The 144,179-nt window shown below is 38.2% G+C and overlaps 2 protein-coding genes across 4 annotated transcripts in view; both read right to left on the reverse strand.

Moving 5' to 3' along the window:
- Positions 1–6,372: 6,372 nt before the first annotated feature.
- SYT14 (synaptotagmin 14) lies at positions 6,373–62,935 on the reverse strand. Of its 2 annotated transcripts, XM_009812374.1 has the most exons (7): positions 62,779–62,935; positions 56,057–56,275; positions 29,454–29,722; positions 27,017–27,466; positions 10,927–11,116; positions 7,826–7,882; positions 6,373–6,686 (listed from the first exon to the last, which is right to left on the reverse strand). In XM_009812374.1, the coding sequence occupies exons 1-7, from the start codon at positions 62,888–62,890 to the stop codon at positions 6,373–6,375; spliced, it is 1,611 nt and encodes a 536-aa protein (XP_009810676.1). In that variant the 5' UTR covers positions 62,891–62,935. The 2 variants fall into 2 exon arrangements, with proteins under 2 accessions (XP_009810676.1, XP_009810677.1); XM_009812375.1 differs by lacking the exon at positions 7,826–7,882.
- A 66,456-nt stretch (positions 62,936–129,391) lies between these two features.
- Positions 129,392–144,179, reverse strand: part of UTP25 (UTP25 small subunit processome component) — a 15,424-nt gene continuing 636 nt past the window's right edge. The window contains exons 2-12 of one of the 2 annotated variants that reach the window (XM_059830100.1): positions 143,235–143,274; positions 141,775–142,024; positions 140,783–140,998; positions 138,604–138,692; positions 136,780–137,187; positions 135,516–135,735; positions 133,466–133,668; positions 132,045–132,227; positions 131,279–131,391; positions 130,614–130,859; positions 129,392–129,802 (exon numbers count right to left, since the gene is read on the reverse strand). In XM_059830100.1, coding sequence (XP_059686083.1) covers positions 129,556–129,802; positions 130,614–130,859; positions 131,279–131,391; positions 132,045–132,227; positions 133,466–133,668; positions 135,516–135,735; positions 136,780–137,187; positions 138,604–138,692; positions 140,783–140,998; positions 141,775–142,024; positions 143,235–143,274 — 2,215 coding nt within the window. In that variant the 3' untranslated portion in view covers positions 129,392–129,555. Of the gene's footprint in view, positions 129,803–130,613; positions 130,860–131,278; positions 131,392–132,044; positions 132,228–133,465; positions 133,669–135,515; positions 135,736–136,779; positions 137,188–138,603; positions 138,693–140,782; positions 140,999–141,771; positions 142,025–143,234; positions 143,275–144,179 lie in introns of both variants that reach the window. The other variant, XM_059830111.1, reaches the window with a different exon arrangement.

Consider the following 144,179-nt stretch of genomic DNA (forward strand, 5'->3'; position numbering starts at 1 on the left):
GAAAGGGAAAAATTTAATAAAAGGTTTCACTAATTACACTTTGTCATGAAAATCACATTAAAAACAGTTATTGTAGACGAAACAGTACTGAGCACTAATGAACCTTGTGGTTTGCTGGAAAGGACAGCAAACTAGCTGTATAGTACAAAAAGATCATTGCTCTATCTCCTTTTTGTACATATTCCCTAATACATTCAACTGCTTAGAAATTTTCTTAAAATGTCGTAAGAAGCCATTTGCAAAATTTACCATCAAAACTTGTTCAAAGCCCTGCTCCTTGCTTGCGCTATGGCCTAGAGATTACATCTCAAAGCTATGATAATGCTTCTATAGTTAATTCTGTAAATTCATTCAAACTCATGCTTTGGAAATGAACCAGAAGTTATAAAGCAATCCGCTTTAGACCCTCGGCATGCAGTGAATGTCCACGGGTTTTGCGAAACACTGCAAAAAATTAACTTGATACAATGGGCAAGACTCTTGTCCTCAGAAGAGGAAAAAGGACGACATTAATTACATCCCTGAATGTCCATGAGGTATTCCTTCAGTGGTATGGTACTACTTATACTGGTCTCCTGAGTAGATCCTCAGAGACAGGCAGCTTTTGGAGGCTTTATACCAGCTCTAACAGCAGATGCTTCCAAGGAAGTGAATGAATTCTTCTTGCCATTAGGCTGGCCTTGCCCACTTTCTGGGCATAGCTCTTTCTGCTCTTCATTCATACAGGAGCAATACCACTCACTTTCCTGACTCCTGGAACATTCCTCTGCATAAGGTTCTTATTTCTATATCATACCAGCATAAGCCTGCACAGCAAAACCTGATCCAGCACATATCAGACCAATTCATTAATTCAGTCACACCATTTTATATATGAACTAAGGTTGCTAGCATTAATACAATTGTGCCATATTTAGGTAGGCATAATATAAGCAGATACATTGGGTGCATAAGATTTCTGCATAGTCTGCAGAAAGGAAGAAACCCTGCTTGAACTTAAGGAGGGGCAGTGATAAGTTCTTAAGGCGAAACTAATCCATGTCACTGTAGGCCAGCTGGTACTCACCCTAGGCAAATAAACACCATCTACCCTGCTTACATCTGTAAAATATGCTAGGTTAGAAGCCACGGAGTGCTCACACAGACCTGTGCTGCTTTGAATGTATAAACTCCCACAGTTCACGTGACACTGTTTCTCTGAGTAGGGCCCTCCAAGGACCACAAGGCTCCAAGAGTGGAATTCGAGTCACTGTCGCTACTGTTGTACAAAGCCGCCTCTTATTTTAACGCTCTTGCTCTCAGATGACATCTCTTCGTCGGGTGTTGATTCACTGACAAGTAAATGTTCCTGTGACTTTCCCCTCAAAAACTACCATCAGAACTAAGTAGTCTGACATCCAGCTGTGATGCACTACAAAATCTGGCAGTTGAATTAAATAGACCAAAAATACAAAACATTCTTGATGGCTCATTCTAATAATAAACTTTGGTGAATGTCCCAGTTAAAATGGTCAAGATGTTTGGGGATTGTTTTAACATTTTTAATATTAAGTTTTAAAAATATTTCAGAAGCTGAGGAAAAGAAGAAACAAAAATAAGAGATAATGATTAAGTAACGAGTTTGTGACAGTATCCGGATATTTGGTTTTTTACCTCCATTCATAATTGAAATCACATTTGATTGTGTTGCAGGTGCTATGCTGTACCACTGCTCTAACCTACTGATCCTATTGCACGTCACACTTTCAAGGTCAGGTCTACTCTCCTGTTGATGCCCATGGGCCCTCTCATTAACATTAATGGCAGGCAGGCATGCAGATCAGTAGGAGAATTAAATGGATGTTTAGCTGTTACTGAGAATTCAGCTTCAGGAGGAAGTCAGTCTGCCTTACAAGTGACAAGCTATAATTCTAAAGACTGCTTTAAACAGGACAGCTTTCTTTCCTCCAGAAAAGTGCGATGAATAAGTAAAGGGCTCAATACAACTCTCAGTTAAATGAAAGGGCATTCTGCTGTTAGTTTCAAGTTGGAACAGCTCAGGCCAAAAGACTTCCCCTCAAAGCCCATTCTCTGATTTTACTGCAGACTTGTTGGTTAGAACTTGTATGTGTAAGAGCGATCTGTATTCAATTCCTACATTAAAATGTCTCCTTCAAAGAAAAAAAGTTTTCTTCTTCCGCTTCATTAAAACTGATGGTTTGCATTTCAGAAATCTTAGGGAGTTGGACAGGTCACAGAAATTTTGCACCAGTACCTTATTGTAAGAGGTGCAGAGCCCTTGACTTCTAAGGTCCAATGACTGCCACAGACAGCTTCTCAGGGTGCTGGGGAGTTTGCAGCAGCAAGTCATTAAGGAGAAAAGAGAATAAATCAGTAACAAACACAAATTTTAGACAACATAAAAAATTGCTCCAGAGATGTGAAAAATGGGAAGGTACTGATGCTGGCACTGCATCTGCCATCAGGAATGGCTGCAAAAATTTACAGGTGAAAATATCTCCTACAGTAAATGCCATAAAATCTGTTTTCAGCTCAAGTATTCTCTTCATTGATAAACAATGTTCAGCTCCAGTAAGAGCACATACATTCATTCCAAGGGCTCACCATATTTTGAAATCTAACTGTTAATGAGGTTAGAGGATTTTAATTGGATTTAGAAGTTATGTTATATTTCTCCAATAGCAGAACTTACACCTTGCCTAACTTCTGCCTTTGCAGTCAGACCTCACTGTTAAAATGTGGATGTCTTAAGTCCTGAGCATGAGGCAGCACCACGAGGACCAAGCTTTGAATCTTACCAGCACTATCCTCCTTCCCTGTGCCACCTGGCTGAATGGGAACAGAAGCATGGCTCTGCTGACTCCTTGCCTTGCCTCCACATATGTGGGAGACAGCGATGTGTTGCGGACGCTGTACAACCTCTCATCCTTCTGCACAGTGATTTCATGCTTGCCTGTACTGCCCTTCACAATCTTACCCTTACCACAGAAAGGAACTAACCAATGCTTTCGTATTTATAATACTTTAAGAAGACTTATGTGAAATGTTCTAAACATTAAATCAAATAGATCATATGCAGAAAGGATGCGGTATTTTCAAGAATAGAATCTGTAAGAACGTCACTGTTCTATAATTATTTAAGGCTACACTGACAGGAAACAGATTCAATTCAATTGTAATCTCTACATGATATATTGGCACGCAGAAACGTAATTAATTTGATAAACTCTTCCAAGTACTTACTGTACTTTTGAACAAAGTTAAACAGCAAAAAGCTATGAAAAAAAAGCACAGACAACTCTGAGGAAAACACGAATGCCTCTAAATTTGTTTCCGATACTTTGTTCTTTAGAAATCCTGTTCCACACTCAAGACCTAACTGAATGCACAAAACTACATTGTATGTATAAGCCCTTATGCAGGGTTTAAAAACCCCAACATCTAAAGGCAGATTTCAAATACAAAAGTATAGGTTTGCATATAGCAGTATGAAAAAGAAAATTACAAACAAATCATAAGAATGGGATCTAGGAAGAACAAACAACATGACAGCTATTGATACTATAACTAATTCATAAAAATCCCAGGGCAAATCCAATTATCGGTGTGACTGGTTTTGCATGGCAAATCCATGTTCTACTGCCTCAAAATTAAACCTTCATTTCCATTCTTGATACATTCAGTTCCCAGCCTTTGTACAGTATAAATCCAAGTAAGCCCTCTGCGAAGCACAGACTGGACCTGGATACCTTGGGAAAAGTCACATGATTTAGAAAGAGATTCCTCCTCCCAAATGTGCCCAACACAGACTACTACAAATCTCTGCTGTGTCTAAATTAAGATTTCAGTGTCTCAGAAATCTGAATGGTTACATGAAAAACTGAAGCAATGCCACCTACAAACAGAAACCCAAGTCATGACACACTTTAGTTTAGTTTGGTTCTGTAAGAGGTTATTTGCTGCACCTTCCAAACTGACTTCTTCATTTGTTCAATGGTGATATTAAGTATATTCTCCACTGGAATTAATTTGCTCAGTTCTAGCTGTAAAATACTGTACATTATTTTATAAAGCAAAACCTGTACAAAGAGACAACCATCAAGAGACAACTTCCAGCTTTAGGAAAGAGCATCCAAATATCCACAAAGAGAATGAGTAGAAACACTTCCACATCCATTGAAAAATTGCTTTTGAACAGCTTCTAAGTCAGTGTTTCTATTATACAGAAAGCTGAAAGGACTGGGAAAATCTGAGCATCTTCCTTATGCATATAACATTAATGTTGATTTTTTATTAAATTCTATGCTCAACATTACATTTCACAAACTGAGCAACAAAAAGGACTGAAAGAGACAACTTGTATTGTATTACTGCAAGACCATTCCTATTTAAAGAAAGTTTTTCACTATTTGTATTTAGTAAATAAAGCTTATGTAAATGAAGCAGCAGCGCAATACCAGGAAAAAAAAAAAAGGCCTGTAATAATGTTTTAAATCTTTAAAACAATAAAAACTGAAAGCCTGGCTCTGCAAATAAACCCCTCAAAAGGCACCAAATAAATGAAGAAGTGGATTTACAATATCCTTTAAAAAGGACTCAATGAAATTGTTAAGTAGTGCCAGAATTTGGGAACCATATGAAATATCTTTATTGTAGCATACTCACTGTTTCCTATCTCACTGTACTTGACTGTCTGTATACCCTAAAGCCAGGATTGTTCAAAGGTATTATAAAGAAATTCACGAGAAAAACATTTGTCCTAATGAGAACACTCTAGGCTACCACTAATTCTCTCAACAAAATCCAAAACTTCACTCTTCTACCCACCAAGTGCTACAATAGTCAGTGAGGTCCCATATTAGTAAGACGTCACCATCATTTAGATGAAAAAAAATCACTTGCTTTCCAATGAAAAATAAATGAAACTTATAATTACAGGCAAAAAGAATATCTGAATTGGGAAGCTTTTTAAAAATATGTTTACTCAATAATCCACAATTTCAGTAATATGAATTAGATTCAGCAGTCAGTAAATTATTGTGATTCCAGTTAAAGTATTTGGGACAAATAGGAATCTCAGAAGCACTGATATTTCCCTAATTTTGGTGGAAGTCATGAGTGTTTATCTGATGGCAAACTTCCTTGTGATACTGCGGCTTCTCATTTGTGTCATTAGGAAGCTGTTTCCCAACTTGAACACAAGCAAAGCAAACTTCTATTTTGGGTATGAACATTCATTCAATTGCTGGCAAATCACTAGAAAAATAACTTACTGATGTTCTCTTCTCCAAGAAGAAAGGTAAAAACTCCCGGTCTGCGCTCTACTTCGAACAAATAGCATATGGTAATCCCTAAAACAGCTCAGAAGGGATTCAAACAGATACGTATTTCAACCAAAGCCATAGTATTTCGCATTCATTCAGAGTAGTTCAACTGCTGCCACCTCCTTCACAGTCTTTCAACCTGACTTCCAACTGCTGCCATTTTAAATAAATCCATATCAATTTGTTTAACGAAAATACATTTTAGTAAAGTCGTGCTCTATGAGCTTCCTACATTGGAATACATGAATACAGGAAGTGCTTTCAACAGAAAGTTACATAGTTTTACAGTACAACCTGTCTAAGGAGATTTGGAAGGGACCAAACTAATGATCTGGTCTCTTTGGATTAGGCAGAAGTACAGGCAAGAGGGAAAACCCCAATTTATGCCATATATAGAGCTCGTTCCTGTCACAGATTGAAGAAACATTAGTTTGATGTCAAAATTCACCTCATGCCCCAATGCTAGTATTTTTCAAACCAACTGCATATCAAAAAATGAAATCTTACTTGTACTAAGCTCCTGGAAAGAAACTCAGTGTAAAACAACAGTATATTCATATTTACTATATTACTAACTGTTCTCCACCACTGTTTTTTTTTTAATTTTGCTCTACAGATCACTAACTTTTTCTCAAAGTGCAAATTATTGACCTTTAATCTGAATGGAGGCAGGTCAGAAGCTACACTATTAGAGCAATACAAAAAGTACACAAGGAGAAGCTTACGTTAATTTGGAGACCCTTACATAAAATGCTCTTGAATTGAAAACCACAAAACAAACACAGCATCAGGTGCACGGGGAAGGGACCGCTAACGTATCTGTGTGCGCAGCAAGGCTTCTCTGACACCACGGAAGTGTCTGACACTAAGTGAAGGTTATACATCAAATCCTGCCATTTTGCAATTTGTGCATTCTTTACGATGGAATGTTGACCTCAATTTTCATTTTCTACTTCCACAACAAATCTGTTGATTGTGACTGGGGACGATCATCATCTTGAGAGACCAAACTCCCTTAAAACCACGACTGCACTTTAGGATTAGTCCATTAGGATTCTAGTAAAGTATGCCATCTACATACTTGCTGTCCTTTAGATTCTTTCATTTCAGTCCAGTGATTGAGTTCATCTTCTCCTGAGCTGTTGAGACCTAAGGAAATCCATCCTATCATCTCTTTTCGTTTCATGCTGCGCTTATTATATACAGACAGTATGAGCGTCACATCTGAAAGCTGAAACAGTGCCACTTGGAAAACGAAGGTTTCTTTGTATACTGGATTCGGCTGTCCTCGGCGGATTGAAGTTTTGCATTTGGACATCTCTTGCCCCATCGAGTTCAGCAGTGTTAACTTAACATATGTATCTACAAAATAAGTCATATTTTGGAATGTCAGATATCTTAGAACAAAAGTTTTTGAGAATGAGATATTTACAAAACACAACGATACGGTGTATACCAGGCTGACTGAGCACAGCTTAGTTTAGACACATGAAAAGATGACAAGTAAGCAAAATATTACAAACACAATAACAAATTAACTATCTATCTTCAGTACTATGGGTTAAGTTAAAGGTATACCTCATAATCCTCTTCCCGCTGACCCCCCTTGATTTGTTCTAAACAAACTTAAAATGCATTAACACTTAGCAAGCTCCAACTAGCCACAACACTGTAAAGCATACCACTGAATTTTCAGAGAGTAAGAATAAACAAAGTAGAATGAAGGCAACTAATGAACAGAAAAAAAATCAACGTTTATATGCAGTGATGATATCAAAACAGCCAGAATGAAATGCGTAGGAATAATCTCTGCATGGATGTGGTTCTCACTTTGAGCTTTTCAATTTTATTTAAGGACCAAAATGTAGCAAAGTGCATTCAAAGGTGGAAGTTTACACAATACAAAAACCCTCTTAATTCCTAGATTAATGAAGGAATACATTTAATACACCTTTAAAGAGAGGTAAGTTTTTGCATAATTTAATATGGTTGTTTAAAATATAGCTTGTACAGTACTCTTAGGAAATACATTTAAGAAGCTGATGCAAGTAAATGTGGTTAGCACACATTGGGTGTTAGTATTTGGGTATAAACCTTTTATTTTTAAAGCTCTGTTTTCATTTGACTAGAAGCACCAAGCCATGCTCCTGCAGAAGGATGCGCATTTCGTGACGTTAACTGATTTTAAGAAATATAAAACTGTATAAAACAATCTGGTGTTTCATTCTTTATTCCTGTCATATTCATGTTAATGAATAATACTATAAAAAGATTGGAGCTTATGTAAAAAGAAACACTGCATATTTTCACTTTGCAGGTACACTGAAATCCCAACATCCATAATCAGAGATAAATGCAACTTTTGCATTAGAGAGTGACACAAATAATAAACATATACTTTTATAAACCAATATGGTAGGCAGCTGTGGATAGCTTTACTGCTGGCAAGTTTTCTTTTGCATGAAAAAGACAACATCCAATTAGTTTCTACAGGAACTCACCTCGGATTATATAAACCTGTCCACCTATCAAGTGTTTTAGACAACAGAACAGTCCGTCTGACAACAGGGGGTGGAAAGCAGTAAAAGAAATAATGACCAGATGTCAATAGTTGGGTGAGAGAGGATCAAAGGTTAAAGTTTAAGAGGAAACACTATTCACTGGAGTGGAAGAACACAAAACCTTAGCAGCATAGATCAGAAAAAGGACTGAACAAAAGGATTGTTGGGTAGAATTTCATGAAATGAAAATTTTGTGCAGTTTTTGTGTAATCTTTAACAAAAATTACACCGCTTACATAATGGATTATCTTAGCACTAATAGCTACTGGGTTCTAAAGCACACTCAACATAGAAAGAATCACACAAACGATTAGGTTATAGAAGACTGGGTAAAAATCACTGCATCCTTTTTATCAAACCTTATGCTTTTTCATGCAAACTCCAGCATATTAAGAAAAAAACTGCACACAGTAATTATACTTCATATATTAAAAGCAATAAAATGAAAAATCACTGAACTGAAAACTAAGCTGGTTTTGCCCTTAGCTTTTATAGTTACAGATATTTGATTGCAATAGTTTAGTTCCTGAGTAGTGATGGACTTGGGCATGAGAATGACTCTGATCTAATCTCTAAAAATAGCTGAGGGATGCTTACATCTCAAATTCAATAATGGGTCTCTATTTAAAACGTAAAGATCTCACTTGTTGAAATCCATGTATTTATGGATTTAATGTGTGTGTGCATGCATACACACACATGTATTTAATGTGCAAAAGCTCATACCCTGTTTTAACAAAATTTTAAAGGATACTAAGAAGCATCTTTTTCTCAGACAAAATATTAACCATCACACAGAGAAACCAAGACACATTCTAACATCAACTGTTATTGCCTGCAGGATTTGGCCTATTTGCTTGTATTCAGTTGCTAAATGAGTTACTACATAACATATAAACATGCAGCAGAGGAGTATGTACTACTAAGAAGCAGAAATGTAGGACTCAATCCATATTTGCTGCAGAAGCATTTCACAAAAATTGCATAGGTTCACGACTCCTACACCACAGAAAGGATTGCATGTAGGAAAGAATAATTGCTTCCCTTCCTATCATAGTTTCTCATCCCTATGGGCTTTAGTTTTCATTTTGTGGAAATGATGGCACAGAGAGAGGCTGGTATGTGTCCATGATGTACTTGACAGGGAGTTAGGAAATGGCAGTGGTATGTACGCACCTGGGTCCAGGAGTGTACAAGAAGGTGCTACCACTGCCGGGAGTGGGGAAGAGGAGAGGATGGGGTGGGGGGGGACGGGGACAGCACAAAACAGCCCACAGGAGAAATTTGGATTCCACGATGTTCTGTGCACAGTCTTACAAGACCCAGAAAGTGCATTAGTTTCCAGCTTTCTAGAAACAATGTAAGTCCAAACCCGCTTTTGCCTAAACAGAACTGGACTATTACTATGAAGAATATCAAAACCTCCCTGCATCCTTCAAAGGGGATGACAAAAGGGTAACACACAAGATCCTCCCTCCAAAAAGGTTAGACAGAACACGGTATCACAGGGCTATGTGCAACGTTCTATGCTGCTTTCTTGCAATCTGAAACAGATTTTTGACCCCAGTGACACACACAACTGTTAGCTAGACAGCATGGGCCCACAGAGCACATTTTGGGAATTAACATACCGGGAAAAAACAAATCCGTCTTCAAAACAGGTACTGAACACCCATCTAACTTGCATATTCTAAATATTAAGAAAAAATTGGCTTTCTCTAGAGATTCCAGAAAGATAAGCATAAGCCACCTACTGTTTTTGCTTTAAGGGAGCACACGGTCCCTTCTCTCCAGGTCTTCTCTCCTGTTCATTCCTTCCCCCACCCCAGTGTCCTTGGGCCTTCTCAGCTTTCCCCATCTATTTCTGGGTTTTATCTCCAAATAGGTGACCCTGGGGCAGCTACTTAATTACACAAAAGTATTAGAGATTCTTCTTTTGCCTTCCTTCTCTGGCCATGTTCACAAAGTCTGGCTCCATCAGTGTGAAAAGTATAGAGAAACCAAAGCAGAGTTAGGCTGAGCCAAATGTAATTAATGAATGGACTATAACATGGGTCAAGAAAGAAAGAGGAGAGCATCAGTCTGAAGTTGTTTGGCTTACTTCCTAAACTCTGAAGACAAAGTGAGATGTGCAAACCACTTATAAAATGTTAGCAGCCTGCTACATAAACCAGTATTGCCAGATAATCTGTTAGTGCCACACAAATCTGGGGATTAAGAAACAGAAAGAGGGGCTAAAACCTGAGCCTCCAGACCAAAATCAAATGGAACAGGTAAGTATGTCTGGCTACAACTTACGTAAATCAGACTCATCATCTAAAAAACAATAAAAAAGCAATTTTTAAAGAAGTTCATTACTGAACTTTCTCAAGCTATACCAAAGAATTAGAGACAGTAAAAACATTCTGTGTGTGTGACATTCCATCTGGCTCCGATTTAGAAGTATATAAAGTTCACAGATATTTCAGACAAATGTATTTTTTAACAAATGCTTGAACACACAGTTCAAGTCCCTTCCGATGATGAACATGCCTTCTGCACAGTAAATATGCCAAAGGTCTCAGTTTGTTTCTCTGTTGTCTCCACTGACATTCCCAAGTTACATATATTACTACCACATATACAAAGGCACATAAGCAATTAAAGGCTGCAGTATCAAGCCCTCTAGGAACAGCAGTAAATGTTCAGAGTGTTTATATTAATATTAGCTGGCATGTACTTTCTCTTTAAACAGTAACTTTTTATTCTTGGCCTGTGATGTGAGGCATTAGTAATTTAGCAATTAATCATTATGATAAAGGTAATTTATTAGTCAGTCATCATGAAAAATTAAAACAGTCTTGTCAACTTACAATTAATATTTTGAATTTTAGATTTTTGCTATTTCCCAACTGACTAGAAATATAAAACATGAAACAGATTAGTTGATGATTGCTCTGTTTCATTTTGATTGGGTAAGACTAAATGATAGGATTGAAGTCCTTGCTACCGAGAGCCCCGCCAGTACAGAAGCATTAGGATGAAAAAAGATTTTCACTCACTGGGTGGTCTGTTCGCTGCCAAGTTTTTGAAGTGGCTGCCTTTTATCACTTCTGCTGATAATCTTCCAGTTGTAGCGTTATAAAGGAGGCCAATGAGGATTTCTGGAGCTGAGCCATGTACCAGAGACTGACAAGAGGAGGTACTTTCACTGCAGGACACTTCTGACATGCTCATTTGAGAGTCACAACCCTATAAAACAGATAAAAAGTTCTACGTATTTTATGCAACGATGTTACTGGGAAGTCAATTTTTAGAATAATGCATAGAAAATTAGGAAAGCAATGCACTGACAGTAACAGAAGTTCCATCCCATCACCCAGTAAGAAATGTACATCCTTAATATATACTCAGTTAGCACATGTTAGTAGTAACAAAGACTAAAGCAGTCTGGAATTAAAATAATTCTTAATTTTGTGTTTCTGTTGCTTCATAATTCAGGAGAAATAATAGCAGAAGATGAAGAGCAGCCTTTATGGTCCCTATTTACTTCAAGTGCTAAGATAAGACCCGTAACATAACTTGTCAGCATCCTGTAGAACATTAAACCTTGGATCTTTTACTTTCCATAAATGGAAAACACTAGTAGAACTTGAAGATAATAAAATGCAGGAAATTCATATTCATCCTTGGTAAAGGTTATTCTCTAGACTGAGAATTTATGAGTAGCAAAATAACAGAACACATGCAACTAGAAAAATGCACTTTGTCTAGAATAAATTAGCTTACAAGGAATTTAATTGATCCAGGGATCCAGAATTGCAATAGACCTTTGTCTTGGGTGGGAAAGGAAGAATGCCATCCTAAGGCTCAGCAAGTAATGCTTTAATTTCCACCCTGCAAGCTTCCAAAAAATTCAGATCTCTCATGCATTCTCACCATGTCACATCTTTGACGTGAGCTTCTAATATTCATTTTTATTACTAGCCTTAAAAAAAGAAAAAAAATTAGACTAATACTAATCAAACCATAGTTGTTCCTACTTTCATTTCTTGATTTCATGCACTGGCACATAGAGTTGTACCACTGAAAATTAAAAACTGGACAGAACCCAGCCAATGGCAGGGCAATTTGCTTGGTAGCTGGGAAGAGACTTTTGAATTATCAGTACATCCCTTTATGATTCTCTCAGGAAAAACATAAATTGGATCCACAGATTTTTCAAATATGGCTTGACTCATTTGGGAATCTGGCAGAACTCTTTCAAGGAGTCATGATGATTTTGTGAATCTGATTCTTCCAGATTCCAAATGTCTCTATCATTTCCAGCAACAGCTGATATGGGCGCAAGATCAGTCCTAAAACCTCAACAGCACAAATCCACATCAAAATAAAAGTTAACTTTAAAAGCAAGTAACTTAACCTGAGATGTAAATGCCAAATGCAGTACAGAATTTCAAATTATAGAAGACATGATACCTACAAGAAGAAATTATGAACCTACAGTAATATCCTTCATACGAACATTTTAACTAGTTCTTCTCAATAGAACATTTCTAAGAAGTCTGGCAGAAGTTTCAAGTAGCAATCCAGTTCCTCATTAATAAACATGGACTGTTGTTAGCAAATGTATTCTTACTACTAAAGAAGGACCTCAACAAAATTCTCTGACTTTCATCCCCCAAGCTGCAAAGTCTGGATTTTAAATCTGTGGTTATTTCTCCAAAGGTTCTTTATTCAATTCCAAGAATAAATTTCAAATGGGTTGCAAATTGTAAACTGCTGAAAATGAATTACAAGTATACATTCATTCTCTGGTTCTTGGCACTCACAAAACAGGAAACTTTTGATTCCTAACTTCAGCATTAGAATACAAAATGGAAAGTTTAAAAGAAAGTTGACTCAATTCAGCAGTCACAGTACACACTGCACACTTTAAAGCCTCAGCCTGTCACAACTGCAGCTATTACTTGAGTTTTCTGGTCTTTTAAAATTTTAACACATTATCCCTATGGTGCTTATTCATCTTACTATTTTGTTGGGCCTGGAATTTAACCACAATCAACCTGACACTTTTACAAGCTTAGGTCTCAAATTTGATTGTGATCGTGCTGCAAGTCCACAAAAAAGGCGTAACACAAAGCGAGCAGCTAGGTAACACTCCCTCACAAACCATCAAAGGGCTTTGACATCTGTACTGAGAGAAGGTGACGATAGCACTTTTTCTTAATTGTGACTTATTTGTACAGTTTACTGACGTTCTAATAGGGACTCAGTCTAAATCAGCTTATGACAGAATTAAACTGATTACAGTGGGTATCAGAATAAGTTTCAGAATGCTAGAAATAGTAAATAGTAAATGAGTGATGACTGAGAGGGAATGAGTCCTTAAGTACCTTGAAAGGGAAGACATGTAGCTTCTGTGTGATATAATAGGGAAGGGGGAAAACAACTGAAAAATGAAACAAGTGTGATATTACAAAGTTATGTAAGGATGGGCTAGAAATATCATTCCTTTACAGCAGAATCCTGAGTGGATGTGAGAAGGACAAGACTGCATTTGTCAAGGCCAGAGAAAATGATTTCACCAGCTGAATGGTGGGATGAGAAGACCTAGGTGATGCTTGAGACCTGTAAATGGATGCAAATGCAACTAAGTGGCTGTACCTTAGAACTGTTGCACAGAAAGAATTGGTAGATGTAGCCTTGATGAAAATGTGGAGAGAGGGTCTAACGTAAATGTTTTGCTACAATATTTTCTAAAACAGAATATTTTGCCTTTAGTTTTGAGACAGGTGGCAGGTTTGAATTAAACAAAAGCATGTTGTTTAATCATTAGTGTATAATAAACTTATGAATGTCCTTCCTACAAAATGTTGTGGTGACAGAAGTTTAAAGACATTAAAATAAAGCAACCAAATTCACTGAAGAAACAATCTAAACAATATTTTGTTTTCCATTTCACATGAAAAAAAAAAGACTCCAACCCATTTTGTTTCATGCTGACCCAAACATATTTTTAAAAATATTCTGCTTTGCAGTTATGAACTGGAAAATCCTAATACAAAAGAAAGTGAGACTTTAAGATGAAAAATGAAGCAGTGAGGTGTGAAGCAGATTAGAAGACAGACTGATGTTACTGGGTAAAAACAGGGTTAAACAACATAAACCAAAGTATAATTTCTGGGTCTATGGTAAGGGAGAAAACAAAAGAATTTGAGGGCAAGTAGGTAGAAGACATGAGAAAAAGGGGAAGGTGAAGTTGTATTTTGTCAGTTTTCTTTTGAAAGAAAACAGAAAGATCCTACGAGGAAGAGAAGAAGAAACAGGAGTCGGGGAAGGTAAAAAGACAGCTGCAATCAACAGGGATCAGATCAACAACTGAAGAAAGACTTTTCATTGCAGGACAAAGTTAAAATCAGGAACACTGAGTATTATTAGACGTCTTCTCAAAAGTATTTTCTCCAGCCCAAAGTTTATTGTTCACATTGTGGCAATCCATTCATTGTTTTAAGCAAGGTATTCTGTGATAATCACGTCTGTTGGTAAGTAACCTGACTTTGTGTTAAATCCGTAAGCTGCACTAGAATTGAAAAGAACAGATTTTCAAGTCTTTGTTTAGAGGGTTTTTTCTGTTTACGTAGTCAAAATTCAAGAATAGTGCTAAGAAAAGCATAAGGAAAAAGCAAGACAAGAAGTTACATTTTTACCTGCTCAAAATATAAGCTTCATGATCATGTGCCAAATCTAAAATATTAACACTGAAATTACTAATTGGTACAACATGAATATACTTAGCTACAACGAAGCTTTCATCTCATGACAGTATTATAATGGTACCAGATGCTTTTCATCTCCAAACAGATCTGCATTCAATCTATCTGTAAATCTATCTGTAGGCCACTTGGATACTGTAGCTTTGCTGTGGGAAATGTACTATTTAGACCAAAAGTTACTATTTGTTTGAAATAATATGTCTACATAAGTTTATTTTTAGAACTCTTCCCTCTCTTCCTCTGTAAACACTGTGTGTATTGTAATAAGCAGGGAAAAAAAGGACTAAGGTTCCATAATAGCAAAAGCCTTTCAAGGTCAGTGAAGCACCAGAATAGCCTAGTAAGGACTGTTGTAAAACCTTAAATGCAGATTTTTAAGAACTAAGATGAACTGTCAAGGTATTGATGATCTGGCCACAATGCAAGGAGCTGTCTCTTGAGGTCGCCTCCAGGATATTAATCCTAAATCTCTAACCTATTTTTGTCAATTTAGCCATTCCAAAAAACCATTATTAACAGTAAATACAAGCAAAAAAAAATTAGGTAAAGTCTATTCCAAATATTTGCTTCAAAGGCCTGTCCTACTACAGTAAACTACAAATTTCCAGCTTTTCAATTTTATAACACAGAGCTTTGCATAAAGGACCTAAACCTTCCCCGTACACACCACAGGACAGTACAAAAGTCAGTACAAAGTCAGGCGGATTTTATTTGATCAACACTTACAAGAATCGCTGCTTTTCACTGGATTATGAAAGTAATATGGATTACATTCTACAAAAACTTAATTACTAATTCTCCAAACTATTGTCCTTAATGACTTCTTTGCATGTATTATCTAGGGAAGAAATACCACTTTTTAACAAATATATAATAAAACCATTCCAATTAAGCGGTATTTGTGTTTCAAACGTTCCTATTGTACAAAAGTTGGCAATCAAAAAAAGAACACTCTTTTGTCCCTAGTGCCAATGGAAGTGAACACATACAATGCATGATGTCAGACCTGAACCCCTAAGAAGAATTTTCAATACTCTTTTTCTCTGCCCTCTGACAACACAGAGAATCCTGTATTTGCAACAATGATAATATATGCAAAATGTATTTGTCTTCCTTCACCATAATTCCATGGAAACAGGATATTTGTTACTTACATATTCATCTCCTACTGTTATTTTTCTATACCCTGAAGTTCCGCTTATAAATTCAGCTCTTAAGCCAACTGGAGTTAATCACAGAGAATCATGTGGCCATGCTCTAAGGGCAGTTAAAAGTTCATTTTTCTCATTGCACAGGTGAAAACCATGCCTCTGTAGGCTTATGAAGCAAGACCATCTGATTCTCTTTGCTTTTCAAAATATACACAGGAAAGATGAAACCTTGCTGACAATCCTTCAGCAACAAAAATCTGATTCACAGCATGTTACTTGTCAAAATGTCTCTCTCAAATTTTAAATGTTAATGTTATACCACTAATCTCTTAAAGAACTTTTTGCACATTACTTTCTTCTACTTCTGTATCAATACAACTGAGAGGTTAGGGAAAGAAATTTGAATCCGAGTACGCAAAAGAGGGAACTGAATCCAGGTCTCCAACACTTCAGATAAAAGTATTAATCTCTCTTAATCACCAGCCCAGCGCTGAACCCTGAAGCTACTGTTCCACTTTGAGGCAAAAGCTTGTTGAGGTGATGAGAGCACCCGGGCACCAAACAGGATCCAGACCAGCTCTTAGCCTGGAGCCCATCCCCTACTTCTGCTCTGAGAGGAGGAGAAAACTGAACCTAGAGGCTCTACATCCCTCATTAGTGGCTTAAACACTAGATAGTTTATAAAAACATGTTTCAAAGCTACAATACTTCTGAAAAAGTATCAAGATCATTCCTGGGAAAGAGAACTTAAACCACCTGAAGAACTCAGCCCTGGAAACAGAGGGGTGTAAAATAACTAGGAATGTCAAAGAACGGAGTTTTATAATTTTGAATTCTGGCATCTAAATCCCACTTATGTGCTATACTGGACACTTAGATGCTTTTGTGGAGATGTTTGCCGTTCCTCATTACTTCTGCTTCTGTTTCCCCTAACTCATGGAAGAACTGTGAGGACTGACATACTTGAAAACAGGACATCCTCCAAAATACGATACTCCTAACAAAACAGTTCCTTAAACTAAACAATTGATACTCTTTCTGTATACTAATACCTGCAGGAAGTATCAACTTTTTGTTTCTAAAGGTAGAACTCAAGTGTTCCATGATGCTCAAAAAATATTAAATGTTTGAAATAATAAGATTATTAAGATTAATAAAAATAAAATTTAGCAAAGATGTTGCAAAATAAGAATTAAATGAAGAAGCAAGTTCCAAATTAAAAAAAAAGGTCCTTTTTCTTTTTTTTTTAAAAAAGATTTCTTTCTGTACTGTATACCGTTGTTGTTTTGAGGCTTTGGCGATTTTAAAAAATACCTGATTTCAAATGGTTGTCAATCTGGATGTTCTAGTGGTTTTTTGTTTGTTTGTTTTGGTGGGTTTTTGTTGTTGGCTTTTTTTTTTCCTTAAAGAAAACCAATACTTTTGAAATCATACAAAGCTACCTGTCTTCACAACATGTTAAGGAGGAAATTCCAATTCCAACTGTAGCTGGCTGTCCTGTATAGTAAAATTAAGAGAACATACAGATATCAGTATTTAGCTTTGAACTAATAACCTGTACTTGCAGACATTGAAACATATAGTTTTAGGCATCTCACTAAGATTCAAGTTTAGGAAAGCATCGTAATTTATGACAGGTAATTATTTGGTTTTTTTGCTTAATAGCTTGAAGCACGTTCCAGTTAAGTATAATGTGCATTTTTTTCATGTACTTAACACTTTACAGTATTAATATCTAAGTCAACTTAAATCACATACATGACAGTAAATATGCTAATGATATTTCCATTATGCAACTTGATTTTAGGAAATAAAACATATTTATTTTGGGTAGAATGGCATGCTTTAAAAATTACCAGGATTTCCTATTCACAAATTCCAATTAAAAAATCTTTAGCAAATAAATACATTCAACATTAACACTATTCTTCACATCAAATATGGAATTGTTTTGATTATTAAACTACTATTAATGTAGTTGAAAATCAGAGTATCCAAAGTGATAAAATTCACATTTCTCATCAAATGCTTCTGCTCTACCTTGTTTTTTACTCTCAAGAGAAAAAAAACCTTCTGGATGCAGAATTTTACAAAACACATCATTTTCTCACAGATGAAACATTGGAAAATGGAGATCAAATGAAAAATAATAATTCTTTCATTCACTACAGTCAAGGGACTAAAACCTTATAAATTCTATGCACAGCTTTAATTTACCATAGATACTATAATGTACAGAGCTATAAAACCTCCTTACAGATATATGATGATACTGCATAAATTTCAATTTTAGAGTAATTTAAAAAATAATTTAATAAAAATTAAAACCTTTGTGGGTTTTCCAGTAAGAAAAATACAGCATTATGAAAATAACTTTTGTTTTCAACCGTTAGGATACTATAATTTAGTCATAAAATGAAAATGGCAAAATAAAATGTATATATTCTGAATAATGGGAAAACAACATTCCATTTTTCTGAAAGATTTTGAACAAGTTCACAGCAAGATTTCTTTGTTGCTTTTCATATTTCATGAGAATTTGCTATTAGTACTTTGTGTCTAAAAGCTTTTAAAATTATCAGCTCTGCAGAACAAAACATTAATTCTCTACAGAAAGGGAAACATTTTAAGTTTTCTATAACTTTTATTTGTCTGTATTTAAATTACACCTTTGGCTTCCTTGCCACATTATGAAAGGTCATCTAGCTGTTCCATAGACTTAACGGGCCTGAAATTTGCACAGCAAACCCGAACAGCAGCGCAGGCAATTGGAAATGAATGTACAATGGAATTTACAGCATTTACAAAAGCAATCTGTTTTGACACTGCAATAGTCTACCAGCTTTTTATACAACCATAGGTGAGGGGAGGAAAAGAGGCAAGAGGCCTTTTATTATTGAATCCCATTTTCTGAGATGAGACATGTAGCATAAAGAAACATTCAAGTACTAAAAGCTGCTAGATGTTTGTGCTAGCAATTTAGTTAGGAACATCTGACACAAAATGCATACATTTTACCTGCACTCCTGATGAAGCTATGCTAACAGCTCCTACAGAGACTCACTCACGTCTCCCCCCTCTTTACTCCCTGTCAAACTTGTAAGACCATGGAGATTTTACTGTGGGACAGACAAATAATTTAATTTTTCTCTTTTCTCTCTTGATTACACTCTTTCAAACTGGGAAAAGACAAAAAGATTCAGCGATCAAACAGTACACATAATTTATGAGTAGTCAGTCCGTGGACTAGTATTTGATTGCATAAACATTCATGTAATTATTTTTCACAATGAACAAATCCATAACATTAAAGGTATGTTTATAACGCAGTTGTCAGTTAAACTATTTGCGATTAACAGTTTACACAGCTCTAATTTAATTTGCTAGTGGTACCCCTTTTGATTTGTTCAGGTCATGTTTAATCTCATGATCTGAGGATCACCAGGTGTTTGCAGTGGGAAGGGATCTGCTTCAGTTCTTAGAGCTATCAAACACACCACAAAGAAGGGCAAGAGGTGGAGATAAGCTGGAATCTCCTGGGGCCCGCTGACAGCTGATTAAGCCCAACAGAAACACAGGAGCTGTGAAAGATGCAGCTCAAGGTCAGACAATGTGAGGGCCAAGCCTGACAAGAGGCTAACACACTAAGACTAAAAGGATCCCTTGCTAAAGGCACCCTATGAACAGCAATGTTTATCTGATACCAAACACAGGCTGCTTGAGTATATAAAAGAAGTGATTACCTGGAGATCCTCAAGTCTGAAATGAAGAACACTAATGAAAAACTTACGTTATACTGCAAAGCCCAAGAGAAGAATGACCCAAAAACTAAAATTAAAAGTTCCACAAACACGTAAAGTTATAAATTTGCAGACTAGGTAACAATCTTTTTGTGCAACATCTCTGATTAGGATTTCCCCCAATGGAAATGGGGGGAATAGAAATGCATATGCTTTTGCTGAAGGGCGCCCAAACCTGCAGAGAGAACTGTTTCTGTGTTTTTCTTGTTTCCTTGAAAGACAATAACAAAAATGAGAAGATGTTTGTGTGTACACATACATGCAAACAAGAAAGAATTCAAATTATAAGAAAATAAAATAGTTGGGAAACTCAGTATCTCTAAGGGAAACAGAAATTCACTTGGATTCTTAAGTTAAAGAATATATCTCCACTGAAAATGTTGCTTGAGGAAGATTTAAGCAGCAGCTTGTAGTCTTCAGAAGTGGAAATTTCATGCTAGTGACAACCTCGATTATCTTTACTTGTAATTCCTACAAAGCCACTTCTGGGAAATTTACAGTATGTTTTTACAGTATGATTATTTTCCTTACTGCTCTTTGAAATTGCAATCCAGGTTGGGAGATTATACTTATGCTACAGAGAATGATAGTCCGAGAATCTCACAGATACCAAATGAAATTCTCATTTTTCTAGCTTTATGTATCGATGAGCTTTTTGTTTTCCATTTTATTTTTTTAAAGATGATCAAAACTAGACACACAATTCTAGACAATATGTTTGTCACTGATGGACTGGCTTTCTGTGGAAATAAGAGTATGGCTCAAGAGGATTACTTTGATTTAATCTAGAACAGTCATTCGCAGCCTGTCATTTGACTGGGGGCACTTTAGAGACTGAAAAGCATCATCACACACTCGAAATAGTAATACCATGTCTGAAACATAGTTTCCATTATTTGCTGACCCAAATATCAAAGATTGTGGCGATCAAACTGATTAAATAACTTTTTTCAACTGATTAAAGGCAAAAGATACCACTTTTTAATTGTTATTTTACTCAGTGCACAGATATTAAGATAGAGGGAGACACAAACAATCTTTATTCTGGCTATGTGACCAACTGAGGATTTTGACAAATAGATGAAATTATTCACATTGCTGACTTCAAAGAATTCTCCCAGTATCCTACATTCAGGGTCATGGTACTAGATCTAGTTACTGAAGTAGGAACTTGCCTCCCATCTGGATATCAGCAAGGTAGTTGAAAGTTAATGTTAAATTCAAATTCTGGTTTTGCTGGCTTTTTTTTTTAAACCTCTAAAAACCTGAAGACCAGGTGGACTTTGTTAACTCTGCCATGGCAGTGGCATTACATTCAGAATGCTTTGACTATCCACATTGGTCAGCATATCCCAGAAATGGTATCTAAGTACCACTTTGATAGCATTTTTACTAGCTCTATTAACCATAACTGTCAGCGATACTGGAATCAAATTATTCTTCTTGTATCTTACCAAAAAATCCAGCAATAAAGGCTAGGAATGCAAATTAATTGAGAAATGTGGTGGTTGTAAAAGACTCAACTAAGGGCTCTCAGAAACTCGTAAGAAGTCAGAAGCTTGTTTCCAGAGAATTCAGATTTTTCATTTGGAAAAGCTTTATACTCTTCAAATTACTGATAGAACAGGAATCACAACCCTAGCTAGCCTCGACATGGCAGAATGACACACCTGGATTGTTGCTTTGTGGAAAGCTTCCTGAACTGATCTTGGACTTGATTTTCAATGGACAAATAGCAGCAATATGTCCCACGCCTACAAAGGTATAAGGCAGAGCATTCTGATGACAAAGATCCTTCTCTTGATCACCGTGGAGATAGCGAATAACCCATGAAAGGGCTGAAGTACTGAATTTAGTTATAGAGTTTAAAGCAACTTGCAAGGACTATTGCCTATTACTCTGGATTCTTTCAAGTAACTGGAGATGAATTTCTATACAGGTTGAGGCAACATTCTAGCATTTCCAGATAGCTGGCTTGAGAGGCTTGTTCAGTCTGTGACAGAAATAATTGTATCACCCTCCATGACAGTAATCAATTATCAAAACCAAGCAGCGTATGTTGAGATTGGTCAACCATTTTGCTCCTGAGATGACAGAATGGCTGCAGTCACCTGAGACAAGTTGTGATTGTTAAAAAAAAAAATTCTTGAAAGCTATCTGAAAGTGTTCTACAAAGTATCAAGGTTATTCTATATGGGACTGAAACAGTCTCACATTCTCAATGCCTAGTCCAGTGCTTCTTTGATGAACAGACTAATTATATGCCAAAATCTGCCACAAATGATTAGACATATTTACATAAGAAAAAAACAGGAGTAAACAGCATTGATTTGGAAAGCCAATTAATTTTTAACTGTGATGACTGAACTTATCTAGTGGGAGGTCCTTATCATCTGGTCAGCTTCTATTTGAGTTCTTGAAACTTGCATCTTTGGTATCTTTGGGTTCTCCCCACCCCCCATATCCCGATGAAGGCCTGAGCAGAGAAAGCCATGGGTTAGCACTTATCTTCTCAGCTGCCAGGAGCAGTGCTCGGGGAACACCGCACAAAGGCACACAAGTTGAGGCAGCCATGACACTGAGAAGACAACGGCTGCTGCTTGCCAATACTGCTGTGAAATCCTGCAAAACGAGCCAAACACAGGGAGTCCACTTCATTTGCAAAGTACTGTCAAGTTTTCCTGTAGCCTCAGGAACATGATCCCCATTTTCCAATCACCTAATAATGTTCTTCAAAGAAATCGCAAGAGTCATCTTTCTTATTGTGTCAAAGGACTAATTCTGATCTTCCATGTTTTACACCACTAACTCAAATGAATTCAGCAAGCTATTCTCGAGATAAAAATGTGCTCAGTGTTTAAAGATAATTGCCCCTTACTTTGATGGACATAATTTTTACAAGCTAACTGAAAGCATTTATGCACCATCACATAGAAATTGATCCTTTTAGGCAGAATTCTAGTTAAATAAAATACTATGAGCAAATTCTTTTGAGTCTTCCCCCCCCCCCCCCCCGACAAGTCTTAGTCATTTTTTCGTTAGCGGTTTTAAAGTATTGTACTGGTAGCTACTATTTATTAAAGATGTATTTATACATATGAATTTTAGTATTTAGACTTCCAAATATGATCCTGAATAGACCATGCCGTAAGAACACAGTACTAAAGTCACCAATAGGCCTAAACTATTAGGATTTGCACAAAACCTGGAAGTTCAACTCTAAAATGGCCAAGAATTCACAAGAAAGAAATGCCACTCTGAAAGCTTTTTTTCTGAGTTTATAAACCGATGAACATCCATTAGAAAGAATACTGAAGATATGTCACGCAAAGGGCAACATGGAACAAATGCCTTAAGCACAATGCATAAACCAATGTATAGCAGATGATTAACCATCGTCCTCAAAGTGGAGAGAGCACGCACATGCGTGTGCAAGAGCGAGCATTTTTATATACTGCGTGCATAAATGCCTTCACTCAAAAAAAGATAATTAAAATAATTCTCGGACACTCTGGATATTTACAGTAAAGATAGAAAAAATAATCCTTTAAGCACATATGAATGTCTACATCATCCATTCCTTATTATAGGGATCACATCTGGGAGTTCAGTGTGTTAGAAATGGAGAATGTTATAGAAAGAAAGAAAAATAAATTTAGTTCTCCACAGGAAACATCTTGTTATTGACAATACATAATGAACAATTACTAGATTTGCTTAGCAGGAAGAGGTGTGTTTTGGTCATTGAAATGTTCAAAAAATCAATCAAAAAAATCTAAACCATGATTGTTTGTTGTTATTCTACACCAAAAAGCAACCTATGGGGTGGTGAAGAGGATTACACTTGGTTTTTTGATCTTTTCCAAACAGATTTCACTCAATAAACTGCTTGTATGTTTTTATAATCACATCATACTGGAGGCTGTTGTTCACTGTCAGGAAAATTTCTTTGCTTGAGAAGAATGAAGAGCAACTAAAAACAGGTCCACGGGGATTTCTTGAAGAAAAATAAACAACATCACAATGGATTCTAAACTCCAAGGCGGGTGAACAAAAATTTCTCTACCACTGTAGACTAAAAGCAAAGTTTCTCTGAAAGGATCAATAAAGGTCTTCCTAAGGAAACTATACTCAGACAAAATCACGATGTATAGCCCTGCTACTAACTTTTGATGCAATAACCACTTTCTATCAAATCTGAAAGGTACAGCCTCAGATCGCAGTGACCACCACACTCTGGCTAGCCCATATTGGTTCTGTTGCTTCTTTCTCACTCAAACATGTATTGAACTTGGAAGGAAGGGTGTGATAAACAAGGGGGCTGAGGATACTGCGTGAGGAGGAATTCCCTGTTACGTGGGAGAACTGCAGCAACGCAGGACTGTTAAAGACAAACAGCAACAGGACTGTGGATAATAGCTGCTAATGCAAGATGTTATACGCAATGTAGGAAGGTGAGGAGCAGGGTGAAATCTTGGGTGAGGAAGATCGTTTGTAAATATACTTGTAAATTTGAAGCCATGTGTAGCTTTGAAACCTATTTAAGGAACATACTAGCATCATGTACTCACCATGACACGTACTTATCCACATTTTAGGGATAACCAGAGAGTTGCAGGCCCACTCATGTGAGCATGCCACTATGTTTCAAAGGCACTGAACTTGCTGGTCTACCTTTGACTAGATTCCCTTGTGAATAGCTTTAAGGTATGCCTGAAAAAATACTAAACTTTACAGGATACGAACTGTTCTTATACAATCAGAAGGTGGATAATTAGCTAATAAAATACATAAATATAGTATCAGGCACAGACAGAAGCAAATAAAATACGTTTCTGCAGAAGAGATTAGCACAGATGTTTCAATGGATTAGGATTTTTCAGTAACAGAAGGTATATTTAATATATAAAATCCATATAATGAGAAGCAGTGGAAAAAAATAGGGCAACTGTCGTGTACAAGAAACATCTTCTAAAAAAGCTGTCAAATATAAACACTTCACAGCAACAAAACACTCTGCAACTGAATAAGGCATATTTAATTCAAAATTTACAATGTACCTCATCATGGATTTTATCATTTCAAAACCCCCTGAACAGCTGGATCTCTCCAAATTGAAACAACTCTTACTTTCTCCTGTTAAATAACTCCTGCCTGGCATTTATGATTAGTTGGACATAAAGATTGTTGTTGGTTTATTCTAGCAAAAGGGCAGTTGAGAGGAATAAGACCAGTGCTTATAGACCCAGAGGCAAACACCTGAGAAGGGTAAGTACTAATTAAGCTCAAGGGTCATGCTGGCGTAAGAACAAATGGTTATAAATTGGTCATGAAGAAATTCAGGTTGGAAATGAAACAACCTGATGTTTTCAGATGAAAATTCACAAATCTGTGATCAGGATGACCTGTCTGTCTGCAATAACAAGGGCTTGAACTCAAGCAACCTAGGATGCTGCCCCCTTCCAGTCATACAACCTAAAACCACAATAAATTCTAACACTCTTGCAAAGTAACTATATTAAATCTTGTAAGAGATCTACTCACTGAAAAATATTATTATAGGCTATAAATAATAATAGAAAAATACCTATAAACTCAGATATGAATGAATTTCCAAAGGTTTAAAAACTGATTTGTGTAGTTCCAAAAAAACATGGATCCTCTTTCAAGCTATCAAGACTATGAAGGTTCCTTTCCAGCAACAGGTAGGGCTAAGATAAATCCGCCTAAACCCCGTTACAGCAACAAACTTTGGAAGATACTTTCACTTTCTACCAATATTACTTATTCTTGTTCCTTCCTCCCCAAAATAAAGAGGAGAGTAAAATGCAGATACAGCATCCCTTATCATCACAGAAAATAAATAACAACCTTCTTATCTTTGATGCCTTCTGGAATTTGTTTTTACTCTCCCTGCCACAAAAGCTCAAGAAAATAGTACAGAAAAATAACCAATGCACATATGGGATATACCAATCAATCAAAAGCCTGGCCCATTCATTGGCCTCTTTCACTGACTTTGGTAAATTTTATACCAGAACCTATTGAAAACACACAAAAATTTAGCAAGTACCTTTAAAATATTCAATGTTTTGTTTCACAGGGTGCTTTTTTCCTAGCTGTGAATCTAGCAAACTCTGCATTGGGAAAGTTCATACTACGTAAGTGAACCGCTTCATCCTTGTAATAGACTGATTTGTACTTGTTAAGGAATCATAAAAAAGCTGTTCTATTGTCAGTTGATCCTCCATCAGATCCAAATTTTAGTCTCAGCTTTTACTAATTCTAATTAATAAATTTTTAGTCATTAAATACAATGGCATTTTATTTTGAGCACCTTTTGTAATACTTATGTTCAACAGAAATCCTATTTCAATTGATCCAAACTTTTTTTGAAAATACAGAACAAATTAACTGCATTGTTTCACCTGCAAAAACATCTTCCTTTCCCTTCTCCACCTCTTTGTCTTTTATTGATAGTTTTAAAAGCCCCACAAAACACATACAATGTCCAAATAAGCATGTCCTTGCTAAATCACCTTCTCTTTCCCTCAAAAATCCATTCTTTAGCACCTATGCAGCTCTTAAGCAATGAACATTCAAGCACTCCTAGTCTAGGAAGCCCTGACCACAACATCACAAACATTCAATTTCTGGATAAAAGCATACCTAAATACTTACAAAAAAGGAAAAGGAGATGCTAATCGCTGCTCATATAGTGATCTCCTGTGGTTTTTTATAGTGATACCTAAGTTTACCCTTAATTACTGTTGCTTTACTTTATTAAAAACGTTAAAGCTAAATTATTTTGGGGGACAAAAAATTTTGTTCATCAGATACGCGGGGTTTTTTTCCAGGAAACAAAAATTCTTTTCAGTTTGAACTATTTTTCACACTATTTTTCACTTCAGACTGAACCAGAAATCAATTATTTACAAGGTTCTAATCTGAAGTTATTAAAAATGGCTTTGTGGTCTCAAAATTCCTCTTTCCTATCTATCTTTCTTGAAAGGAAAATACCTACTGCAACCAAGATTTAATTGCAACAGATGGAGGGCACTTGCTAGTATGGCTCCCCCCTCCACCACCCCATTTCTTTTTAGAATTTATATCATGTTGGTAGCAGAGTAAAGATTATACTATTAAATACATATATATGTATTTGCATGTATACATATATTCACCACTATATCCCTATTTATAGACTGGAAATTTCTAAGTAATTAAAAGGAAAAATATGGGCAGCTTTTGCAGGTGGAAAGTACTTAGAGAAGCTCTAAGGAAATTATCATTGTGCTAATATGGTGCTATGACTGTTGAAAAAATTGAGTGGATGTGATGACTCTATAAATATACACACTATTCTTACAAAATTCAGGACACTGTATATCACTGCATTCTTATTCTGCCTCATTTAATACTCACAGACAGACTGTAAGAAGGTTCCAGTATCACTGGCACTGACATCTTCCCTTGAAGATTCAATTTTGTTAAGTAAAAAATCTTTTCTCCCACAATCCTCTCTTTTTTCATGCGACGTACGCTGTACAGTCTAAAGCGAACTGCATAATTCCCAATCATCTCAGACTCAACGTGATTAAATTTGAATGTCTCTGTGAAGACAGGGCACGGTCCCCGCTGGATGCTGGTTTTTGCTCTCTGCTTCTTTATAGGGAGAAGAACTAGGTGTACTTGCCACGAGCTTCCACCTGTCCTGCTGTATGTGGGAATGTCTGTGACAGCTGTCACTGTCACCAAAAGCTTCTGTTCCTGTGAGTCATAGTCAAAAGTCACATCCAGTGTGCCATATTTAGCTACTGGCTCAGGATCAAAAGGTTTAGGAAGCTGTGAAGATGATCCTCGAGCTGACATATCCTGAAGAAGAAGAAGAAAAAAAGCTTCTTATTTATTTATTTATTGTATTCTATTATTAAATCTAGTGTAGAAATACATGGCTTTCTCTAAGCAATATGAAGGGACTATAATCTTTTTGTTCATTTCATAAACAAGGTAATTAAACACCGAACGCCTCAGGAGATGGCTGACTAGCAACCAAGAAGAAATCAAAAGACTTTACCTGGCCAAGACTGCCAAAAGCCAGGAGCCAATCAGACAGAGCTCAGATTAAATTAGGTTGTATTTATGATCTCTTCTTCTTCTGTGCCCCACATGTTAAAATCCATACACATTTGTTATGAGATAGAACTACCTTATTTCAGTGCAAGTATACACACATTTTTAAGTTAAGAAATTATAATGCTTTAAGAGCTGGCTAGTGATTCCGAGCACAGTGAGACACCAGCAAAGAATAAAGGAATTACTACACCTATTGCAAATGCAACTCTTGTTGCAGTCCACAAGGGTTCTATAAATGTGCCAAAAATTACTATGGCTTTATTAACGTAATTTTACTGGAACTGTGTAAGATGTGTCTGTTTTGAATACACTTTCTGAACTACCTGTACATGGCATCAGTCCTTAAACTGTATTTTAAACTTAACTTTAAAATTATTGTCACTTCAAATTTTGAACAAAATATTGATCCTCTATATTTAATTTTATAGTGATACTACCACTATCAAATATTAATATCACTAGTTTGATAGTGATATTATTAAAATATTTACAACTACAGGTCACCCTACTGTTTCTACAATAAGTTATTCTAAGTAGGTAAAAAAAAAATTTATTTCCTCTGTATTTTTGTATTATCAAAGATACACTTGTTCATCTAAATGAACAGATGCCACAGTAAAGCCTTTTGGATTAAAAGATGTTATGTTCTTACTTTAAACTGGTTGCTACATAGCTATGGGAATTCATTCCTCTGAAAGCTTCATTCTTCACGTTGTTGAGTGGCTATACAAAAGGTTGGCAGTATTCTCACTTCGTACTGGGTATGCTTACATTAATGACTGGTGTGACACAAAGCAGGAAGAACTAGCATTAGATTTGCTGCAATCTGTTAGGGTTCCAGGACCATACGTACACACTATGTCTTTACCAGCAATGAAGTTCAGATAGATTGTGGTCCTAGCTGATCATCAGGTACATGTAGACAGCTAGCTACATGAGCCTTGCATTCACATAGCAGGTGGGCCTTCCAGATGTTGCACCAACACCCCAGGTATGCAACATCAACATACCAAGAGGTCTACTAAGACAGAAACAGCTGGTGGCACATCAGGAGTGCTCCCTAATATGCACTTCAAAACTTCAGGTAGAGACAAAAGACAAATTTGTACCAAAAAGAGCCTCTTCTGCACGTTACATCACTAATGTAGACTTATCCATAGATGTCAGTGCAGTAACTGGTTGTTAAAGACATTTCCAGGAAATACAGGTCAGAAAATATTATTTCTTCATAGTAAAAATAAACAGATAACACTACAGTTTATAGCAGAAAAAAAGGAAAATTAAATGGAACAAATCTCTATACTACCATCAACAATTTAAAAAAATTCTTTGTAACTTCTTTTTTCCATAAAAAACATTTTACATTATGGGTTTTCAGTCTGAAAAGTGTTAACTGTTTTTTTTTTAATTTGAGTTGTTTGAAAAATTATGTGGAAGAAAAAGAATTTTGACTACAGTCCTTATAGTGTGATGAATTTTTCTGACTTGTTTAAAAAAAAATCCACTCTTACTGGAAGCTTGTTTGAAAGTTAAGATGCCATAAAGATAACTATAAAGAACAATTTGAAATCCTATTTTAACATTTTCTGAAAAACTCTTTTTTTAATGAATGAGCTGCAATATTAGAGTTCATGTATCTGTACATAGATCTTTAGGAAAAAAAAAAAAAATCTCTCATAAGGTTGCACTGCATGACCCTTCAGGACACTCAACTGTTTTCATTTACCTCTGGACTAAGGACAGCTGTGCTATCACTTGGTACATCCTCTTCATATCCTTTGTTATGAAAGCTTTCTATTTCGTGTCCCGTGCTTCCCTCACTTGGGCACTTATATGAACATCTTGGACTGTTGCTACACTGGGAAAATTCACATTTACTGTCTCCGACTTCAGAAGGCGTACATGAAAGATGAGGAGAACCGCTATCATCCTGGTATGGAGGTGGCTGCAGTTCATCTAGCGGAGGTGTTCTTCTCATCCTCTGAATGCAGTTAGCTGAGAATAAGTGAAAATTCTTTACTTACTTTCTAATTAATTACTGTTGAACAGTTCTGTGGAAAATGGTAAGTCCAAGTATCTGGACAGAGTATTTAAAATCTACAAATGTCTTTTCTTACTTTACATTTTAAATTAGATAACAAATACTACTGAAAAATATTCGTACAAAAATGGAAACAAATGATCTCTCAGATGAGAGAGATGCAGGGAAAAAGCAAAGTATTAAATATATAGTCACAATGGACTGTGTAAACCATATATAAATAAATATAGCACAAATATGACATGACAAGAATTTTAGGCTTGAATTTCAGGGATGCTTACCTTGCAAAAACCTTTGGATATCTTAAGTCAGATTCTGTACAGGTGGAATGTAGACCAATTAAAGAAACAAAATGCACTCCCTAAAGCCACGGTATCAAACTTCTGATTACCTCCCATGCTGTTGCTCACTCAGGGAGATATTAAATTAAACTCTGAAGACAAATAAGTCACTAATAAAGGCAGACACAAGCCTTTTCACACCGGTGAACTCTGAGCACCAGTGAATTTAACAAGGGAAGCAGCATCTCAGATTCTTTATTACTTGTTAAGGACAACTATAGGCTATGTACCTAGCGTCTAGAAGTTAGACACTAGGTTCAGTCACTAAAGACAGTGGAAAAAAGACCATGAGCATCTTATGCTTGGGATGAATACTTGATGCTGACCATCTCTGCTTCTCACTTACACTAGCTAAATACACAGAAATGTGATTATACACCTCCTCAGAAAATAAACCCAGGATGCATGGCTATGGATACAGAAAGCTAATCCAAAATAATTGCATTTCAATTTTTGACCTTGTATTTTACTACACAGCATTACACAGTTGACTGGAGTTCTGAAAAGACAGCAAGGTGTGCAGTAGCTGAAATGAAAGGAATACCAAGGATAGGTAAGACCTGTATCACATTTTGTTTAGACCTTCTGTAGGGGTTTTAATGAAGATTTTGATGCCCCTTACACATAGAATTAACTTATACACAAAAATTTCAAAGCAAGAATGTTTTCTGGTGTCAGACATGCCACTTTCACTCACAGAAAAAAAATCTACCAAACAAGGAAGTTAACGGAAGTATTAACATCAGAACAATATAAGCTTTGATTTCAGATCCATCTAAGAAAGTGATCTTTCCCACATGACAAAGTTGGGACATTTTAGTTTCATCATAAAATTTTTGTATACAGGTTTGCCCTGCCTGTGTCCTACATTCTCACCAAAACATCAACCTTTTAACTGCTTCAGAGGTAATAACCATATCCCATGAACAGACTATGTGTAAGAGTTACCCTTTATGGAACAAGGCTGAAAACACAGTAATGTGGCTCTCTTGGGAAACAGTCTTCGCGAAAGGCTCCCTTTTGTTCTCCTTTCCATTGGAAGTCTGGGCTGTATCTGACTGTGGCGTGCAGGAACATTTCACAGCTTCTGAGACTTGATGTAAGCCCAAACCACCGTGGTGTCAGTGCACACCATCCATGGGAAGTAAACCCAGACACGTTGGCTAGAAGGGAGCCAATGTGCATTGCGGATCCCCAAAGCTGAGTAACTGAAGGACAGGGACAGGACAGCTCATTGTGGAGCTTATCTAAATATAGGCCTCAAAGATAACTGGGGAATGCAGGGCTTTTCTCTATTTCACTGGCCTCCTAATGGAACTCCTCTTAGCTTTAGCTAAGGCAAACGAGTAATTAAACCAACGCCAAGCACTCCTACCAGATGATACCACTGTCAGGAATCCTCTCTTCTCTGAGAAACCCATCACAGCCAGCCTACCATTCAGAGTGATTCCAAGTTACTCTTGCAGCACTCAGTGCAAAAGGTCTTCTGCTGTTTGTTGGCCCAGTGCCACTAAGTCTTGAAACTCCAGTCCCACAGGGCTGGAAAGGAAAACAGAGCAGGCAGGGAATCCTATACTCAGAAAGTAATCACACACACAAAACCTTGCACAGGAAACAAAGTGGGACCGTCAGAATCTTGAAATCGCCATGCAGGAATAGTGAGAAAGCTTTATTTGCAAAACATGGAGAGATCTGGGAAAGTACCTTTTTTTTTTTTTCTTAATTAGATAACTTGTGCCCATGAAACCAGACGTAATTTTAGAATCTAAACCGATATTTTAATCATAATGACAATAAATATCCTTTCTATACCATGAAAACAGGACTTCCTTTTCATAATTTATGTAATTATTCTAGCAAATTTAGAGCAACAACATTTCTGCTCATTGTTGTTAAAAGGCAACAAACAGCATTAAATGAGACAATAACCACTATGTGGCTATGACTTAATTTCTTTCTTTTCACTTGTAGTCTAGTCTGCGAAGACTTTTTAACTCCCAGCTTTTCCACAAGCTAAAGAAATGAAAGCATGTCCGGGTAACCATCAACACCATTATTGTCTTGCATGAGTAAATAAATGACTGTGTGACTCACTTTTTTCACTTTGATGAACTCCATTATATGTCCCTATGGGAAAACTGCACAGGCTGTGTGACAGAAAAGGTACTTTTAATGTAGGCGGGGAAGAAGTGAAGAAAAGACAATTCTTATTAACTAGCTGTGATTCAAAAAAATCTCAGAAAAAGCTGAAACACTGGGCTGGTTTTAACTATTTATTTCGGAAAGTTTAGTTTACCAAACAGAAATTGTATGTAAATTCTTAAAACAAATATCGAGGTTTAAAAATTTAAGGACACCACTGTCTAAACAGGCATAAACTAGTTTTGAACAAAGGTTTCTCTACATAAAAAGATATCAAAATTTTCAAATTAATTTTTAAAGTGAAAATGTCTCATTTTAAATTAATTTCCCCCTCCCCACATTAAATGGTGCAATAAAGTTATCATTTCATGTTATGGCTCTCTGAAAGTACTGCAAATTTGAATTACATGAAGGCATTCTCATGACTGACAATATCAAAGACAAATGATATCACAGACAGAAGTGAATACAGCAACACCAAATATCTAATACTGGGTATTTTCCCTAAAAATTACATAGAAGTAACAACTAACTACAACGATCAATCCATCAACAACATTTTGCATATGTATCAAAGTTTAAAATAAAAACCCACTGCTAATGCACGCTGGCCTATCACTGATTGTATTGGAGAAAAACATTTGGAGCTGAAAGGAAAGCATGTTCTGAAGTGTTGCATATTTACATATAGAACCACTGTCTGTAACATACCTTATACCTTTCATTTAAGGTGTAAACTTCCACACAGTTACACTTGTGCATACTTGTGTACTGTGGCAAAGCCAAAGAATACCTTCCAAAGACCACTGAACATGGCTAATAACATCTGCTAAAGAGTTACGCTTAACAAGCAAATGGTTACAGTGAAAAATCTAAAATTAATTGTTGCATCGTTTCCATGCAAGCTTCCCAAGAAACTTTCTGCTCTCAAACCAGATAGAAAATAAATTTTGCCAGTTCCCTCAATGAAATTAATCATATTAAATTACCATACCATTCTCGCCTAGACAGGGTGAAAAACAAGCCAACATATATCCCAAACCTGGGAGAAAGGAATAATCACAGAAAAACCAAATCAGGTTTAGCCTGAGGTTCCTACCAGCCAGAAAATGCCACAACAGAGAAAAGACAAAAAGAAAGTTAACAGGATGAGGATCCCACATCTAGTTTTCCAGCCAAAATATGTGAAATAACTTTGCATTCTCATAATGTGAGTGAAACTAAGAGGTTTAGTAACAAATATTTACTAAACTCTAATTGAGAATACAGTGTATTGCTGTAAATAAGCAGATTTCAATAATCAATCTTTTAAGGGTTAACTGCTTTAATTAAAAATTTCATCCTTCTTTAGGGGGCTGGGAAAACACTCATATAGTGGTAACAGTAAAGTCCTTGCTCAACAGCTGAAGAAACCACAACTATAAGCAAAATACCTGACAAACACAAGCAGATTAGCATTTTGCTGGTACACTCAAAAATTACAGTATGCAAGCTGTCATTAGCACATTTAAGTCAGAAGGAAATAAACCCCTCCTTTTTAGTACTGCTTGTTAAACAATGAAGGTTAATCTGTCTTCATAAGTCCCCATACAGGGGACTGATTGAAAGCCAAGGGGCGATGATACATATTCTTGCCATCAGCCTCAAAGGACTGTCAGTAAAACCTGACACAAGCAACCATGGTCAAAATGAGTATTCCTGGAACGTACAATGGTTAACTATAAGAAAAAGCACAAACTTTTTCAGTCATATTTCCGAGTGGAATCACAGTTTAAGGATACACGAACTTACTGTAAGAAATGCTTTTTCTTTAGGTTTTCAGTTACTATTTGAACTTTCTGCTCCCAATGCTCCTCATTTCACCTCTCTGTCCTGGTGCCTAGTGGACCACGCTAGGCTGTACAACATTTCACCATGAAGCTGGTGATGTTTCTTTCCATGTTTACAATGTTTAGAGTTTGCTGTCTTAATTAATTTTCCCAAAGGTTGTCAGCAGCAGCACAAACCTAGCTTTCTTAGCCCACACTTCCTGAGTAATTCCAAGAAAATCCATCTCTCAACATATGGGAAAAGAAACTATCCTTGTGGTTTTAATTCCCCTGTCTCATAAGCAGTAATTAACTACACTTTTGCAACTTGGAGCTTCTCATATATATTACTTCTTTAAATATTCATACTATTGTGGGAGGCAGTATTACCGCAAAACTTCTTTGGGAATCTGGTTTCCAGTCCCTTTAAAACTAATAATCACTATATAAATTAATAATTTTTGCAAGTCGTAATTTGTAATTATCAGAATATCTTCATACTCAAACAGTACCTTTTCTTCCTCTAATATATCTCTACATACACTATGCTTCATAATTATTTATTTTTTTAATCTAACGTAAATTTCAAGTTTTCAAGCCTTCAAGGGGTTCTATGTAAATGTTAAGACAATTTAAATAAAACATAAAATGAAATACATGTTTAAAAATTAAAGAAACCTTTCTTATTCTGAATGATTAAATACCCTTAGAGATTTCTGATATGCAGCACAGACAGTCCAAATGGAATTTTCATGTTTGAACTTTTCTACCATCCAAAAAATATTACGTTGACTGAATTACCCCACATTACAAGGAGTATAAAATATAAACATCAAATATTGAATGAAACCTCAGGGCTCTCCCTTTAAAATGAAAAGCTTACATGCATCTTTGTGAGGAAAAAATACATTATTTCACAATAAAACAAATTATCTTGGCATTATTCTATTTCTTTTCCAAAAGACTTATGGCATGAGTCTTGCTTAATGAAAAAAGGGGAATATGGAGTGGTATGGGGTCATTATGGACAACAAAAAAAAATCTCTTGTCAGACTTCTTTTTGTATTTGCTACATTTTAGACTTCTATTCACAGTTGAACTATCTTCTACATTAAGCAATTCACCAGTAAACAAGAAAAGTAATCATATCTGTTTGGGGTTTTTTTTTTTTTTTTAAGTAAAAAATAGTTCTCTTTTGTTTCCTAATATTTAGAAAATTCCATACACTATCAGCTTAATCCCAGACCTGTACAAATCAAAACAGCATTGCTGCCATTTATATCTGATGTCACATGAAGTTCTTAGCACTGCATTTTCCTCACCTTCTAAGGTTAATTCTACTGGTCATCCATGTAATAAAAAGGTTCTCCTCTGTTTTTTTAATAAAACTAATCCAAAATGATTTAATAATCTTTATGTCCAGCCCTTAAAATTTCAATTTGCTTCCTCAGGAAAGGTCTAAGACCAATTGAAGTTACTGATACTGGCATAGTGATTTTTTTTTTAATTTGTCTGTTTACATCATGAACCTTCAGAACTACAGCTTGGTTTTGTTTGCTGACAAAAGAAATTTGCTCATTTCTGCACTTATGAGAGCACTTCTGATTTGTAAGAATTTATCATTCTGTTTTACAGAGCAATACAGAAAAGAGCTGCACTGGTAAAAAATTCCAAGCTTTCTCTTTCCAAAATTAGCCCAAATTAGAACATTTAAACTACAAATACATTATTAAAGCATTATAGTGAACTAACTGTCAAAGACATTCCTTTGTTTCTTTCCCAAATATTTTGGTCGTCTTTCAATGAAAATTATACATTAGCATCTCTTGAATTCATTTTCTTTCAATTTAAGTATCATTCTCTGATTCTTTATACAGTATTTCTAATAATTTGAATAGGAAGAAGTTCTGCTACCTGGTTCTGTATTTATACTTTCCAGCTGTCCAAAATACATCTAAATACTGCTTAAACCAATTGGTTCACTATTTTAATCTCATGTTGATGCAAATATCAATAAATCAAGCTTTCCAGAACTTTTTTTTTTTTTTTAAATTATGTTTGGAAGGAGACTTCAAAAACTCTTCTGAAACTACATCCAGCTTTAAAGCTTTTTGGAAGCAGTGTTCTTTAAGAAGTGAAACTGTAAAATTGTTTGCCTTCCTTTCCATAATTGTATTTCCTTAAGGAAATACATTTGTACTAAGTATGTTAATTCAGCTCCTTAGGTAGAAAAACTTATTTTCAGTTCCATTTAGATGCTGGTTTCACTTCTACTGTTTTTATAAGCATCAAACTTTCCTTCAACACTACTTTTCAGATCGCGATGTTGGCTAACTTCATAAATTAACAGGTATTCCTTTGCACCTCAGTTCACTGTTCATTTTTTCCAAGTTACCAAAATTGTTAGAAAAAACCACTTACAAAAAGATAGTAAGTTAAATAAATTAATAGACGCTCCCCCCCCCCCCCCCCCCCCTTTTTAAAATACACTAGAAGTCCTGCTTGCTGAAGGTGATTGACAACTGGCTTTGAAATCTTGGTGTCTTGGTGACAACGAAATGCCTTTTATCATCCCTGTGAAAATTCACCCAAATTCAGCTACCTCACCAGCATTTACAGATGCTTAACAGAAATTGACAGCTTAACAGCTAAAAGCTTTGAAAACTTCACTCACTGTAAACCATCTCAGGCCCCTGAGAATCCCCATTTCTGACCAGTGTGTGCATACTAGCATCCCCTCATACCTCTGAACCATAGCAATTGGATGTGGGCTTTGAAAATATTTTCCTGTCATTGCTATACTTCATTTGAGTAAAATTTTCACTTTAAATTATAGTTCAAATTTTAGTCCAGTTTAATACCACTACAGCTGCTGTATTAAGCACAGGAGTCGAGCAGCAGGATAAAGTGCTGAAAAGGTGAAAAAGATCCCACAGAGGTCTAAAATCAGTTCCCAGTTAAGTATTGTAACACACAGCTAACATTCCTGTAATATTCCTGCTCTCATTCTATTTGGTCTCAAATGAGGAAAGAAAGCGTTACTAGAAAGCAAGATTAATGTGTTATGTGTATCATTTTCTTGAACATTATAATATTTTTGCAGCTCATTTCAGGCACATTCATTTTTTATTTGACAAAAAATAAAAAAAGAACATGAAGTTTTCTAAGAGATACAGAAACCCCCTCTAAAAGATCCCAATAATTATTCATTTTATGACATAAACAACATCCATTCAGCAGTATATACTGCACTTAAATGTGTTCCTTAATTATCAAAAAACCATCATTCTTTTTTCCATACTTTTATTTTAAATAAGATACAACTACTTCCTTTAGTGAGAACTCGTTCTGCAACTTAAAATGCAATAACTTCATGGTTTCTTAAAAACTGCTTCACCTTGGTAGCTGCATTTTGTAATTTTTTTCAAAAAATGATGTAAAGTTCCCTAGTATTTTAGCTCTGTATTTATTACTACCCTAACTGCTGAAAATGAACCAGGAAAGATATTTTCAATCAAGAACTGCTTCCAGAATAGGAACACAAAGCTTGCTTTGATTCCTTTGCCTAACTTTCATAGCAATTTTGAGTGCAAAGGATACTCTGTTAGAGTGAATCACTAACACAAAGCAGCACTACAATGATTCTGCATGAACCATTTCAGTAGGGCATGGGTTAAATTTTCTGCCCATCTACATAACATATCTATATGATCCCAATTTGGGTATCTCGTAACTGTTAATATATGTAAGTGAAATATGTATTAAGGTGAATAATAGTACTACTATAATAGTAGAAGTTAATGTGTTTGGCATTTTACAGATGGAGAACTAAAGTACAGGTTTAAATAAGAGGTAATAAAGATTGCTGTGAATCTAGCTCAGAAGTGTTCATAATCACAGAAAGCTTCCAATGAAGTATGGAACTGAAACCAAGTCTTTTAAGACTAGTACCCTAGCTGTTCCTTCTGGTTTCTTTTTTTTATTTTTATTTTTTTTTTTTACTTCAAGCCTTATAAATTATTATTAATCTAAAATTTGCCTGAATTGTGTACCACCACCAAAATGGAAACCTCCAAGCCACTAGCTTCTCAACAGATACACCCCCACAGAATTTCCCATTATCATCAGCTCTGTAGTCAAAGAGAAGGAAAACAAAAAAATGCAGTATTAGGGTGGGTAAAAAAGTAAAGAGAAGAAGAAAAAAATAAAAAAAAAAAAGGAAAAGGAGAAAGAAGGTGCAATGATTCAGGAAAAAGTGATAGGTTGTTGGTAAATGAACAAAGGAAAGAAATAAAGGGAGAGAAACTTAGTAGATCTGTATAGAAAATGAGAAAAAGAGCAAAAAGGAATAAAGCACAGACAAGATGCAAACAGGAATGAAAAATTACAAACAGCTAAAACAACAAAGCAAAAATGACAGAGGAAGAAAGGTGAAGGAATGGGGAAAATAAAACAACACATGACATGCAAAAAAGTGGTTCAGATCTGAGAAAAAAGCAATGTCAACAGAGCAAAGAGATAAAAGAGAAATCAGTGATGTCTGATGGGTGGGAATATCCATATTTGTAGGTGAAAATCTGCACAACCTGGAGAAAACAGCTAGTTACATTCCAGGAGAGGAAAGATGTTTCCCAGAATAAGCATTTCTTTTTATATTTTAGATTTATTATTATTTTTCCTTTTGAGTGGGGAGATAGTGGTAATTATTTATTCAGATCCTGAGATTCCAAAGGACCTTGATTTCTCTTATCTATTCAGGCACTTTTCCCCCTTCTTTCCTTGACACACTGGCTCAGTGACTTGCTTTAGTAAAATGGACTATTTCCTGCAGTATATTAGAGTGTTCCTGTAAAAAGGATTCTAGAAAGTTCAGCTTTTTTGGCCTTTGAAATGGCTCTCATAACTTTACCAAATAAAAAACATCTAGAAGCCAGAAACAACAAGGACAATCTCAGTTTGCAGGAGTACCTAATAGGTCAATAATAGAAGAAAATTGTATATATATGCTCAAGAACTCCTCTAAAACCTTTTAGATATTAGTGCCTGTAGAAAGTATGCCTAGGAATAATGGCACTAGTACCATTTTTGGGGCCAACTGTCCAGAAAAAGAAAAGCAAAATAGACACTGTGAAATCACAGGAAATGGATATGCTTGAAAACCAAGGCATCTTCCCTTCACACTCCTCGTAACAGGTCTACGAATTCACAGAAAAGGCAAGGATTATGCAGCAGGGAGATGTCAGTCTGTTTCCCTCACTCCAGCAAGGCCTCAAACAAGTTTCTCCAGGCATAAAGAAACACTCAAAACTAAATTTCTTGCACTACTTTACAATGCTTCCAAGACCTCCCACTATCACAGACAAGCTGCTTTACTAGGCTTATATGTAATATATGATGTAGTTGTTGCTATGTTTCCATAGTTGTCATATAATTCACAAAACAGGTAATTCTCTGCATATTGACAGGGCTAGACGAATATGAGTGGCTGGTGAAGATATTTTCATTCATCCACAGCACCAGTCATAAGACCTATGCAAGAGCTTACGAGAATGAGAGAACAGTGGCCAAGCTGCTCATTGCATACAGATGGCTCAAAAGGTCTACAGAATAATGCTTCAGCCCTCAACAAAGAGCAGGAGAGGAAATGGTCTTCCATGTCATCCACCTAAAGAAACAATAGCACTGAACAATCAAGGATCAGAGTGCAGCATATCATTCTTAACCCATTTAACTTCTCAAAACACTAACTGGAAAATCATCTTGTCATGAACATGGTGTTATACCTACAATATTAAACTTACTAGCCATTGTGACAGAGTAAAAACATGCATATCCATCAAAATTTGTTTCTCATGGACCTTTCTTATACTAGCAAAAATTTATATACCTAATTTGAAATTACTGTTTGATGCTGCTTGTTGAATGAGAGACTTAAAGGTGGTGCACAGCAGTTAATTAGTAATCAAAGTCTGACAGCTACAGCTGCAAAATGTTTGTATGATAATTTCAAAATTGAAAATTATTTATTTCACTCTACATGAAATTAGTGTACGCTCATTAGAAAGTCAGTGATTATCCTGAAAAGTACTACTGGAACATTTCAGTAGCTTTGCTACATCAGAAAGTATGTAACATACGTCTCCAGATCTATTACCATCCCACTCTTTCTCATAATTCAGTGTCAAAAAAGGTTTTAGATCTTAACATTACAATTGAAAACATACTCAGCAGAACTATGTTTAACATGGTTCATAACTAGAATGCTAATTTTTTCAGATCTCAGCATTAAGAGTTTAAATTACTTTATTAATAAACTACTTTATTAAGCTATTTATAAACCTGATCTATAACTGATATACGTGCACGTTGCAATAAAGGAAATTCTGATTAAATATAAGGAAAAAACTTCAAAATCAGAGTGGCTATAGACTGGAAGAGGTTACCCAGACAGGCTGTGTAATCAACAGCCTTGAAGGTTTTAAAAGCTCTGCTGGCTAGGGCCCTGAGCAACCTGGTCTAACTTTGAAGTTAGCTCTTTTTCAAGCAGGAGATCAGACTAGATGACCTCCACAAGTCCTTTTCAACCTGTTATTCACTAATTCTACAACATATATTGAAAAACTCAATTCAATACTATAATACTAAAGGATGGGGATCATCTCGAAGACAGGTATTTCAAGTATCTAATAAAGCTCCTTCTATAATACAGCAGTTTAACAATTCACAGGCAAGTATAGCTCTTCTGCATATGCTAGTTACATTGTTGCATCCTGCATTAAATACCTATACCTACCAGCATAGCATTTTCATTGTTAAAAATAAACAAAAAAACCCAACTAACCCCCACCACCACCACAAAAACCCCAATCCCAAACCCAACCCCAAAGAAACAAATAATACAAGGAGCAAAAGAGATTCAGAATATTTTGTTAACTGGTGACATTCTACTGCAGTATACCTTGCGGCTGACTAGTTTTAGACAATATAGTATCACTGAAATTTTTACTTTCATAAAATGAACATGCCATGATACACACTTCTAAGTTAAAAATAGTGTACACACACACAGACATATATGTAAACACACATATATATACACACACACAGCATGGCCACATATCAGTAACAGGAACAATTTAAGGTTTCTGAAATATTAAATGTAATTACGATTACGCTGAGGAAGTAATATCCATTAGAAAATGCTGATGTTAGACAGCAAATATTGACCTTTATAATTTACCAAGTCAAAATACCCTAATTTGCTTGTTATTCAAACTTTAAGTATGATAGCTTAGATGGCAGAAAAAAAAACCACAACAGCACTTGCTATCACTTTGCATTAACATTTTGACCAGTCAACAATTCAGCAGTGATAAAATGTGCAGTTTGATTCAAAGTAAGACAAGGCTATTTAAATAACTCAAAATAAGAAATGGGTATTGAAACATTAGAATTTTGATAAGCGATCACAGCTGCACTAGAATTAGTTTCTATAGCAACAGAGGAAATAATGTGGAGAATTGCAGTGCAATACAAGATGGATTCCTTACAAACACTGCTGTTCAAATAGAAAACTTTAACATTATTCACTGTATTAAAATATTTCTATTAAAATGGTTATTCAAATATCCTATACCTTGTACTTCATACATTGTTCTATTTTCGTTCCCCAGGATTCAATTCTAGTCCATCCATTCAAGTTTCATATTACATTTTCACGCTTTCCCCCGTTGCTTACCTTCCTATTTTAAAATTAATTAAAGTGACTTATTCTGAAAAATACTGTATCCTTGATCTCAAGCTGATCTGCATTTTCAATCATTTTTTTATTATCCCTACATAGAAGCACTCATTACATTTATTTTTGAAGCAGTGCACTTGTAAAACGTAAGAGAATGCTTTGCACATGCTATTCATAAGAAGCTGCATCACAGCCATGAGAATTAACATCACTATGGAACTTCTGAAACTTGTAGTCATATGAGACTTGCACTAGCTTTTATCAGTGTGCACTCTCATGTCCTAAGCATGATTAAGAAACCATAGCAAATCTATTAGTATTCATGGACCGAATACCCATAAGATGGCAAGATAAAAGCCTTTCAGTTGAGCACATCTTTAGATTTCAAATGTTGCTCATTTCTAACACTAAGAATGATTGTTTCATTGCATCGTCTCTGATTCTAGCTATTTTTAGCAACTAATTAAAAGCATACGCCTGAACCTTTTACGTATTTTGCCCTTATAATGAGACCTATTACTCTGGCTTATTCTATCCTTTTGAGTTCCAAAGTATCTTTCGAGTTACCATGGATACAAGTGATATGCCTTCTCCCACAACCGCTTTGTGTGCCTTATCAAACACCAGAAAACTGACACAGTAGGAATCTGAGCCATCTATAGAGTATGAATATCTAACCCCTTGGAAGTGTTCCTTTCTCCCCGCCCCCCCCCCCCCCCAAAAAAAAAAAAAATTGAGGTATGCCATACACTAACATTTGTAAAGAAATAAACAAGCAGGTTCTTTTCTATCTGAAATCTAGTACTTTTGCTCAAGGAAAACAAAATGTAAAAAGGTGCAGAAATAAAACAATTTAATCTGATCAACCCTAAAACAGTGTTAAAATGAAAACAGGAATACACAGAATCATTCTGAGTTTGCTGTTTATTTTGAACTGAGAGAGTTTAAGTGTAGATCAGTATATCCACTGGAGATGTAAAATGCAGCAAATTTCACCAAGCATTTCAGAAAGGAGTTGCAGAAATATTGTATGCAACTCCAAGATTAGACATAAACTAGAGTAAATAAAACTCCCTTAAACAGAAATTGTTAGGCCTCTTTATATCAATTTATTATGGGCATTTTCAAATGCAAATTGCATTCCAACAAGCTGGGAATAATTTGTACTAATCAGTGAAGAAGAGGATAGTTAGTAAACTGATTTTCCCATTATGTTGCTGTATTCTGACCTCTTCTTAAAAACAAAAGACTCTCTCCCACTCAGACAGCAAAATTTACACAGGATTCAAAAACCAAGCACTGATACTAACAAAATCTGTATTAATGTACCGGAAGTAAAGGGGAATAACCAGAAGGAAAAATAAATTACTGTAATATGAACCTGGTTCATTCAAAACTGTCTCCCAACTTTCACTCCATTAAAACTATGGAAAGACATCAGCTACGTAAATGAGTGCCACAAAGGCAACTAAGACCTAGAGAGACAGAGAAAAATCTTGCCCCCTTTCCTTGGTTATCTAAACTTCTCTAAGTATCACAGCAAAACACTCAACAAACAACTTACCTGACTTGTTCATATCGACAAGCTCAGCCTTGCTTTAAAATACAGAGATTTTGAAGCATAATATCTGAGCCAGAGACACTGAAGCATAAAAACCAGACTCTTTCGCTTGTTTATATTAACACCATGAAATAACGGTATAATTCTGGTAAGTTTTCCACAAGCACATATGAACTAAAGACATACTAAATGTTTTCATTTTTCTACTAGTGTCACTGTAGGTTAAACTTACATTTGCATGTATTTCATAAGATGCATTACTTTTAACTCTTAAATTTAACTTTGAACTGTCTCAGGTTATGATACTCTCTTTTGGGGCCAAAAACCATCCATCCACATAATGCTTTTACTGTAAACATTCAACTATAATTAAACCTCACTTCCCCCCCCACCCCGAAAATTTAGAAGTAATTGAAAGCTAGAGAACAATGAAAAGGAATGCAAAATTGACTGCTACATTGTGGTATTTATGGTAATTCATCTGTATTGTCAAAATATTACCAGTTATGTAGTTTAATGTTGGAACCACTCACAAAAATATTAGCATCTGGAACAGTGGAGATATTTGCACAATGGCTGTGTACTCCCGCCATCACATTCACCTTTACACATGCCATATATATAGCTCCTCTTTATAATACTCTCCTGGATTATCTGCACTGTGCACAAAAGCACACAAGAAATCCCCCATTCCTCTCTGAGTAGAAATGAAGTGCAAACTAGTATTTTTTAAGAAATAACTACCATTGTTAACATCCTTCATAAAAAGGGTTCTTAAGTTCTTCCTTCACAGAATCTCAAAGTTGTCTGGAAATGGCCACTGTTGCTGCCTATACCTCTAAGGCCAACCGATTGCCTTTAACACTAATGACAACTAATCTTTTTATTTCCAAAGATTTTCTTCTTTTAAAGCCCCTTCCTGTTATCAGGAAGCAAATGGCACCAGGAAAAGCAGATGATTCAAAGCAGTGGTTCTCATTGCCAGGGACAGGAATTTAGCTCTGAAAACAGTCAAAGATAACAGCCATTATCAAACAGGATGATGAGTTTCTCTAATGGAGAGCATTAGACACTAGTCTCTTAACAGATAAAATATTCCTCAAATACAAGGGAAAATGACCATCAACTCAAAATATCTTTTCAAATTTTACCAGACCTACTCAAGAGTTACCTATTGGCCAAATTTTGTGTGGACATACAATTCATGATCCAAGATTCGTCAGGAAAAGAAAAAAAGATATCAGAGCAGTACAATCAACTTAATCTTCAAGAAGAGCTTTTAAGTGATACATTTACTTGCAAATTTTCATGTGATTATTTCTATACTAAGAAATAAGCAAATAAACACTGTAAAGTTCGGGGAAATACATCATTATTATCTTTTGTTATTCTCATAATCTAAAAATAGTTCCATTCTTGCATTATGTGCAGAATTTAACATAGCCAAACATGAAGCACCCCAAGCAAAATAATTTTGAGATGGAAGTTACAAATTAATGCAAAATTAAGACTACTTTTCCAGTTTTTATCCATCAGGTCTTGAAAATAAGTGTAATAGGTTTTTTTGATTTTCACTCAACTCAAATCGCCACAAATGCTACAGATGCAACAGAAACACTTCGAAGTATAATAAATCTTAATAAAAAGTAACATAGATGGCATTGTACTTTTTATTTCAGAGTTGTCTTTTTTCTATTAAAATCCGCAGGAACTTGGACAAAATTCTAAAAATATACTACCTGTTTTAAATCTTATTAACACAGCATTTTTAGTGCTGAGGATTTAAAAACAAAGTTTCAGAAGTCATTACACGTACTACCAAACTACAGATTGCTAAAATACAGGGATAACCAAACAGATCAGATATAACAAATACAGGAACTATGAGATATTGGAAGCCAGAGAAAGTTTGACCAAATTAAGTAACATTCTAAACAAGATTCCTTGTAGATATGAAGAAATTAGTCTAATCACTAGTGTTAATCTTGACCAATTTAAACAGACACTGCCCCTCCTTTTTGCAAAAAGATGCAGAGTTGACCCTGACCTTTTGGTTATGAGTGTGTTTCCTGGTACAGATGTCAACTCTTTGCAATAAACAACAGCAATCATGTCACCTGTTCAAGTCCTATAGATAAGCTGTATTTGTTCGGGCTAAACATTTTCAAAGAAAAGAAAATCACACCTGAACTCAGCCTCTTGAAGAGATGAACCTTTTGTAGTTTCATTCTCCAAGATTTGGATTTTTCAGATACACATGCTCTTATCAGCTCTATTTTTAACCTGCCGCTCATATAGGATACTTAAAATTCTGAACATGTTTACATTATCCATCCAGCAGGCTAATGGAACTGCTTACCAGACAGTCATGCATAATTCAAATCAATATCCTCAGGCTTGCAACTCTAAGTCAAAGCTGCCTTTAAATAAGATGGGTGTGACTTTAACATGAATAAAATGTATCTAATTTTTAACCTTTATCTAACAAATTGATACATTTGCAAAGGAGTGTCATAAATCTTCTTTAAAAATTAAAACAAATAGAAAAATCACGGTCACTGAAAAGCTTTAAAAAAAACACTTTTAAGGACAAAATTTAGAATGGTTCAACAAGACTGAGTGCACAGGTTTCAAATACAGTGCTGGGTAATTTTTATTTTTTTTTTACGCAAAATGTACAAATACATACATAAAAACACATGCTGGCAGATTATTAAGTGGTGTGGAAGGTGAATGTAGCAGAATTTCCTATTTACAAATTTAAAGATCAAGCTTTAATTTAATTGGGCACAGGTGACTCCACACAGAAAATCTTATACCCAGTTAAGCATGTCTGCTAGCTTCTCTCTAAGAACAGAATCAGAATTTCCATAATAAAATAATTTTCCCTTTGCGCTTTCCTATGTGCTTTCATACGACCATGATTCCATCACAGCAGATAACCTTCAGCCACACTGAAATGACCAGAAGCATGGCAATTACACTAGCTAAGGATGTATTTCCAGCTTACTTGTAAATACAGTGAAGGAAAAGTAATTGCAAACAAACACCATCACCCCCCCAAAAAGCCCAACACAAAACAAACAAAAAAAGGACTTCAAGTTGCATAATATAACATATCATGCTTTCCCTTTCCCCTGAAGAAAATATTCCAATAATTCCTAAAAGTTAGGATCACTTTGTAACACAAAAGTGTTGTAAGTAGCACATAAGAGATTATTTTAACAAGGAAAAAAAAAAAAAATTAAGGCAAATCTTTGCTTCCAGAGAAGCTACAGACACAATTTCATGTTGTTTACTCGGATACAATACAGTCCCAATAAATAATATAAACAATTAAAGTAGCTACGAAAATAGTAATCCTAACAATAAAATACATGTTATTAGATAAAATGGTAACATTGCTTATCTTGTACAAGGACAAAATATTCATTAAATAACTCCAAGAGAATACTTACGATATAGTTATAGCGTGTCTATGAAACTGATACCTATGCATATGGAAAATAATCTACACTGACTAGGTAACAAAACAAAAGGAGTTTCGTTACTAAAATAACCCATTGTTCTTCTTTTACCAAAGAGACAGTTAAAACGTAATATGATCAGATTATAAAAAACAGTCCTAACAAGAGTTAAAAATCTTTCAATTTCAACCTTTAAAGGTAAGAAGAATGATCCTTTTATCCACAGGCGCGATGGAGGGAGAACTGATAAACTGTTCTTTTGTAATATTCTTATGTAAAGTTGTAATAACGTTTTTGGTTCTCATACTTATATAACAAGTACTGCTCATTCTGCTGACCAAGTAGCATGACTATTCTCAGGAAGTAGAGTACTGGGTGTATGCAGGGTAAAATTCCTTTTTCCAATGCACCAAAAAAATGTCTACACAGAGGTTTCCAGTCTGCTGTTCAATCCTGTTTCTGAGTCACTCATTCCATGACAGAGCCATGGGATCTCTGCAATTAGGGTTAAGATTAATGAAAACTGTACCTTCTTTTGTCTATTCTGTGGGAGTCTTTCAGAACAAGACATGTCGCATGGTATACATGCATAAAGATCAAAGAAACTGGTCCCCTATATCACTAGAGATTGCCATAATCACAAGAAAAAAAAATGCCCATAGCCAACAGCTTTTAGATCATATTAGTAAAAGAAATACCCAGTTTTCCATGTGAACTCTCAGAATCAGCAAAAGCACTAGGTTCATCAAGGAAGTGATCTTTTTTGCTGATGTAGTACTACCTCTTGTGTTTGTATCACAAATCAGTTCTACATTTTATTAATGTGGAACATCTATATCAAATACAATGCCACAAGGAACTATTTCAGCCACAGATATGTATGTGAACTTTTCCCAGTTAATGACACATAAATCCCAGATTCAAATAGATGAGAGACTTAACCAAATAGCAAGTTTACAATAAAATGGAAACTTTCCTGTAATTCTTAATGTATGATTTACTTCACTTCAGAGACATCACATTGCTAAGGGTGACTCTTCAAAGCCCTCACATCAATGCAAAGGGTACTTCTTCAAAGACTTCAAAATGCTGGCAGGAGGAACCTAATTTGTGAGATTGCTTTGCTCACTTGTGCACATCAGGAAAAAGCACCCTTTCCCATTGGAAGGCAGTTTTTCCTCCTTGTTGGAGTTGGTCTAGCTGGAAAAGGAATTTTCCTGTTGAAAATCTTACCGTTGTCACTAACTTTGTTACTAGTTTTCTTCTCTCAGAAGTAGATGACATGCATGCTTTAACATCTTTTTCCAGCATCTCTGCTGCTAATCATGGGGTAGATCCATGATTTCAGAATTATTCAAATTCATTCTATCAAGCACTTTCATGTGCTTCCTTTGGTTGACAAGATACTTATTGTGCACAACTCTGGTATCATCTACTAGGCTTTTCAACCCGAAAGTTCTCAAGGTAACTCCATTCTCTTCCAAACTGTGTTTAAACTCAGACACAGATCTCCTTTGCATTTAAATCCCATGTTTACATTTTGCCACCTCCATAATATTCCTCAAGAAAATTACAAGAATATTGAATTACACACGTACATTCCACCCCTATCTGTGAATTCTGTCCGTTCCAGGTCTCCAGACTCTGTAAACACTATTCTTGTCTGCCATTCATGCAGGTAAAGAGCCATAACTGCAACATGATCATAGCCTAATACGTGAATTACTTCCATGAAAAGTACCTTGCTATCAGGAACTTTTCAAAAGACAAAGGGTAACACTTTCTTGGGAAGTAAAAAAGACTGAATTCTGTAAAACTGAATAAAAGACAAAAGTTAATCTTTAAATCAATTTAGTCTCTGCAATTCTCAGTTGACTATAGTTTTGGGAAACATGCATCATAATTTCAAATACTTAACAGAACTGACTGTCTTCCACTATTATAGAAGAATAATAGAGGACTGTCATAATGCTCTAGGAAGCTACTTTGAAACTCTTTAAAAAAACCAAAACAAACCACAGTATCAGAGAATTTAAGTAGAAAGCAATGCAAATCAAGTTAAGTCTGGACAGTATTCTGCAAATCCTTGAATTACGAAAGTATCTTTTGTACTACACAAAACTATCCCATAAACATTCCCTTAATACAGCTATGGATTGAACTGCCACACTCTCCAGAGGCTTCAAAACTACAAGAAATTATCTTTCTTCAATTTTTAAGGGCTTGGAGCCAATGAAGACTCACTCAATTTACCAAGAAATAGGAGGCAGACACACATAATCAGGGATCAGAACTTTGTATCACTAGTATTGCATCATCAGTTTCTCCTGTACTACGTGAAGATTTTAAGTTACTCTTAAAATAGGAAGTGTCAAGAGTAGATGCCCACATACATAATAGCATAACAAGCATGAGGAAGCTGGATCAACTAAAGAAATGTTGTAATTAAAAAATGCCCTTTTTATCTCCCAAAAATTTCTAAAAAGTGCATCAAGAATTATATCAATTGATAATACACAAGTACTAACAGCTGAGGTACACGAGTATGAATATCTGGACTATCTCATAGCTGTAACACGACTCAGTCTTCAAAACGCACTCTGAAACATTTGGGTAATACTGCTCTGAAGATTACTTAAGACTTGTCTTAAGTGTCTTGACTGAAGGCTCTTTCAAAGTATCTTGATGAATGTACTATTTGAAGCCCTAGGTCTATCCAAAGCTGAGGGACAAAAAGAGTTTTTTCTTCCAATAGTTACTATACCAGAGAAATCTCACAGGTAATCTGATAAAGACACAGCAGAGAAAAATGGGTGGCCACCTTCTTCCTAAATACTCTTTCCATTTTATTTCTAATTCATTTATTTAAAGCACATTAGAGGAAAAATAAGAGAAGTAACTATTTAAGTTATGATCTAGTAGTCAACTGAGCTTTCAGCCTTCCAGTCTGAATACTAGTTCATAGTTCTTATTCCACGTAAACCATCTTCTTTGCCTGTAATTCTTAGCATCTGAAATGTACAGATAGATAGACCAATTTTTAGAGAACCTTGTGGCCTTATTTTGCTGAACACAATACAACCATACTGAGGCCCTCACTCCATGATTTTGAAACAGTAAATCTTCATTCACACTTGGATTGAAAATAGATCTGCTTATATGCAAGGAATAATGATAGAAACCAAACTGGAAAACATGATTATCAAGGGATTCACTGAGGGATCCATTCTTCCTCTCTCAGCCTGTCCACTGGCTTTCACCTTAGCTTAACAAGTCTGAAGAAGTAGGATCCTGGTTTACAGAAGTTATTTACTGCGGAAAACTCCCCCAGGTTGCTTTAACAAACTGGGGAGATTCACCTGTATACCAGTTTTGAGGTGCTTATGAAAGAGCTTTTAGTGTTTATGTTGGGAAGATACTGAAAGAAAAATCTCTATATATACTTCAAATAGTTCAGTGAACAGACTTTTCCCAAGACATGAACAAGAGAGAAAGAAAAGGCAAAAAGCTGCATCAAGAATAAGATCCAAGAGATTCCAGAAGAACAGTCACCCTTACATGCGAAGATTGACACAGAGGAGCATGGCAAACATATGTCCAACAGATACATCAACATAAAGTGCCGAAAGCCTAGAGAAGAATAAAAGTGGAGAACATAAACTACAAAAATAACATCATACTCTACCTTCACAATATGGAAAAGATGGATAAAATCCAGTAGCATATGCCTGCTAGAGCAGCAGATTCTCATTTAAGAGAACTTATGTTTTCTCACTGCAGTCTTTTAGTGCTTCCATATGTTTCCAAAAAACCTTGTGAAATGTAAGGCACTTGGGCCAATCTCGGAAATAGAGCCTCTGAACAAACCTGTCTTCAGCTGCAGGGCTTTATCAATTGAGAACTTAGAAAAAGCCTTTAAAATAGGTTGGAGATGGAACTTGTGGTTGTACTGAGCTGGTAATCCATAGCTAAATAAAGTGTGCTAAGTAAGCAAGCTTACTACTTTTTCGATCATGATGTCTCTTACTCTGCCTCAGAATTGGGATCAATCCCCCTTGCTTGCTTGCTAATCTGGAGTTTTGCACAGCTGTTAAAAGAGGTGATTTGGGAAAGACATGCTTTAAGAACATCACAAATTAACTATAAAAAAAAAAAAGACTGTTTTCTTCCCCTCGTCTACCTTTCTCATCTCAAGGGATTCAGAGAATCTTGATTTCAAAAGCAAAGAAGAACCTACAGCTTTTGACATCTGCCTGCAAAAGCCTTAATTTCAGTACATTTACCCTAACACTTCTAAGTTTAAACTTTCCATTTTTAGGAATATAAGGGACTGTTTCCTTAAAGAAAATATATTGTACTTGCCTATGAAGCTTATAGAGATAACAAAGACACAACAACTTGCTTGTATAATGCTTGAGTTTCTAAAATTCAGGAAAATTTTTTGAAACTGAAGTTATTAAGAAAGCATGGTCCATTTAAGATCACGACCAATACAGATACTAAAATATATTTCCAATTACCAAAGTTCAAAGAATAATGCCAATTTTAAATTGAAAGTTTGAAAACAAATACACTTCCTTGTTTAGATCACTGTTTCAATTCATAATCTCCTTGTTAGCAGAAATATCTTATGATGTTATTTTTGCTTTTTTGTGGTTCTTCTTCTTCCTATTTTTGTTCTTTATTTTCTGAAACAGATGTGTAATATCACAGCCTATATTAATCCCCTATTCCCAAATATTATAAATAATTGGAGCACATAAAGGAAATTACTACATATTCAACAGGATAATAAGAGCATTTGAAATGGTAGGGAATAATACAAAAAGTAGGATGCACATTATAAAAAATGAAAGGGAAATCATATCAGGATATGTATCAGGGAAAAGGAGAAAAGGTCACTTAAATAAGTACCCGTACTTTATTGGGTAACATGAGAAAGAATACAAAGAATATTACTGGCAAAAATAAGACTTCAAACTTTGAGCCAAACCTAGAACTCTGGGCCTAAGCACAGAGACTGGGTTACGTCCACACATACATATCAAGAAATACTGTAGTTATACAGGTTTCTCTCTTTTCTGTGATTAACAGTTTTGAGTCATTTGTGTGTTGGAAATTCCAGGTGAAAAGTATATTCTGTACCATTTTACTTTTGATGATGACATTTGTTATCATATTGATGTTCTAATGAACGAGATTTTCCTTTAGAGATATCCTGGAATTAAGCCTGTCCATGAGGAGCTCACTGCAAAAGTTATATATTTACAATAGCTTGGAGTCTGTAGAAATACTTGCATCTAAGAACAATTTTTTTTTTTTTTCATTTAAAATAGATATTAAAACTCATCAAAATCTAAGTGCATCAGATGCGCTATACAAATAAATAAAGTGGATCACACACTGGTCATAAGCAGGTATTTGTGAATGAAAATTTGAAAACCTAAATTTCATAGAATGAACTAAAGTGCTCCTAGAACATTCCATCATCAAAATACCCCAACAAAACCCACAAAATTATCTTGCTTTCTTTATTTAACTATTAAAAACATTACACAAAATGCCATGTCAGTTCCATACATATATGCTGAAAAGAAAGATTAATATGGCCATCTAGAGGAGAAAAGAATGATGTGAAACATGCCACACACATTTTCAGGCTTCAGAATGAAACATTTTTAGAGGCATACAGCCAGAAAATAGATGTAATAAACTAATTATGTAATTGATAATAAGTGAACCTTAAAATAGTATGATCAGACATTTTGATGGTCTTAGTAATGCAAACATATTAATATTATACATGTTTTTAGCAATGCAAGCAAAGCTTACAGGGTGTATTAATAAAGATAAGATTATATTTTTGTCTCACTGTAAAATTTTGTGTGTGCATTGTTCAGTGCAGACGTGTTAAACAAACAAATTTTAAAAGTGAAGATTAAAGTGCAGAGTAAACAGTTATTAGTAAAACTGTTTATTGACTACTTTGAAAACACACAGCACACTGTTGCAAGATACAACATGTGACAGAGATTAACTGCTGAAGACAAAATAACACAGAATTTTCCAAAAATGAAATACCATTTTCATTGCTCTTAGTAATTTACCTCTGACGGAATTTTTAATGATATCGTCAGAGGTTGATTTATTAGCAATAAGCAGGGGGAAAATAGAGATGAGACTGTGTCTTAGATTCTAACCAAATTAATTATCTCCTCTCATCACTTCACTGTAACACTATCAAATCCTGCTCAACGTATGGACTGATCAGTGCCTTAAGCTGGAAGTACAGCTGAAAATTTTATGTCTTACTAATAACTAATTTCTAATACTTAATTTCTACTTAGAAGTAGAAATAAAGTACATATGAGGAAACAGAAGCACACAAAGTACATAGGAACGCACTGCCTACTCCCCCTCCACTACAAAGAATCATAAAAAACAACTGTTTAATGAAAAATTTCAGGATTCCTATGGCATCAAGTCTTCTATAGATTTATTTTGCAAGTTTAAGGAACAGTAAAGCTTTGAATTTTGAAAAATTGCACTGAAACATCTAGAATGCTGATGCTGTCCACTTGGAATGTGAGATTTTTTAACCTCATCTGCTCAGTGAACTGTTTCTCTGAACACATATGAACTGTTTGGTAGCGATAGCCAGTCTCTCATTTATTTTTGACTGCAGGCTTTCTTCATGAGGTTTCCACCTTCTCTTTTCATCAAAGTTCTAGGTTGGGCAGCTTTCCCTCTGTAATGATCATAACATAACAAGGCATACTCTGTCTCTTCCTCTATTTGAACACATTTTTATCATTGTGCAAAGATTTTTTATGTTTGAAATAATTTAGGAAGAACATAAAAAGTACTAACACCAATTGTTCTACTGTGCCACCTTCGGGTCCCTGAAAAGTGAAAAATACTGGATTGTTAATCTGTTGCCGTGTCCAATACCACAAAATTCTTTTAATACTATTGAACATAATTTTGTTGAGATTAAAGCATTTGCAGAAAACTGTAGAATGATTGCAGGCTATCAAATAAGTAACACTGCTGATTCTCCACTCCTTGTAAAATGTGGGAAGAGACTGCTCTCACAAGCAGCAGCAAAAGCAAAATACTGACAGTCTTAAAGCTTTTTTGCAAGTAGAAGTATGTGGTTAAAAATTTACAATTTTCTAAGTTAGAATGTTTTGATAGTTTTTGCTTTAATTTTTTTTTCCCAAACCCTGAATGTTCTTTCATTATAATAAATTCAATTTGCATACTAATTTTAGAGTGAATATGTGTGTGCATATATATAAATGGGTTTTACATCCAGCCAGCTTCCTGAATGGAAAGAGCATTGAGAAGGGATAGCAGCTGGTGACAGATATCTTTAGCAATACAATAAAAAAATGAAAAAGGAGGAGTGGGAAACAATTGTAACTCTCCTGATGCAATACTTGGACTTGCCAACAGGGTTCTTTTGTCTTAGATTCTAACCATGATACAGATTTCCAGACTGGAGTTCTCATTCCCCAGAAGAGGATAAAAGTCAGTGACTATGAATTTTTATGATCTGAGAGGATGATAAAGAAGACAATTATTAAAAAACCAACCAAACAAAAATGGATACAGGCTAGTACAACGCCTTTGGAGCTTAAGTCTTACAGAGCCAAAGTACTGAGAACTTTTCACTGAGAAGATAACTAGGTAGGATTAAAAAAAAAAAATCTGACTGTGATATAGAAAGAGGAATGTCACATGTTCCTTCCAACATGAATTATTCTATGATTATTTCAACAAGTGGCCTCAATAGTTTGAAAAGAAACAAATACATCATTATTGCTATCTGCAAGTAGTAGTCTTGTATAATTTGTGTCTGGTATTATTTGCTAATAAATATGATTGAGTTTTCCATCTCCTGTTAATATACATCACCATGCTTTCCAACAGTGACATAAGCCATACAGGAAATTAGCATCTAAACTTCCATATTCCCCCCACCAACGCTGTTGATAGATCTCAGTAGATATAAAAAAACCAAACACGATACTTTCACTATCCCTCTTCCTTGTTGTTGTTCTCCATCACAGTGTCCAAGGATCGGTTCTTACTGCCTGACCTCACCTCTGCATGTCCCTCCCTATTTGCTGAAACTCAGACTCCCAGCCTTATTACAGTTTAACAACAAAGGAAAGAACTGAAAATTCTGATGATCAGAAAACAATCCTCTTACTCTGCAACTTACTTTAATTATGGTTTTCATGTCCTTTGTGTCCTAACTTGGAATCACAAATGAGCATGCACTAATTTCAAATTTCAGTGGCAAACAGACTTTTATATAATTTAATTACATCACACAGTAGAAGATTTAACTTTTTTCAAGCACTTCTGGACTGTATAGAACACTTAAATACAGACTTTTAATTACCTGTATCCACTTTTAATTAGAAAATACCAATCTCTAAAAAATCCTTGCATTTTAACATATTAAAGGGAAACCAACAAGTATCTTACTGTAATACACCGTCTATATTAGTCTGACTTTGAAGTAACTTCAATCAAAGCTTACTTTTCGTGCTAGAAAATGGCTATAGATACAGTTCTCACATGCAGCTATTTTCAAGCACAAAAAGCATATTGACAAAATACTGACAGCAGAATTCTCAGCCTCGATCGCAGGCTGTCGCCCTTACTTAAAATGAAGAAATATATATCACAGACATATATATCACACCCATTGTTTACATCCAACTTTTAACTCCATGTAGAATTTATATTAATCTAATCTTTGTAATAATTTCTTTCTGTGATTTCAAGAGACGAACATTCCAGTAATGCACACTGCAATGACCGTATGCACCGTAACCAATAACCAATTCCATTTACTTTACTGTTATGACAGTTTATCAATAGAGGAATAACAGGTCTTCTTTGTATGGTGTATGATTTGCCAATGGACTTCCTAAATCAAAACAGTTTAAATTCCCCCCCAAATAAAATGACTTATGACAGAATTGTATTAAACTTAACATAACAAGATATTACATCATCTGCAGTATTTCCAGAAGAATGCACAGAAATCTGCGCCATTTTTTTTGGAGCATGCACAAATATGAGAGATGTCTGGATATTTCTTGCAGACATTGACTATTTGCAAGTCAAGCTGTCCTCATCTAGGACTTACTTATCCAGAACATAATTCTGAAGTCTGGAATAAAAGGAATGCTTTTAAATCACTCTTACCTTCATCTATTGAGGCTTCACTACTGTATCCATCATATTCTGCAGAGAGGGGACTATATTTTTGTCTGGTTTCCCATATATAGTTTTTTTGCTGTCTGCCATCCACCACTGGCAGCCTGGAACTCTGGGTTCTAGACAAGGCCTCATGATATTTACCCAGTGCTTCATCTTCGCTCTCAGATGATGAACCATGCTGGTCTTTACTCATATAAGAGTTGTCTGTTTGAATAAAATAAAGCAAATCGACTACAGCTCAAAATAGAATACAAGAAAATAACCATAAGAGGTTATCATTGAAGATATTTAAGCTATTCCAATTAAAATTTCTGTAATATTTTTAAAATATCATCTTGTTGTAATTATAAGTATTACATCATTTTGTAATTGGTGAGAGCCATTTTTATTTTCTAGAAAAACTGAAAGATCATTAAGCCCCAAAAAACCATTTTAAAACTTATTCAACAGAAAACAATCCATTTATGTAAGGCAGCACACACTGAAGTTCTTGAGACCCTTCATTAAGTAAGAAAATGCTCAAAATAATTTATGTAAAGTAAATCCAACACTGCTCAATACTACATTTGGATACCTAACATATCAAAAAGGCAGCTCCTGATCCTCCATTCCCAGCTGATTTTTGCTGTGAGCATGCAGTATAATGTAGAAATGAAACTGATTTACAAAGAGAAGCCTACAACAAAATTGTCTTAGAATATTTATGTCAAACTCACAACAACAAATGGGAAAACGCTAGTGAAAGACGTTTGCATGCACAGTTTTATTTAACTTACAATAAACAGCCCCTTGTTCAATAACTGAAATTAATGCAGATTCTCATTGCAGACATCTGGCAACAGCAAATATTGCACAAAAGAAACTATCTAGTTAGTTCTTTTATATCAGTTCCTCTATAATGCCCACTCCTGTGGCCAACTTTTTCCAACTCCCTCTCAAGTATGACTTCGTCCCGCAAGTCAAAGATTCAGCTGCATTTTTATTTTCATAAAAGGAAAGCTGCTCCCTCCCTTTTCCAAACCCCAATGGATTCTGTCCAAATTTAACATGCCATGCAGAGGTTCTATAGAACTCAAACTCTAATTGGCATTAAAACAGTTCACGTAAACTCAATAAAGGTCAGCATTACCACTACTGTGTGAGCAAGTCTATGGTATATGATTTGCCAACAGACTTCCATTACCGGCAGAGCTCTGAGATACCCATAATGCTGTTTTGCAGCTCCTGATTCTGCAAGGGAATATTGTCTAACATGCTATCCAGCCACACTCAAATGCTTCTCCCCTCCCTGCTTTTATGTCCCAGTCCCTGTCCTAGCTCTAGTTCTGCATTTCCGCTTCCATCAGTCTCTGTCTTCATGCCCAGCCAGTCTCACTCCTCTGCCTGGGTATTCCAACTAAAGGAGGGATTCAGCTTACCCAAAATTCAGCCATTTAAAATTAAAGTAACTCAACCTATGCCAGGAATCTAGGCCTCTTTTACAGCCACATGTTTGCATCCTCCTGCTCCAGAGGTCCTTCCTTCCAACTTCTAGGTAAGCCTCTAGAGTAGATAAGTAAAATCACTGGTACTCATACAGAAAAGCCCATGCTACAAGTTTTGGTAAGACATCTTTTACAAAATTACATTTATACGAGTAGAATCTTAACCTTAGTTCCTGTCTCCCAGCCCCATACTTCAGGTTCCTGCTCCAAGCACCCAGTTTTGGTCTCTTATGTGGATTTCCTCTTTATTCTCTTTGTCTATTCAATCCAAAATTCTCTTTACTTGCACCTAACCAACTACTCACGTAGCCTTAGTCTTTCACCCTTAGTCTCTCCACCTTCATGTAATGTTAATCAGTTCTCTCCATAGCTGTCACCCATCCTACTTCAAATCCCAGTCTAACACTTGCATCATGTCACATTCGTTCAGGAAGTTTCTGTCCTCACATAAGTCCTGTTTATTCTCAATTCTTCTGTTCAAACTTCCAGTGTTCTTCAGTAACTGTACGCATCAAAAGCAGGATAAGACCTGCTCTGTTCTTCAACCCCTACAATGAAGCATATGAGTGCAAATGGGATGGTCAGTGAATTTAACAAGCAAATTATAAGAAGTGTTTACTATGCCTTTTCCAAAGGCAAAGTTTCCAAGGATTTACAATTTGGTCAAACTTACGTGTTTTTTCATGGAAGAACATGGGCATCTCTGACATGGGAAAAGTGCTCTCCCACATTCCAAGTACATACTCCAATATACAAAGGTGACAAAGCATCTTAGTGAGGCAGATATGAAATCTACTTATTTTTTGCACAGATAAACAGCATGTTTACCATACTCTATTTCTGGAAACAGCTAAAGATTTTAAACTATAGCTTAAAAAAAAAAATTCTCAGACAGAAAGCATGCCAAATTTCATCCCAAATATTTCAAATTTGGCACACAGATATAAGCAACTGAAAATAAGGTCTTGAAATGGAAAATGTCAGGAAACTTTAACTGCAGATGGTGCTACCAGCTCTACATGCAATGTGTACATAAACTTAATTTAGCATTTATAGGAAAACTTGTGCCTTAAAAGACTGCTAATGAGCAACTAGATCTTTCAACTCTGGGCTATCAATTTTAATTCAAGTCTGACAGATATGGTTCTTCCCATTGTACGGATGGCTATAAAGCAAGTTCAATTTCACTGATCACTTATTGAAAATATCACACCAACTAGGATATATTCTGGCTAGCAGATTCATTTGCAAGAGGCTGCCCAGAAAAAGAGGCCTCCTTTGGTGGTACACAGAGTAAAATTTTGTATCTTGTATGGCCCTCAACAGGTTGAAACCTGCCACCTAGGAAACTTCTACAGATTTCCACAACTATAATTAAAGCAGGGCATACCAGGACTAAAATATAGCATCAGACATTAGTATTAGATGCATCATTTATCATTACAAGAAATGTATTCACAAATATGAAATTAGGTTCATTAATCAGTCTGCATAAAGAATGGAATAGTATAAAACATGGTAGCATCATGTTTGAAAGAAGTGCTAAAAGTTATGCCTCTAATAATACACTGATGTTTGTAAGCATCCAGAAGTTCTCAGTGATACCAGATATTTCTTCTCCAGTTCCTAGCATAAAAGAAAAAGAATGAGGATGTATACTGTTATTACAAATCATGAAACAAGACCTCTTCAGAGTACTTTAAAACCTTGTTAAAGTTAAAACACAAGCTATCCATACAAACATTTCTTAAATGAACAATACAAATCTGTTTCAGTTTCCCGGGAAAATAGCTTTCTGCACATTAAAAAAATCCTCAGGGTTTTATGCATCTCCCTGCCACGTCTCTTTTGAGCTTATATCTTAGTTGGAAACTTGCCTAAGGGAATTCATGTTCTTATTAAAAACTTTCCTTTATTTGGCTAACACAGGTCATATGTAATTATTAACCTACTGAAAGCTATTTGTTTGCTCATTATGGGACCCCTAAATGCCATTTTTGATAGATAATATACTTTACAAATATTATATTACATGAAAAAATAACAGGTAAAATCATCATTTATCATACAAACATGGAAACCACCTCCTAAATCAAATTTACAAAAAAAAAAAACCAAACAAAACCCAACAAAACGAATAACTGAAATTTTCAGATAAGGGAAAACACACACACTGAAAAAAACCAAACAACCAAACCTGATTTGTACTATGAAATAATTCATTTCGCTACAGAAACAGCATCTCCAGAAAAGCCTATGTTGCTTTCTAAAAATTCACTACACAGCCTGCAAAACAATTCCGTAAAAATGCAAGGTTTTACTTCTTACTCACAAACTATTATTGCAATCCCATTGTCATGTTGTTGAAGACGGCACACACAGCATCCATATCAATAATACACAGGTTTTCTTTGTAAGACTACAACTTTCTTTAAGACAAGCCTCATTCATTTCTTTCTAGACTTAAAGTCACTTAATTGCCACTGTCATTAAGTTCTGTGTCTTGAAATTATTATCTTACGTATCCCAGAAATACCTTCTGAAGAGCTACTATAATGTAAATGTAAGTTATTTTTTTATTTATCATCTTACCACATTTTACGCAATGCTTTTAAAATACACACAATAAAAACCACTTTCACAGAACAAGTGTTAATTTCCAGTATTAATTAAGTCATAGTTTTCAACAGAAACCACAAAAAGCAACTGCAGAGAAGGTAAGAAAAACTGTATATAGAAAAAGGAAATTTAGAACATAGGAAAGGCATTTATTAATCAGTTCCTTTACGTAATACTTTAAAAAGTAATTAACTTCCAAGAAATATCAACATAATTAGAGAATGAAGCACTGACAACACAGACCTACTTTCACCCACAGGAAGCACTATTATTAAATGTGTAAATTAGGTGAAAAAAATAGGAAGTATCATAAGTTTCAGGAAAGGTTGAAGAACGCAGTTTGCTGACGGACTCCTCACCTTTTCCTGCTGTCTTCTTATTACATAGCTCTCTTGCATTCTTTTCTGATTTCTCTGAGTTCTTCTTTTCACCTGTTTTTGCAATTGTAGTTGGCACATTGTCTTCATCCTTTGATATGGATTTTCCTTTTCTGTCAAAAAAGGCTTGGGATTTCTTTTCTTTGAATTCATTAATGCAATTGGGACGGTCATTGTGCGTCTTCTTCAAGCTGGAGTCTAATAATTTTTGCTTCTGTATTTCAACAAGTTTTGTTTCTAAATCTTGGGGAACATTCATACTGTGCACTTGTTCAGAATCCTTAAAATCAACTCCAGGTGACCGTGGTTTGATTTTTCTATGCGAGTGATTCTTAGAATTATCTGATACTGCATATAGGCAATTATCTTGTTCCTCAATAGATTGCTCCATTGTAAATTTATTACTTTCCACGTTACTATCCTTCAAGAACTTAATATTTACAAAATACTCATTTTCTCCTACTGCTTCCCTTTTAAAAGGTCCTCCTACATTCTTCAAATTCTGAGGTACTTCTGTATCACTTAAATGATTATTGCTACCTCTGCCTTTTAACTGGCACTGGTTTTTGTCCACCACATGGTCTGATACTCCATCTTGACTTGTATCTTCTTTTACAAAATCTAACGAATTAGAATAATGAGTCTCTTTATGTTCTCTAGTACCTCTCTTCACTTTCATATTAATTTCCTGAGAATGAGTTAATGATGGTGTATGCTCCTCTCTCCCTTGCACAGGTTTATCATTCTGTATTTTGGAGCTTTCATCTTCTGCACAAAGGCCATTTATCACGCTTGTTACTTGTTCTGTTACTGAATCAGCTACACTGTGGCTGACTTCTCCTACAACACTGGTCAGATCATCCACAGCACTGCTAAGCGTGTCGACCAGAGAAGACACAGATGGAAGGCTCAGATTTTGGTGGAGGTTCCTGAAAAATGCCATTTGTCCGATCTATTCAGCAACAACTTTTAATACAGAGAGGTCCTCCATTTCACAAACTGATCAACTCCATTTCTCCAAGTTCAATTTCAGAGCTATTTGCTTTTGCTATCTCAAACTCAATACATTCACCAGGGGAAGTTGCAGCTTTGCTCTTTTCATTCAATATGCATTGAAAATAGTAAGAAAGCAGCTAAGTAAATATCTTGAAATGAAGCCACAATCAACCAGCAAAACCATAGTCTTTCATCAACTGCAGCATCAACTAGCCATAATAAAATTCATTATTAAAAAATAAGACAACTGTGTGAGGTGGAAATACAGGTTTTTTTATTCTAACCTGCAAAGAAGAAGTTGTGAGACATTTAAATTACGTCCTTTCATCGATGTCATGCTAGAACAAGCTTTTAACATAACAGCTGCACAAAAACATTTATCATGAAGACTTCTTCACCCCAAAATATTTGTTGTCTTTTACATAAGGTAAGATATTTTGGAACATGAAGACTTGTTTTATAGCAAAAAGAAAGTTAAGATGACATACTTAATTTCCAGAGGGGAGAACATATTCTGTCTCCAAGAAAATTGAAAATAAAAATTTAGATACACCTTTAAAGAGGTAGAAGGGAAGAAAACCTCTCAAATTTCCCATTCTGTTCTCTGGTGCCTGTCTCCTCCTCCCAAGTCAGCTAACAAAGCCCATTCAATTTCCACAGCCCAAAAGTAGAAAGGGGTTATTTTACCAACCCTCAATATCTTTTCAAGGTCTAATTTTTTTCATTTCACATTATCCTTAAAGACTTTGTTCTATTAAAAAAACTATAGAAATAATTTATTAGTCAGAGATCAGATGTCTTTAGTTTCTAATGTTTTACTTCTTTAAAATTATTTTCCAGGTGAGTAAATGCAAGACCTTCTCCAAAAAGTCCGTGAAGGATTTTAATAGGCTGAGTGAAAACCCAGTAATCCCATTCACAAATTTACTTGAGAAGATTTAATTATACACAATTATGGAACATTTAAAATACATTGAAGAGTATTCTCATAGTGCAAGAGAAATATGTTCCCATAGTAAATGTCAACTCTTTGGTTATATAACTGTTGAATTTCTGTGGCTTGTGAATACAAACATTTCTTCCATTCCACATGCTGCACAGTCACAGGAAAAATCAACATTGTGTGTTTTCATCACTTGAGTCAAGTGATTATTTGTGTATTTTCTACACATCCTTGTAAAAATGTGCATTCTTATAATTAAGTTTAGTACACTGTATTTCAGATACTTACAAAGTTTATCTTGTGAATTCTTTCTTGTAGTGTATCCTGAATCGAGATCTGGGAAACCACTAACATTTTCAAAACACATCTTCTTATTAATGTATAGGAAAAGTAGCAACATGAGAATAATGAACACCCCGACAGCAGACAGGAATCCAATTGCTTCAGGAGATACTAAAAGAAACAGAAAGAAACACATTTTTAAAAGTCTTGTAAAAGTTCAACTCGTAAAACTTATATATATCAGAATTGATCATTAATAAATACTACTAAAGTTCCAAATATAAAGTTCCAAATACATATGCAAGATATAACTGAAAAGCCACCATTTAAATTTGAGTTAATGTTTTACACTGTTACACTTCATCAGTTTCTTCTCTTCCAATCATCTTTTTGAAGAACAGGAAAGTATCTGGTCCTAATCTAAGGGAGGACTGACATCGTGAGCAAGAGATTCTGCCGGATTACTGGACCCCATAACAATACAGGGTCTCTGCAGAAAATCGGGAGATGATCAGCAGATGCCAAGGCTGATGATTTTTGATGGAACATCTGAAAGAGAGTACTGGAAGGGAGCTAAGAGCATCCCCCCTTCCTGGAAGGGGCTGGAGGTCTGGCAACCTGGACTCAGGGCCAACTGAGATAGTGCTGCCTGGGAGGGACTGAGCCCTTGCTGGTGAGGCCATTGCCTCTGCCAGCCTTGTTATGCTCAGCTCCTGGCTCCTCTTCCCTTAGGTACCAGCTGGCCCTCACGGCTCCCTGACAAGTAGTAGACTGTGTGAGCAAAAAACAGAATGAGAATGAACACATAACGGTATGTTCCTTGCCCTCGTACATGTGCCACTTGTGTATAAACCATGAAAGAGCTAAGTAGAATAGAGACAAAGCATACTTAATCAAAACCAGGTAAAGGAAAAAAGACTTAAGTAGACCAACATGTCTTAGTGTATAAAATAAAGAATATGTGATTGATATTAAGCAGATAGCAGAAAGCAAGTCTTGAGCATCTTTTGCAGGGATAGAATCTTGCAAATCCATCAGTACCTGAGTAATAACATCAGTAATACCATTTAAGATGAAGATTACCTAGGAAACGGTTTTAGAAATACGAAATCTGGGAACGGATGTACCAAATTGGACCAATGGGGAAAGAGTAATTAAGGGGTACCTTGTTTATTTGAAAGGAGACTAGGCAGGGAAAGAGATATAGAAGGGTCTAGAAACATAAGGAGTAATGAACAAGTTGTAAAAGCAGTTCAAGAACAAGAGAGGGCAGGGGCAGATCTTTTGACAGAAGGAGTGCAGATGCCCACAGACTAACGAAGCTGACCTGCTTCATTAAGCAAGGCTGCCAGGATATCAGAATGAAACCCCTTGGGCAACCCACTGGACTCTCTACTGGGTCTATATCTGAAAGACTTGATGTGAGAAGTTAAAGGGTGACAGAATTGCAAATCTGTTACTAAGTGATGTGGGAGGTTAAAGTGAAGGATTACAGGGGAACTATAATTCAGTAATTTTTTGGATGCAATTTATAAGAACAAAGTGATAGAACTGTAACTCAATAATTGTGTGCACTTAGCAATGGTGTAAAGAGTTATAGAACTGTGATTCATAGTCAAATGTTTATTAGTTAATTAATCTGTTAACTGGTTTATCAGTAGTGTGCTGACCAATTAATAAACATTATAGCCTTTTGTATCAGTTATGTCTCAAACCTGCATTCTAAAGAGGGAGAGTAAGACCTTGAGGTAACAGACACCTTAACACTCAGTGTTTTTTGTGGCCTCAACACACAGAGGTACATCTTTCAGGATGGAATATGGCTGCATTCATCTGCATGAAAGCTAGGATTTCACATATCCCTTTCTTCCTGCCGTTTTCTCTAGACTCTAAGTATTCCTCTAATCAGTACCATAAATCCCATTCTTAGGGGTTGATTTTTTTCTCTTTATAGAAGATTTATGAAGATTTATCAAGATTTATGAACTCCCTTCACCACGACCTTGGTACTTCACTTTAGGAGTATAATGCTGTGTGGCAACATCTTCCACTATGTAAAAGAGAGCAGGATTAAAGAAAAGTTGGCAACAGATTTTGCATTCTCAGAGATGCAATACAAAAGGAAAAGAGGCAACAATCCGAAGTAGCAACAAGGAAAATTCCAGTTGGAGATGAGAGAAAAAAATTCCCGAATAAGAGGGGTTAAGCACTGGAACAGATTGCCTAGATCAGTTGTAGAATCCAACGTTAATGTTAGCCCTGCTTTGAGTGGGGGATTGAACCGCGACTTAACTTCCCCAGGAGCCTTCCAAGTTAAATTATTCTCCGAGTCTACATATGCCCTTTGTAAATCTGGGCTCATACGTTTATGTAAAAGTGCTGACTAAGAAACACACACAGTTCCACAACCCCCTGAGTTTGTTTTGGGGGCATTATTTCTGGGATGATAGGGAACATTTGTGTTTGTGGTGATGTTCTTAAATAATTATACAGCTGTGTTTTAAAAACCAAAAAAGAAAGGTCAAAAGAAATGCACCTTCCACCATCTAAAAGGAATTGGTCAGATTTGCACTTCTATTTTGAGCTGGACATCCAGACCTATCTGAAATTGTGAAAGCTATTCACAAAGCCATTCCGCTTTTTACCTCTGACGAGATCATGTAACATTGTGCCTAGCACCCTGAAAATTTTCATTAGAGAAGGAACCTGCCAATAGCTTTGAACCACCCATTCTGACAAAATTACTAAAGAAATACCAGAATGGCAACCAAAGAAATCCCAGTAGAAGGAAACAGAAACCCGATTAGGCTAGAACCTCTATTTAGTCAATATCAAACTCGAGTAAAATTTTTTCTTGTTTTATTAGATCATATCAGAAAAGTTTGGAAAAACATGAGCAACTCTCAACTGAGTTAAGTTGGGAACACTGTCTTCTGAAGAACTAAAGGCAAAGCTAGAAATAATTGGCAACCTTCAAAATCTGACCTTCACCTTCCAACCCACTAAAGTCCAAGGCAGAACAAGAAATAGAAGAACACAGTATAACTGCTTAGTAGGGCCAGAATAAAAAAAAACCAAACCAACAGTGCAACAGGGAGGAGCACGTATGTGTTATTTTCAATTTCAGACAGTAAAACAGCAATACAAAGACGCATATAGTTACTAAGTACCTCATCAGTTCTTCAGGATGAGAGGTCCTGCTGCAACAAGCCAAGCAACAAGGTGAGAAAAGTAGAATTCTATTCCAGATCAGAGAGGAAAGGAGGCTAAAACTTCTTTTAAAATATTTTCATTACCATGAACAAATAGAAAAAGAAATTCCTTTGTTCACAAAAGACCTTGGCTGCACATCCTACTAAGATTACATGGCATTCCCTTCAGAAGTCTGTTTAGAGTTGCTCATAATTTAATTAAAATCACTTGTTATAGCTGAAGTTTATGGCAACTCTGTCTCATACTGAAGGGGTTTTGTCTGTTTTTAAGCTAAAAAAAAAAAAAAAGTTAAGTCATGACCAAGAATGACCTGAGGAAAATAGTGGTGAAAATAGTGGTCACTATAGTGGTGACTAATCTTTTTTTTTTTTTTTAAAGCCCTAGTGTTCCCTGATTTAGAGCAAGGAAAATTTGGCATGTGTCAGGTGTTCATTTATCATTTGTCAGGTGTCCATCTACCATTTTCATGGAATCTTCCTAAATATGGGAAAGCTCTGAGATTTGACAAAAGCCTCAGTTCGTATATATTCATTTTTGACCTCAAAATTTAACAGATGAAATCTCTCCAGGTTCTGCTGGCAGTAGGCATGCTCCCTCCCCTCCGAAGACTGCATATGGATAACTGAGAATATCTGGGGCTATTGGAACAACATCCAGTTTTCTTTGAATTACTGATCCTGACCCAAATGAGACGAGAGACGGGACCAAGAGCAGAAAATCTTCATTCTTCAATAACTTCCAGTTCTAACACCTATCAAACACAGAGGCAGTGGCAGAAAAGGCAGGAAGAAGAAACTGCAATTCACCAGGACATAGGGACCAACAGAAGTGAGAATGAAGTGGAAGGTGGCAATTAGGCACAAGTTAATGATGTCCAGTGAGGAAATGGGAAGTATGAGTTATGGAGAAGGTGCAACATTGGGATGGAATACACAGAACAAGTTGAAAAGTGAAGAGAAGGCAGAAAAGGAGACAGATTAGGAAGACTAGACAGATAAAGAAAATGGAACCACAGAAATTTATCTATAAGGATAATTGCTTTATTATTGGAGCAGGTTGTCCTAAGCAACTTTGCCTGAATTCAGTGTCAACCCTGCTTTCAGCAGGAGGTTAAACTGAATTCCAATCATTCTACGATTCACAGTAAAGGACAGTGAATGTTTCCTTTCAATAGGATAGGTTAACTGTACAACATCTTCAGAGAAAAGTGCACTTTCAAGTATTTCACATTTGATCTTTTTAAACTGTAGGTTTAAATTTTAATTTATTTTTTTTACTTACGCTTACATTGTTCAGCAATCAAAGCTGCTTTGATTCATCAAAAAAAGTGCTTAAGGAACTTAACCACAACCTAAAAGTAACTTGAAAACACAATGCTTTTGGTTTTTTCTCAAGTACTTCCTGGATACTAAGCAGTTAAAAAAGGCACTGTAGGCAAACTGTATAGTTCTCTATGGAAACACAGTATCTGATAACATCTTTCTGGAGTGAAAAAAAAGCATTAGCTGATACCTTACAAAAAGAATGAAACTTTAGCTGCAGCAAGACTAATTAATTATTTATGTAATTCAGTATGAACATAGGACTTGAAAATTTTATTTCCGTATCAGTTTGCATTCATGTAAAGAACCTTAGAATGCTTGTTCGCAGATTAGGGATATTATCAAGTTCAAATCCTTTAATGTATTACCATTACAAAGCCAGAAAAAAACCCAATAAAATTGTACTTCAATTTTCCACATGTAAATGTGTACAGATTCCCATCCATGAATAAAGGTTTTATACATCACATTAATCCTTCAATTAGTTTCTCATAGTTGAAGTGTCAATTAGTTATACTTCACAGACAGAAAGAAAAAAAAGAAATGTACTTTTTTGCATATAAAATTCATCTGTGCCACATTCAGCACCAGAATTATTTTGATTCAAAACACATTGTCATAAATTCTGATTGGTTTGGGCATTAATTGTACCATGAAAAGCACTTTAAAAAACTCTCCCAGATTCCCAGTGGTTTCTTCTACAATCAGAAACCAGTAGAAAGGCAATACTTTCTCAATAGTCGTATTTCAAATTCAAATGTCCTACTTTTATAAACTTCATAATTATCCTCAGTTCTTAAGAAAAACAACAATGAATGTTTGAAATTCATAATAATATAACACAGTTTCAGAAAGACTAAAAGAACAAATGTCTTACTACAAAATTATTAAGACTAACTGAATTGCTAGCTATGGAAATGGCATAGAAAGCTATACTCATTACAGAAGTATTACATTAACACCACTTTAATTCACTTTCATTATTATCATCATTAGAATTAGAATCATTAGAACATAGAAACTTACCATCTCTTCATCTTAAATATCAAATTAGCAACTCTTCCTCGAATAATAACTTCCCTGTTATTAAACAATTTTTCTTTTCCAAAAGTTGTTTCAAACTCTTCAGAAAATAACGGCATCTTTAAATAAGTATCACCAAAACAACAAAAATCCTCAGACATATTAAAAAGCATTTAATGTTTTTAATATTAAATTAAAAAGCCGTTAATTTTTTTAATATGTCTCTACCCACCCGTCAATTATTTTTGGAGCTCTCACGCTCCACATCATACTGCTCATTTAGTAGTAATGTACAAAGCCACACAGTTATCTGGGTGATGTTTTAATTATTCATTTACAAATGCAATACTATCTCTTCTGTGCACAAATTAAGTAATTAAAGGTATGATCCAAAGTACCTCAGTTACCTTTAAAATCCTAGCACAAAAACATTTGAAATGAAAACTGTAAGCTTGTTTTAATTTATAACCTGTTTTGTTTTGGCTTGGGTTTTTTGGGGTTTTTTTTACAACTTAATGTAAGATATTTTAGCCTTTTAATTGCTTTTAAATAAACAGCACTGTTGTTTTGTATTTAGTCCTGAAGAAGAATGATTTATTGTCATTAATTTTTACACCATTACATCTTGACATTACATGAAAATAACCTGTACTATCCAGCTCAAAAATATTTTCATTCAAATGGTATTCACTGCTGCTTGTCACTGCATACCAATTTTCTGACTTTCAGAAAGCTGAACAGGTTACTGAACCACAAAATAAGATACATGTCTTGATTGCCTTTCCTCCATGCTTGAATTATTTATCTCCAAACAGCACATATTTATTTCTCACAGACAACTCATGTCATAACGGAAAAAACAAACCAACCAACCCCTCTATACCTCAGAGTCAGCTCAGAAGTAAATACTTTGGTCTGACTGATTACTCAACAGGAATAAGAACTGTATTTTTGTATGTGTCTGTTTACATGTAAATATTTTTTTCTTTTATGACTAATTATGTAGGATGGTCTCTTCTCTAAAAGTAAGGAACTGGACTCGAAGGCTACCTAAGATTTTGTGCTCTTTCTAAACAGTTTTTCTTTGACAAGGTAGACTCAATACACAAAGTTTCCCAATCATTTAGCAGAATTATCATCTTCCTGTTCGCTGGAGTAGTTGAAGAAGCAATCACAAGTGAATAGAACCCAGTTTACCTAGGAAAAATGCTACACCTACAGGGGGCAATATTTTATCCAGTGTTGTGTTAGAAGACTTAAAAAATTAAATTCTTGACTACTGCATTGTTTTAGAAACAAAATAAACTCTATGTGGCAGCTGACATTACTATTAGAATACTTTCCCAGATAACAAACAGAAACAACTTTACCACAAAAATTGACTTGTTGATGTTTCTGCTAAAAATCAATGACAGACAATGAACTCAGGATTCCCTCTAAACATTTTCTTAAATGTGTCAAAAGACAAAATTCCAAACATATTTCCTACACTTCCTGTTTTATTTTGTATCCATCTTTCTTCTTTATCTCATATAAAACATTGGAACTACGTAACTCCTTTCTACAAATTTACCTATTTCTTTTATGTTTTGCCAAAGCAAGCATCAGGAAAAGTATTTTAGGTAAACTTAAAACATGCAATTAAATCTCATCTATTAATGTTTTAATTTTTTAGCTACATTTAGGTAACAGTGAAAGTTTTCTGTATAAAAGATGCTGCCCTCTTCAATTCAAACTTGTATTTTGCCTTTCTTCTGCAGCACAGAATTCTTAGCTCAGCCCACTACTAATAGGTACATTTGTCAGCTTATTATGTGAAATACACGTTATACTGCTAGTCTTATGATGTTCCTTCCTATGTGTTTGTTTCTCCTACATCTTGCACTTTCTTATACAGAAAGTTTACACACTCTCCGGTACAAATTACAAGCACGTGCAACATGAGCTACCTGTGTTCCAACACTTTAAATATCTATATCCAGTATATTACCCTGAGTGACATGCAATTTTAAATTAACATAAACCTGAAATGACAATTGAATTTCAATGAAGAACTGAAAGAAGCATTTCCTAAATAAGAAAATTATTAACAATTTTTAGTAACATGAACCTTTCAGAAATTTTGAAAGACTGACAGAATGAAATCAGGATGAAAGTGCTTATTTAACTTTCTATTTGGAATAACAATGCCCTTTAAAAATTCCATTTATAAACCTTTCAAAGTAATACTGAGAAAAACAGAAAACTTACATTATCTGATACATGATGCAATTTAAAGGTTAATTTACAAAAAATGTCATACACCTAACAGCAAGTAAAAAATAAATGTGCCTGTTTACACAAAAAAATTTACTGGAATTACTGTATCACAACAGCTACACGGGTCTAACTCCAGTGTCACTTTTATTCCAGTGGGAAGTTGTCAGGAATAACAGTAACATTTTTCATCTCTTGGTCTATGTCACTTCACACTGGCTTAAGGATAATCTGCACTGCTAGAGAGATATATCATGATTTTTCCCCCTCATTGTTTTCTTAAAATCTAATTACAAGGACTAATAAGAAAAAAAACATTTTAGCATCTAGGTTCCAGGACTTCCTCCACACAGGAAGAAAGTCTAGAATGTATTTTAATTTTAAAAAATCAATTTATTTAATTTTATTATGAGCAATTAAATTACTTGACTAAATATTTACATCAAATAGAGTTCAATATACTTCATAAATTATAGTTTGTGTTAAAAAGGTCTTGGTTCAGCAAGGTAATGAATCACATAAATAACTGCACAAAACTACTTGTATCAACTCTAGCACTGCCTCTGCAGTTTGTCATTTACAGGATTTCTTTCCCCTTCCTGTAAAATACCATGCTGAAACTGTCTTTTGGAGAGAAATTTAATTATAGGAAAAAGAGGACCCTGGGCTCCAAAATATCACTGATCTATGAAAGAATTTAGGAATAACAGAATCCATAGCCTGAGATGGAGATTTAAACTTTTGACAGAAATCTTCTAACTCCTAAATCCTTATGGGCTGCGGAAGTTGTCAGTCTGCCACCCCTGCTGATTCACCAGTCCCTCAATGTCTTCTCTGTCTAGTATGGAATTCATCTCCTATTAAATACTATCTCAAAACAGAGATCTCGGAAAAGAAACACCAAAGGAAACATCGCATTGCTACTTGGTATAGACATAGATCATGGAATAACCTTGATTACCTCAAATCCCAATGATCTGTTGCAATTACATAGCATATTACGCGACTGTATTCTCCGTGCAGTGGGTAAGAGAACAGCAGTGATTATAGATTTTTTAATGGCACTCTCAAATAATATTCCCAGTGCAAAAGTGTTAAAGACCTGCAGGGGTCTAAAGGCTTGTGGTTTAAAAGTTCATCGCTACTACAAAGTAGCTGTCCACTCCTAGGGAAAAAGAGCTACGTAATAAAAATCTTTTAAAACCGCTTTTTCCTATCAGCCACTACAATTAACAACAAAGTATGAGACAATCCAGGATCCAGATTTCTGAACAGCACAGTGATTGACTAGGATACATAGCAAAGCACTGTGCAGTAAAAATTATTATATGAACATTTTAAGTGAAGAAATGCCAGGGTTTGCATATAGCAAATTTCTTACACACAAAACTTGCTACGGAAGAAAAGGTAGTGAAATAGTTGGAGTTAAGTGACCGCAGTAGATGCTGCTTTCCAGAAGACTCCAAACACAGGAGAACACACAGAAACATAACTTTGCTTCCTGTATGACACAGGAGAACACACAGAACCGTAATTTCACTTCCTGTATAGGCATCAACAATCTCAAAGAAAAATATTTACTTCATATTAAATTTTCTCTAGTCCAAAATGTATAAATACAGATTAGCTTTCCAACAGATTGCAAAATTTAGTATATATTCTGGTGTTGTTAATTCTAACATTATTACTTGCATTTTTTTAATATGTCGCCATACTTGTAATAATATCTCCCAGATCCATTAAGTTTAGTATTCGTGGGATAAAGGACGTAAAATTTCTTCTAGCCTGGAAAAAAACACCTATTTGTCTACTTAAAATTAACTAGTGCACAATTATGAAGAGATTAATCACTATTTTCTGCGTATATTATAAAAGTAGCTTTAATTGTGTATACTTCTTAATGAAGAGTTTTTATTCCTATCTCTGTAAAAAGAGAAAATGCACTTTACTTTGTACTCTCCACATCTGAACCCTTGAATGAGTAGAAACAACATATATTTATAATGTTTTATATTAATGTGAGGTTACCTAATTTAAAGAAATTTGCTACCATCTGTGGTATCACCTTTCTCTTGATGAAGAACAAGAAGTTCTACCAACTGTATGATAGCAGAGAGAAAGGGGAAAAAATATTTTGCTTCTTTTTCAGAGGCACTTACTTAGTGTAGACTATCATAAAAACTGTAATATAACTTGAATATCAGACACAGTTGATATTCAATAAAATAATGTTTCTACTTGTAAAGTGAAACTCATGAATAAATATTATTTTTTTCCATTTGAGTTAAATGCAGTTGGCAACTTAACCTTCAGATACATGCAAATGGATAAGGATAGTTGACCAGAACATTAAAGAGGACATAGTTCTACTTCAAATACACTTCTGACAAAACAAAAACTCATACCTTCTTATCTTTTCAAAATTATTATTAAAAGTGACATTTTTCATTGTCAGCCAAAGACATTGTCTTTTTGCAACTTCTTTCTTTTGCATATTAAAGAGCACTTCTGTTCCATTATTAGTCACAAAGGCAGTTTGCTGAATAATTTCCTTTGTTTGCGAGACTGCCACAATAGAAACAAAAGAACATCTTGCAGAAGAAGAAAGGGCTTAAAAAATAATTTTTAAAAATCTGCACAACTCAGACCTTACTCAGATACTCAATCTACATTTCCATGAATTAAATACAAAATACATTGCTGAGTTAGAAGTATCACTTTGCATTACTTCAAAAATACACAAATGAACAACGAAAGGTGAAAGAGACCTAAAAATAATACAGCCGTGCATTTTCTGCTTTAATGTCACTTCCATGTCGAACAGTGAACATTATACGTATCAGAATATATTAAAGAGGGTTTTTCTTCAATTGCAGCTCAATATTCTAAACACTCATCACAAGTCTGCCTCGTCTCTATAAACAGAACCTGAAAACAGCCTTAATTAAAATATTAGTACATCTACCAACAGCCAATTCCAAATTAGACTAGCAGCCTAGCTACAGTGCACTACACAGCCAAAAAAGATACATTTTTCTGAAGGCTGATCTTAAGTTCCCTAAATTCTTTTATGTCCACAGCAAATAACCGAAGGAACAACTTAACATAACTCTTACGACTCTCTCAAAAACATCTGTGTTAGGAAAAGCGCCAGCAAAAAGGCAAACCTTTAACTGAGTAATTTCAGAAAAACCCTGTCACCACCTTCTGCTGTCAAGAACCCTAAGTGACTGAATGAAATGACAGTCACTATTAACTAAACTAAGTAGGACTCTTCTTTCCTTAGCCAAGTCTTGAATTTGAATTGTCAGACAAGAAGCAAGACTCTGAATATGTGTGTGTACATAAATAAACTTGCATTAAGTAACAGAAGTAAACAAGAAGTTCATTTATAATAAAAGCAAAAATGTATTTTTCCTTTTTTCCAATTTCCAGAATTGAATTATGTTTAAATACAAAACCACGGAAACAGTTCAACCACTTATCTCCGTTAAACACAGGAGTCACAAATTTCTGTGCTGTATTACCAAACTTCTGTAATAACTGATCATACTTCTTTAAAGTTCTTTTTTATAGCTGGAAAGTGACTTGTTCCGTATTTTGCAGCTATTAGACGTTATATAACTGCCACAAAACATGCACATTTTCAGGCTTTCCAGAAAAGCTTATCAGTCTTCTTACTCCTAACCAGTTTTCTGCAGATTCTTCTCAAAAATGTATAAATCTGCTAAAAGGAAACTGAACAAGCAAAACACTACAAAAGTACCGTAATCCTTCTTGTGCAGACTACAAATAGACCACCCACAGCCTATCTTGAGCAATTATGAAACTATAACAACATCATGTGACATGGGAGCAGGCCCTGTGCTAGACAATTCCTACACCTTTGGTTAGCAAATCAGAGTTCTGTATTGATACTGTACTGGTATCATATTTACACTAGAATTCAGATAATCTCAGATATTCAGTAAGCATTATAACTGGTACTTGCAAATCTTTGAGTCTTAGAAAGCTAAAAATAAATCTACAAACCAAATTAGTTTTATTTATTTCAGTAGAAGCATTGTTAACATCAAAGACACTTTAATGATGCTTTTAAATGAAAATGCAACTGTTTTACATTAAAAAGCAACTGTTTGCAGTCCCAGTTCTGCAGCCTAGAGTAACTAAAAAATTGAAGATAACAAACGTTAAAAAAACCCTCCATGGTTTTGGCTAATTTGAGAAATGCAAAACTCCAAATAAAAAGAAAAGTAAGGTTTCAAATTATTTCCATTGTAACGGCTGAATATTCTTAGACAAGACATTTCCTTTTTAAGCTTTGGGTTTTGTTTTTACAGTTATGCCTTCATATATAGATAAGAAGTTTTCATTAAATAATTTGAGCTAAATGGTGTGGTCACACATAGCTTTGCAGACCTTTCTGGTCCCTTTCCACATTTCATCAACTGATACCCCAAGGTTCCTATTTCCCTAGCAAAAATGAATGGGCAGGCAAGAAAAAGACAATTTAGGAATATGTTACTTTGCTAACCAGAAAGAAAAATTAACCACCAGCAACAGGTGTTCTTCAAGTCGTATAAATTCTAATTACACTCCATCACTTGAAACCGGAAAGTTTTCCTTTGCATTATTCATAGAAGACACATGCTTGCTTGCTTGCTTTTCCCTTTTCCCTATTCAATACAGGACAAATAAGATGGAACACCTCTGTTTATCATAGTAGCTGCTTCTCAACAACAACGTACTTGGAAGGACTATGAGAAAGATGGACAGACAAGCAAAGCACAAATGTACACTGGACATCTCTAAGAACTCTAGTTATTTATGCTGGCTATTTACTACGAAACTTTCTTTCAGAGGTTCTACATAGGCACTTGAACTACAGTCATCTGGCAGTCACTGTTACCTACCATCACCTGGCAGAAAGCATTGGAGGCTTTCAGGCAAATACCAAATGCAGAACCATTTTGTCAAACGCTGCACCAACTCTCAAAACCTCATATATAGTATTCAATGAAAATGAGTGAATGAATGCTAGGAGTGCCAGGGTGTACTCTCCTGGTGCCACAGTCACACAGACACTAGTGAAAAAGGAGAAGGGGACAGTGCAATCTTACCTGGCACTAGATGATACTACAGGGAATTACCCATGTGTCAATGTGAATACTTAATTTGTCCATCAAAATTCCACAGTGAGCTCACAGAGCAAAAATGGCTTGGCTTTCCCAGCACAGCCAAGAGATGGTGAAGGGGAAGACCTCTATGCCACAAAACTTTTCAAATCGATCCTGTGTAAGCTTGAAATGAGTACCCAGAGGCATTAAGGACAGAGCTGAAAGGTCTGATTTGACCAGCTCCAGACTGCTGGCAGCCAGGAATTCTCAGCTTGGAAAAGCCTTCCTGTTCCGAGGAGGTCAATATGGATCTTGAGCACATACTCTGATCCTGGCAAACAAGCAGGCCTGGCAAATAAAGTGATTCTTAAGAGCCTGGCCATTAGTCAGACAATAAAAACATCTTGAATGCGCATCAGATGATGTAAAGTCTTATACAAAGTGACCAAAACACTACACAGCTGGAAGATTTGTAGTACAATGGCAAGCACCTTCTGCTTTATATGTACACCTCAAGTAGGGAGAGAGGACAGACAAGAATGCACCCACTCCACAGACTACAAGGAGAAATTTGTCAGTAACATGTCTGGGCACAGGGGCATGCAAGGTTAGAATACACATGGAAACTCATATGAAATAAAAAGGAATCCAACATATTGCAGGTATAAATGGCACTAAGAGGATACTTCTCTTTTAATCACGCTTATCCCTAGGCTAATTTATAACCACCAATGCTAAAGAACAGGTTCCATGCAACTGTTATTAAAAAAAAGATGCTTACAGTATCATATCAATGACAAACAGAGCTTAGAATCTAATGTTCAAACATAACATAGAACCTTAAAAAAAATGCACGTCTTTTCAGTTTAGCTTCCCAGCAATAACATTAAAAATCATACAGTACTGCCTCCAAGAATGCAGAAAAATTGTTTTTCTTAAAACCACTACAGTACCCTGTATTAGCAAGATTAATAGATTTTGAAACTTTATCAGTAGGCTTCCTGAACTTCCAATGAGTTTCATAATTGAGGAAGAAAAACAGAGCCTATTACAGAAGGAATACAGAGCACTGTGTGTACCAACATCTGTCAACGGAAAAACAGAGACAGCAATAAAGAAGTTTAAAAAAAAAAAAACAACCACAAACCAACAAGAAAAACCACCAAAACATAAAAAGGAAAAAGTAACCTCCACCCCAAAATGAAAAAGAAGTAATAAAAAAAGCAAGAATGAAATGATTCACAGTTTAAAAAAAGCAGAAAATTGGTTTTAATTACAATACCGTCAAACCATACAGAACACTCAATTATTCTTTTAATACATATTTGGGAAAGATGACTTGTGACCATAAAGCTATTTTTCACCTTAACCACTAGACTTAATCCTGAGGTTAGCAGATGTTAAGTAAATGTTTAAAAACCCCTTGATTTTACTAAAACCTTTAAGTGAATGCAATGGAAGCTACGCTCTATTCAGAGGCTAAATAAAGTTTCTTTCTACCAAGTATGATGTGGTTTGACAATACTATTGAGCCAGCCTAACACTTAGTTGTCAAAAGAGTCTTGCAGCCCTCCTCCTCTCCCACCACACTTTCTTACTCCTTTCCTTTTGAAAGCACTGAGACTCTTCTGACCTAATGGTGAATTAATGCAAAAAACTAACCCTTGAAGAAACTTTTTTGTTTTTTTGGTTAAGATTAGCTTTCAGATCAGAACACAGAGATTCAACAGCAATGCCGCAGAAAGGATCGTAGGGCTGGCAAAGCAGACAGAAAACAGAACTGTATCTAGTCATTATATCAGCTGAGGTGTACTGTCAAACTCCAACTTCAGTCACTGTAACTCAGCTTTAGACCTATAAAAGTCCTTTCTTAAGCACAGCTCCGCTTCGTGCTCTATCAATTACTGGTTTCATTACTGATACAGTTGTTTTCAAAGAAGTTTGAGTCATTAGGGTCTCAACTGAAAACACAGGCAGAAATTGCCAGTCCATTACATCAGTTGTTTAAAATAGCCACGCAACTTTCTATTACTACTAAAAATCAAATCATCCTACAAATATCTGGACAAGGCAAAGATCAAAGTTTTTGTGGTTTCCTGTCACAGCTGAACAACATTAACAATTTCCATGTAACTCAGTGAATACTGGAGGAGCACGTTTTTCCTTCTTGAAAAAATTCAAATTTTGTTTTGGAATTTCACATTTATTTTCTTCTTTTTTTCATTGACAGTGTCAGCATCAAAAGATTTTGCAACACAAAGATGCAACACTAAGATCCACAAAACATAAGATCATAACATTAGGTAGCAGATTTCTCACCAGTACTATTCACAAGCTAAGAAGTTCACTTTCACAAAATATTGCTTACCTTTTCTAATGCAGATTAGCTCATGTACACCGCAAGTTCGTTCTCCACCTATGTGGAAATAAATCATTAGAAAATATTAACAAATAAAATGTATTTGGTTTCTTAATAAGGCTTATAAACAGTGTAAAAGAAAAAGCTGTAAACCCATGTCATTTAACAAAAATGCGAAAGATTGATTTAACAAGTTTTCCATTTATACATTCTATCCTTTGGACAAAACAATAAATGTACCTTTGGCTTAATATTGCTAACGATGGTGCTGTTTGAAGAGTTTTGCATAGAATTTATACAGATAAAATTACAAACACAAGCAAATTAATGGAAGCCACACTAATATTTCCCAAGTATAAAACTGTTTTCTGTTCTGAGAGAACTACCATCTACAAAAAAATTCTCAAAATATCAAAAATATTTGTAACAAGATAGAATGCCAAAATAATGTTATTATTATCTTCCATGGTAAAAAAAGAGAAAGCCTATTACTAAAGGCTGGGTTTACCTAGAATTTCTCCTTAAGAGTTTTTTTTAATTAAAAAACCAGCTGTACAGAATTTGAGACATTTATATGAGAATAACAAAATTGTTGCTAGAAATATTAAGCTTTAGTATACATTTTAATAGAAAACATTTTAATGTTAGAACTACAGGAGTAAACAAAACACCAACACATAATATACCTAGTGAGGACAATGAAGGAATCCACAAAGGAAGGAGAAAACATTCAGTCAACCATGTTGAAAGAGGAAGGTGTGATACAGGGATGGGACACGAAGCAAGCTATTGCTATGCCTTGTAGAAGGAGGAAGGGGCAGATACAAACTGTTTAAGAGATTCTTTTAATGGTATCTAGAGATTATGGGAAGAGTTGATTTCTTTATGATGATTACTTTATATTGAAAACTTTGACAGTATTCACGATCCTCTTCTCTTTTAAATTAATGTATTTTGGAATGATACGCCCCCCCGCTCAAACTTTAAAATTCCAAACTACACCAAGCCATGGCCTAACTTAACCATACCCTAATGCCCACTCAGCCTTTTTCCACTGACAACAAAAGACTGCATGTATATGAATACAGAACTGAAGGGAACTGCCTAGGTTTTCATACCCAGTTCTCTGTAATGAAAATACAAAACAGACAATTCCAAAAACTCACAAAACACCTATTCCATATGCATTAATCACTACAGGGCTCTAAACACTTCACAACACTCTAAAACAAGCTTTAGATAACAAAATTCTTTCCATCTCAAAAATGTTGAAATATATTATATAGCACTTACTACTCTCCTTCACTCCATAATAAAGGAATTATGGCATATAATAAAGGATATAATGATATATCAACTAATATTTAAAACTCATAATTGATAACACTAACAGATGGTGTTGTACAAGTTTTAAGAAGATACCTGTATTTGTAGTTAAATTTACATTTTAAAGAAATAACTGTAGGAAATGCATATATTTAGAGGAAAAAAAGGATCAAAAAATAAGTAAAACATAACTCTTCTAAAATAAAATTAAATGTCTCTGAGGTATGAAGTTAAAAAGAATCCTCATTTTATGTCAACATACTTTTTTTCCGTATTCAGTAATATGAAATACAAGCCTCAACAATACTCTTGAATGGGAAATCAAGTATCAATGAGTCTGATGATCCCATGAGTTTTGCAGTCATCACCATTACAAAACCCAGTTATAACAGCAGTATAACAACACCCTCTTTTCAGTGCATTCTAGAAGCTGGCCAATATAATTTTCATTCAGAAAACATTTTGGAAGGAAAAGATAACAAAAACTAAGTAAAAAAAATAATCTGGTTTTACCACCAGGCATTTTAAAAAAACAAACTTTGAGAAAAGATTACAATCTTTTAAGTCATTGCAATCATCTTCAGGCTACAAAAGAGAAACTAAAAGAGTGACTGAAACTCTTCTCCCTAGATTTTCTTCCCCCAACAGGCTTAAATAAAGCAATGAAGAGAGAATAAAAATTACTGAAAAAAATTAAATAATTTTTCATTGCACAGATGCTAGACAGTTAAAAACAAAGATTCACCTAGAAACAACTGAGAGAAGACCAGTGAGCACTAGATTTTAATTATATACTGCCCTCAGTGAAATCAACCAGCTTCAAATCTCATCATAAAATACTAATTTTAGGTTTCGATTTTGCATTGCTACCTATTGTTTTCTAAAGAAAGACATCTTTTTTCAATCATTTAGATGCTAAAATACGATGGTGTTCCACTATATAATACCTTTAGATTAATCCTCATGTTACTTTTTATTGACCACAAGGTCACAATAAATTTATACAATTTAACATGCATTCATTCAGGATTTTAATTTTTTCCTTTTTATTTTGTTAGAAAATGCTGAATGATATTTCTTATTCAATAGGTAATTAATCTACTATTCTTTTTCCAAACTGCTTTTGGATGGAAATCAACTTAAATAAAAATACATCAAGTGACCCACATGTTTTGAAAATAAAGTTGATTTTAAATCAACTGATTTATTAAACACATGAAATATTATCCTCAAGTGACCTGGGCGGATTCTTTTTTTCCCTAGTGCTCTTCAAAATTGTGGAACTAATACACTATTGACACCTTGCTTTTACTCACAGATTCACAAATGAACACAAGTTTTTCTTTCCAACTCCCAAGAAGTCTCTGAGCTTTGAATAACCTAGTCATTGAAAAAAATGAAACTGAAAATATGAAAACAATTTGCATGACAGGAAGATGTGAATTGCTAATTTAGCATTTCAGTCTGAAATGACCAGTTTTGTATCTGTTAGCCCCCAAATCCCAAAGGTTCAGTGGTATGACCCTCTTAAATTTTATAGTCTTTAAATGTTACATTAAAGTAATTGATTTTAATATAGTGGTAGGTCACCATACTTTCATAGTTAAATAAAATTTAAGTTTGTTTTAGATACAAATTATTATTAATTCTATTTCATCTGGACTATGAACATGATCTTCTATTTAACAGTTTAAAGTTTTAAGTGAGTTTGCATATAAAACTACATAATACTTTGTCCGAAATGTAATCTGAGAATACAAAAAACCCAGCTGGTGACACAAAGCTTTTCGTAGTTTCAAACAATGGAAGTAAAATGAGAAATAATGAAAGATGAAGTAATTTTAGAATTGCACATTCAACAAAACATTTGAATTTTCTTGAGCAAGAAGGACCACCTCATGGCCCTAAAATCTAAACCATTCAAACATTTAGCACAAACAGAATGGCCAGATGTTTTAGAGGCACCTGATGAAGTTTCATTTTCTCAATTTGACAGAGATCTTGTATACCAAGTCTCTGTTTGCCAAGATGACTATCACACCAGAAAGATGAAAAGTTGCACATCAAAGAAAATGAAGCACCTCCTGAATTTTGTATTGATTAAATTGTAAAATTTTACATCTTTCTAAAACTAGTACAATACAAAACTCAAAGTTCTACTTACTATGTTTGGACTTTAGCTGAAACTCCACTATTAGGTACTGAAAATAATTGGCTAGGAAATTTAACATAGGCATTATCATAGAGTGATTTAAGTTGGCAACGACCTCTGGCGCTCTGAAAGACTTCAGAGAAGGACCACCTCTACAGGAGGTTCCTCTGGGCCTCAACCAACCAAGTTCTGCAAGGACCGAGATTCCATGACCCCTCCAGGCACTACCGGTTCTGAGGGGGAGGCATCACTCCCTCATTGCGAGCATTTCTTCCTTACAGCCAGTCAGGAATTCCCTTAATGTAGCTCACACGCAATACCTCATGTGCTTTCATTGTGCACCTGAAGAACCCATCTCCATTTCTTAGACCCCCTTATGTAGTGAAAGGCTGCAATAAGAGTTCCCTTCAGGTTTCCCCAGACTACACAAACATATTTCCAAAGCCCCTCCTCATGTGCCATGTATTCCAGTCCCCCACCAGCTTAGCAGCACTCTGCTGGAATCTCTCCAGTTTGTCAGTCTGTCTCATACTGGGTTAACACAGCTGGATACAGGGTCAGTCTCCACTGCTGCAGAGGTACAGAGCTGGTTCATGTTCAACTTGCTGTTTACCAGGACCCTCAGGTTCTTTTAGTCAGAGTTGCTCCTGGCCAGCCTGTCCATAGCTTGTAGTGCTGCAGAGGCTTGGACTTTTCATTTGTCCTTGTTGAAGTTCATGTGGTTCCCTTCAGCCCATTCTTCCAGCCTGCTGAGCACCTGCCAGAGAGTAGCCCTGCTCTCCAGCATATTAACGGCTCCCCTATCTGGCATCACCCACAAACTCAGCAGGGGTGCATTCCATCCCTTCAACAAGCATGTCACACAGTCTCGCTTCCAGCATAAATACTGTGGTGCAACTTAGGGTACTGGGTATAAAATACATTATTCTTCAGTTCAGAACAAATCCATGTTAGTAGCTGCAGCAGAACATTACACCGTATCACAGAAGTCTTTGTCATTGGGTGTAACTTCAGACATAGTTTTTATATGATGAATTACTTTCCTGCTGAGGATTGTATTTTAATTAGCATTTTCATAAGTTTGGACTACATTCAACAAACATTCACTTAACATTTTATTCAACATTAGACAACTATTTTTTCCCTTGACAAATCCGTGAAGTTCCAGTACAGAATGACAACACCACACAGGTTGAGTAGCATGAACAGGGTGAGGGGCACAGCATTCATTACAGCCCTTGAGAGCCCAACTTGTCAAACTACAGAGGCGTAGCTGCTGCTCACCCACAGCCATGGCAAGGGATGTGCATTTCAGCAGTGCTCCTTCCATCCTGCTCTGTGACCCCACAGACACTGTCATAGTCAGCCTACAGCTCACAGGTAAGGCTGGCCACCTGCCTCAAGCATGCAGGATTGTGAAACGAGAAGGAAACAACAGTGTTGTGCAGCAATTGCATAAAATAGAGGTGTTATGGTGCAGAAACATAAAATGGGATACAAGTGAAAAAGCCTACCACTTTGTTAATGTTAGCTTGGCTGAAGCATGTGGAAATACTAATGCTTTCACTATGAATACAAGACACTTAGGAAACCCATTCTTACACCAAGCTGTTTCATACAACATACTACAAATTTATTCTAAGAGACAACTATCAGGAAAGTGTTCTGGCTTACATATACCAACAAAACTACTCCTTGAAAAATTGCTTTAAACCACGAACTGATTTTAAGGAAGAATCTGGTTTTAGATGAACAGACAGCTAGCTGTAAAGGAAAATAAACAAAGCGGAAAAGACTTTCACAGAACAGCAACTCTACAGCTGGCATCAGTATGGTATTTTTCCTAAAAAGGTTACATGCACTTATTAGCCCATCCTCACCCATGGTGTAAAATCACCTCTGCATTCCTTTAGTACCCTTTTTACAATTTTAGTCTACAAATAATACTGCATACCTAAAAAGTGAAATGTTTAAAGTTGAATGTTTGGAAGTAGTCAAAAAGCAAACTAAAAAACAAATGTTTGAATTTATTAGAAAAGATACAGCAAGTTAAAAAAAAACAAGTATATAAAATAGCAAATTTGATTTATGTGCCCACATCTTGTATATTTTGTGCAGTTTTGGTCTCCTCTCTGTCCCACCACCTCAAAGAATAAAATAGAACCACAGAGGTCACAGAGAAAGGCAAAAAAAGTCCATAAAAATGGATAAAACACAGTCTCCATATGAGGAGTGATTTAATAGACTAAGACTCTTGGACCTGGAAAAAAAGACACAACAGATGGTGGACGTAAGCAGGTGAATAAAGAAAAATTATTTACTGTCTAACCCACTAGTAAGAGAAATAAGCACCACATTAAATTAGCAGCAGATGTGTTCAAGACCAGAAGTTTTCAAGAGTAGAAGTTAGAAATCAACGTTCTGGTTTTATAATACAAACTCCTACTGTAAAGACTATCTCCTCTGCTAGCACCATTTAAAATGACTGCTATCTACTAATTTCTTAGCCTAAGGAATGGGTCATCCACCCATCCTGACTTAACTTTAGAATATTTTATTGTTATCTGACCTTAAAAGTAGTGGCAAACATTAAAATTATTTTCACATGGAAAATACTTAATTTGTAATTATATTTGTAATCAACAGAACCAACAACACTGATCAATGAATTAGCAATCTATGACAATCAAGAATAGCATAACCATTTCTCCTTCTCAAACAAATTTTGCATCTGATCCTACCCCCACTGAAATAAACGGAAGCATCTTCATGGACTTACAGAAGCCAAAAAGAAATGGAGGCAGCACAGGTTTTCTAAGCTGACTATATCATAAAGTAGAGAGATTCTTGGGGACCTTCTCGCCCATCACAAAAATATCATTAGCTCAGCTTCCTTTCTACTCAGAATCACAAGACACTTCTCTTTCCCTACTCTTCTGACAACTGAAATGTAATTAGCACTAAAAGAAGATTAATAAGTTCTTTTATTTTACCTTGTTCTCAGTCAAATACTTCTTTAGATATGTCTTACCACTGGAAATGAAGAGATACAGTAAATATAACTAGCAACAGAAACATTCAGTATAAATGGTTCAAATCTGACCTGGTACAAAACATGTGGATAACTTTTAAGTAAGAACAGAAAGAGAACCAGCAGCCACAAGAAAAATTGTTACTTCACTGCAAATGACAAGATTAAATATACATTGCCAAGCAATGTACACTGCTATTGAATGTTCTGGAAATAAAAAGGAAGATGTCAACAACAAAAGTTGATAGCAAAAAAGGGATAAAAAAATAGTATGACTTTTAGCTAATTCCCACAGTTTTTAGTTAATGCCGCTGAATCACCACTCTAGAGCAACGTTTCACAACAGGAAGTAAGCTGAGAAATATTTCTTTTTTTTTAATGAATAATGATCTATGGACTTGTGTGCATAATTTATTTTGAAAGTGTACATTTTAATGATTTTAGTTACTCAAAGAAATTGTGAGGAAAATATACTCACAGAAATAGTATCAGTAACTAGATTTCTCGTATTTCAGATAAAACAGTAAGTTTGTGATACGAAAGGAAATTACTACCAAGAATTTCTATTTCAAGAGATCCCAGTTAGTAGGAAAACTGCTTAATTTAGACTACAAAACAAAAATACCTGTAAGATGTGTGTCAATCATACTGAACCTATCACTTTTCACATTGAAGAATATGTTCCTCTACAGAATGTGACCTATTAGTTCACAAACTCAACACTCATTTCCTGTCTTACAATTAACTTTCAAAACCATCCCAAAGTTTCTCCATCTCACTCTAGAGACAGATTTACACAGAAAGCAGAAAATATCTCCCACCTCCAAGAGTTAAACACTCAAAAATTAGGAAGTGCAAGGATTAAATGCTGACTTGAAATCCTCACTTTAATCCCCAGGTGCACATTTAGTAGCCTTATGCAGTCCAAAACCTGACAATATTCAGGAAAAAAGCTTGAGAGTATCAGCTGCAGATCCCTCGCATCATTCATTACAAAAGCTGGAAGAAATGTAATTGAATCAGGCTGGGAATAAGGTGAAGAGAAAATATGACCTAACAGTTAAAGCAGTTGAAAGTTCTCTGGAAGACAGCAAGACTCTTTCCTCTCTTTCAGTCCCCTGTAGTTTGATGGGTAGTAATATAAGCCAACAGTTTTAATCAGGTAGCAACTGTGTGTTTGCTTTCCTGCATGCCCATCCTGAATGCCAAGAGGGTTGAGGTTTTTTTGCAAAAGTGCTAAACATTAAAAATGAAGAGAATTCAAGAAGAATTTCACTCTGAACACGTCAACTGTTCTTATGCCAAGCATGAGTTTCATACTCCTCCACGAGGAGCTTGTCAAAAAGAAGTCTGTAGAGCATTAGAGGTCAGATTTTTTTTAAAAAGGTAGCCCATTCTATCACCTAAAAGGCAACAGAGACCTAATGGCTTTCTTTATTTCGATAGGTCCATAACACTACAGTGATGATGGTGTAACACAAATCCAACCAGGAAACTGGTAATTTTGCATATGGCAGAAGGTTTTACTGTCATCAGCAAATAATGCAGGGAGTCATTCCTTACAATGACAATAAAAAAATTAATACCGGGTAACACTCAATGAATAGTTTGCACTACAGACAGCGAATGAGCATAAGACAGCATTAAATAGATTCTGTGTGGCTGATCAAATCTGATACCCTGACATTTGAACCACCCCACATTTAACAAATGTTTAAAAGTGGGCCTAAGTAAAAAGTATGGCTTCTTACGTTTAGGCTTTATTTAATACTGCTGCTGCTGAACTCCTGCCCTGGCTGCACCAACCTGGATTAAGAAGCACTACGGCCAATTTAGGTCAGTGCTAACTAGAGGATCTCTATGTTATCTTACACCCTTCTAGTACATGCTGCAGTGACACCTGAATATCCCAGGTAACTTGGAAGTCAAGATAAAACCGTTCCCTAGGCCAGATTCAACCTATGAGCCACACATATGATACTCCTACCTAAGCACTGTACACAGCTCATTGCTCTTTTGTTTCCTTTTCTGGATTCCGGAAATTTGCAACTAGGCACAGTTTTCATGTAACCTATATGAAGCAGTGTTCTAACTCCTCTCTCTTCTTATAACCATAAACAAAAACTAGGTTCATTCAGTATTTTTTGTCTTTGTTTCCCAAGGAAATGAGGGTTATGTAATTAAATAGTCCATTTCCTGCCCCATCCTTCTATTGCTTACAAATTCATTGGCTAATTTAAGCCAAAATTGACAGAAAATTTTAAGAACTTAATACTTTTTGGATTCTGGTTTTCCTGAAAAATCAGCAGTCAAATACAACACAAACACAGACCCCATCAAACACAGAGACTCCCCACCAGCCAGTAAATCCATGCACAGCACACACAGCTGCAGCTGCCTGCTCCCAACCAAACAGCTGGCAGATGAGGAAAGAGGAGGACAATCTTGTCAGAAACATCGGAGCACTCAGGACACTTCAGAGACACTCAGGTGATGCCGGGACAAAATTAAAGGTATAGGCCCAAATACACGAGGAGGACTTCGGCATACTACATCAGGAAGGGCAAGTGTTATACTGGTAGGATCACAGGTGAAATTATGGGAAGCCGTGTTCATTAGTCTCATTACTGTAGCAATAACTTACTAGATGACAGCACCACTCTGTAATTCTGTCTTTTCTACTAGATTCCTTCTATCTGTACAGCTCATTATTCTCTTTAAGACTACTTCTCAGTTCTTAACACTAAACTCCTCACAATGGAAACCACAGGAAAGAGTTTAAATTCAAAATTAATTAACTCAGTCTGAAAAGGTTCATCTCTAAATGTGTTTCCCTCCTTGAGAAACATACACTTTTGTAAAGCCTATACCATGTTACAGCATGTTCAAGTGCAGCCCAAAAACCTAGTAAAAGTAGATTCATCTTGCATATGCAAGATATGTAATTCTGTCTTAGGTTATCAAGCAGCCCACTGTGACCTTTACATTTTTTTCCCTCCTCCATGCAACTGCAATGTTATTTCCATTGCTAGCTCCTCACCCAGACCTCAATTCAACAGAACCCTAAAGGCAGGTGCCAAAGTTTTGCTATTGCTCGAAAGAGGAAAAGCAGCATAAAGAAATTAAACTAATGCTGCCGTGAGGAACATTACCATGGCGATGCTGAAGGATTCTGAGAAGTGACTCCTCAAGTCTCTCTCCTCCCAATACCAGCAAACTGCCACAAGACCCCAGGCCTGGGTAGCTGCAAGTGAGAGGATCTTAATCTCAGACTGCCTACCAGTCTGGGCTTACTAGTGGTTTCAGTTTGGCCTTACTCTCTACCATATTTGCCCTCCTCCCCATTCTGATACTTTCTGTATTAGATTAATTTAACTTTTCCCTATGAAAATAAATAACCTTGCATCTTAAAATAGAGCTCCTACTTAATACTAACACTAAGTTTGCTTTGGAGGGGAAATGTACAGAAGAACTGTAAATACAATTCTTTAATCTCATTTGAGCCAAAACTTTTCCAACTGGGTTGCCCTCTGCTGTGTCCTAGCAAATCTCAGATTGCCTGACCTATGCAAACTATATACCTGATACATAAATAAATAAAAAAGACCATGTTTTAACATGACATTAACTTTCTAAAGAAAAAGATGTAATTGTTTCCACAATCACTAAATTAGGACTTTGAACTTGGTCACATGAAGAATACTTGTTTTTTCACAAGTCTGCCAGTGATCATAATGCAAAAAAGTAACAAAGCATTGTCGCTGACCAAAATGACAACAGTCACTGGCCATGGGCAATGGCTCTCTGTTTTGCTGTAACACTTGATACAAAAAGTCTCACTTCTAGAAGAACTTTGGGTTTTAGTGTTAGAATCGATGCAAACTGGTCTGCTGACACAGTGACACTGGAAATGGTATTTACACATTTTTAAGAACAACCAAAAGAACTTAATTTCTTGCAGCTAACAAATCCTATTTTCATTTGAACTCTTTTAGTGCAGTCTTCACATATAACTGTATATGTCCTGCTTTGAAGGAGTTTTGAACTATTTTATGTTTATTCTTCAATTGGAAGTTTTCAGTCTTGCTTATTTCCCATGCCTTTACCAAAAAAAATAAAAGAAACCTGGACAACAGCAGTGTCTTTAAAATTGAGCAAAGTATTTTCTCTGCTTACTTAATTACATACATTTACAAATTTACTTGGACACAATGTAAACTCTGTATTTTGACACTTCAGACTAGAAGTCCTGTGGTTTGATCCTGACTTCCAAGACTTAGTATCACCCAAATCAAACTCTTATTTTTAAACACTACCAGCCAGGAAATAGTACTGTTAAACAGTACAGTCAAAGCGAGATACTGTTGCACAAACAGGAGGGAGAGAACACCAAGATGAGGAAGAAAAATTGTAACACCTAGTAACAAATCTACAGCAATCAGCTCTTCGGTTAAAAACAAAGAGGATGCTGCATGCTTGCTACAGACTACAGCAGAAAAGTACATTGCATTTTCTGTCTCCAGGAAGAGTACTAAATCAAAACCTAGCAGATCACTTTCATGATTGGATTATTTTTTTTATCCTGCCTCACATATAACTGTAAACTACGCACCCAATTTTCTCAAGAGCTTAAGTCCCATTTTGTCAATTTCACATAAGCATCTACAAGACAATTGGGCTATTTCTGAAGTCTGGCCCTAATGAGAAGTGTGGCATTCTTTTCAAAGGCTGGATTGCTTTATTCATTCATGAGTACTTGCTCTAACTTTTAAGAAGTAATACCCTAAATCCTCTGAAAATATTCAACATGAGTTTCACATTTTATGAATATTTTCAGATCTAAAAAATTGTCACAGATTGCTGGGATAATGCAGCCTAAAATGAAAACGGAGACAGATTTTGAAGGTTGGATAATTGTTTTTTCTGAGCTTGAGTTATGTAAAAAGTCCAGGCCCAGCAGAAATTTTTGCTATCTCCTTGATAATATTAAGAGGGCTTTTCAGCACAGAAGAACATAGCCAACTTAAAGCTGGCCAACTGAGGCTCCCGGTGCGCACAGCTTCCAAGACAGGGTGAACACACAGCTTCGCTTGCGCAGTGCCACTTCTCCTTACAGAGGCCTGAATTACTAATTCAAGGAAACTGATAGCACAGAAGCATCCCACATGCAAAACAAACAAGAACCGTTTGTTTTTCCCCCCTCACTGTTTTCCTAGATTCTTTAAGTTATAACAACAGATGCTTTCAGAAAGAAACATCGCTGCTGAAGAAGCAGGATACCTTAAGACCTTCTTTTGCTGGAAATGAAGTTCTGGTGTTTATCTTTTTTTTTTTAAGGATTTTTAACGAGGTGCAAGATCACTCTCAGAATCGAGAGAAAAGGTTTCAAAACAAAGCTCAGAAGCCCATGCCTTTTAAGATGACCATCTCCAAACAAACCCAACAAGTGTCTAGTACATCTCACTTCTTTGTTGTCGCTGGTTTTGAGCGATGACTAGAAAGATCTGCGGACACAAGCGTCTATACAGCCTGTTAGCTCTCAGAAGCTGGGCGAGCGGCAGAGAGCAGGGGAACCTCCCTCACCTGGGGAATCAGTTTTCAGAGACTTCGGGGCCAGGAGGGACGATTACTTTTAAAGCAGTTGGCAAAGTCTCTCCGGGGAGGATGCGTAAGGCTGCGCACGTTCAGCAACTGACAGTCACGACCAGGGTGCGGGTTGCTCCGAGACACCCCCTTGCTCCAGCGGTCTCGGACCCGGCGGCGGGCAGGGGCGGCACAGCCCCGGCCCCACAGCCGGCCCCGGGGGGAGCCGCCCGCTCCCGCCTGCCCAGCGGAGCAAGGGCGGCTCACGGCACGGCGAGGATGGCTTCGTCCTCCTCAGGTCCCCTCCGCGGCGCCCACAGGCGCACGGCCGGCATCCCTGGGGCAGGCGGAGGAGGAGGAGAGAGAGGAAGGATGCCGGCCACCGCGCCAGGGATTATCTGCCCCTTCCCCGCTCTCCGGCACGGCGGCGGGAGGAGGGAGCAGCGACACTTCACCTCTCCCCCACGCACGAAACAGCCCCTCCGCTGCAGCCCCCGCCGCCCGGCCGGGGCGGGGGGGGGAGCCGGGGGGGGGAGGCGCCCCCCTGCCGCCCTCCTCAGCCCGGCTCCGGGCACCGCCGGGCGGGGGTGCCGCTCGGCTTCGGTGCGCCCCCACCTCACGCCGCGGTGGGAGCCCTCCCCCCCCCGAGCGGCCCCCCTCCCCGTGCCCGGGGGAGGAGAGGGAGAGGAGGGGGCTGGGGGAGGGGAGCGATTCGGGGCGAGAGGAGCCCGTTATTGGCCTACTTACCATCAATCGCCATGATCCCCGGGGTGGGCCGTACCAAGTGGAGCGCACGCAGGAGAGGCGCTGGCAGGCGCCGAGGCTGCGAGACGGGAGCGTCGCGCGGGGCCGGGCGGGGGCGGCGGGGGGGGGCGGGCCAGCGGAGCGTGCCGGGGCGCGTGACTCCTCCCCGCCGCCGCCGCCTTGCGCGCGCGCGCGCGCGCGCGCGCGCGCCCGCCCGCGCTCGAGTGGCGGCCGTTGAAGCGGCGGGGCTCGCCGCCTGGCGCGCGCCCGCCCACAGCGGGCTGGAGACCCCCCCGCCCCGCCCCGCCCCGCCCCGTCCCGTCCCTCAGCGGCTGGTGGTGCGGGGAGCCCTGAGCGCCTCCCGCGTTTGGGGAGAAAAATGCTGGTTTTCGTCAAGGGAGGATCTCATCGCTTTCCATGGCTCTGTTCCGTGGGTTTTCTTCCCAAAGCTGTTGGCCGAAGCAGAAAACAAAGCTATGAAACCACTAGTTTCAGTCAGGCTGTGGTTCCATAAACACCTCCAGAACTTTGCACCCAGCACCTGCAGCCAAGTGTGTGGAGCTTCCCTGGCTTCATACGGATTCAACCACACTGAGCGCCCGTACAGCCCCATAAAAATGCTGAAAAAAGTCTTACTTCTGCTAAGTAAAGCAGCTGAACGACAGGAAATGTCGGAATTAAAATTACCGCTGCGGCTTGGTTTGCTCCGCAGCGCAGGTAATAACACACTGTGACACGGTGCCGCTGCGTGGTCACGGGCTCTTCTTTCCTCCCATCGTACTTCTGACTGACTTGGTGCACGGGGCAGATGGCATCTGAGAGTGAATCAGGATCCTGTGGTGAATAAAGACACCATAAACCTCGGGTTTGGCATCTTCTGTTTCTGACCATAACGTTCTGTAACCGTAGTGTCCAATTTCCCGTAGTCTTGGGGGTGTAAAACCATAGTAACATTCTGTCACGTGGAGCCACATTCACAAGCACGCTTGTGACGAGCTTGACACCTTTGAACTTATAGCAACCTTCGACAAATGCTTGCGGTGGATTTAATGCCAAAAGGGATTCGAAGAAATTAGAAGGGGTTGACGCTCTGCAGGACTTCACACAGGGGTTTTTGGGGGGTGCGGGAGGTGGTTGTCTCATTGAAACTTGGGTATGGCAGGCACTTTCCTGTGGCTATACCCTCTGTTGACTCCTCCTTTCCACCCCTCAGGTCCTGAGTAGCCCATGAAACTGCTGCTGCGCAGCAAATTCTTGCTAGCATTCGGAGCTGTAAGGAAACAGAAGACGTTAGTACCTGCGAACAGGTTTTTCAGACACGTACGGACTGGCCAAATGTGGGAAAATCTTCACAAGATCATCAGGAGGAATATCTTTGGTACCAATATATTCTTTCTGCCAAATGTTAAGTCACTGTTCACATCATGGAAGCGTTAATCTCCTTCAGCCTAGCAGCCTTCAGAAATGTTTTGTCATACGGAAAAATCAATGTGTTTTCTCAATTTCATTCTTCACCTCAGTTAGAAAAAGCAACTTAAAAGTGAGGAGTTTAAAAGCGAAGTCAGCCTGAGCAAAATGGCCATCTTGGAAAACACGAGTCCCAAATGACAGGCATTTGTCCAGACAAGAAGCAACTGTAAAAAGGATCTTAAAAGAGCAAATGTCAGCAGAACTTAATGGCAAATGTATTTCTCTGTACCAGCACTGACATTTACCTCCGATACCACGATAATTTTCTGTTGGTTCCTAGAAAGTGTTCCAGCCCTGAAGTTTTCGGTACAATTTGTCTCGATAGACGTCTTTCTGACGGTATTACTCTATTCAGCACAGGAATGAAGACCCCTGTGGGATCAAGGACATAGTTAGAGTTATTACTCTTTTCTACTTTTTTTTTATTTCTCCCCCTGCTTTTGGCTGCATCCCTGTACCAAGGAACTACCAGTCACTGATGTCAGCAAAACTTCCCAGGGCACAGACGTCCACCCATACAGAACCCAGGATTCAGTTTGTGAGATGTTTAAGAAGTCATCTACAATTTTTGGAGAGCCTCACATGTCATCACATTTCTGTGATTCATGTACGCAATTAACATAGTGGGATGCAGAACTTTGTATCATTGGGCACTCTTTTTGAGGGTGAGGAATGAATATATGTTTGTGAATTAGTTACGTTATGATCGGAACTCTTGGCCCAGGCTTTTGGTTTTCGAAACACAAAAGAAACACGTAATTTCTACCAAAGTAGTGATTTGCTCAGTTTGGAAATACAGTTTCAGGACACGAGGAACAAACATGGTTCCACGTCAACAAAGAGATGGTATGAAAAGTATGTGCGAGGAACCAAAACACGACTTTCCAGAGCTATGCTGAATCAAATCAGTTCTATTTGTGCTTTAGTTTCACAAGCCCATGTTTAAAATTTCTAAACTCTATTCAAACAACAGATACTCCTGCCCACCACCATAAGAGTCTCATTTTTCCACGTTACCAGGAGGGACAAGTCTTGAACAAACTTCCAAAATTCAGCTATTTTGATTTTGTTCCCATGGTATAATTGAGACAGTATAAGCTATAGCTTCATCCATTCCCTGCATAAAAAGAGCACAGCTGATCAGTTCTGGATGTGTCAGAGGCTTTCTACTAAATCCAGTGGGCAATTCATTCTGCTGAAAACATTTACATGTGGTGCTACGAGTCTGCCATTTGCAGAAAAGGGCAGCTGCACACAACTGTGACTACAGCTCAACGCGAGACCTTAAGTAACAGTGATAAATCAGAGGTGTACAAACAATTCACAGGTTATCAAAAGTTTCCTATCAAAAGGAAGAAGTAGCACCTGTTGTGACAACAAATTTGCTGACAGCAAGTTTGCCTCACCAGTACAACTAACAAACACGTACAGGATAAATTTTATCCCGTAAGCCCTAAAGCTTTCAGCAAACCACCTACACAGGAGAAACTTCTCCCACTGTGCTGACGTAAAGCCACTTCAGCAATTAAAATTGAAAGCTGCTGGAAACTTTGGCATGAGGGCCATCAAAGGATAAATACGTTAGAGATCATGAAGGTCTCAGTTACTGGGAAAACAAGTACAATAATAGAATATCGCATATGTATGGGATATAGTATATTTATATATACATATAGCATGGGCACATAATTCTGTTTTAAGACCAAGCCTGTTTAACATATCTTAGTGCCATTGTTTATATGCATTTTTTGTGTGCGTTAATGATATAAAAATATGTGCTTTTTCTGAGTAGAACTCTGCACTGATTTTTCTCAAAACCAGCAAATATTTTATGGGAGGTTACCTCATAATTCTAAGTTAACTGATCCTTGTTATAAACTGATTCTTTGCACATTTAAGCCATGATCCGTGCCAAACCTATTTGGATTTTCTCTTCCACTTTAGCCATAATGTTAGTTTTGAAACTGATATGATTAAAGAGCCTATGCTTAATGAAGACATAGAATATATGAATGAAAAGATGAACTGAAGGGTTAGAAAACACAGGCTATCAGTAACCAGAAAGGTTGAAGTCCTAGATTAGTAATCTGCTAATTAAGATGCCAGACAGGTAAGCTATCTATAATTGGCATTATGTGAAAAAAATGACTTCACAATTAAACAAACAGTGGAAGAAAGCTTCAAACAGCTGGATGTAAATTTTCCTGTGGAATGTTGCCATTTCATTCAGATGCAGGTACTTTGCAGAAACACAATGGTTTCACTGAAATGGCATTGGGGAGGGGGGCGAAATTAAAAGCAAGGTCTTTCATGTCAGAAAAAACTTTTAATATAAATCCTTTTTACTTCATATTGTCATAATATTGTCATTCAAATTAACCATCTTGATCTTAGCAATATATAATCTTTCAATTAGAAAACTCAACCCTTTGTTGAAATTTCACTTAATGGGGTGTTCCAAGAGTGTTTGTGCATGGGCACACCTGCACCTTTCTGTGTCTATGCCTTTTCTCAGGTTGTATTTCAATCTGGAATGAAAACAGATTTTGAAAGAATAGATCAAAACTCCCACAAAACTGAAATTCTGTTACTTTAACCAGGAGCCTTACAAAAGTCCCGGCAAGAAGCAGAATGATGTGCAGTTCTAGGGTATTCTACCCTTGTGGATTATTTATAGGAATGCAAAAAAATCTGGTGCAGCAGTGTTGAAACAGACAAACTCAAAAGCTTTAACCCATAATATTGAAGTTAAAACGTGACCCCTGAAACATCTTCAAGAGATACGTCCCAAAGATTATATTGCTCCAGCAGATGAAAAGATGGCTAAGAATTAAAATACAGTGCTGTGCCCTAATTGTTTTGGGATATCAGTTTACAACTTTTTCCCTAAGAATTTTTGGCAGCAATTTTGTGAACACTGCCAATCAGATTTGCAACTTAACGTCCATCCAGATTAGGTTCTCACGCAAAGTGTTCTTTATTAGGACATTAAATACCTGACCTTTCAATATTAAGGTTTACATTATCAAGTTGTTGGCATTAAGTAAATAATCTGTGACTCTTACTTAGCTTCTCATAGTTTATGAAAGCTAGGAAAGACAGCCTGAGCCCTCTGACAGAAATTGCATAGCTACGTCTGGTTAGAGCAATCTACCAGATACCCTCAAGTCTGCAATTACTGGAAAAGGATCATACACCTGACTCTTGAAGCAAATGATTTGACCAAATACCACTCAGCGTGTAACTTCATATTCATGAATAAATGATTGAGAAACTGGAAAAGAGTATTTCTAGCAGCACTTCCCTTCTGCCAAATTTGGGACTCCACAGGGTCAGATTTCCAACTAGGATACAGTTGGAAAAGGTCCTATGAGCTAAGGCAAAGAGTGAAGATTTTTGTTCAGTTTCACATTGTTAATCTATGGGCAATGCATTTGCTACAGAAATAAAAACTGAAAACATAAAAAAAACCCATGATTTTTGGTGCCTAATCATTCTAGCTGATGTTCAGTTAGCTACGAGTCACATGCAAACTTCATAGCTGGATAAATTAGATAATGACTCTTATTGGTACACTCGTAAAAAACTTAACTGGCTCAAGTTACTGAAGTAAACATTATTCCACTGTGTTGCCTTGCACTGTTCCAAAACAAAAGCATCATGAAGATGCAGCTAGAACTGTTAAGTGCAATTCCAAAAAGAAATGTGCCTATCAATGAGCACATGTGCTCATGCAAACCACAGAAATCATAAAGCAAAGCTGTGCCAAGAAGTCCTGTGCCAAATTAATCCAAAATCCATGTGGACATGCCAGTTTTTCCATGAGAAGCTGAACTAACAAAGCGGGTTTCCTGCAGACGTAGTTCGTCACCACTTATCTCCATCTCTCCTCAGTGGGATGTCCCTAGCTCACCCCCATGACATCCTCTGTTATATCCCCAGCAAAACCAGCACGTTGCAGTTATTCCAGAGCTTTGCACATGCTGTTTGAACAGTCAAGAAGCTGCCAAACAAAACCTAAATGATGAATTGTCATGATGGATGAATTCTCCTGGCCTTTTCCTCAGTGGGGCCACTAATTTCATTCTCTCTTTCCTCTACACGCAAGTTAGTTTCCATGAAACTAGAAGAAACCTAATTATGTCTAGGATCTTGATGAACTTGACCAACCGTTCCAAAGCTGAGGCTTCCCTCAGCTTTGACAGGCAGAAGCAGTTGACAAAGAGAGCATGTTCACACAGCCTCATTTGCTTGGGAAATCAGGCTAAAAATCTTGAAGCCCAGCAAACGGCCTACACGACTCCACCAAAATATGAAAAATGAGCCATTCAGCTACACTTGCAAAACAAAACATACAAAGTAATACAAATTAACAACAACAAAAACCCCTTGCTTTTTCAAAGACAGGTATCACATATGAATCTCCCAACATACACAATGGGAATTACCGTACTTTCTTACAGAACAGTTATGTGGACTTCTAATTAGAGGAACCATAGCATACAATAATGATATGAAAATAGGCAGATACATAGTATGAACAAGCAGCCATTCAGAAAGTCATGTCTATTTTTTTTTTTATGGAATAAATCTTCTTCATCAAAAAGCCATCAAAGGCAATACCATGGAACAAAACCAAATTCAATTTCCGTTATTCATACTTAAAATACTAAAAGGGGATGGGAAGATACAATCCAGCTCTCCTGGAGGGCTATTTTTAGAAAGAACAAGATGCTGGATGCTAGTAGAGCCCACTGGTCTGGTTCATGCCAGCACAAAATGAATGACCTTGCTCTCACGACCTGATCTGATAGAGGTGAGAGGCTGCAAATGGTTTGAATGGAGACTGAGCTGCATCAAGCTGTAAAACTGTAGCATACACAGAGGCAGAGCTAAAGTTGTCACAGTGTTGGTTACTAAAACATTTTAATCTCAAATTGCTGGAACGGTACAAAGTTTTTTCTGTCAGGGTGTTCTTAAAGCTGATTGCCCACCAACTGGCGCTGAGAATATGAGAGTGGGAGAGATTCACCTCCCTGTGGCCCAGGTAGCTCATAAACGTGGTGCATGCAGAGGCGGTGGTGGCAGCCCAGGGAATTAATTGTCCTCCCCAGGAAGGGGGAATGATAACAGATTCACAAAGTGGTTTATGGTGTTAGTTACTTACAGCACGTATGCCAGTCCTGTTTTATTGACTAGCCCTGGCCAAATATACCCACGGTTACTGTTCTTGGCTAACCTTGACGAAGTCATTCCCGTTGCCATGAAACAGCTTCCTTCGCTCTCACTCTTCATCTCCCTCTAATTGCCTTTAGTGCACTCTCTGATCTTCTGCTTTGTTTCTCTGCCCTCCCACCTGTAACCTGGTTAGCTGGAAGCCGCCACTTCTGGATTGCAGAGTACTTTTGTGTAGCTGCTCTGCATGTAAAGGAGGAGAAACTGGTCTCTGTAGAGAAGGGTGACAGTATCTATTAACAAAAGAAAATGCTTGACAAACACTGTCCCCTTAGCAACCGGATAAGGCTGTAGCCGCAGCCAGACCTCTTAGGGTCTCTCTGGAATGAACTGGTATCCTTAACCATTCCTACCAGGAGGCTTGTGCAGGGTATATAATCTGCATTTAATTTCTTTCTAATTGCAGTGGCTTATTTTGTGTATGCTCCTGCACAGCTGAGAGCTCAAGCCTGTGGAGTACTCAGTACTTTCCTTTCCCATTGGACTTAGTCCCTAGTAGCAGTATTCTAAAAGTTATTTTAAAAGTAATAAGGGTTCAAAAGGCTGCATCCATTTAATTTCATGCTTCTTTTTACTGATAAAAGCTTTAGCATGCCTTTTAATTATTTCAAATATTCCAAAGGTATACAGCAACATATGATCTACTCTGATTTTTGGACTTAGCAGAGCTGTTCTTAATGCTGTTTCTGAACATATGTTCTGTTCTTACTTTTAAAATAACTACCAGAATATGTCATTCATTCTGATGGCACCACAAATACTCTATTGATGCATTAACGACACTACTGAATCTAAAGAAACATTTTTACTAAAAATGTATGCAACCTGCAGAATTGTTAAAATCACTGTTAAATGCAGGAACCTATTTAAATAAATTTTTTTATTAACATTTCTGTTGCCTTATTAAAAGAGTTCTTTCCGTGAAAAAAACATATTATACGTAAACTGGAAGTATAGTCCTGGTTCTTTTAAAGATTACTCTTTTATACAGTTACAGCAAGATTAAGAATTCTGCAGAAGAGCTGTAGAATCACAAAGTTAAAGTATTATTTGTATGAAGTACTCAGGCTTCATCTACATCTTTTAAGGTCATTAATAAAAAGCTACTGAATTAGTTCATTAAAACCATTTTATATTTGCTAGCTTAAGCATGTGATTTTGAAAATCGCCCAACTTCCAGTCTGGCTGTTACTTAGCAGAAACTTCCACAAAGATTTCTGAAATGCAAATACTCATCAATGGGGAACTTCACAGAGGCAGAAATGATAAAAAAAAGAAAACTCGGTAACAAACTACTCTGAGGTTAGTTTGCAACTGAAGTAAGTAAAACAAGCTGTTTAAAAGCCACTCAACTAACCTGCTTTCTCCTTCCCCAAGACCCAGCTTCTTCCATTAGAAGAAACAAAGTGATATATATTCTAGTCTGACCTCCTTAATTCCCTTCCAGCCTGAATTATCCTCTGATCCTACAGATACCTCATGGTGATAAAGAATTTGAATACTGCAAAATTACATTTAACTGAGGAGGTTGTCTACAGAGAAATAGCTCCAACCCTAGAACAGCAAATAAGTAAACACTAGGCAGAGCTGCCAGGGCGTGATGGCACTAGAGCAGGATTAGTTTGGTAGGGGAATGGATGAGGTGTGTTTGTAATGTATGGAAACATATGACAGGGGCAGTAATGTTGGCCATATAGCTTTAAAACCTTTATTTCTGCTTCATGGAAGTTTGACTTTGGCATAAATTTACTTTAGCCATCTAAATGTTTTTCACAAAAAGATGTATCTTAATTTCTCTGCTTTTCAAAAAGCTTAAGGTACACATACTGAAATAAAACAGTGTTTAATTTCAGATGTATTAAATGTCCATCTAGTACTCACATCTTTTCTAAGAGAGGTAGATAGACAAGTACCTTTGGGAAAAAATGTTACGGAAAATTCAAAGGAAATGTGAAAAATATTCACAAATCCACTACAAAACTTTAAAAAATTACCCTAAAAAACAAGTTACTGTGCTGGGGTTTTTTTATTATGATATTGTTAAAACTGTGAGGCAACAGCTGTCTAGAATGGTGCTTTCTAACTTTCTGCCGTCTTTGTCCCTTTCCACTATTAAACTTATTTTTCATTCCTTCCAGCTACATGTTACCCCACATCTGGAACCTCTCCACTACTGATCTCAATCTACACAATTACTTTGCCTTGGCAGTTCCTGTTGGCTCTGAAAATTGTTTCCAGTCCAAGAGATGGTCCAAGTGAAAGCTGTATTCTCCACCACCATTTTCTTTGCCAATTCTCCCAAAGTCATTGGTTCTTGTTGCTGGTTATCATTTGTGTGCTTCATTCCCTCTCCTCTACATATACTTAGCATCCTTGGTAGGTCATTCTTTGGCTCTACATTTCATTTGAACCCGCTCCGAAACCTCACCTTTGATATTCTTCCAACTGCAGCCTGCGTGACTCTCCAAAAGTGAAAAGTACTCCACTGGAATTATATCACTATAGTTTAGGACAGGATCTGACCCTCCTTTAAATTATTTGATGAGATTAATCATTTGTTGCATAATAGGATATTTTAGTCGAAGAGAAATCAAGTTCCTTTGGTTACATCTTCATTATATTGATCCCCACAATACTATTGCAAGGTAAGGAAATGAAATTTCCTTTATTTTACAGATAAATAACAGTGATATAGAAGCTGTAACCACATTGCTCAGTAAAACAGGACCAGGGACCATCCTGTGGCTCTGGGGTCAGTTGGCACAGCCTGGATATCTCCACACTGTGCATGGCCCTGGATTCTTTTTTGGTCTCATGAACTGCCTCTGTGGTCCTAAGACATTACTATGGTATACATGATTTTCTTCTACTCAGAATGTCTCAAGTAATGTAAGAGCTACATGCAGTCCATCGGAGTGTATATTCATGGCATTTATTGATATGTGGGTACGTGTTCCATGCCATTGAGCTTGTTACGGTGGTACAAAGAGGTAGTTAAGGGTGAAAAGTCTGCTGGGAATGTGTTGGTGAACTATGTAGAGTACAGGGACCTAGTACAAGTTTTTCTGTACCACTCAGTGGCAAGAATTTTGGTGTGACAAATGGCTTACAAGCTTTGTATGTGGCTAAGGAGCAGCTTTCCCTGAAGCGGGGCTCTGTATCCCTTAAAATAAACTTACTGGGTGGTCTAGATGTACTATGGTCACTTTGCCCAGCCATGAAAATCCAATGGAGCAGATTTTTCTTACACTAATTAAATGCAAAGCACATCTCTGGGATGTAAACTGACACATTACAAGTTGTATTTCAGGGTATGGATAACACAATGACACTGATACCTGGCAATTCATAACATGGAAGATGACACCATTGTAAAACAATTTGGCTTTATTCATTCTCTCTATGGAAAAGTTGCTTCCATAAGCCATTAGGGAATTTATTTTCAAACAGATCTCATCTTCAGCAATGTTTCTTTGGTGGCTGAGTTCCCTTGGGTTAATATTTTTTTATGAAAAGTGCACTGGTATTTCTATTTGAAACAGAAACAAGTAGTTAACTCATTTAGCTATTAAAGTAAGTTGATAAGATTCACAATTCGTGAACTGTGAATTAATATACAAACTGAATTAATGAACTTACACAAATTCATAGACTTACGTTAAATGAATTAATATACAAACTGTACAAGGAGATAACATATGGGGCCTGATGTTGCATGGAAACACTCTGCCGCTCAACTGTAGGTTAACGTTGCTATCAGAAACAGACAAACAGAAATCCAGCATATTCAATCTAGCAGACCAGGGCCATCATTTAATCCACCCAAATGACTAGTACTACTAGACCTTTTCCTTGGCACAGAGTACAGTTCTCTTAGTTAAGTCAAATCTGCTGAAGTCTAGACAGCCAGCATTCAAGTGGAAGCTTTTTGCTACCATGATAGCACAGCAAACAGAGGTTAGAGCTTACATTCTGACATTGTGATACGTTATAGACCACAAAATATTCTTGCGTGATGAAAAAAATAGTATGTAGCTAGGGTACCTGATGATTACTGAAGCATAAGCAGTGGGGATTTTTTGTCTTCTCATCCTTCCTCAGTTATAAAACATGCCCATTAGGATTATTTCTTCCCATTGGTGACCAGCTTTATAAAACTACCCTGCTTTGTTTTATCAGCACACTAAAACTACAGCTCACTGAAATCAATGCTGTTGCACCAAACGAGAATTAGGAAATTAATTGCCTTTTGCAATAGTGACACAATAGAGGACAACCGGTCACAACAAAATCACGACATACCCTCCTGCCAGTCATAATTAACTTTTCCTTGGAATGAGAGGAACATGCCGTCCTGTTGCAAAAATAACAGTGTACTTGGTTGTGAGCCAGAGTCAGTGATAAATACATTTCTGATTACAGCCAGCAACTTAATTTACAAGCATCTGATTAAAAAAAAAAACAAAACCAACAAAAAACAACCTTTGAGAAAATACAGCAATATAAACAAGACAATTGTGATCTAATGCATTGAGCACAAGATTGGAGTCATAAGACTTGTTATTCCCACTGCTGCCACTGATCTACTGTACGACCATGAGCAAGTCATTGGATGTCTCTATCTCAGTTACTTTGATAATTAGCAGTTGGAAACGAGCTACCTTCGCACACAGATTAGAGAGCTAGGCTTCAACTGTGATCTATGGATAAAGTGTCCTGTTTATATACAAAAATTTTCCATAATTTTAATGAGAGATTTACAGTTTCAACAGTTGAAAGTCCTTAACTGAACTATACCTTGTCTGCAGGTATTTATACTGGGGAATTTCAGCAGAATTATGTGCCCACGTGATATGATTAAGGCCAAAGGAGTAGAGATAATCCTGCTTTATGCAAGATAAGATCCATGCTGTACAAGTCCCACTCACAGGTTTTGCCACAAAACATACCGGTCTTCTAGAATTCTGCATTTGCTTCAAGCCAGTATATTACAACTGTATCAGACCAGTCAGATCAGCAAAATGAATATAATTTATTTCTGAGTTAGTGATCAGACATTTATTTCTGAAGATAATATACTGCTCTGTGTCCTAAATGAGCCAGCAATATGTGATTGAACAGAAAGTATGCAATTACGTGCTGATGTTCAGTAGGCAGAGAATAGTCCTGAGTGACTCCAGCGATAAATGTATCATCGTATTAAAAAATGCACTGAGCCATAACAACAAAATGCCAACCCTCTAAAACTTTCTGCTTCTGGAAAGGAAATAAGCAAACCTTTGCCATCACTGCCTGCAAATGACCATATGGCCTTTTTAGTAATAACTCTAATGGAGTGAGCCTTTTAGCACTCCATTATTTTGGTTGCCCAACTTTCCCTATAATACCTTGTTTTCAATTGCCTATAGAGATGCCAAATTTAAAACATTTGCCCAATGTTTTCCATCTTTAGTTTCAGCTTTAAGAGTAACATTTTGGAAAGTTTAGACAAACTTTTTGCTGTTCATGAGAGCGTGCTTAGGGCGAAAAATTGTTTCAATAACGTTAACCTATTAACACTTACTTTGCCCCTGTCTATTGGCTCTACTACTTCCCTGGTTCAGTACAGGAATTTGTAACAAGTCAAAGTCTAAATCCAGCATAACTTTTGTGGTCCCCTGTGGACGCCACAGTAAACTACCATTTCCACAGATGCGGCAAAATCTGGACGTTTGCTCTGAAAATGTCAGTGCATTTCATTAAATGTGCCCACATTGTTCTCAAGTAACCAAAGACATCAAAACACGTGGGGAATGGATCTTTGCTTTCCTGGTGCATGCTTGTGTTCATTGGAGCCTTCTCTGATTCAGAGCACAGACTGAACAGAACTCTTAAATCAGAATCACTCTTATTTTGTAAGGAAAGTCTTGTCTGTAAAACTCATATCCTTTATTTTAGAAACTGCAAGATGCGCACTGTAATAGATGAGGAGCAGTGGGGAGAGAAGTTTTCTCAATAAAGAACTGGGCAGGCATTGGAGACCTGTGTTTTATTGCCAGCTCTACCACACGCTGCTCATGCTATGCTAGACAAATCAACATTTTTTAGACAGATATTCCTTATACAGCTGATAAGGGAAAGAAAAAATAAAGCTCATGGTTTGTTTTAAAATTGTTTGTCAGAACAGTTTTTCATGGGTTATCTTTCCAAATTTTCTCAATTTCAAAAACATTTTTTAAAACATTATTGGAAAAGATTGATTTTTTTGATGCTTTGGAAAGGAAAGAGACAAGGAGAGGGAGAAAAAAAGCCATATTTCACTTTCATATGTGCATAAATTAAGATCATAAAGCAAAAAAATTCAAAGGATCTGATTTTCAAGCTTTCAAACACATTATCCCATCTGGCTTACATTTTGCCCAAAGAAATAGATTCTACTATCTGGGGACAGGGAGAGAACAACACTTAGGAAGCATGTTCAGCAGAGTCTAACCAGGCTTTGACCTGTGAAGCTGCGCTCCTACACTGATCCATGGTGACAGTACAAAAGAGTGCGTGGGAAGTGAGAGGAGGCGTATGGTTGATGAATCCATGCCAGTGTCATTCCACTGGCAGAATCCCCCCTTGGGAAAGGGAAGCTGCTGCAGAAGCTCCTGCACGCTGAGGGCTGCAGCTGTGTGCATGGAGTACTTATGCTAATTTTGCCCAACCTGGGAAAGGATCGGGGGCGGCTTTATCACCAACACAGTATACCTCTGCTAAACACTCTCATTTTTGCTTGGGGCAGTCCTACAGAATTAAGCTCTGACAACAGAATCTATTAATATGAATGGAGAGAAAGAATCGGTTGATTTGCTACCACACAACTTGGAGATATCAGAGTTTTTCCACTGCATTTTAAGGTCCTGTTGCCATAGTAGGCATAGAAGTTCAGAACAGTGAACTGCTGTTCACAGAAGGGACTGCCTCTGAGGAGTTACAGACAGCGGTTCAAAAAGGGACACAAAGGCAATTACAGAAGTTGCAGGGAAATGAAATATTTTTTCTTTTATCACAATGCTTGCAGTTTCTGTTTTGACACTGGTGGCACAAGAATAAATGCCAAGAAAAGAAATTTAATCTACATTCAAAGAAATGTGATTTTAAAAAGACAGATCAAACCATATTCTCAATATACGGTGACAGTGTTCTCGAAATCAAGGACTGCTTCATATAAAAATAGTCATGGATTAGACCTACCTCCTGAATTTTATCTGAGGATCCGTATTTTATAGAACTACTAAAACTGATGTATTTTTATCTAAAAAAGAAAAAACTATTTACCTGATAGTTCTTGTTGGAGTTAATTAACGCACATAACAAGACACTATGTCTTTACATACTGCTTTCTTTTGAATCTGTTGCATAGCTTTGCAGAGTTAATATCAATGCCTGGCAAGCTGAGAGAAACTGCTATTATGGGACCCTTTTACAGCTTGGGAAGACAAAATTAACAAACATATAACTTCTAAGCACTTACACAGGGAGTCCATTTGCAAAAGAATTACATAATGCTACATTTGACTGCAGTTATTCTTAAAAAGATGTATTTTTTTAAGACAGTGGTGCCCTTCTAGAGCCCAGACCAAAAGGTCTTGTTCATCCAATCTCAATAAAATTTTGAATCTTTAACAGAAGCAGCAGGGGATCATTATTATAAAACGATATGAAAATGTACAGAGCTTTGATTCTGGATATATTCCATTTTGCATCACTGAAGGTAAATCTGTTTTGCAAATGCAGAATGAATATGTCTTTATATTTCTGCCAACACCCACCTTAGTTTACTGCTGCTAACAGAGAGGCTATCACAAATGCTGTGGTTTGTAATGTAAGAACAAAAACCTCCTGGGTCTCTGGGGTGGGGAGCTACAGTAACAATTATCAGCTTCCAATCTTTGTTCTTGTGAATTGATGCTGTGACACACATTTGCATTTCTCTTATAGCAAATGATAGGGCATGCTAATAGCTATTTAATAGTTGAACAATTATTTAAATTCAGCTTAACCCTAATTACATTTTCTATTAAATCCAGGGAGTGATTTCCCCACCTCCAATGGAAAGAACCACCTGGTGAGGTTTACATGCAAAGGCGGCTCTCTAAAGCTTTTCTCATACCGCTTCATGGGGGTGAAGTCCTACAGAAGCTGTGGCTTTTGAGTTCTTGCCTCTTTCCCCAGTCCTAGGAAGGTGAAGGATCAGAAAGCATCAGGATAGGAACTGTCCTAAAACAACAATATTCCGTTTTGCTGATCCTCTTTGGCCTGATAGCCCAATGGATTTATCCACCTGACCCAACCAATAAAAATAACCCAGGGCACAAACTCTGCAGTAAAAGCTGGGTGCAGGGCAACCAGCAAGGCTGCAGGAGAAGGCACACCACAATCTTTTTTTTGTGGAAACTGATATGACCCTTCAGCGGAGGGCTGTCCAGGCAATACCACATCCCTGGGTGCAGAAGACATCTGTAGAAGCGTTATCTCCTAAATGGCATGAAGAAGCCAACAGATGCAGAGGACCTCTTTTGTTGAGTACTGGTGAGGGGGATTTGCTCTTCAGACTCCCTTATTTTTGTTCAGCAAAGCAAAAACAAAAGCATATAAGCAAAAAAAATTCCCTCTGCATCCCAAAAAAAGATTAAATTATTCTCTCACATCTTCTGGAATGTCAGCCCTGGTTCTTCTTTACCCTCGGATTAGTTTATTACTAATGGGTAGTTACTGAAACCCACATATGGTCCATCTCTATTATGTAAGTGAAGATTTTTTTTGGGAAACCTTGAGACAGTGTAATCAGAAATGCAGCCATTGTTCATTCTCACTGTTGACTAATTTCATTTAGCTTTAAACGTGTGATTAATTTTAATACTATGGGAAATTAATTATGTTTGTGTTCTAATGATCAGTATTAACCTAATTAGTGACCATGAAAATTCCCAAGCAAAGCACTTAATTATATTAGAATTAAGATTGTAAATATTTTCCTAATGGAAAACTTCCAGTAAAATACTAATGTGCTCAAAGGCTACAACCACAAGAAAACATGCATCATTTGTAAAATGACTTCCATAATGGATTTCTGATTGCTAACTCTGCTACACAAGGTAACAGTGTTTATAATATGATGTTAGAAATGTATCCATACATCACAAGTAAGCTATGCAATACTGAAATCAATGCTTTTAAGCTTCAGTTCACCAGACAGAGCAGAAATCCTTTTCAAGAACCTCCTTCTCTAATTCCCGGACAGAAGTGGCACCCTGTCACTATCCCCAAGGCCACTGAAAACTGTTTTGGGGACAGGAGCAAATCTTTCCCTCAACCTACTTGTCCTTCATGTGCAATCATTTTCCTGCTGATAACCCTTGGGTGCCCCCTTCCAGGCACCCTTCCATTCATTCCTCTGTTTTCCACTCTTCATGGTTTCTGTAGGATTTTTATGCATGACAAATAGCTCAGGAGCTGCTGCACCCTAGAAAACACAGACCAGAGATGCAAATTAGATGGGTAGAGTAGCGAATGCCACTGCCAAATCACAAGACAACTGTTTTTGCAAATAAAAGGACAATCTCCAAAAAAGCAGCATTATCTTCTGTCTTCCAGGAGATATATGGCCTTCCTAACCTAAGCACAAGTCTATATTAAAGAGCTTGTGTATACAGTGCCCACAGAAAACGTCTTAAGTCCACTTTTTTTGTTAAAAAAGTTATGCTCTGCTATGTTATTCTACACAGCTCTTCTTGTAATTAAATGATAACAAATAACTGAAAGAATCATTACAGTTCCCCTGGGATAATACAGTTATTCATACCTGAATCTGACCCTCCTTTCATTTACTTTGTTATAAAAAGCTTTCTTTTACATTACTTGTTGCAAGCACTGTCCCAGATCTAAGCCACTTTGTAATACAGGGAACATACTGCTTAATATGATCCCCACAGGCTACCTATCGTTTCCAGGTACTGGGATGATTGTAATTAAAGTATTTATTTAAGATAAAAGCTTTGGATTGAATTAGAAATCAATCTTCCACTTGACCAGATAGTATCATTTTATGTATTCATATACAGGTCTCTCTTGAATGCTCTTGCATCTGTATGCTGCTCAGAGTGAGTGAGTGAACCTTCCCCAGACATGCAAAAATAATACTTGGAAATACAATTCCCAGCTTTTGTGGACTCAGGCACTAATTCTCGTGTCACTTCCCAGCTCTTGGTTAAAAAACTTATCACAGTTACCAGTGATATGCAAAGAGTGCCAGAAATTCATCAAGTCGGTATTATATCTTATCAATTAGTTATTGTCTCCAAACACAATACAATTCATGAAGTCTAAAACAAAAACCAGAAAAATAGAGAATGTGTTCCTCCAGAGCTCCATCATATCATTTATGCACAAGATAAAGATTTTCACTCTGAAGTTAATGTCTCTCTTTCCTTTCAACTTTTTCCCTTTTTGTCTTATCCTATAGTTTCAATCTAAGTTATATATTAAAAACATAGAGACACTAATCCATTAATGAATTAGTGGAGGTAAGAGCCTGAGGAGATGCTGGCTCCAGGAAACTGATGGTTTACCCTATGAGAGAACTTGTGAGAAAGATTTTTATCTTCCTATTTTTTTACATCTACATTAGCTGTGTTACATATGCATTTGTGCCTGAGCTCCCCTCTCCTGGGTAGTAAACACACCTGCATCTCCCAGTGTTACTGAAGGTGTTTATATATGTGGATTCATTAATGCATGGCTGCATTCCAGCATATGCCACAGGCTGTTTACTGTTGTGTCTTTCACTCTACTAGCTTCCGTACCTTGTGACAGCGTATCATTGATGGTAACATATAGATGTTAGCTGTCCCAAGCTGAAAAGGTCTCTAGTAAATGCTTTATGGAGAGCAAGAAAGAAACAAGTCTTAAGATAACATTCAAGCATTGATTTTTGGGGACTGATGTCTTTAAAATCTGTATCAGTTTTCAATATCCCAAAGTATCCTGCAAAATACATCTATTTCCAGAGACTTGTATCACACTAATGTCTACATACATGGAGGTTTTTTCAGCCATCTTTAGGTATTAATGGTTGAAATCCATGCTTTGGAAGTCAATTTACCCAGATATGGAAAGCCTGGGTTGTTTTTTTTCAAACATGCAGAACACAAAAAGCTGCAGGTAGTGTGTAGGCAATTCATTCATGCAATAAATGTGTTTGCTATTCTGGCTTTTTGAAAATAACAGGTTAGGTCATTCATCATTTTTAAAGCTCATTATCATGACGAGAAATAAAGCAAAGCCAACTTTTTTGATTGATGGAGATTTATTAATGGAAAGCTTTTATTGCTATATACTTAATTTTGAAGCTACTGACATGACTCATTATAAGTACAATATATGACTGAATTAAAATTTCATTTTAGATAGTGACCATCCCAAAAACCTCAGTCTGTCTCCTTCAATCACAGTCTACAAGTTCAAATATCAGTTTGACACCAGCACAGTATTTGTATCAAGCTCCCATGCACAGGACTAAAAAAAAAAATATATCCTCTAAACTCATGTAAGAAAATGGTTTCATATTTGCAGACACTAAACTTATACAATTGATTAAGACTGCATTGAAGATATTAGTAATGAAGTTATAATTAAACCTTGGAAAAGTAACTACAGCATATCAATTTTGGTATTATTTATCATTATGAAACACCTCACTTCATTTTCTACAACCACATAAACCATAACGTATAGGCTTTAACATTTTTATTTCAATTTATATGTCCAAAAATGGATGAATACCACATGAATAATTAAATGCACGAGCAGAAAATGGGAGGGCTAAAGGCATTATAGAGCAATGCAAACACAGACAAAATGCAACTATCATGTGGGGCCTGACCTACCGTCTTTGTTCAAGCAAATTTTCCAGAGAGAAGCCGGGTTAATACGATAAATGCAGTACAGCCTCAAAGGAGTGCATCCTTCTTCTAGACATCAGTGTATCTATCTACTCTGATACACTAAAATAAACCTTTGCTTGCTACCAAACACCAAATTGAGCACAAACCTGCAAAGGAAGCCTTGTGTTACCCGCTTCCTGCTAGCAGAGAGGGAATGAATGGAGACACATGCAGGGACACAGCCAGGATATTTTTGGGCCCCACCAGTCCAACTGCTTGTTTTCCTTTTGAAGGCCATTTGCAATGAGAGTAACTTAACACGTCTCTAAATTATTCAGGGAGACTAGACCTGCACGCAGCTGACAAACAACTGGGGAGCGTTAGGTTTACCTTTGGAGGCTTTCCGTAGCTATCCGGTGGGGTCTCTAGCAGGATTGGATCACCAGGACCATCAAGCTGCTCCTCTTCTCATTTAGTCCATGGCAAACTCGGAGAGGAAGGGGAATACTTTCCTGCATAGCAAGAGTTTGAAAAATAGCTTTGTATTGCACAAATTAAAGCACCGGGAAGTTTTATATTTCTAACTGGGAAACATCAGTATTTGCCAATGTGAAAGAAAGGCAACAAGTTGAAGATGTTTTTGAATGTTTTTGTTCTTTCATCCAGATAGAAAGAGCAGCTTTTTAAATTCATTCCACCATTATTTGGAACAAACCCAAACAAATATAATGGTATATATAAATTCACCTTTGAGTCAGCATCTCGTGTTTCAGCACTTCTAGTCACAGCATCTTTCAGAACAGTACATCATCCATATGCTTCATACACATCTTTTACCTTCTCAGTAAATCAGAAGATGGATGCTAAATCCAGAATGCAATCTTAAAAATTCCTTTGTTTTTTTAGCAGGTGTTATTGATACTGCTGATTGAGCATATTTTCTAGTGGGAGATGGCAACCTCTCCTTTATAATTCAGACAAACAATTAAATGGAAATAAGAAAGAGATTATACAACAAGGAACATTTGCGGTAGCTAAACAGGAATATTCCAAAGTAATGGGGGAAAACAAAATATATGCAAATACAATAAAGAAGAATAAACTCCTTTTCACTGTAATTTGTATGCAGTATGAGACGTATAAAAGCATCACATGGGTCCCAGTCCCACAGGATCTTCAAAATGGTGCTTTTGTTTAGAAGGAAAACAAGTGGGGTTGGGATTTTTATTTAAAAAAAAAACCAACAACAACAACAACAACAAAAAAACACACACCAAAAACCAAAAAACAAACCCAAACCCAAACATTTGTTTGTTTGGTCAGGATTTTTGCCACTGGGAAATAATCTCAAGATCAGGTTCCCAGTAAAACAGATTTACTTAAAACACAATTTGATCAGTAGCTAGAAGAAAATGGAGACTGGCCAGGACTCATGTACATTGTAACTAGTATCTTTGTGAGCTTTTTATTCAATCTCATCCTTTGAACTTTTCTTCAGATTAATTCCTTCAGATTAAAGGAGGATAACTGATAAAGTTTGCTAAATTTCATATGGTGCATGATCAAGCCCCTTTACTTGTATAACACTCAACTAGCAAACATTTATGTTTTTTAAGGCTTGTTGCTGCCAGTTTACCTGCGTGGACTATGACTGCATTACTGCATGTCTCAGGGGTCCCTCAAACCTAGTGATGACATTCAGTCCTAAACCACCCTCACATCCCACTAATATGACGCCCCCTCACATTTATTATAAGAACATAGTTAATTGACACAGTACAATTATGACAATGAGAGCACAGAGTCATTTACATTGGGAGCTTCATAAGAATGCTGTGCTAGGTAATCCTGTATCTCTGGTTTGGGCTTTGTTACAAAATCGAGATGAGCATCACCAGCTGAGTTAGACTGTGCTAATCATGCCACCACTCCCACTGACTTTCAACTGAATTTGAGTATCCGCAGCCCTCCCAGACCTTCAGAATCACAGCTTAATGCCATAAACATACTTTTCCAACTATAGTCTTACTCAAAAAAATAATCTGCTTTGTACTCACAGCTTGTCCCCTTCACTATTGGCATCTAAGCATCCTGGTATAAATCTGACCATTTCTGTTAATGTTTTATAGGTAGTGAATGCTTTATACTTGGCATTTTCAAGCCTTCCAGAGGTCAAGAAGGAAGGAGGATTTGCTGTATTTCCAAACAAACCTTCTGATGACAGTTGGAAATGTTAATAACTAGATTAAAAGTTATACCTGTTCTTGCTGAGGATTCTGAATGTAATTGGATTTCTTCCTTCCATTAGGTTAGGGAGAACATTAATCCTATAACTCACCTGGTGAATATGAACTTTAAGAGCGCTGTCAATTTGCAGCTTGTGACTGAACTAAAGGGATGCCAGTTTTAAATTGTTTGTTCTTGTCCAGTCTGGTCCTCTTTATTTGACTTTGAGCTTTTACATTAAGCAAACATGTTTTTTCAAGATGCATTTTATAAATTAAACAAGTAAATGAGTCTGAGGTATGTGACCTAAGTCAATTTATCTTACATTTTGAAATGCCACTGTGGGTCTCAGCACTCAAGTAAGACAGTTTCTTCATCATATCATTCCCTCAGTTCAAGAGCAGGGAGGGCATAAATTGGCAACAATTCCAACCTTCTGGGCTGGTTGTATTAATAAGCTACTTAAAAAAAAAATAATAGCAGTAATACCTAAAGATGCTAAAATTACCCATTTATTAAGCTATGTAATATTTTGTAAGATAAACAGGAATATATTGGAATAAATTCTCCCAGCAGTGGAATTTGATCACGTGGAAGAAGAAAGTAACTGCTTCGCACAAGAGGCAAGTTATTATACTAACAGTTTAGGACAGGAAATGAAGAACATAATTTCCAAACAGAGGTTCACTCAGAAATCTGTGAGGCAGCAAGTGTCTTCAGGAGTAATACCTGGTCTTCACGCCACACACCTGAGCAGCAAAAGGTTCTGCAGACTTTAGGAGGGGGCAAATCAGTCTTGAGCTGAGCTGTCAACTGCACAGTGGAAGGCTCCATCAATCCTTTTGCACTGAAAGCAGCTGTTTCCTCCTCAATACATAGTTGTAAGCACATAATTTCTTTTTATATTACCTCTGGTTGACATTCTACTTCCATGTGATACAAATATTTTGTGTTTGTTCATAGAAATAAAAATAGTTAACTATAGAATTTGTATTAAAATATATTTCTGAGAATTTAATATCAATTTACTGGATTATTTTAATATCAATTTTCACAGAATCATAGAATGGTTTGGGTTGGAAGGGACCTTAAAGATCATCTAGTTCCAACCCCCCTGCCATGGGCAGGGACACCTTCCACTAGACCAGGTAGCTCAAAGCCCCGTCCAACCTGGCCTTGAACACTTCCAGGGATGGGGCACCCAACTTCTCTGGGCAACCTCTTCCAGTGCCTCACCACCCTCATGGTGAAGAATTTCTTCCTTTTATCTAGTCTAAATCTACCCTCTCTCAGTTTAAAGCCGTTACCACTTGTCCTATCACTACATGACCTTGTAAAAAGTCCCTCTCCAGCTTTCTCGTAGGCCCCCTTCAGGTACTGAAGGGCTGCTATAAGGTCTCCCTGGAACCTTCTCTTCTCCAGGCTGAACAACCCCAACTCCTTCCGCCTGTCCTCATAGGAGAGCTGCTCCAGCCCTCCGATCATCTTCGTGGCCATTCTCTGGACTCACTCCAACAGGTCCATGTCCTTCTGATGTTGGGGGCTCCAGAGCTGGATGCAGTACTGCAGGTGGGGTCTCATGAGAGCGGAGTAGAGGGGGAGAATCACCTCCCTCGACCTGCTGCCCATGCTTCTTTTGATGCAGCCCAGGATACGGCTGGCTTTCTGGGCTGCAAGTGTGCACTGCCAGCTCATGTTGAGTTTCTCGTCAACCAACACCCCCAAGTGCTTCTCCACAGGGCTGCTCTCAATCCATTCTCCGCCCAGCCTGTATTTGTGCTTGGGATTGCCTTGACCCATGTGCAGGACCTTGCACTTGGCCTTGTTGAACTTCATGAGGTTCACATGGGCCCACCTCTCGAGCCTGTCAAGGTCCCTCTGGATGGCATCCCTTGCCTCCAGCATGTCGACAGCACCACACGGCACTGTGTCGTTGGCAAACTTGCTGAGGGTGCACTCAATCCCACTGTCCATGTCACCGACAGAGATGTTAAACAGCGCCGGTCCCAATACTGATCCCTGAGTAACTCCACTCATTACTGGTTGCCACTTGGATATCAAGCTGCTGACCGCAACTCTTTCAGTGCGACCATCCAGCCAATCCCTTACCCACCGAGTGGTCCAGCCATCAAATCCATGTCTCTCCAATTTAGAGACAAGGATGTTGTCTGGGATAGCATCAAATGCTTCGCACATGTCCAGGTAGAGTATGTCAGTTGCTCTTCCCATATCCACCAACGCTGTAACCCTGTCGTAGAAGGCCACCAAATTTGTCAGGCACGATTTGCCCTTAGTGAAGCCATGTGGCTGTCACCAATCACCTCCTTGTTTTCCATGTGCCTTAGCATAGTTTCCAGGAGGATCTGCTTCACGATCTTGCTGGGCACAGAGGTGAGACTGACTGGCCTGTAGTTCCCCAGTTCTTCCTTTTCTCCCTTTTTAGAACTGGGCCTTATGTTTCCCCTTTTCCAGTCAGTGGGAGCTTCACCGGACTGCCATGACTTTTCAAATATGATGGATAGTGGCTGAGCAACTTCATCCACCAGTTCCCTCAGGACCCGCAGATGCATCTCATTAGGTCCCATGGACTTGTGCATGTTCAGGTTCCTTAGATGGTCTCAAACCTGATCTTCTGTTACAGTGGGTGGTTCTTCATTCTCCCAGTCCCTGCCTTTGCTGTCTGTGACTTGGGCAGCGTGGCTTGAGCACTTGCCGGTGAAGACTGAGGCAAAAAAGTTGTTGACTACCCCAGCCCTCTCCATATCCCAGGTAACCAGTTCTGCTGTTTCTTTCTGGAGAGGGCCCACATTTTCCCCAGTCTTCCTTTTATCACCAAGGTACCTATAGAAGCTTTTCTTGTTGCCCTTGATGTCCCTGGCCAGATTCAATTCTATCAGGGCTTTAGCTTTCCTAATCTGATCCTGGGCTGCACAGACAATTTCTGTGTATTCCTCCCAGGCTACCTGTCCTTGCTTCCACCCTCTGTAGGCTTCCTTTTCGTGTTTGAGTTTGTCCAGGAGCTCTTTGTTCATCCACGCAGGCCCCTGGCATTTTTGCCTGACTTCCTCTTTGTTGGGATGCATCGCTCCTGAGCTTGGAGGAGGTGATCCTTGAATATTAACCAGCTTTCTTGGGCCCCTCTTTCTTCCAGGGCTTTATCCCATGATACTCTACCAAGATCCCTGAAGAAGCCAAAGTCTGCTCTCCTGAAGTCCAGGGTAGTGAGCTTGCTGTGTGCCCTCCTCAGTGCCTTAAGGATCTTCAATTTCACCATTTCATGGTCACTGCAGCCAAGGCTGCCCTTGAGCTTCACATACCCCACCAGCCCCTCCCTGTTGGTGAGAACAAGGTCCAGCACAGCACCTCTCCTTGTTGGCTCCTCTATCACTTGGAGAAGGAAGTTATCATTAATGCATTCCAGGAACCTCCTGGATTGCTTATGCCCTGCTGTGTTGTCCCTCCAACAGATATCAGTGTGGTTGAAGTCCCCCAAGAGGACCAGGGCTTGTGAATGTGAGGATGCTCCTATCTGTCTGTAGACAGCCTCATCTGCTCGGTCTTCCTGGTTGGGTCGCCTGTAGAAGACCCTCACTATAATGTCACCTGTCCCTGCCCTCCCTTTAATCCTGACCCATAAGCTCTCATTTGGCTCCTCATCCATCCCCAGGAGGAGCTCCATGCACTCCAGCTGGTCATTGACATAGAGGGCAACACTCACTGCTTCTCTCCCCTGTCTGTCCTTCCTACAGAACCTGTATCCTTCCATTCCAACACTCCAGTCATAGGAACCATCCCACCATGTCTCTGTGATGTCAGTAAGATCATAGCCCCACAGGCATGCGCACGTCTCTAACTCTTCTTGTTTATTCCCCATGCTACTTGGGTTTGCATAGAGGCATTTAAGTAGTTGGGCACACACACACCCCCCGCCCCCCTCCCAAGGAAGCTGACTTACTGACTGGAGTGGCTGGAATTCCTTTGTGCTGCTCTTCAGGTGCTCTCCTGTTGACCTGTGAGCCTTCTCCAGGCTCTGGGCATCTATTGCTGGCACTGGCATCAAACTGGTAGGAGTGGGATGGATTGAGGTTCCCCTCCCCTGCCAACTTTAGTTTAAAGCCCTCTTCACCAGCTTTTGGACATTTGTTCTCCAAAGTAGCAAAAGAACCTCAAGAAATTTGATTTCCAAGTGTAATCTCTGAGGGGACCCATTGACATAAGCGTTTCTTGCATAGGTTGGGTTTGCAGCACTTTGACACAGAAATATTAAACTTTTTCCTTCAGATAGATACTGGAGTGAGAACGTACATCCTCTCAAGCTGCTCCAGGAGCACTATTGCTCTTCCTTCACAGTGTCAGCCCACCTCAGCTGAGGTCATGCACTGCCTCCTCCGGTCAAGTTTACCATGACTGCTCTCAAATCCTCACCTTTAGGACTGGCATGAGCAAGGAAAACATTAATTTCATAGCAAAAGAAGAAAAAGAGACATTATAAGGTACTAGAGCTGCAGTACTGGGGACATCCAGAAGACTACTCTAGAGACAGCACTAACACTTACAGGGTAGCAGACAACTTCTTTCATTTCTATTGGCAGTGGAGGCACCACACCACCCGAACCTACGAGGTACTATGGCAACTTCTCCAACACCCTGGCCAGTGATTACACGGCAACCAAAGATACTGCTCTCTTTCCGGTCAGCACTAACATTTTACAGGATAGTGATTTCTTAGTGGGACAACTTCTTTCATTTTTATTCACAGAAAGCCTCCAAAACCCCAGAATAGATGACAGGACTGAGAGAGGAGGATGAGTAATTCAGTGGGTTGTATTTAGTTAGTGAATAATGATATCCTTGCTGAGAGAAGCATGTTTTCTATGTTTATTCCTCAGATGACAGTAAACTGCCTGTAATTATTGTTATTGTGCAATTACAGAGTGGGGGGACAGGAAGGGATAGACTTGATAAGATTAACTAATTAGACTTCTGGTGGACATGCAAACAAACTGTGAAGGAAAAGAGCCATTCAGATGGAGCCGGTGACTGAAAACCAGCCTTCAGTCCTCCCGCTAGTCCTCATTGCCCTGCCTTCCTGAGATCATCCGTTTCAGTCTAAATACTGATCTGTGCCACATATTAAGCCGTTCGTTCACAATAATGCTCGAGTAGATCCCACAGTGGGTATGATGGGTTGCCTGGCAACTTAAATTCATTTAGCAAAATTTAATTTCCTTTATATTATTACTTTTATTCCATAACATGCAGAACAGAGTAACAAATTCATACATTTTGCTACCAAGAAAGGATTTAATTTCTGTTAAAACTTTCCTTTGGAGCAACATAAAAGCAACCAGAAGAAGGAAAGGAGGGAGGGAGGTGCAATATAGACCAACGTTTTGACCTAGCTTTAAGTTACAGCGTAGCAATAGAATGTCACAGTATGCTAATTATTTAATCAACCCACATCTTCTCTGCTGTTCATGTATTATTCTATCAATCGAACACCATCTGCCCTCACAGAAAAATGTTCCTGCAATGTACAGAATATTTAGCTGGCAAGCAACTATCACCGTGTTCATAGAATCATGTTCGCACCAGAACGCCATGAACCTGGGAAAGCTTGAGGAGCTTTGGGACATTCAAAACACCTCCAGCTCTCTCTTAGCCTTCCTTCTCTGGAGGAGGAGGATAAATAAATGATTTCCATGTACATTTCAAATAACGAAATATTTCCATTAATGGCTTTGAATGCAAATAGGAAGCAGAGCTTTGGAATTCGGCGTTCCTTTTAATGAAAAATTTCTGTCACTTGGAGAAGCGTGGGAAGCAGCAGCGAGGAGAGGGAGAGGAGGGAGAGAGAAAGGGAGAGGAGGCGGCTCCAGCTCCTCTGGCCCGCTGCGCTGGAGCGGTGCTGGCACCAGCTGGGCTCGGGCTGGCACCTAGTGCCCTCCTCCCCGGCCAGGGACCCTTCGGGGACCTGCCTCATATACCCTGGGAGAAGGAGCCTCTCGCTGTATTGATGCTCATCCCTTACCTGGACAGCAAGTCCTGGCAGGGTATGCATTTTATAAGGTAAAGAGATAATTCCTGTCTCAAACAGGAGAACAACTGGCCTCATTAATGAGATCCTGGTAAAATACTCCAGGGAAAGGATTTTGGAAAGGTTGTTTAGTAAGTGTAGATTATAAGGGGATGTTTACCTCAAACAGATAAAACGAAGTATAAAACCTTGCCTAGTGCAAGGGATAACATAAACCCCATGCCAAAGGAGGATAATATTATTTACCTAGTAACTTTTTTTTAAACTACTAAAATAGACAGGCAATTGTGAAACTGCATCCTAAATTGCTTGAGTTGGAAGTGCAGCACAGTTGGCCTCTTTCTCATTTCCAGTCAAGCACCACCTATTAAGAAATCCTGACCGGCTCTCCAAATAAACAGGTACAAGGATTGCAGTTGCTATAAGAAATACCAAGTGCAGAGGCAACCAAAATGTCTTTGGGTGCTATTTAGAAAGAGTTTTTGGAAAAAAGCCACCATCTTTACTTAATAGATCAGTTACCAGGCTAGTTACTAGATGTTGAGTCACTCCCTCATCCCCTTCTGTCTCGCAGCCAGGCATGGAGCGTGTAAATCCACACCTTACCTGCCAGAACAGCCAACAGCTTTAGAGCAACACCCCATATACCAGTGAAGAGCTGCCGATAAGGCATGGATGGATCCACCTACCAGAATAAAAACACTGAGCCTCGACATCTCTGTTGTCCTTATCCTGGATTCCTTGGAGCGGGACCAGGGATTTCCAGTGGGACTGGAATTTGGCCCAGTGTGCCACAGTCCCATAAAACACAACTGTCTATTGGTTAAACAATGGCAAGCACGGCTCAGCCAGATGCCTGTTTACTGACTACAGGGAGGGAAAAAAAAAAAAAAGCTCTCAGATGCTATTGCTTGGGTTTGCAGGATGTTGGACATATTAATTATGAACAAATGAAATGATCACAAAACAGAGATGAGCCATGTAGCTTGGTTTGGCTGCAATTCTTGGTATATGAGAAAAATGACAGCACAGGGCTGGATGAACATAAATTCTGCATTACAAATATATTATTTTGTTATCTAGTGTCTATTTGCTTAAGATAGTAGTTGGTTTTCTTCCGCTATATGGGATAATAGACCATAAAATTGGTTAAATTATTGTCCGTTTAGCACAGTAAAGGAAGAACCTTGGTTCATTTTGGTCAACAAAAAGCTGTTCTGCTAAAAATGTCTGTTCTTTCCTAGAAACAGAGAACTCCAACAATGTGAGGTGGTGTTCACTTGGGAAATGTTGCTGAGGCAATCATGGCAGGGTGGTGGGTAGGTGAGCGCTGTAAAGAGCAGCCTTCCCTGGAACTTCACCCACCTGCCTCAATTCAAAGCCTAAACCCAAGCTTTTCAGGTGCCTCTTGACAGACCACAGAGCAAACCCAGCTCTGCCAGGCTGCACCACGCCAGGGCCCCCCAGGACCTCTGGCACCGGGGTCCATCCCTCCCCTGGGCTCTTCCAGCCCTGGGGCACCTGTGGAGGAGAGCAGCAGGATGGGGGGGCTGAACCCTGGGGGGGGGCAGAGGTGGTAGAGTGTGCTGGTGCCCTCAGGGCTCCGACTCCTCTCCCATTTCAAAACACAAACACCCCCCCCCGCCATTTCTCCCACCCCCAACACAGACGTGCAGTTTTTCTTCCTGTGGCAATGCACGCAGCAGCAGTTTTGCTTCCATTTATGCCAAGAAGGCAGCAATGTTCACACAAACGCCACCTCCCTGAGCAATCAGTGCCTTTGTACCATCTCCATTAAAATTATTTTGAACTTTCATTTTCCTTGTTGTTTATCCAATCCACCATAAAGAAGAGATGTTCCTGCTCTCTGCAGTAGGGTTTTATGCATTTGAGGACCTAAGCATTTCACCTACCAGTTGCCTCTTGTTCTCCAGTCTTCCCTGGACTAATTGGCCCACAGCTGCTCTGAATGCAGTGGCCCAAATTAGATGGACACTCCAGGCCAGACAAGGTCTGATATTTTTGAGTAGATGGGATGAATTACTTCAAAAGTCCTAAAGATTATACTCCTATAAAGGTAAACAACTGTGAATTATATTTATTTTTTCTCAGTATCATCATACTGTGGACTCCTGTTTAATCTGTGGTCCACAATACCACCTTGTTGTGTTTTTGCAGATCTTTTTGCTAAGCAGTGGATTTTGTTACCTTGTATTGTGCATTTGATTATTCCAGCCTACGACCATGATCTTGATCTTGTCCTAGTTGAATTTCTTTTTTTTTTTTCTTTCCCAGGCCATTTTTCCTAGTTGTTGATAACATCTTGAATTCAAATCCTGCTCTTTAAAGACCTTGAAGCTTCTTATCATTTGCAAATGTAATAAGCGTAGGCCTTTGTTCAGCAGCGGCTATTAACAGACCCATTAAAAGACTTGCTCCAGAACAGACTATAATGGAAAGCTTGTGATGTAATGTCTGCTGCCACCGCTGCCCTCTAGGGATGCTACCCATCCAGCTTGGCATCAAACCAAGGCCTTTCAGTGTTTTCCTAGCTTTTCTAACAGGAATGTTGTACTACACTGCCACAGCCTTGCAAATCAAGATAGAGAGCATCTGTGGCTTCTTCTGTGGCCACTCTTTCCTAGAAGAAAATGAGCTTGGTGTGATGCAGGTTGTTTTTTTTTTTTAATCAGTCACTTCTCTTGTAGGTGCTTTTAAACTGTTTTGGGAATTTGTCCTAAAAGTTTTGAGCTGATGCAAACTGCTTTACAATTCCCTAACTTTGTCTACCTACCCCCAGATATACCTCTTACAGGCAGGCACCGTCTTCGCTTTCCCCAGTCTGCTGCTATCTTGCCTGTCCACAACACGTTTTCAGAAATCCTGCATCACATCTCTGTCTTCTCAGGGACACAGTCCACCAGGCCTGGTCAATCTTAAAACATTCTGCTTAAGTCTTCCCTGCCTTAGGCTCACCTTAGCCCTTTGCCTCTAGCGTAGCTGCACTAGCTGTCTGTTCCTTGTGACTCTCTTTCAGTGAGCACAAATGCAGAATAGGCATCAAACACCCAATTCCTCTGTGCCATCTGTAGATAGCACTTCTTCTCCATTGAGAAACAGGCCAAACCTTTTCCTGGTCTTCCTATTACTAATGAGATAATGACTTTTTCTTGTAGCAGGCATCTTTTAATAATTGCTGGGGATGGAGTATGACCTCCAAAAGACCCTTTGAAAACCCTCCTGAGGGCTGGTTTTAAGGGAGACTATTTCTTGAAGCCCCCAACTCAAGAAAGCAGCCTACAGAGACGAACAGAGGAAGGGAAGAGCGAAACAATCGTGTAAAACTCAGACCCTGGCGACCACCTCCCTCTCTCAATAAAAGCACACAAAAGGCGAGAGAAAAAGGTGCTCAGTGTAGCCATTTCCCTGCTCCCAAGACCCTGACTAGAAGCCAGAAAATTCTCCAGGGCGCATAGCCTGAGCCACAAGAAAATATGAAAGAAAGAGTTTATTTTAAAGACAGTAGAAGGGGAAGAAAAAAACCCCCACACCCCCCCTTTCTTGAACTTTCCTTAATGACAGTGAGATGTTTCTTTCCCAGCAAAAGCTAACTGCTACTCTTGACACGCCTGATGTCAGCCGGAGGAACAGATGGCTCAACGGTTCGTTTCAAACTGTTCACTCAGCCAAACAGCACAAATTGCATTAATTGCCTCACAGTACGAGCAGGGAACGGAGCACTTTGCATGTCCTAGCCATGAATCGCAGAGACTTCTCATCATTATTGGCATTTGACAGGTCAGTCGGGAATTTATCTGCCCGCTGGGGGAGGGGGGGAGGTGTAGAGGGAGCACAGCACAAGAAAACGCCTGAGCCGAGCACTCTGCAGGTAACAGAAGATCCCCAAGAGCTGATTTGGCCTTTGACTTTTGCCTTGGCATTAAAATGGTTTCCTCAGCACAGTGCCACTTTCTGAAGTATCATTTCTTAACACAAGAAGGTATGCAATAACACACCTACTGACTGGCTCCAGGGAGCAGGAGGAACCAGATCTGATTACTGACCTTCTTCTTCATGTCCACACTGAGACCAGGAACACCTTAAATGCACCGGAGGCACTTCCATAGGCTACCCCTTGCTTTGCCCCTTCCTGCGGCGAAGGTAGCTGACACACCATTGGAGCTCTTGGTAGGCCACCTAAGCAAAAGCAGATGCCCCAGAACTTCCCAGCCAGAGTACCTGAGGAGGGAAACCATGAGAAGAGACTCTCTGTGCCTGCCTTCAACGAGCCCCTGTATCCAAGAACTGAAAAAACTGATGGAGTTTGAAACAAGTTACCCCAAATATCTCATTTTTTAGTTTCTATAAGCTGGGAGGCATCGTATATGTTTCATTTTCTAGTACACATGTGCACAAGCATCTGAAAAGTTCACGCAGGTGAGTCCAGGCAAAAGGCTCTTCTTTAGGTTTGACTGCTCTAAAGCTTGCCTAATAAAGTGATTTATTAGATGCGCCGTATCCTATTGAAAAGTCCCAACACCTTGCTCATCACCTGCAAATGGAAGGTGTTAGCGTTTTGCCCACTGAAGACATTACCTTTCTATTGACCAAGGAAAAAAATTTGGCAAATCACCAAATAAGACCAGAAATTTAAGGATACAGTCTTCTAGCTAATATCATCACTGATGCATCTGTTACCTACTGAATACATTTCCTTTATTTCAACAACATCAGTAAAATGCAATACCAGGAGAAGACTAACCTTGGTCTCCCACAGGCTGTTGAGATTCCTGCTGCAAAACTTATGGGCAAGTCCTGCTGCTCTTTCCTCCCCTCTGCTTTAGAGGGAACAGAATCATCATGGTTCATACCACCAGGGACAAGATCTCCATACCGCGCCCATGTGCGTTGCCAAATTCTGCTGGAGCCCCTCCGGCAGGAAATGAAAAGAAAAAGCAATGCATGCAGAAACCCAGACCTCCCTGCTGTGCTGTAGCCCTCCCTAGATCACACAGCGGCCTTAGATCTGATGACTGTAAATGGGTGACAGCTGGGGTGTGGTTCATTTGCTCCACCCCTGCTTGGCAGAGGTTCTGTCTGCACCCTCCATCATCGCTCCCTCTGTCCTAACCTCAAATCCCGCGCGGTTCTCAAGGAGAGAGAAACTTCACTGTTTTCTTCTCTTAAGCCCAAGTCAACAGAAGGGAAAGGATACCTACTTGTATCTGACCGAGGAAAAAACAGAAGTATTTCAGGGCTCTGCTTATGTGAATGCTATACCATTAATGGCTTTGCCTCTTATAAAGTTTGGGGGAAAAAACCCTGGATGTAAGTTTGTTCCACACTCTGTCTATTCTGTACCTCTAAAAGAGGTGCAGCAAAATTCCTGGAGTCAACTCCTCTCACACTGGGAAGCTTTGCTCTTGGCGCTCTGTACCTTGCTGCTTCGATCATGCCATCTTGCTCACTCTGTGCTTACACTGATGGCTGTTTCTGCACAGCCAGAAACACCCCATCCCCTGGCACTCGCAGAACTACTGTGGGACCTCTTCTAGTGTGGGACCTCCCCGCGCTGTGGGACCTCTTCCAGTAACTAACAAGACTTCCCTGGGTATATTTTTCCCCTCAAAAGTAGCTTGTGTGGTGCATCTAGGTGCTCAAATTTTGAGCACTATCATTTGGGCTCCCTTGTTTGGAAACAGGACCTTACTGTGCTTCTGACATCTGCTTCAGTTCTTCTTGTCCGTGAGGACAAGGTGGCCTCCTTCGTGCCTATGGAGTCCCTGTCTCCCATGGGCCAATTCCACCAAACATACCCATGCCCGCATTTAAGGTGAGCTATTTCACAAAGCTCATAAGCACTCTGAGAGCTTCTGCACCACAACGCCATCTCTGACTAATCTCTCCTTCCTTTGGACTCAAGTAAGCAGCTTCTGAAGTTACTGGAAAGCTTCCAGCGTGTAGCAGGAATTAATTCAGACACTAATTTATTCCTTTGGGGCTTCTTCCTGGTTTAGCTGCATTTTACCAGCATTGAACTGCATTCCACCCAACTCCGCTCACAATACCAACACGGGAGAAGGGGAGGGAGAACTGAAGTACAAAGCAGCCTGAAAGGTCTGGAATGGCAGAAGGAGGAGGCAGTGTTCATTACCACCGGCTCTGGGAGAGGGTAACAGGCAGCAGAGCAGCAGTAATTCACGCTATGCAGACCTGCAACCTCAACTGTTGTTTTTTCAGTTAATTTAATCATGTCCTTTAATACAATAGGGAAAGAGTGAGACCATGCTTAGGACCAGAAAATTTTAAGTCATAGTGCTGTGTTCAGTGATGTCTGAGAAACATGAATTATCAGAAAATCTGACTTATTCTCCAGCTACTCAAGTTTTCTGTCAGCACTGGCTGTGCCAGAGGAACGCACAAGGTCTCTTTTAAAAATGGCACCCCCTGACTGATCATCTGCTGCTTGATGGTCTTTTCTGGACAGGTCTACCATGTTGACCCCAGCCCCAAACAGCTGCAAGGCCAGGGATGCTCCCCTCCCTTCAAATTCTTTCCCAGGCTAAAGGAGTGTTAATGATGTAATTAAGCTAATGAATATGGGGAAGTGCCCTGACCAATACACAGAGTAATGTTGGAGAGGAAAATTTAGTAGTTCATGCTAAAGAGATGGCCAGTAGAGGAGATGGCACTGAAGGAACTTAGAGCTTTTTGCTGTCATGAGCTGCTATGATCCTTCCAGCCTCACTAAACACTTTCCTTAGAAGCCCCCAGTGAAGGAACTTCTCAAAGACCTTGTAAAAGTTCAAATAAATTGTATTAACTGGTTCCCATTTATCCATTTTATATCTATGCTCATGACTTGGTACAAAACTGATTCAGCTTTTCACACTTTGATTAAAAAATATGCATTATTAAAGTTAAATATTTATTCTTTATTAGCATATTAATTCATTGGCAATAGGGCTTTTGAAACCTGACACCCAGGGCAAGTAAATAACATAGAGCTTGCTGCTTCTTACCCAGTAATAGCAAGGTACTGGCAACAGTTTTTCAGTTATGGCCCCTGCTACCAAATTCCCCTTTTGCGAGACCGTAAAGGAGGTGCTAATAAGAGACCTTACAGTATCCTGATAAACCTGTTTTAGCAATTCTGGCAACATCTCTACATTTATGCTAATATCAGTGGTAAGAGCTTTACCCAGGAAATGTAACATCATGTGCAGCATGTAAGATTTAGTGTGATTGTGCTGTTTTGTCTGAAAGACTAAGGCCAAATTTCTGCTTTCAGTTGCAGTAACATAATTATGTTGTCAACTGCTCCAAGGTTACCGTCCTATTTTTGCTCTCTGTCTTGTTGTTTCTCTGTACCTTACCTTGATCTCTCTCATGCCCTTTACTGAGGATTCCTGCATCTCTCTTACATAATCAAATATTTATTTCTCAAGGACCACTCAATGTTATGACCATTTCAACATCTCCATTTCAGGTAACGAATTCACAGTACCACCTCATACCTGTTTGCTGTTTATCCATCCAAGAGTTGGTGGTCTCAGCCCAACTCACACTCCACCTGGTAAAGCAAGCAACCCCCAAGCACAGCTGAAGCTAATGGTTAATTAAAGTGTCACCAGCCCTGTGCTAATTAATTACCCTTTACTGTCAAGCTCAGCACAGAGAATGAGATTTAAAGCCACAGGGACTGAACTGCCTTGGATCTAGTGCGGGAAAAAAGCATCCTGTTGACCGAGCTGGCTACAGTAATACATATAAACCCTGTGCAGCGCCTTTGAGGCACAGTATATAGCATGTCTTGCAGTCAGGCTTCATGCCCTCCTAGTCCTGGGCTGTTGCATGGCACAACTCAGCCAGCGTTGGTGCCTGCCTGTGTACCAGCAGCACCTTCACCTTCTCCATGGGATTAAGGGTCACCTGGCATCTCTGGGGAGGGGAAAAGATGAAGCCAGTGACCTTCCCTGGGGCACCTGCTTCCTTCCCAGTGCAGGACCTGTGGGAGGTCTCCGAAGAGAGGGATATGGTGAGGAGAGGGGCCCTCCGCGGTGCGGGTCGGTCCCCGGGCAGGAGCAGCGGGGCAGGTCGGCAGGCTCTGTGATGGGAGGGACTGCCGTCTCACCCCTCTCCCTCTTTGCACAGTCCCCTCATACATCCACACATGCTTTTGTGGACGGGCGCTCTGAAAATCCCCCTGCAAAGCAAACTGTTTCATCAGTCACGCTTGGCTACCAAGTCCAAAACAACCCCAAACCCTGGAGAAGAACTCCTGGGGCTGAGGCCACGGGAGCATGACTAACACGGAGCTGAGAAATCCTGGCAGCCTGTGACAGCACAACCGTAATGTAATTGTTAATTCTGCTGTTGTTAACAAGAATGCTCCAGTTTCTCTCTCATGTGATTCGTCCCGTGTCTCCCAATGACTGCTGCAAAATGAACAACCTGCCTCCTTACGGGAGGCAGCTCCCCGGCACCGGAGACAGACTGTCCCTAAGTCACCTTTCCCTCCCTCCTCCACATTAATACAGTCAGCAGCAGAAGGCTGGCTCCTATCCTACAAACACATTTTCAGGAAAAAAAAAAAAAACCCACACCATTGCCTTTCTGTCATCTTTGAAAAGGAGCAACAAAACATAACAAACCTATTATCCTGATTGGGTTTTACTAGTGAAAAAAGGAGCCATTACAACATGAGCTCATTAGCTGGAAGAACAATCTTCCTGCAGAGACAGGTATGTCTTTCTCTTAGTCATCAGTTAGTAGGATCTCCTGAGAGACAGGAGATGCTGAAAAGAAATTCTTGTTTAACATCTTAATCCCAATGTATTTTTACCCTTGGATTTGAATTCCCAAAAGCTAGCTGCTAATGCTTCAGCACTACTGCACGTTAGCAGCCGGTGCCCAGAAAGCCGCCTGCCTGATGCCAGGCAGTCAGCTCTCACAGTGTGCTACAATGCCTTTCACAAATAAGAATAATTAAGGATTATTCTTCAGGACTCGGAGATTCTCTTGAAATGTTGACAAGAAAGGATTCTTAAGAAACATCATCACCCCCTTAAAGGCATGGTACTGATGCCAAAATGAACAGGGTTTTGTTTTAAATTTGTTTTCAAGACGAGTAGTTACTCATCATTGGTGCATTCTTGTGAAAAAGTTGCAAAAACTCGCCAAGACTGCATGCTGTCAAATATAAAAAGGTAAAATATTGTAATTGCTAGCATCTTTTCTTATTCCATGTGCCAGAATTTGAATTTTTTAAAAAGTGTTGAACAATTAAAAAAAAGACAAACCCCAGATGTACATATTCCATTTCTAAAATTGACTAAGAGTGTCCACAAGAACGCATTAGGTTCAGCCACCTCTCTGAAAGCCGCGTTATCATCAGGAAAATGCCTCATAAGACAGGCTCTTAAGTAACTCATTTGGAGCCAGCAGTTGCCCCAGCATGCAAAGCATTGGTGTCTGTGAACACGTATCCAGGATGGGCCAAACTGACCTCAGCGATTGCCATCTCACCGTAACTCACGGTCGTTGGAGCCACTTTTGGACAAACTGCTTTGCAGGGCCCTGCTGTGAACTGCACCAGGGAATTATTTAAAATAAGATAAAGGGGCAAAAGGAAGTTTTAAACAAGACCAAATCCTCTCCCCAGTTCACTGCAATTCCACTATCAAGTGGGCCAACACCTGAAGCCTGGGAATATCACAGCTGGGGCAGGAGGAAGCACCTGGGAACAGAAACTCCTTCACACCAGTACAGAGACAGGCTCCCTGTGTCACCAAACCTGTCTGATCCACTAGCGTGACCTCCTAGGCAGGATTTCTAGCGTTGGCTTACGAGGCTCCCTACTAAAGCAAGTAAGATTTTGCCAGGACAGAAAGATCTCACGCATGAGCTCTCTAAGGGCAATCACACATCAACCTTGTGCCTGCATCTCAGAGCACTAACCGAAGGCAGCGAAGAAGCATTTACGCACTACTTTGGAAATCAGTGAGTTAGATTTTTAATGTTGACTACTAATTTAACACTGGTATACACATTTCAAATTTCAAAGTATGCTTGTCTTAGGAACAAACCCAGGTAGTTGATATAAAAATGATGAGGGCCTCAGACGACAATTTGGCCCTACTCCCATCAAGGCACTTTGCTATTAACCTCAGTGGGGGCAGAAAAATCCTTACACAGTTAAGGCTCTGGCACAAAACTCTTGCTGCTTCTTTAAACAGTAGCTGCACTGCATTGTGTTATCTCCCTAAGAAGCTATCCCACTTTAGCTTCCTCAGAGGTCAGCTATTCATCTCTGCTAAATACATCCAGTGTAGGAAGAAAATTCCTTAATCCTATTTTGCGTGCTTGTTTTCATATGCATAGCCACCATTCTCCCACATCGAGCCCAGGCCATACACGAAAAATCCTTGTTTGCTGCTACTGCTCTCTCTGCTGTACAGCAGACAGGTGTTCACAACGAGAACTTTGCTGTGGCACACAAGAATTAAGAGCCAGCCACAGCAGAGGTGCATAAAATTAACAGAAATCATTACTTAAAATGCAAAGCAAGAAACTGCATGGATTTGCATGTCTACTAAATGATTTCAGGACTGAGTTTGCAGCCTCTGAGAAATACAGGAATGAAGAGTATGATAAAAAAATGGGGTAAAATTATGTGCCTATGCATTTACTCAAGGAGTTTATTTCACTTTGGTGTATTTACTTAAACCTCCCAAACAAGAATTCCCTCAAAGCTTATCACAGGATGGATTCTTCCTTCTTGCATTTGGGCTCACGCAGAGCTCACCTGCCCCTCCACAGAACCGTCTTTCTGCCGTCCTAGCACATGCTTGCAAAAAGCAACCTCTCTACTTTTAGCTCCTTTTAAATTAGGCTTAGTTTCCTGGAGGGAGAAAAGGAGAAGAGGCAGCACCATGACACTTCCATGCTGTCCATAAGCAACCATTAAGAGGAAAATAAAAACAAACAAAACCCCGCCCATGGTGTGAGATATGAGACCACAGGTATTTACAACTGCACCACCTGCATTTGTGCTCCACAACACTGCTTTGGTGATCATGGGGCTAGGCAGGCCTAGGCTCGTCTGCCTGCCAAGTTCAAATGCTTCCCTTCGGAAAATACTTATCCCTAATAAAACTGACTGGCCAGAGGGGCTGTTGTACATGGGAGGCAGATATTTAGGTCACTCAGGAAAAAAAACACAAACCCATAGCTCCTACCCCGGCACATTCACAGATTCTCACAACTGTCAAGTTGACGTAAGTTCAACTCTCATTGAACAACATGCTCGTGTCGAAGAGGCTTTGTCTGCACTTCCCTTACACAAGCTTACAGAATAGTGACTGCATTAAACACCCGGGAACATTTCTTCCCCTAGATTAAAGGAAAAAGTTGGCTTTGATAAAAGAAGGTGAGTTTGCTACACCTGAAAATGAAGTGAAGCAATCCAATCAAAAGTTATTTATTCCAGCACCAATCTTTACTGACCAGTGAGGTTTTCAATATACAAGAATAGTTCTGGATTGACTTTGTTTCTATACAGAAGAAACCCCCAAGCCCTGCCTTCTTGAATAACATCCTTCATTTCTTGTTGGACACAGTACTGAAATATAAAATTTAATACTGTATGAACAGTTTCAACAGAATATTTAGTAAGAGGGAGTAAAAAAGTTTTTAAAAAGTTTTTTAAGAAAGCAACATCAAAAAGTGCATTAGGAGTAAAATCCAGATCCTTCCAGTCGTCTAGTCTGCAGTATCACTTATTCATTTTCTCCTGTAACAAAGAGGTGCACATTTTTCTTGGACTGTAGCATTTGAGCTGTGCGATCTATGCCAACCACTGCAGCCAATTTCTGAGCATCGTACTTGGAGTAAAGCACAGTACAGGTCCAAGTAGCATCCACTCCACTGTCCGTGGCCTTCATCATATTACAAATTTCACTATAGAAGTGAGAGTAGGTTGGTAACTCATAGAAAATGAGGTTCCTAATGCCTTTTATCGTATACCTGTAATAGGAAAAAACAAAAAAAGTAACTGCCAATTTTTACAAAGTGTGAGCATTAAAACATCAATCCCATCTCAGTTCTTCCAATTTCCATCAACTTCAATGCATATTGGTTGTAGCTCAATTCTACAAACCCTGTGCCATGAAGACTAAACTTAACACAGATGTGGAATTAAGAGCAGGGGGGAGGGTGGGTCTAACGCTGCCAGGCACTGTGGCTTCCTCTAAGGTACAGACCACCACCAAATTCTGCAGTATTCAGCCTCTTTGGCTTGGATTTTAAGACAGTGACGCTTGATCAGACTGAGCCTCATGAAACTTTTCATACTTGCTAAAACATCTTCTGCTAATAGCAAAAACTATTCTATTAGGAACTTCTGAACAGCCCCAGTCAGGACGTAGCAAATTTTCCAGGTGGCCTCAGCTTGCTATATTGTGTTATTGAACCAATTACATACCCTTTTCCAGAATTTTATGTAATTATTGTGGCACAGATGGACACAAATAAAAGGCACAATGAATCCCATTTTGCAGGCTATATCATCATGTTCTGACATCAGTGGCACTTGGTGGCACTTACCTTCCTGAATAAAGCCCTGTGCGTACCAAAGTGTCAGAGTCTCTGCAAGGGACTGCTGACAACATGCAAAAAATTTTAAAGCTAACTGAAAAGCTCTTACTTCAGTCAAAGAAGTCCTCAGAGAGACCCAACAGATTCAAAAAGCAATATAGCCCCATCCATGATTAAGGTCAGACTCTACTTCCAAAACAGCACAGATGCAACTCAAAGGAAAACTCTGTCCACAATTCACCTTTTGTAAAAGTGGAAGCGCTCAGTGAACAATAAAAACTGCTTCTCTCCCTTGAGAAAGAACCGTCTTGCTCTGCAGACGCCAGCCTTTTTAGTGTATTCACAAATGTGAGTAAAATTCAGCTCCTCTTTCTTGAAGAAATTTCGAAGACGCACGTAGTCAAAATATGATGGAACATAAATGAGCGTGTGTGACATGATGGCATCGCGGTACTCGGGCAAAACTTTGTCGATGAAAAACTGAAACCTGAGTTAACAAAACAAGTATGTTTTAACCAGAGTTAACATTTAGCTTTCCAATACTGATATGACTTCAAACAGGAACATCATCAGACACAAGAGACTATAGAAGATTTTTACATTTTTCCTTCTTTAACTTCATAGGATTTCCACACATGTAGAAGATAAAAGGCAAAGGTTTTATCAGTACTACACAGTTATGGTAGAGACTGGTATTCCTTTCCCAGACTTTATTCTCCAGTGCCTTTGGCAAGGAAAAGTTCAATATTCCCCTCCACCTGTATAGAGCTGAGCCTGCATCTGAAGACTAATGAAGGCGTACTTCTGTGGTGAAATCACATTGTGCTCTGCAGGAAAAGGTATGCTCAACTAAATCTGAAATTGCAGTCACTAGGGCATAGCAAAATAGTCTGGAACACAGAGTACCTTGTCTCTATTACAGAAGTTAAATTTTCAGCTTCTAGCCTCCGAAAAACATGAGGAAGCTGGACTGCAACATGGCTAATGGAGCCACTGAGTGGTACATTGCGGATGGCCACCTGCAAGAAGAAAGTAGAACATTTAGGGAAGCGGCATTTCAAAGGCAGCCACGCTCCAGCCAGCTTTCTGCTCCTAACGCACATCTGCAAGCAGCGCACAAGGCTGTTTTTAAGAAAGCTCCAGTACAAAACTACATTCATGTATACACACACCAGACCTGTTAAATATACGTGACCACTGCTTATGCTCTGACTTCCGTATATTTGAGGTAGACAACTAAGGTTTTTACTTTTCCTGTTTCTTTCAAAGTAATAGCAGTTTGTGCTTCTTATACAGTCAGGGGGCGGGGGGGGAAGGAGGCAAACTCTTCATTTAACAACAAAGTAAATAAAACAAGATAACTTGTGTGTGTCAAATTAAGAAAAAACAAAATCTGATTTCTGACATGAAACAGCTACCTATGAAAGAAAAGGATCAAGTAAGTGTCGCTGCAAGAAGAGTGGTTCTTCATGCTTTTGGCACAGCATTAGAAATTGTCATGCAGTGTCATGGAGATTCAGACTGAAACACTTTGGCAATAGAAATGACTGCCACTGACAGTCTTTCTACAGCTGAGTTATGGAATTTTTTCCATGCGTTGGATTTTCTGTTCCTCTCCCCCTCCCTTACACCAGCATTTAAAAGGCAGCTTTCAGCTCATCTGCGAACTCACCTGCCCCATGTAATTGAAGCAGTGTTTGTTGAAGACAGAGTTAATCTGGGGATCCTGAAGAGCACTGAACAGCAGTGTCTGGCGGTAGTACCTGGACCAGTTATTGAGATTCAGCATTCGCACTCGGGAAAAGTCTACCCCGTGGGAATCCAGAGGCAGCAGGTTAATGTGCTTCATCAGGTGCTACACAGAGGGATGGAAACACACCGCTACAGACTGACGTCCCTGCACCCAGACTGCAAAATCCTGAACTGCAGTGAGAAAGCAGGCAGGGACGAGCAAGACAGCACAGAATATCACAGTAGTGATCTCCCAAGACATGACTGTCTGGAATTTTTGACCACAGCAAGAGTAATCTACTCGATTTCCCACCACAGAACTGAAATCTAACATCTCTTTAGTCACCAGTAACCTTTGCTTCCAATTTTCTCCCATGGGGCAAGTAAAATGGGTTTGTTTGTTTGTATTCAAGTCAATGGGCCCAAGGTTTCTGAGCTAAAAGAAGCCCAAGTGCAGTTTCCCATTGCATTCAGGGAGAGTTTGGGTGCAAGTGAAGAAATTCACTTGATTTGGGCCTCACTGAATGGTGCCTAGGACTGGCATCGCTGCCGCTGCGCGGCAGGCAGTCATACACAAAGGAAAAAACAGGAAACAGGCTCTGGGACTCATTCCTTGGATATCATGTAGGCTGATGTGCCTTTCCTAGGACTCCCCAGGAAACAAGACACATTCTGGGCTCATTCAAAATGTACAGTAACGTCATGCTGTCAAAATGCACGGCCCAGGTACTGCAAAGGTGTTTCTATGTGGAAAAAACCCCAACCTTTTGACCTTGAAATCTTTTGTTAAGCAAAAGCCAAAAAGCATGGGTACTACTGCATACTAGCCACAATCCCAGAGCAGTATTTTCACGACAGGTACAGGAAAACCTTCACACTGTTTAACTTTGGACATGACTAATGCTTAGTATCTCTACTGTCAGTGGAGACAAGCACCAGCTTCTATTGCTTTCTGGAGGAACCTGAATTAAGTTGCGTAGATTCCTCAACACGGCTGCAATCTGACTGAGACACTGGGCAGTCAGACAGCTGGCATATTTTCTCCCAGATGTGATTAAACACATCATCATCTCAACCTGCAAGATAATTAAAACTGTCCAAAAACGCTCTGATGAAATATGCCACTAAAGCACCAAATACTAAGATTTATAGAGAACAGGTGCTGAATACTACCAAAATCTGTAGAAAGAATATTCTTTAGTATAAGGAAAATATCAGGGTGGAGGGAGAAAAAGGAACAAGCATACATGTATGGAATCAAGTCAGTAAAAAAATAGCAATACTGTTCACTGCCAAAACTAAGTTACATCAGACTAATGAGACACAGCACAACACAGAAATGAACACATACGGAAAACGCACCAGAACATGTTCCCAATTCTGCATCAGGTAAATATCTGCTTGATCAATTATGAGAATTTCTATTGATGACAGAAAATCAAAATCTCTCTTCTTCTCCCCCTCTGCGCCAATAATAGTCCTCATACCCAGGGGAGAGGCAATGATGATATCCGATGAGTAAAACGGTGCATATAGTCTCATACTCTTTTGAAGAATCGCAACCCCTGTCCGACAACAACCAACAGCATTTTCTTAGTTCAGCAAACTCGTTCAGTAGTACCTTCTTCCAGATTTTTCATAGGCTGGACAACATTTAACTGAAACATTTTTTGTGATTTTCTGCTAAAAAGGGGGATGAAGGGGCTGAAGAACTTAAGGAAAAAAAAAATAGCAGAAGTGATTAACTATTCCTTTCTCCCTAAATCTTAGACTTTGGTCTCTGCCATTAGGTACTATAGTAACCATTATCTTAATCTGCCATGAAAGATTCAGTATGGACCTCTTGACTATAAACTGCCTTTATTCACAGGGCCACAAGAGTTGCTACTAAAACACAAAGGAAAAGGTTCTTTGTGTGACGATGACTGAAAACATCGCCAGTCTTGCACCTTCCCTGGCATTGCTTCTCACACCGCATGTTGCGGTGTACATGCCAGACTAGCTTATGCATCACCTCTCATGTTAAAGAAAGGAAAAGGACGGAATCAAAGGAGTTTGCTACCTGCGTCGTAACTACATGGCAACACTGCTAGGACCCACAGTTTTCTGGTCTTAAAAACCCAGGTAGTCCAGACCATATTCAAACCACCCACTACAGTCTGCCCAAAAATGACATCTCTTCAACTTCTCTCTCTCTCTCTGTGTGAAGCCAGCTACCATGGGCACAGCTGAAGGCACTTGCAAGAATTTCACACAGACATCAATAGGGACCCCTCCTGCTATCTATTTTAACCCAATGATAAAAACGGAAAAAAAAGAAAGGCACAATTGGTTGAATTTCCAGGATGAAGATACCACTTGTCACAGCATATACACAGTTTAACAACATCAAATCTTTTTTCCATTTAAAAATGTGAAAGGGTGGTTTTAGTAAGGCATAGCAAATATGCTTCAAATTAGATCTTTGTGCAGAACTAACAGGGTGTGAGGCACAGTAAGAAAGAATAATTATTCTGCTTCTTTGATTTGCTTCTGCAAGCAACAGCACTGAAAGTTTCCTCAAACCTGGTAAGTGGATCAAGCAGACTGTGGCATGGGAGAGGACTGAAAGGAAAATCATTATGCTACTGAAAGTAAGATGCTCTCAGCCAGAGAGATATTCACTGGGGAAGGAAAAAAGACTGAGTGGGACCTGCTTGCATCTTCCACTGTATCATTAAATCTCTTGGGATGTCAATTTATCTTTCAAGGGGCAGTAATTTCAAAAGCCTGCGACCTGTCAAGTTAAGTTAGAAGAACTGCCTACTCATCAGCTCCAGGAACCAAGCCACTAGCTAATTCTCTGCATACTGACTTACTAAAACAGCATGAGATTACAATATTATGAAATAGTCTCAAATTCGCTGCTTGTCCAACAGTCCTACTTGCTGGCTACCCCTCTGCTTTCTTGAAAACCATGGGCAGCACAGCAGAAAACTGCTTTGCTCAGTACTGAGCTTTAATTTTGTTCCAACCATTAGTGATTACAACAGACATTGCGAATAGGCTAATTAAACCCAAAAGGTTTTTTTTTTTTTAATAACATGAAAGACTTCGCTGCATAATCAAGGCTATCCTCTTTAAAATGAGGTGTGGGCAGTCCTGCTACAATAAAGCAATCATTGCATTTTAAGTGATTCTGAACTTGATGTGAAAATCTTTACTTTTGATTTTTCTCTTCCTTTTTAAGTTCTGGCAAGGCAAGGAGGATTTTCAGAAAATATCCAAGTTGCCAGTGCAAAACCAGCATGAATACCACAAAGCATAGAGTCTCACCAGAACTTAGAGGCCGACAGCTCCTAGACATTTAGGAAGAACTTGTTACTTCTCAGTTCTTTACAAGCTAAAAATCATCTGTTCAGTAGGTCATTACCAATTCTGAAGTGGTCATCAATGTTGCCAGCAAAGACAGCTTCATAATCTTCAGGTCTTTTCAGGTTGGGGGGCTTCTCTTCCGGGTCAGAGCCAAACTCCCCTTTGAAACGCTTTTTATTACTTACATCTATTTTTCTTTTGTCATTCACTTCAAGAAGACTGATGAAAATATGCACAATTCGCAAAGCACATTCCCTGAAGGGCACTATCATCAGTACCTGTGTAGATCAACAGTTACAACGGAACAACCCATAAAATATGAACACTCACAGTTAACTGTACGTTAAGTAATTTTTTTGACTGAGATCTGCCCCCATGGGGCATCCCAACAAAACAAAACAATTCTGACATGCAGCAAGGAGGGAGAATGCGCTGGGACAGTGTGCTTGTGAACAGGTACTGGCCAGCAGCTCGGTTTGGTTCCCCCTCTCACACCCAGGGTACATTACAGGGGAATTGAAAACTAAGCACGTTCTCCTGTTCTCCCTACCCCCCAAGAAAGCCAGAGCTCCCACAATACACAGACAGGGACAATGGCTCACTCTTGGATGGGTGGCAATAGCCTCTGCACAGCACTTTGAAATATAAATATCTAACTGGGGAGTCAACACAGAAACGAAAGGCATTTGCAGGGGTGCAGCAAACACCGAAACCCAACTTTGAAACTGTTCAACAGGTAGTTGGCACCACCAGTGACAGGCTAGCCCTAGTTGAATCCACCTGGTTATCAACTAGAGGATGCTGTGAATCCAGGCAGGCTTAGTTTGAGGTCCACTGCACCAACTATGACAGGTGGACTTGACAATGGCACTGGGATTCCCCGAAGTCTCCCAGGTATAGAACGATCTTTCCAGGCAGGACAGTCCTTAAAAGTGCGTAAGGACAAAAAATTTTCTGGGACATCCCACATTGGGTGACAGCCTACACTACCTGCACTAACACTGAAGAAAAGGAAGCAGGAAAAGGCAACATGTCAGTTGGTGCTGATAGGGAGACAAAGAAAAAGATAAGCCAAACTCATGGCTCAGCATAGAAACAGGCTGGCTAACAACCCTGTGCTCACTGCTGCTCACAGGGTGTTTGCCCTGGCCACGGCAGACGACTTCCAGGCATGATAAAGGGATGTGGAAAGGCACAGGCCCAGGAACATGTCACCTGAGAGCAGTAACAGAAATACTTCTGGATAATCTACCAGGGTGTTTATACAGTCTGACCAGACAGCTGGGGGGAGTGGGGGAATCACATTAACGAAGCTCTCTTACCTTAGGTCTAGTGAGCCCCTGATCCCTGTAATCATTGTCAGTCCCTGGCTTTTGGTCTCTTCGTTTGGCATTGTTGCTGAGCACCTGGGCATTTGCCTTCAGAACATGGTTCAAGGCATGCAAGCAGTAAGCATGCCTGATTTCTTCTCCATTTGTTAAAGCATTTCTTTCCGGATAGAACAAGTCCCGGTATGTATTCATGATACAGAAGAGCTCTCTTTGTAACGGGGTAAAAGAGGGATCGCCTGGTTTGTTCACTGAGGACAGAAATTGTTTATTCACTTTTGGCCAAGTGGATTCTAAAGGCTTGTGAAGATAAAGCTGTTTCACGTCAACTTCTTTTTCTGCCTTCAAAGTTTTATGTTTCTCCAAAGTGGAAGAAAAAGTTAGCTGGCCCAACCTTGGCCACTGAAAAAAAAAACCAAACACACACCACAAAAAGGAGTCATATGTACCAAACTTATTACACTTGAAAGCACACCACAGCTGGCAGTTCAATCGGGTTCATGAAATTTGAGAAATTATCTTCTCATAATAAAAGCTGAAACCTTTTCTTCAATATGCAATCTTTTCCTTAGAGTCTACCAGGGTAAACAACAATAAACTTGAGCTCAGTAGATCTGGGTGTACTTTGCAGTGATGTGTCTGTAACCGTCCTCATTTTACAGATGAGAAAACCAAGGAAGAGGAAGGACATCATTTCTGCCTAACCCATCCAGCAAATCAGTGGGACAAACCAGGGACAAGATGAGAACCCTGGAGTCTGACTACACTTATAGATCAGCCGCACTGAGGTATATACTTTGTTTAAAGATGAAAACAAAACCCCATTAGGGGCTAAACCCAGAAGCTGCGAATCAGTTACTAAATGCAATCTTGCTGGAAGCCTGTCTGATTTCAAGGGCAAAAGTTATCAGTGTAGTAGGGGAAATCTCTAAAGTCTCTTGCCATGCAAGTTGTCCCATCCTATCTCCATAAAGTAGCTACATCAAGTTAAGCAAAGCTATATTGTACCTTGCTTCAGATGACACTGGTATTTTTGGCCACCATATTCCAAAAGAGAAGAAAGGAAAAAAAGTAAAAAAAAAAAAAAAAAAAAAAAAATCACAGCTTTCTCTCTGACTGACTAACTATTGGATATCTTCCAATGAATGTCACCCAGCATATGGCTGCCCAGAATGCAAGGCAACCCTCCAAAACAAAAATCAGATGTGAAAAAGTTAGGAAGCAAAGGTTTGTCTAAAAGCGAGTACTTTGAAAAACAACATTCTCTCTCAAGCAATGAGGTGGTTTTCTGTTACTGTAATTCACCTATTATTTCCAGTATTAACAATGTAAGTATTAAATTCCCCTTTACTGGCTTGTAAAGGTGTACAGAGATACAGCCATCTTGAAGCACGAACATGGAAGTGTACATCACTTGTACATCACAAGTACTTTTAAGACTGTACATGTTCACCTCATAAGTTCAGTTGCAGAGCACATCCCTGGCATCGTGCTGTTACCACTCAGAATCCACTCCTGTTTCCACCTGATGTCAGGACTACTACACCTGTGGGTTTGGGATTATAGATCAAACTCTAAAGCTATGTTTTTCAGACATGTCACTATATGCCTACTTAACAGCAGACTTCAGATGTCAACTCTCGTTCAGCACTAAGCAAAGAAGAAAACACTTCAGCAACAACACAGTGACAAAATCTTGACAATTCCAGTGCCAACAGCTAATAATAACAATTATGACTCTATTTTACTTGTATTAAAAAAAAGTTATTTTAATCCAGGCATCTTTAGGAACTCTGGATGGCTACAGAACACTGTTACCTTGCTTTGACTTGAAGTTTTAGGAAGCGTAGACATTTTTTCTACTTCTTTTTCTTCAAGTTCTTTATCCATGTGCTGTTTAAATGGATCTATTTATAACAAAAAAAACATATCCTGAGAACTATTGTAGTTAATACTGGAATCAAGTTTCAGAACGGATTTGCAAATAAGATGAACAGTTTCCATGCTGGCCACCACCACAGTTAACACTAGTTATTTCAAAGCACTTGGAGATGAGAGAAAGAATGTCAAATTCTCTCTACAAGAACAGAGAGAACAGATTTGACAGATTGCTTTAAAAAAAAGAAAAAGAAGCACTTATGGAAGTACTAGAACTTTCCATCACAAAACAAATGTTGGACAGGAAAGCAATATGTAGTAGAAAACACTGTGGCAATTTTCTGCCTTAAGCTGTGACACATCCACCCCTTGCAGGTGAAATAGGCTGTCAACAGTGAAGACCGAAGGGAACTTACTGCCCTTCTTAATTTATAAACAGTTCTGCCCAGGGCTTTGCATCTTTGGCCAGTGATATGAATACAGTCTGTGATAAAGCAGAGAAAGATAGGTGGGTTTTGGGGAAGGGAGGCAAAAATTGCCTGAAGTGAGCAGAATTATGATTTATCTAATCAGCATTTCTTTTTGGAAAGGAAAGGAACTGTAAAATCATATTATAGTCAAAGACACTGGCATGCACAAGTCACATGCAAAGCTTATTCTGAAAACCAAGCTCTGTAGACTGCTTGCAGCACAGCAGCACTCACTGCATAAAAAAACTAATTAGAAAACACTAGTGCTTGCCAAGGGATATCTAGCCCACATACATGTTATCCATCCAAAAGTCAAGACACTCGCTAATTATGACACTGTTGAGAATATCTTCCCAGCAACGGAAATGAACAGGATATAATTTAATTGTATTACAGGTTCCGTCTTCAGCTGAGTTTTACCGATTCCAGCATTTGTCAGCTAAAGTAGAGGGAATAATGTGAAGCATTTTCAGGAATTCTAGTGAACTCGGGACCAGAATAGAAATCCATCCCCTTTCTGCTATCTTAGGTGACTCATTTTCTGTAATAGATTATAAAGCCACTTTCAATCTACAGGAACCCACTGAAAAGTAGTGCATCATTTATAGGTTGAACAAAGCTGTTAGGATACTTAGCATGCAGTTGGAGAGCTACGGTTCTCATTAAAATGCAATGCCAACAGCCTAAGTAATATTCTCATGGTAACAAGAACGACCTGTTTTTTCTATCACATGGCCCTTTGATGCTTCCACACATTTCATGTATCAACTAGGCTGCCTCCCAGATCTAATGTCAGCTGCTGCTCCAAGATGACAAGCCAGCATCACCAGGGATGCTACAAACATATTTCTCTCTCTCAAACTATGCCATCTGATATTAAAACCACAGAGCATGAAATACGACTAGAAGCTCTGCAAGTGCCAATGTGTGGCATATCACTGAACGATCACACACCCGTGCACACAGTTATGTGTATTACACATGGTGGGATGACTCCAACAGCGGAGTTCAGACTGCACCCAACAGCGCACTGCAGCGTTGAGATTCTGGGCTACACCCTTAAAAGATACCACACAGATGCTCCACTGATGCCTCATGCCTTCCTGATCCCGGTGCAGTCGGACTCCTTCGCATAACCTTCAAAATCCAGAGAGCCCTGAGCATTTGTCTAAATTACTGTGGCTGCCTCAAGCTTCCACCTCTAACTCCACTGAGTTGTGAAGGATGCCCTCACAGGTCAGCTTGTGATTATCTCCTGTGCTGTCTGTGCCAAGAATATCTTCCAAGTGCAGGCTTGCAGGGCCCTTCTTATTAAAATAGCTTTTTAAACTACTATTAAAGCAGCAGAACAAGATAACCCCCCCCACGTACATTTCTAGTTCCTGATATTTCAAGCTTTATTGGTCGTAACAGAAACTACACACAAATCCCAGTCCACAGGGGCTACTGAAAACACATGGCTCAACTACATGTCTGCATTAGCGTTAAGTGTCCCTTATGCAATCAGCTCACATGTGGGCAATACAATGAATAATGTAGTGGAAGAACTCAGAAACTATATAGCTTATCATTAGGGTGTTTGATAATTTACACGTTTACAGATACTCCTCTAAAGGCAGATCACAAAACACAAACATACTGTGTTTTACCTTCTGAAAAGGCTTGCGAAGAACTGCTGTCTCTTTTATCTGCATTGCAATCTCCACTCTCCTCTTCCATGAAATTGGTTTCCAAGCTAAATTCAGATTCGTGTTTCACATCAGTAAACTCCTCAATTACTCCATGACTTGGGTCACAAGAGGTATCTGCACCATCAGCCTGCTCCTGGCCAAGCATCTGCTCTGCTGTGTCTGTAGCTGTGACTTCTTAGAGAGAGAAACGGGTTACAGTCTCCTGGAAAAGTTACTGTCTATAGCTACCTCTTGCTGGCTAGGCTGTTCCCTTTGAGTTATCAATTGTTTTTCTTTCAATACTCTATACAAAAAGATAAAAGCAGGCTTTGTGTTTTACAGTAAAGAAGACTTTTGGCTAGCATGCCAAATGTTACATAACATACAACGCATGTTTCCCTAGAGAAAATTAAAGAAATAATCTATCCGGGGAATATAAGTTTTAGTTTCCAAAGACCCCAAATAACTGAAAATAATAAAAAGTTGACTTCTCTCTCCCAGAATTTCTTTGCAGACTTCATGAATGAGGATGCCTCGTCATAAGGAAAAGCATGTTTCCTTCCAACTTAAATATTCTTTCCTCTGCTATGAGGCAAACCTTTCCCTCCTCTCGGTGGCAGCAGCCAAGCCAGATGCTGTGTGAGAGAACAGCTTGCGTCTCCCATGAGTGGGTGAGAACCCCTGGTATGCTGCTCCATGTGGATTTCCTCTGTGCTCCCGCACAAACAACATCTGAGGAAGCAGCAGTGGGCTGTCTGCCGGAAAATGAGCACAGCTACCCTCTCCCCTGCTAAATCCTTCAGCAGCTGCTGCTCCCACCCACACAGGGGCAATGGAGCAACAGAGTCTCCGAGCCAGAAGAGCACCCAGCCAACAAGCCAGTCTACACCAGGATCCTGGCTAAAAATAGATGTTATTTCAACTTTCTAACTGAAACAACATCGACCAAAGCATGGGAAAAGACAAACTACCTGCTTCCTGCTCTGGAACATCATTCTTATCTTCTTCACCTCCATCTGCTTCTCCAGTATCCTGGGACCCTTCACTGTCCATTTCTGTCTCACTTTCCCCAGCTTCTTCTGATTCACTTTCATCTTCTTCTTCCTCACTCTCAGACTCAGGAGAGGTCTTCAGGGTAGCCAGGAGCTTATGATATACAGAGACCTGTTCCACTTCAGTCTCCGAATCGCTTTCTGCACTCGATTTATCAGAATTCTCAGACTGGAAGAGAAAACACAAGCGTAACACCAACAACAGTAACACTCTCTTAGGCAGCAGGCAAATACCCTCATCTCTAATTACCATGTTATGTTTTCCCTCTCCTGTCCTACCCTTACGCAAATGCAATGGAATTTTTCAAAAAAGATCACTATTTTATGCAAATAATTATGCTGGACACCTCCATTTAGATTTTGAAAGCATCTTGGTAGACTTAGGCTGAAGCGCCTCGTTCTGCACTGATTTGACTTGGAGCATCACAAAATCTGGTTCTTTCAGTCTCAGCTGAGTGAGGACTTTTGATCTCCACAGACAAGGCATTTACTGAACTGGCACTGGATTTCCTTAAGAAAACCACACACAGAGCAAAAATCGGAGAAGGGCACACATACAAGGGACAGAGCTCACTGAAAATGCTTCTGGCTTTCAAGAAGGTAAGTGAAATAGCTGTCGGCTGACAATAGCCCACCGGGGAGTCAGTCAGGTTTGGCTCAATGGTAAAGCTCTAAGCTTCAAAAGAAGCCAGACTCAGAGCCAGTTCTGTCCCAGTCTCACACAAACAAACAACAGCGTGCCACATTATAGCCAAAATTACAGTGAAGCCAGGAGTATAAGCACAGCACTATTTACTTCTTTTTAGCTCCTTTCAGCACAAAGAGGAAAAAAATTAGTAAATATGATACTAATGCACAAATGCTAAAGGAAACAAATGAACTAGAATAATTACTTTTTCCACACTACAACTTTGAAGTTTTTTATTAATCTGATGATAAAGGAGGTTAACAAATCCTGACTGAAGGAAAAAGTAAAGCACCAGCAATCTGACGAAGAATGAGCATTAACATATTTCTTCAATCAACAGAGAACAAAACATCTCCTAACTCGTGCAACATTAAGTTCATCAACATTATTAAAACAAGTTAAAGCATGATTTACTTTTCGTTGTGACTAAGTAATATACAAAAAACCCAGGAACAGCTATGTTATTTTCTGCTGCTTCTGCCCTCTCATGGTATTAGAGTTTTAAGTTAGACGCTGTAGAGAACAATTCAGAGCCACATAAAAATCACATTCATTTTTTTTCTCCTAAATGCACGTCTTCTCAAGGGAACAACTTAATCAGCCTGAATAACTCAGTAACGTGAAATGCTTAGTGTTTCACTTCACTGAATGACACAAAAATGAAAGTAAGGAGAAAATAAAAATATATTACCAGATCACAGATTTGAGTTGCTTCTGGTCTTCCAGACACCCTGAAAAGAAAGCACTAAAATATCTTACTCTGTCAATAATGTTATACACAGGGTGAAAGAGATGAGGGGGAGAAGAAATTGTTGAGTTACGCAAGCCTTAGAGAAGTTAAAAGAAAGCTTAAAACCAAAGCACCACACAATGCTCCTTAGGAAAACAGACTCGTCACTTACCCTGAGAGGTTACCCTCCAAGGTGATGCTACACTCCGTCTGTGAAGCCTAAGTACTCAAGCATTATAACTGATCGAGAAGAACAGGTTTTGAAGCAGAATCTGGCTCTAATCAGAAGACAAGCTGTTAAAAGGAATCTAAGGAATCTCACTACAAGGGCAGTTTGTGTAATAAAGTTAACCAGAGCAAGAGCCTACCTCTAGTACTAAATATTGATCTACTAAGTGGGGAAAAGACACATACTACAGAAAAAACAGCATTAATTAAGCAGCGTTGGGACTGCAGTTCTGCAAACAAGACACTGTACAAGCTGGGCTTAAACTAACCTCAACTCTTTCAAAAAGACGCTAAGCCTTGAGCGGGACAGAGCGTCGCTGCGCAGGGTGAGGCAGAGGACACGGCTCCCCGGCAGGCCAGGGCTCTGCCTTCCGTCCGCGGGGTTCCAGGGTACACACGAGCAACAGCCTTAAGACTACCTGCCTGCTGCTAAAGGCGTGCAGCGTTAAACTGAACAGGTGCCCTGACAGCGTCTTCTTCGCGGGCTTCTAAAACTTTACCGCAGCACCAAATCACACAGCGTTTGGACTGAGCAGCTTCACTCCTCGCAAGTTTTCATGGGGGGCCAGAAGTAGGGTGTCCTTTCTGAGAGACGGGCACCCTGCAGAGGAAGCCGTGCCTCTCCTCACGCAAGACCGTCAGTGCTGCGCTGTCGCAGCCTTTGGGAGATGAGGCAGG

Source organism: Gavia stellata, chromosome 2 (genome assembly GCF_030936135.1).
Source record: "Gavia stellata isolate bGavSte3 chromosome 2, bGavSte3.hap2, whole genome shotgun sequence".
Classification (NCBI taxonomy): Eukaryota; Metazoa; Chordata; class Aves; order Gaviiformes; family Gaviidae; genus Gavia; species Gavia stellata.

Excerpts from the sequence above, each read along its gene's own strand:
- SYT14 (XM_009812374.1), bottom strand. The coding sequence starts at position 62,890 with ATGTTGCTACTTTTCCTATACATTAATAAGAAGATGTGTTTTGAAAAT. Across the intron at positions 29,723-56,056 it reads TGAAGCCTCAATAGATGAAG|CTAACTGCATTCAGAGGATG; the intron begins GTAAGAGTGATT and ends ACTTATTCTCAG. Across the intron at positions 6,687-7,825 it reads ACAGGTTTATATAATCCGAG|ATACATATGTTAAGTTAACA; the intron begins GTGAGTTCCTGT and ends CTTATTTTGTAG.